Raw genomic sequence first — 112025 nt, forward strand, 5'->3', positions numbered from 1 at the left:
CATTAGTCCTTGTTTTATTGGAAACCTCAGTGTATGTTGTGTAAAATAGAGATGAGATCACTCTGTAGACACCTGTATGAGGGAGGCAGCTTCCCTTTAAACTACTTTATAGTAGAAGTGAAGCTACAGGGGTAGGGGTGAGAGGTGTTTAGAAGCAGCGACAACAATGAATTTCTTTTTTTCTTTACATCACTGTGACTGATGTGTCTGCTGTTTGACCCTGATGTGGATCAATACCATCTACTGTACTTGTGTCCACTATTAGCTGCCTGGAGCAGCTGTAAAGAAGCAGCAGGTGATGCACCGGGCTGCTCAAAGAGTAGATGATGTGTCTCTGTCGACAGCCTATAATAAGCGGGGGTAGCGATGAATGTATGAGTGTGTTCAGCCTTCACTCTGGCAGAAGGCCCACTTGGTGTCAGAGCTGCTGTATTGGAAATGGCTGGACATGATTTGTGCTGCTCAACTCAGCATCTCTGCAGTTCACCTCACGGTGGTTTGGTTGACTAAACTGTGCAGCCAGTACGGGCAACTCGACCCAAATGGCTACGTCTGTCTCTGACCAACTGCCTGAAAAGCTATTTAGTAAATTGTTTGCGGGAAACTGCCTGAGTAAATTGCCTCAGAGGGTCAGAAGAAGCTGTAAGGGGCAGACTATGCATTTTGAGGAATACTGAGGTTAATCAATGCAACAGTTAGTTATCACTTTAAGATATAGAGTAGGTCTATAAACCCATAACACTTTGCCACATTGACTGGTGGATGAAAAGATTAGAGAACTCAAAGGAGAATGCCCTTAAAGGTAGGGTCAGTAGAATTTTTCTAAAAAATAAAACATCAACTCTTACGGGAATAATCCTGTTCAATCGTCTCTCGTGCCTCTAGTCAATGTGTGCGCCTGCCTCAACCTCGTCCTCTGCCTGTGTGTTGATGGTCTTGTTGTTTTGTGACGTTTCTGGGTAGAGAGTAAGTGTGGTTACCTTAGCCAATGACAACGTGACCAGTGCACAAGTGACTTTACGTGTTGATAATAGCGAGTGGAAAAAGCTATCCTGAGCGGCTAGGATAGTGGACTGTGGATAGCTACGGTCGGAGGATGTGGATGTGCACTGCCATAGCCCAGGAGAAGGAGCCCAGTTTGATGTTGCGCTTACTAACAGGTAGCAGAAAATCCTGCAGACCCAACCTTTAAAGAAAATAAGTCTTTTGTGATAATATATTTGAAAGATTGCTTGCTCTAAATGACAAAGTACCTCACTCTGAAACCTGTACATATTGTTCAGTTTTAAAGGTCCCATATTATGCAAAAATCACTTTTCACTTCTTTTCGTGAAAAAGCGAGAAAAACAAGCTGTTTGGATTTGGAGCATTTGGATTTGCATTGGGGGGATTTGCCGACGTCTCCTCTTTTGACCGATCAGGAGCAAGTCTGACCTGATTGGTCCACTGGAGCAGATACCCCTGAACAGCCTCCCTGCCAACTCCTCTACCCGCTGCTGGAGAGTGGTGGCACTGCTCTCAGTGACGTGGAAGAGTGGGGCGGTATCAGCGGTGGCTCATTTACATATGAAGGCCACGCCCACTAAATCAGAGCGTTCTGAACAGAGGGGCTATGAGAGCCTGGAAACAATGCTGCTGTGCTTGATTTATTGGCTTATGGACCAAAACATGTGACTACCATTTCATGAAGACATCAATGATCCATATTAAACTGAAGAAAAGGAGCAGAATATGGGACCTTTAATGGTGCCAACCCAGATGTGTAAAATACCAAACATGGGCACTTAAGCATCCCCATACCTTCAAGGATCCTGGTGTTTGGGTTTCATGGTGCTAACAAGGCAACAACCCTCCCCTTTTTTACAGTTGAAAAGCGATACCACAAAATCCAGAAAAGAATGTCTCATTTTATTCATTAGCTCTTGGACACTTTTTCACTTAGCCTCAGTCTATTTTAAAAGGAAGTTATCCACATTTGTGGATTATGTTTTATTATGGTACATACAAAATGCATATGGATTGATTTCCACTATAAAGTCATGTAGCCTGGGCCCTGGAGAGCCACTGCCTCTCAGGACAGTATTCTGAATTGTTGAATAGCTCACACAGTCTCTCACAAAGCAGTGAACCTCCTTGTATCATGACTTCTTAGAGACTCAGCCTCTCTATTGTACCTTTTTCAGCTACAGTAGGATCCAGTTAGTTTGGAGAGCCTCCATTTATTTTTTTCTTTGATACAAGCATTAAAAACTTTTTTCTAGACTTTTGTCCCTATCCCAGCTGATTTGAAAAAATGCATAGTTCTCTCTCCCCAATATTCATAATTTTTCAACATGTTGTCTTGGTTCTACTTTAGGGTTTGAATGATTTGCACATCAAAATAAAAAAAGTATTTAACAAAGCATTATAATGTTTTTTCTTGGAAATGGGGGTTGTATAAAACTTGATCATGTTTAGAAAGACCTTTGTTTTTTCTTAGTTTTGTCTCATTTTTAGTCCAAACAGCATCACATTATTTGAATTATCTTACTTTATTGACATTTCTCATGTTACTAATCATGAACTGTTTTTTAAGTAATTTTTTTCAGGGTTTTTATTCCTTCAATCCGAGAGGACAGGATAGTGGCTAGAGCAGGAAATAGAGTGAGAGTGGGGAATGACGTGGGAAACAGGCCACCTGGCTGTATTCAAACCCTTGGCCACCCGCTTAAGGGCGAACCTCATGGGGTGTGACCTAGACTGCTAGGCCATCTGCACCTCCTCATGACCTGTTTGACCATAAACCATGGATCATAAATATTGTGTGGGTAAAACTTCTCAACCTTGAAAAACACACATTTGCATTTGAGTACAGACCCATAAGTCAGAACAGAAAACACACAGGCATGTTCTGTTTAATAAAAGTGGTTATTTTAATTTCCTGTTTGCTCCATCATGTTCCTACAGTCCATCACTGTCTTCAACAAATAAAAGTTCTGCTCTGTATTTGAGTCAAAGTCACAGTCTTTTGATTGCGTTGCCAGTTTTGTGCTGAAGTCGCTCAGAGTTTCAGTGAGAAACAGATGTAAATAATGAAGAGAAGAGATTGCTTACATTAGTGGTCCCAGTTCTCTGTAACAACAGGATTTAATCTACCAGATTAGATCAGCAGCACACAACACTGAGAGAGGAGAAAAAAACACACATTTAAACACCAAAAACCTACATATACCTTTACTTTACACACTCACATCCACACAAAAACACACTCTCACACACTTAGTCACAGCCAGAACAACCACACACTAACACCAACAACCAGTAGACACCAAAGTAACTTTACCTACAGTACAAAAATCAAAAAATATCTCAAAATATACAATTATTATTTACAGCTCAAGTATACACCCTGTCAATCTCACTATAGATACTTAGTGTGAATTTATCTGAATGTACATCAATATGTACAGATTAAATACATCCTCTTAAATACTATAAATATAACTATAAGTTTGGTCACATTTAGACTATTTGCACTGTCAAATAAACACACTTTTACTCTACTTTTATTGAGTTAATCTCAGTTATTTAACTGGGTTAATCTCCTCAAGTTGCCATGTAGTACATAATGCAACACAACAGACACATGGACGAGACACAGAGACCCTGGAGTTGGAATAAATATGAATACTTAGTGCAGACGCTACTCTATTCTGGCTAACATGATAAGACTAATGGAAGTGTTTAAACACAAAGTGTGTTGTGCCTGGAAGCAGGGGGCCCTACAAAAATATCACGCTTAACCCCACTCTTACGCTTCGGGGCCCCTGTCGGTTCATGATGCTCAGAAAAGCCCTACGCTCCCCTCCCCGTTCAGCACCCTTGTCTGGTTGTGTCTCTTGTGCTGCTGCTGCTGCTGAAAGTCTCCTTGTGCTCTGACATTACTCAGATCTTAACTGTGCAGATTCATCAGTAGTTGGAAGTGCAGTGTAAACTAACAGTACAGTTTAGCTTTTTGAAATGACGGCAGTGTATTTCAGTGTGCGACCCCTCAGAGGTAAAAACTAAACGATCTACAGGTGACTGCAACCTATTCAGTTGATACAAACCAGTGAAATTCACTCTTGTGCTCTCTTGTCTGTGCTTCTGTCAGTGTGCTTTAAGACAAAGCTGCAGGTGAGCTCAGCAGTGTCCTCACTTTAAGTCATGTGCTATTTGTGTAGTAGGTGAGCAAATCATCTGGCCTCTTGTGCATGTGTTGTCTTGGTACATCTGAATACCTGCGGGCCAGACTGTAGTGCTGAAACAGGTTTATAATCTGGTATCGTAAAATGTTTCAAAATGTGTTAGTCTGTTGACGGGTAACATATTAGCGAGTGGGAATGGTGAGAAGACACCTTTCCATTGAGAGCACAGTGTAGTTAAAAATATCACACTGTATTGTTACACTGTGACATTTTCTGCACTTGACTTTATAGTATCCATCTTTTTAAATATAAATCCCTTAACAAAAATTAAGATTATCATGGTAGGATATTTAACAATCATGAGTTTCTGTGTACCATCTGTGAAATAAGAGGGCAGATAAGAGAATAGTCCATAAATGAACAATATTAACCACTGAAGTGTAAATAGATATGTATAAGCACTAGGGATAGAGCGATTATCGGGGGCTGATATTTGGCATTTTGAGGCGTATCTGCCTTTTTTTAATCCGACAGCCAATGAGAAACAAATTTAAAACTGTGTTGTTGCAGCTCCGCTGTCTGCAGTCACTACTCAGTACCCTGCACTGCCCCACCCACAGCACCATCTGATTGGTTACAAGCAGAGCCATGGCTTGGGTAACAGCCAATCAGCAGTGCAGTTATTACAGTTATTGCAGTTACATTGAAATTTTGGAAAACTTTATTTACTGTAGAAAACTTTAGCTATTTAATTTTTACGTTTTAATTTAACTTTATAAAACATGCTGCTAAGCCTGGGAGCTGTTTAATAAACATATGGTTGAAGGCATTTGAATGCAGTTAAGTGTTGGAGTTTGATTGTTCAAAATTTTGACACCAACATTTTCACTTTGACTGCAAATTAATATCGGCTTCAAATATCGGTTACCCGCCTCCTTTTCTACAAATAATCTGTATTGGTATCGGCCCTGAACAATCCATATCGGTCTATCTCCAATAAGCATACATATAACTCCATCAACATATCACAGCATTAACATACAGATCCTGCCTTTTAGGGACATTTAGCAAATTCTTTCTTTGTAAATGTAACTATTGTCAACCAATATAAATTATTGGACAGTATGCATGTAATCTATCTTCAATCTCCACATAACAGACAGTTAATCCTTAAAACATCAACTCCAGGGTCTTTAACTAATTAAAGTGCTCAAGTGAATGAGACAAGACATTGTTCAAAACTCTGCACAAACGCACCACAAAACAAAGAGAACAAAGTGACAAAAGCATAAGGCAAACAGACGACAGAGATGCTATTGAGGCACCAAACAATGTGACTGACTGTGCTCACTAGTCTGCTCAGTCTCAAGTCTTAGTGTCGTTTCAGGGAGGGGCAACGATACCAAGAAAGCATCATGTCTTCCTCTGCCGTCCTCAAGAGCCCCCAAGTGGTGAAACCAGTGTATCACCACTTGTGCTGAACATTTATCACATTAAATTTTTCCACATTGCCCTTAAACATACATTGTCTTACAATGTTATACATCAAAAATAAAACGGGCTTTTTGTGTTTCACCTCAGTTCACATAAAGACATCAAAGTGTAACTGTAGTGCTTATGAAAAGATGTTTGATTTCAGGAATGTACAACAATTAAACCCAAACATCAACGCTCTTAGAGAAAGTATGGCAAGTCCACGTGGCAGTGAACCTCTCAATCAATGAGAGATACTCATGAAGCACAGTAAACATCTCGCTCCTGTGTCTGCACAAACAGCCGTGCAGGTGAAGCAGACAAAGAGAGGTGTCCGCTCTCTTCGTCCTCCTCCTCCTCCTCCTCCTCAACATCGCATGAGGATCTGTCTCCATTGTGCCTTGTTGCCACGGCTTCCCCTGGGTAACGCTGCTCTATTTTTAAAGCGTCAGGGTCACCAGGGGCTCGCATTCGAACAACACACCGATGCACATACACACACACACAAACACACACTTCTAATGCACAGGGGAAAACTGCTTATATTTCTAGTGCCTTCTCCGCTCTAACACACACAAAGACCAAGCGTGAAGCTCATAAACGTAAGCTTATCTCTGCTTGTGCACACCCCACCCAGCCTTTCTAAGGCATTGATTAAAATGGAAACGCTTGATTGAAATAATTGATTAAAATGGAAAAGCTTTGTGTGGGCCAGCTGCGACGGGAACAGCAGAGATATGACTTGAGAACGGATGGTTGAAAAGAAAAGTACGGCTCCGTGTTAAGGCTCAGAGATGCTCTAACCATGTCTGCCTCTGTGCTTTTTATGATAACAAAGAAAAATCGAAGAGGTGGAAAACTTCCCCCTCACTTTGCACTACTGCAGTGTATAAACGAGATTTACGTTGACATCTTCAGACTATTGCACAACACATATTTACAGTATTCTACAAATGTAGGAATAAAAGGAGACCCACATTTTACACGGACTGACTGAATATTATTGCTGATGTATGATAGGCACAATAAAGATGTAGCTGTAGATGCAGTGTGCTTGTAACACTGATGACAATGATTTTTTTGATGATTATTAGTCCATTAAAGTGAGTCTCCTTCCATTCTTTCTCCACAAATAACAATCGTCTACATCCAAACCAGAATAAGATGATGATCCCCTGATGTAAGAGCATCCAATAATCTCAAAAATAACCGTATTTGAACAAGTAACAAACTTTTACGGGTCAGCACAGCGTAAATCTTAGGCGTTGCACACACTTTAACCTCAGACAGAGCTCACAAGAACACAAAGCCTGAATCTGAGCCGCCAAAATAAACTTTCCATGCTTCACTCTGTCCACCATTCCCTAAACTCTCTGCTATGTGGGCAGATGGAAAAAGCTGTTTCAGATGGGACTCTTTCCCATGTGGGGCTCAACTGGCAACAAGTAGCAGTGTCAGAACCACAGATGATGAGTGATGGGGCAGAAAATGGTGATGAAGGGACTCAGCTCTGCGGGTTAAGGTGTGATGAACGCTGCAGAAAGCAGCAGTGGATTTCCTCTTGACCTCCCTCTCTCTGAGAAAGCCGGGTGTAAAGGACCAGGAGGATCTCTGCACACAGACGATCATAGCTCAGACTCTGGAGAACCAATGTTCTGGTAGCCCGTCTTGGTGCTGGTGCCGTAGTTGGTGTTGGTCATCTCGTGGGCGCCGCCAGGGCCCAGTAAGGTGCGATGAGGGGGCATGGGAGAAGGAGCCTCGCTGGGGTTCTTACTGAGGATGAAGCGCTGCTCATCCTGCTCCTCCAGGTTGGACATGTCCTTCATCATGCCTTTACGGTAGGAGACGGAGAGCTTGTTGGAGCCGTCTGAGATCAGGTTGAAGTGGCGGGCGATGAACACGAGGGGTAAAGGCAGCATGGCTGTCACGATAAGGGCATAGGCCATGCCTAATGCCCAGGGAGGGTAGCTGTGGAATTTCTCTGCACCCTGGGTAAAACAAAGACGGGTATAAAAGAGGTTAAAGGGATAGTTCAGTTTTTTTGAAGTGGGGTTGTATGAGCTCTATGTGACCACTTAGGACATTAGATACAGTAGAAAGTTGTCTCCTCTCCCTCAGTAAGACACAGACTGTAATCGATGGTGACGAGGAAATAGACGCTAACAGGGAAAGACCGTACCAAATTCAAAGGCTATTTTCTCTGCCTACAAGAACTAAAATCAAAAAGTAATACCACAGTTTAAGAGTACGCTACATAAAATATTTTTCAAGTGCATTAAGTCTTCGGAAATATAAACATTTATCAGGACCTAACTAACTCATGTGTCCTTACGCGCAGCGCTCGTGCGCTCCGTCCCTCCTCCTTTCAGCTGTAGGGAATGTAAACAAGCTATGTTTCGAGCGCTGGTTTTAGCCTCGTGTAAGTTTGATCAAGTATCGTAATTCTTTTGTTTGTACTCAAAGGATTGTGAGGCAGCGTAGGAAATTCAAAATGAGTGACTATGACAGCGACGATGAATTTTCATTCACTTTGGAACCAAAAGGATACCTGTATGAGCCGGAGTACACAGAAGAAGAGCTGCTACAGATGGAGACTGAAAGGAATACAGAGGAAACATCCGTGGACACAGAGAAAATAGCCTTTGAATTTGGTACGGTCTGTCCCTGTTAGCGTCTATTTCCTCGTCACCATCGATTACAGTTTGTGTCTTACTGAGGGAGAGGAGACAACTTTCTACTGTATCTAATGTCCTTAGTGGTCACATAGAGCTCATACAACCCCACTTCAAAAAAACTGAACTATCCCTTTAAGAGGAGGAAAGCATTTATGGAATCAGCTTTCTTTTTTTTTTCTTGAAAATAGATGACTGACCTCAGACTCCACCCAGGCGTTGTATCCTGCAGGACTGACTGCCATCTCAATGACAGTGGCCACAATAAGCACCACCAGGACAGCTGGTGATACATACCGCCACATGTAGTAATAAAAGGTGTACGGCCTGAAACCAAGCATGTCCTCCAAGTCCTGCATAAACCTGAGATACAGAAACAAGAAGTGTTACTGAGGGCTGTGGAAATGAGCCTGAAACCTTCTTAAGGCCTTGGCAGAGTATATTACTGCACCCATTACCAGGTGGGCCTTTTAAGTTCAACAATAAATTAAAGACGAAGCAATGCATTGTGGTATTTTAAGCAGAACATAGCATGGGCCACCTGCCATTTTTTTAAGTGCACTGAGTTATAACATAAACCACCTTGTAACCACGAGCAGAGGTTCAATATCTTGTGCTTTGTGATAAACAGGAAGTGAAATCAGACAGACTTTCCCCCTCACCGATGAATCTTTGTTTGGGTTAGATGTGTTTCTTTAAAGTACCTGGTTATTAACTTTGTTATTTACAGCGGGCTAATGTGCATTCCTAAATAACGCAATCATCAGTAAGTAGTTCCATTACTTTTACAGATATTATGAAGTACAAAGCCTAAGAAAAATGTATTTCTTTTAAGAAGTTTGTGGACCAAGTGATAACAATTCTGGAAATACCATGTTGGTAAAGCCAAGTGCAATGTTTAAACATAAAACTGTTTTTCAGAGTCAGCTGATATAGTCCTTGGGGCATTCTTAGTAAAAGCTCACAGAATTATCTCAAACAAAGAAACATCTGAGTTCTGGTAAAAGATGTAGACTTAGCATACATTAATCTCCACCCACTTACTCGATATAAAATATAAATTCTGTACTTAGGAGTCTAGATTTTCAACATGGGATTTCATTCATTAATTTGTGGTTCATTTGATGTCTGAATTTTCAGCAGGCTCTTGTGTATGCTGGGAGCACGGACAGTAAAGCAAACAGGACACAGTCCCACCCGTGCTATCAACCTAGAATTCAACCTGAGTTATAAACCTGCCTGACGCAACCTATAAGTGTTACGATTTCCTGATGACTTGGCATCCAGTCACTTAAAAAGTTGTATTTTCTCTTCCTTGGAACTAAATCGACAGATGTACAGATTTACTTTAAAATCTTCACAACAATGTGAATTCAGCCCTTTGAAAAATGAGTAAATCACAACTTTCACAGTTCCAGCTGTCATACCTCTGAAGTTAGCCAGAGTGAAGCTCTTTTGTAATTCCTTACCTCTTGTTAAACTCAGACTCTCACCTCTTTGTGCCATAGATCCAGGCCACAGAGACGTTCTCCAGGATCACCACCACAGTCAGAGGCAAACCAGCAGAGTAGTCGTCAAACATGGTGACAAAGTAGTTTCCTGATCGCTGCACAAACAGCAGGCCTAACAGGAAGGCGATGATACAGCAGGCCACTAAGAAAGAGATGAAGAGCAGACATTATCTAAAGATAATCTGAAACATTTCAATCGAATGCTGCACAAGAAACTGAGTTTGATACCAAGAACCGAAACACTTAAGCTCACCACACAGGATCTCTTTGCGGATTTTGAAAGCGTCCAGTATGGGTGTGGTGATACCGGTCATTGTTCCAATCATACTTCCCAGACCCAAGTTGATGAGCATGAAGAAGAACATGACTGACCAGAAAGGGCTAGCAGGGAAGTGTGTCATGGCCTCTGTGAAGGCGATGAAGGCTAGACCAGTGCCCTGAACCGCCTGAAAGATGCAGAGGACAGGGTGAAGGGTGGAGGACACAACAGATACATGTCATGTTTTACATGCAAACAATCCTATTCAAAAATTACAATTCCAGACTTATCCTCAATTTAAAAATTAAAAAGTTCTTCATGGCATTTAAGATGAATAGGTCAGTGATGTAGTTTGTGCATAATATTTGAAAACCAACAGCACATGCAATAAATAATAATCAACATTTGATCATACAAAACAGGGTCACACAGGTGAAATAATATAGTATAAAAAAATAATAGATGAGGTACTAGTATCTAACCTTCAACATACACTACCGGTCAAAAGATTTAGAAAACCCCAATTTTTCCAGTCTTTCATTGAGAATAAGGCAGTTTCAAGTCTCATTTAACTGGAATTAAGGTAGATAAACAATTGAGCACTCCGTGTTTTCAATCTTACCACCTTGGTCTCTATTCTTGAAGTAGTTCTGTCATAGCTTGGACTTGTGGTTTGGGCCAATATGTTGCTGTGGGATGAACTCCTGACCAACTAGGCTCATTTCAGAGGGTACTACAGAATGCTGTGGAGCCATTTTTAGTTCAGGGTGCCTCACAATGGATCAAGCAAAACAGCCCCAGACCATCATGCTTCCTACCCTATGTTTACATTTGTTCTCTCACTGAGGAACCACCCGTTCATCTATTCAACAGCGTACAAAAATCCTGTGTGATTACCCAAAGATTCAGATTTTGATTCATCAGCCGTGCACCATCTTCCCACCTTCAGTGGTCCATTTGGGGTGTTCAATGGCTCAGGCAAGCATCTTTTTCCTAACCTGACATCTTATTGGTGTTTTCTCTTTGCAGTTTGACCTGCCAGAGTTTTATCTTCAGAGTTGAAACCGAGACTTTCTCACTACAACCTTTTTAAGCTGTTGTTGTGAGCTGTCTATCACAGAAGCCATTCCCTCTCAGAAACTTGTCTTCTGATTCTGTTGTGGTTTTGGGTCTGTCAGACCTCCTTCTGTCAGGGTTTCCACCAGTTTCTGAGTAACTTATGATGGTGAAGGAGGCGTAACTCACTGACACCTCAACTTTCTTTGACTTCATTTCTCTGTAGGAAAGACTTACATCTTTAAGTTTTATGATGTTGTAATGATGGTCTGTCTCTCTTCCAATACTTATTGCCTTTTCCTTGTCATTTCTTTAGCATGACACTGCTTTCTGAGTTATAATATTGTAAAATTATGCTCACGAGGGTATGGTACCACAGTGTGTTCCAACACTAATTTTATACAGACAGAGATGGATTAAGTCAGGGGTGGCCAACCAGTCAGAGACCAAGAGCCACAAAAATCACCATGGTACTACAAAGAGCCACATCACACACATGGTCTTACAAACGCACTTCTCACACATATATGAAATGACTTAAAATGAAAATATATACGTTTCTAATTTTCAAAGCGAGATTTATTGTGTTTAAATTGGTATTTGGAGTCGTGTCAAAAACAAAAGTCTGTTTTACTGCAGAAGAGACGAAGGTTCACCTATCTATCTATCTATCTATCTATCTATCTATCTATCTATCTATCTATCTATCTATCTATCTATCTATCTATCTATCTATCTATCTATCCATAGGTAGGTAGATAGATGGATCAGAGATAGATAGATGAGCTCATGAGAGGAGTACATGTAGAGAAGAGAAACTGAAACTAAAGTATCAATCTCATTACCCAAGTATTGATCAATTCTGATCCCAACTTTGGCACCAGTATACCAGTATTTTAGATTTATCGGCACACCCTTACTTATAACTATATAGTGGATAGAAGAGCCGCACACTGAAAGGCAAAGAGCCACATGTGGCTCACGAGCCGCAGGGTGGCCACCCCTGATGTAAGTGATCAAGAAAACTTGGGAAACCTAAAGGAGTTGGTAGTGCCAACTTTCAAGACTTGGTCACTCTTTACTGCTGCTGAACAGCTTTAAGTTGTTAAAGAAATTTTAAAATGCACATTATTTCTCAGTTTTGGGTAACCTTGCCTTTTTTCTTAACCTCTGGTAGTTCACTACTTACTTTTTAACTTTTCTAGTTTTTTCTATTGGACTTGAAGTACTTGAATTTCAATAATAACTTCAAAATTGGGGCACTCTAAAATTTTTGACTGGTAGTGTGAGTTAGTTTTCATCATTGACCATCATTTTGTTCATGAATGACAGTTTTAATAAGTATCTTAGTATTTTTTCACATGAAATAATCAGTCAACTGTAATATTTTCAATAGTTGTCCTGTCTTCACTTCAACATAAAAAGCTCTTAATCTTTGGTCATTTTTCATAAATACTGAGTGAACAAATTCTCTATTAGCTTCTGACCTTGTTAAGTTCATCCTCCAGCTGACAGGCGTCCAGGCCCAGCTGCCCAAAGTTGTCCTCTTTCACTGTCTTAATGACGCCGTACATCTCTGCGTAGTCCTGGGCTGACAGGTGGGAGAAATTGATGTGAGGAGGGATGAGTTCCCTGCTCAAAACACCTGTGTTCAGATAGCCCAAGATCTTCTCTGCGTTGCTACATGAGGGATGAAAAAAGGATTTATTAGCAGGTGAAAAACAAAGAGTTGCTGAAAAGAGGCGCTAGGTTTTGTAGTTTTATAACATACTCACTCAACAACACACTTCTCATTCATGACATTGGCTTTGAACCCCAGGACAGCGAACACGACTAAAGTGGCTAAGATGGAGGTGACAAAGTTGATGATTGAGACGAGCGCTGCGTCGAAGTGGCAGTTGTTGTCTCGCTTGTTGTAGCTGGAGAAGGCAATGACGCCTCCAAAGCCCAGACCGAGTGCGAAGAAGACCTGTGTGGCTGCTTCTCTCCAAACCTGTGGCTCCAGCATCTTTTCCAGCTGAGGAGTGGAGAAGGTCACATTCAAAGATTAGTGTCAGATTAATTTATATTTAACATAATTCATCCTCTTGAAAAACCCTGACCCCTGATGCTCCCACCCTGAGAAGCTTCTCCATATTTTCACCCTCTTCAGTGTTTGGCATCACAGATCCTCTGTACACTTAGGGAGTCGACCTACGAGTACAGCTTTCGGAGTGTTGAAGCTGTTTAGTTTTGATGATTAAGAATTCATTTCTAACTGAGTGCTTCATTTCCTGAATGCTGTTGCAAAATCCTCTGCAGCATAGAGGGATAAACTCATGGAGGTCTCATTACATTGTCTGCTTTGACCTTTGTCAAAAACATCAGTGATTACAGTGGATCAGCACAAAGTCCCATTGTTAATGCCACCACAATTCTTTTCATACTACAAAAAAAAAAATCCATATGCACAATACTACCTTTGACTATGCACTGTAGTTTCTTCTATGGTTTGGATTCTACACTCTGCCTGTCCCAGGTGGTGTATGTGCACATTAAACACAGGTACAAGAAACCTGAAATAAGACCAAACCCTGTCCTGAAAAACCCAGGTCTGCACGATGAAACAAGTTCAACTTAGCCTGAGAATCTTTTGTTTTAGGCCAACAAAAAAATTTGCTTAACGCATGCACAAAGCTTTGTTTCATCATGTTTGACCAGAAGAGTCTGAGAGGCAGAATTTAGCCAATAACGTGCACGGAAAGCAGCAGTCAGCAAGTGAACATGTTACAGAGTTATAGTAGACTACAGTCCTGAAATAAAGAGTAAGACAGGCTAAAATATCATAGCTGCATTTGTAAAAACCAGGAAATTCTGTGTTAAAAGAAGGAGGATTTATTTAAGAGACAGTCTATAATAGGGCTGCACGATTATCGCAATCGCAATGTCAGCACATGCAATTCAGATTTTTCTCCATGATAACCAAGCAAGTCTGTAGACTCATCATGACACAACTTTTTTTATTAAATCGCAAGCACAATTGCAATCGCAATATTGTCCACCTAATCGCAAATCGCACCTTTTCCCCAAATCGTGCAGCACTTGTCTATAAACAATTCCCCACCAACAGCTCATGAAAAATCCGACTGTAAGAACTTGATCACTTGATTTATTATGATTTTGGTATGTATTACAAGTTGAGATGTCAGCTGCAGCCCTGATGGTATCACAAAGAGTGTCATCAAGACAACATATTCCTAATGAAAATAAGATTCATAGTGTTAAGTAGCTCTAAAGTCATAGCTAATAAGTAACGCTTTGTCAGTCTCTATTGAAAAGGGATTTTTGGAAAGCACGATGAATTACGTCCATGAATTTTTTCCCTATGATTGTGATATAATTTTAGAATAATTGACGTAATTTAGCATTTTAATCTAGTCACATGCTATGTTCAGGGTTGATGTATATCTATCTGGCAGATAGAAGGATAGCCTCTGTCTCCAACTTGTCTGTGAGGTCTCTTTGACCCTGTGTAAACTTTCACCCAGTCTCCTAGCTCCATGCTCTGATTCAACAGTCACACACTTTGATAGCACATCACTCTGAAAACTGACACCAGCTGTGGGTTGAGACAGTGGTGTCAGTCATGTTTTTTGGCCAATTACTCTCTTGTGTTTAGTTTAACTCAACCTCTTGTAGGTGTAGCAATGATTGTTATAAAATTGTATTGCTCCCGGATATCTGGGCTCATTCTTTTTGGGACCAGCGCTGTGACCAGAATAAATGCTGAACTGAGAAATGGATCCTCTTCTCGTGATCTTTGGGAGCTGTTCGACTAAAGAACTGGGTAGATTTTATTACATGATCAAAACATGTTGTGCTGGTCTCCCTGCTTATGATCAGCCACAGAGCTCCACATCCCTCAAAGACCGAGATTTGAATGGGCAGCAGGTGACGTTTTTCAGCGGCTGATCTTTTTTCCTTATCATCCCCTGAACAATTTTTGGAGTAAAAAAGAACATTAAATTTATGACTGCTCACCTTTGATCAGCAGCTTGGATCCTTTAACTGTCATGTTCACAGGAGCATATTCACTGATCTATATGAACATCCTGTCCTCAATGAAAAACTGCAATTTCATGCTGCACTCTTTCAATGCAGTGATTTGTTTTTACCACTAGAGGGAAACATCAACACATGACAATGCTTGTATTTATAACCCTTTGGTGAGAGAGGATCTGAATGGCCTTGATGCCAAAGCAGCTAAAAATATCAACTATACGCAGCAAGACCGTGTGCATGGACGAAATGGAAACTTTTTATATGTTACAGATCAGGATCAACAGGGGCTGGAGCTGAAGAACTAAGTTTTTCCCTCCAGAACACAAACGGTGTTGCATCACGGATCACAGAAGTCACCAACCACATAATTTATGATTTTCATTGTTAACACCATCCCAAATCCAGCTGAGGCAACTGTGTAAGAGCTGCATCATGTTTGGTCAGAAACCGCCTCTTCTCTCTCACCTTAGGGGTGAACATGTGAGCGATGCCGTCCACGGCGCCCTTCAGCAGCAGACCTCGCACCAGGAAGCAGAACAGCACCACGTATGGGAAAAGAGAGCTGAAGTACATCACCTAGGACAGAGAGGGAGAGAAAGTCACGTACTTCACACAGGGTTGCCATGGAGATGCTTTTTGAGGCCTCGCATGGAGCTCTCTTACACACACACACACACACACTGACAATGAATAAATCCCCAAACTGTTTTGTGTTTGTTGGCTCTGACTCTGAGAAGTCTGACCAAACGTGGAGAGAACTCCTTCACACTTGAAATGATGAAGAAAGAAACCTTTCAGAGATGTTTTGTCAGGTTTTATTTCTGCACAGAGAATGATAACTGGATTTCTGAGTTTCGTGATAAAAAGCTGTGTCAGACCTTGGCGATCAGTGTGTTTTCCTGTCGAGAATGTGGGCTGGATGTTACGCTGTGCTATATGACTCACTCCCTGGATGGAGATAATAGGATGTTGTTGCAGTTGTTGCCAAACAAAGCAATTTCCATCTGTATCCTGAGCAGCTCTTTGCTTGCTTCAGTAGAAGCTTATTAATGTTGCATGTGTCTCCTCCATAACATAAATGAAATCCAAAAATAGAGTGCGCTGATGACAGGCTTTAGCATCTTAGCTTTGGTATTAGCGGAAACACTCTCTGAAACTGATGAATCACTGATTAATACAGCTTTAGTAAAAACAATTTGCACATCTTTCCACAGAAGTGCTGGCAAGATCTATACTCCACACACTCTGCCCCTGCCGTGAAGCCATGTAATCCTGGTACCTTCCCAGAGGACTGGATTCCTTTGATGACAGCCAGGCAGACCAGAATCCAGGCCACCAGCAGGGACAGGGTCATCTTCCAGTTGAGGCCACCTGTGTCGTCGATGGAGCTGGTGATGTTGAGAGTCTGGCGGTACCAGAAGTAAGTGGTGGCTGAGCTCTTCTCACACTCTGGCACCACGACTGCAACAGCAACATGAGAGGGAGGGAGATGAAAAACACTGACAGCTCTAAGAGTGACATCTACAGACAAACAGAATCGATCAGAATCAATGTCAGACCAGCTGCAACTTCAGGGGAAGCTTCTTAAAGAGTCTGGGATTCTATGAGCCCATGGTGGACGAATAAAGATCTAGTTAAAGATTTGAAAAAACATAATTTTATGCAACTGACTAAAAGCTTTAACAGCAAAATGTACTTCAGTGGTGACTGCTCTAAGACTGCAAGGGAAGCTCAGCTTCCCTTAAAATGACCCCAAAAAAGTGGTGATATGTTCTGCTGTGTGTACATTTCATTCACTAAATATGCACTAGAATTCCTTCATCTTTTGTTCAGTATCAGATACCTATCACAGGTAACTGGCTCCACCTCCTTCTCGTTCATCCCCAAAGCATCTCAGCGCTTTAACACAGTCGGATGCTGAGCGTCTTCTGACTTCAGCTGGGAAGCGTAGAGTGGGTTGTTCCACTGTGGAAACTGGACGGTCATTGGATAAATGCTGGGCTTTGTCCCGCCCATCGGACGCTCAGCGTCTCTGGGGGTCTATGAGGCAGTGGGCTGGCCTGGACGCTGGGCTTCTGCATGATGATTGGACGATCTGTCTGAGGCTGAATCCCTTTTTGATTGACAGTGAAATGAGCCAGTCAGCGATCTTGAAATATAACCCTCCACAGGAGCATCTTCTGAGTTCTACATTAACTTGTTCTGGACTGATAGGGAGGCTTTATCAATCCCCAGTGAGTTTACTTTTCTTAAAAACGACGAGTGTTGTGTTTAAAGATTCTCTCTCTTTTCACCAATAAGCAGCTACAGCTACAGCTGCGGAGCTTCTCCCCCCGTCACTCACACTTACAGCCTGTCGTAGTCTCACGTAGCAGCTCCAGCAGCTAGCAAGCTGGCAAGGAGGGTAGAATTTACGTTTAAATAAATAAAAAAATTTACGATGTAGGCCGGAAAAAAATGAGCTTCCCCTCCTTGACTGACCAGCAGCCCTCACAGATGTACTTATATGACATTTAAAGATGAGATAATCCTTCATTTGTCCCACATAGGAGAAATTACAGAGTTACAGCGGCGAAAAAGAAAGTGCATGTGAAATAGAATAATAAACAAAGTGTAGCCTAGAAAAAACATATACAGGACTACTTAACTACAATAATAAAGATAAAAAGTCTTTTGAAGGGGTGGGACATGTTGTGTATCAGCGAGGACAGCCTAGCCATCATTCTCCTGTCAGCCTCCACCTCCTCAGGGTCCAGAGGGCAGCCCAGATGAATTTAATACTTCAATACAGAAGAATCCATTTTCACAGGTTTAAATGTTTTATTTCATCATCAGTGATGCAATCATGATTAATACAGTATTTCAGTTTTTATTAACTAGTTATTGTTAAGCTTTTAAAAGTATGAGCACTTTTGTGTGCCTGACTAAACACGAGCCCTTATTATCAAACTGCATCACCTACTTAGAAAACCTGCAATCCTACGAGGAAAATATGATCCTCTCTTAACTCAGAAAAGTCTTATGTTTGCCTTATTCCTCTTAAAGCTATTGAACCAGGTAGTGTTGTAAGTTTTTATAGTAGTTTTGCAGTTCACAGGTCTTGATTTTCTGACTGAAAGCAGTTTCATGATCTTATATTGAACGACAGGGGGTGGGGCGTTAACTGAGGTTGTGGGCGTTAACAGCATTTATGTCACATAGCTCTGTGTAGTTCACTCCAGTTTTGAGTCTTATAGTAGAGACGAGCTGTCACCCACTCCACCTTTTGCTTTGCAGAGCTGCACTGAGCTCATTCCTGTCCACATGAAGACAATAAGTGGACGCTTTTTGTTCATTGTGAGGACATTTGTGATATAATGTGACATAAACTTCACAGTATCTGCTGTATTTCCTCAAGCTAGCTAACAGAGCAGCTTGTTAAGATGGAAAACAACATCTCTGGTTGTGTGTAATGGCACAGCCTGTTTGTGTCTGGGCTGAGCTGGGAGGTGCATTTAACCCTTTGTGCATTCTTTGTGAATTAGAGGATGTCTTTTAAGCTTATTTGCAGGCAAAAAGCCACACAATCCTTTCGTGAACCAGGCCCTGACCTGTGTATCTTAAAAGAGTTCAAACTATTTAATCACATTGTCATGAAACAAAAAGGTCTGGATCACATAAATGTTAATCTCATTGTAAGGCTTAAAGAAGCCCTGCCAGTTTTGTTCTAAGGCTTTCATGATGTTGTGTTTTCCTCTTTTATTTCTAAAGGAAATTTTGAGACACTTTGTTTGCATTATAATCATCTTCAGTATGTACCTCACTCTCTTTGCACATTACCGCCTCTGTAACGTAATGAGTGTGAAATCATTGGCAGAGACCGTGGCACCTGTGCGTGTTCTTTGTGCGTGCAAGATAAAGTAGGAACCACTCAAGCCAAACATCACCCCCTAATTCCACAAGTCAAAAGTCTCCATGGGGAAGACTCATACTGGACGTCCCATGGTTTCCCCCGGCTGCAATCTTAATCATGAACAGAGTCGACATCATGGGCCTGCGTATTAATGAAAGCTGATGCCCTCTACTCTGCCAGAACCTGCATGTGCCTCCACCACAGGCTACCAACTGATAGCCATTTGGGGTTCTGACATTGTTGGGGTCATAATATCTGACAGGCCTCGCCGGCAGGGCTGCTCTGTTTGATGAAGTGCATCCTGGGAAAGACATGTTCTGCAGATTTAAACAACACCCTGCAGAGCTGTAGGCCTGTGTGTATCTGCTGAGATATTTTGCTGAATGTGGCCTAGTCTTGCAAGGCTCTGCAGCACTCGTCCTTTACTGTGAATCCTTTGTATAATTCAGGTGTATTGTACAAAACGCAGTGCTCTGCACTTACTGGCTTGGCTTCCATTTACTGTGATGGGGCACTCAGCCCAAGGCAGTGGATACTGGAAAGACTGGAAGAAATAGAAGATGCTCCAGCCGATAATCACATTATAGTAGAGGCCCACGAAACCGCAAACCTGGGAGAAAATGAGAGAGAGAGCAGCAGAACTCGTCACCACCAGCAACAACCTTCACCTCTTCACACAAACACATGCAGTTTGTTCAGGCAAACACCTCCTCTTCAGTGAGGCCACTGCTGCTGAGCACACAGCTAAAGTCAGTGTGTGTGGATGAATTATTGAGCTGTTTGCTCTCAGCAGCAGAGGCTGGGGTCCTCTATGAGGCAGTATTTATAGCTGCTGATTCTCTCTATGCCACATCCAGGCTGCCACATGCCTCACTGCCCCTTGCCAGGTCTGTCTCCCCTCTTTAGAGCTAGAAAGATGAAATCACTATCAGAAAAGACTGACGCCAGAGGTCAGAGATACTGCAGATCTGCTGCTTGCTGCCTGTTTTGTTTTTTTTTTGGGCTGATGGGATGGGGATATGATGGGTCACTGCTCCTGCAGCTGATGGAGACAGATTATGACAGTGATCAGCGCTGGTCTTTGCATGCCGCTTGTTGTTTAACATGAAGAGGAAGTAAAATGGCATGGCAGAGAGAGTCGAGCAGGCCGAGATCGACAGCATGTTTATTGTCTATCCACCTAACATTTCTAGCTCAGACATGGTGACAAGTTCAAGGTGAAAAATCACAATAGGATACACAGCACCAAATAGTTTGGTCCTGGCATTTTAAAAACTAAACCAATTAATGTGAAAAGACAATGTGTATGCGTACAATACTGCTTACAGTTTTCAATGACTGAGTGGAATGTGTCAGGAGGTTTTTCAGCATTAATAAGAGATGAAATGCTAGTAGCAGGGTCATTCATTGCCTCAAAAAGTATTCACAGATCAGAATAACAAAGTTTTGAAGTTTTAGATTAGTCTGCAGATTATTTCACACATTGGGAGAAAATAATCTTAAAGCTTTCTTTCCCAAGTCAGTTCAGACACAGGGACTAATAACTTTCACAATGACCAGAAAAGAAAAATATGATTTTCTTTGTCCTTATACAGCTTCATGAACAAAAATACACCAGTTTTTACCAGTCTTTACCAGTATTACCCTAAAGGGATGAATTCTCGGTTTTATACTTAGGCCCCGTTTACACGACGTTTTATCTGAAAACGCTAAAACGCTGTGAAAATGCAGTGAAAAAAATCTGTGTTTACACGGAAACGCAGAGGGACTGAAGACGCTGTAGTAAGCATGCCAGGCCTGTAGTTGGTGCTATAACTGTCTTGTCCAGAAGCAGCTTCTGGGAGATTTCCACTGAAGTAGAGTTGAGCCGATCATCTGGTCTATTAGGGAATATTAAGTGCAAAAGTGGAGCAACAGATGCACATTTTGTATGAAGACAGTCAGCAGATTCAGCAGCACAAGCGCGACACAGTAGTTCGCGACGATCGTAACAAGATACTGTTGTCCTGTTGTATGCGCTCACGCGAGGCAGAGTGTGACGTCAGCGTTTCCACTGAAAACGCCGGTTTACTATTTACACGGCAACGGTGTCGGCAGCGTTTCAGAAAAATCCCACTCTGGAGGACGTTTTCAAAAGTTTGCGCTTTAGGTCGGCTGCAACGCTGTTTTGGTGTAAACGCGAGGCTGAAACGCAACAAAACTTTTGCGTTTCACCCTTAAACCGTTGTCGTGTAAATGGCCCCTAAGGTGGGAACTATATTAATGTCTTGACCTTCTCCGCCTTCATTAGCAGCTACTTTGCAAAATGAAACTTAGTCTGCAACGATTCATAGACATGCGTCTTAGCCCATGAGCTGAGGCTCTTGGGTATTTTCCGACTTAAAACCATCCATTAGGCAGAAGTGGCAGATGAAAACACATTTTCAGGAGATTCAGTGAGTGCTATTGTTGAACTTACCATCAGACTGGAGACCCCAATGCCCCCCAGCTGTGGGTAGACGTAGTTCCACACCCCGATGCTGCCACGCCTGATCCTCTGACCCACTGCCAGCTCCAGGAAGAACAAGGGGATGCCAATAAGGAGTAGGAGGATAGAATAGGGCACCAAGTAAGCACCTGGGTGAACAGAGAAAAGTGATGTAAATGGAGACACCATCTTCTCAGTGTAACAGTCTAAAGGAAAATTGTTTCCTGTAGCTTTAATATTTAGAGTCCATTCCCTATGTCCTGACCTTTAACTAAACTGTTTCCACTTATACTCTCTCTTCCTCACATTTTTTTTTATTTCTTTCTCTTTATTCTGAACTTCCATTCACAATTCTCAGATACAATGATACATTTTTGAAAACAGCTCAGACATGAAGACATGAAGGGACACCATGAGAAGCAGGGTGGCTGGAGTTGAAATAAACAACTGTGACATTTGACAGGATCAAAAACACGGATCACATCATGAGGGGCTATTAAAGCTAACAGCAGACAGAAAAAGAGAAAAAACAAACAAACAAAGGAAGCACACAGGAACATGCTACCCAGCGGAGCTATCAGACTGTCAGGAGTGACTGTTTCCTCTGATCTTTGATGTTTATTCTGAGCTGCAGACGCACTGAACTGAGGAAAATAAAATGTGCAGTTGAGAGACAAACTTATTATCTTTCCTTTTTAGTTTTGTAAATTTTACTGGTGCAGAATGCATTCATTAGATACCCCTGTGTGGGCTATTAGTTGATTGGTTAGTCTGTCAACATATCAGTCTAAGCAGAGCAGTTACTCAGAGTCAGTGCATAGAGGTACAGTTGTCTGTAGAAATGGGAATGATATGTTTCATCCCTTCCAATATTTTAACATTAAAGTCTTTTTGGATGTAACCTGAACATACCTTGAAGTATTTGATTACAGGACACTTTGAAAACACCTTAACCTGCCAGTGTGTGAGAGATCAGCTTCAACATGAAGGAAGGAGCGACTGTGCAGAGAGTGCTATCACTTCAGATCTGCACTTGGAATTTTAATTTAAACAGTAAGCAAAGTCAAATCTCTGCACTTCATCAAATACACTATTTCTATTTATAAAACTAAAAACCAAACCAAATGTTGTGAGCACTTGTCATAAGGTCTTGTTTGTGCCGCTGTTTGCAGGAAAAAGAAAACCAGGGCTGTTATAGTACCAATGTTTAAAAGAACAATTTAGTTAGGCTCGGGTTTGAATAACCATGTTTGTTTGGCATTATTTTCCAATTATTATGTAACTCTCAGTGCTTTTGTTTCACATGCGCTCTGAAATTTAATGTATTTAAAGTGGCGCTATTAGTACCTCCTCTAAAAATATCACTATCTTACAAACTGCATTTTGCTGAGTGACTATGTCATATTTGTAGACTGGTGCTACAAAAACAAATCACTGTGTCCAGCAGGTGACTTCCTCTGCCAAATGAAAAAAACAACTCCTCTGAATCAGCTTGGCAGGATCAAATTAATGTGGTTAAGATTCAGAAAAGATGTGATAAAATACATGAACAGCTAACATCGCCACATGGTACGCTCTATACCTTAAGGGCTAATGTGTCTGCCAGCAACACTTATATCAGCTGATAATGATGTTAAACTGAACCTCACTGGTGCAGAAGACAAAAGTAAAACTACTCTTAGCATCTAGCTGCATCTGTAAAACATAAGCTTTGAGGACAAACCTCCTCCTTTCAGGCAGAAACCTCGAGCAGACACAGACACATGTCGAACTCTTAGACCTCTTTTGGTCATGTGAACAGCTCAGCATATAAAAGCGTTTTCCTTAAGTCTGAATGTCACTGGAAGAATCAATGGGGCAGCTGCAGTGATATCTTCACACACATGGATAGGAAGCTTGAGAAGCAAAAAAGACCCCTGAGTCTGAGCTCAAATTAAAAAAGGGGTATGATTTAGAGGTGTCCCAGTCCGATATTGATATTGGATATCGGTCCGATATCAGCAAAAAAACAAGTATTGGTATCGTATCGGAATGCATCTAAAATCTCTGATATAAGCAGTTTCTGTTACCCATTGGTTAATAATAAATGTGTCATTTTTTCCTCATACCTACTGTTGCTGACTACTGTTCTTTGTTTGAATAATATCACTTAATCAAGCCTTTTCTAACATGACAGATATACTACAAAATAAGTAATAAAAGTATGCATGTTTAATGCTGATATCATATCGGATTAATATCAGTATCAGCCAATACTCAATGCTGCAGTATTGGTATCGTATCGGAAGTGAAAATGTAATATCGGGACATCCCTTGTATGATTTCTTTTTGGATTGTGGGAAAGATCCAGTTATGAGACTAATTTAAGAGTGTTTGTGAATTAGCTCTTAAACCACTAAGTTCAGTCTTAAGTAGTGATGAAAACATAATCACTACACTGTGGTTATTTGTTGGGTAATTAATAATTCTCCAGGCAGCAGGGAACTTCACTTTCTCATTTGACTAAAGCATATGTTATATTACACCATATAAATTAATGTTTAATGAGTAAATAACTGTAGTCTAAGTCTAACTGGACTTAAATGAGAATGCTATTGAGTGAACACTGTTAATTATTTCTTTAATAATCAGTTGATTCATCCGTGGTGTTTCTTAAGTGAAAAGATCTTTTCACCACAAACTGGTGCATAAAAATACAGCAGAATGTTTTTCACTCAAAATTTCAGTGAACAGGAGATGGAAACAGAGTGACGATTGACATGAATCACGAACACTTAGTCCTTATTCCTCTAACAAGCCCAGACAAGACAATGCAACACCACCCTCTGAGTCTAAATCCAGCTGGGGATATACACTACACACACACACGCACACACAAACACAAAGGCACACACTGATTAAAATGATTTGATAATGCTTTGTTATATCATGCATCCCAAATACCCTCTGCACACACACCTCCCACACAAGGTGGAGCCGAACATGTCTGAAAGCTGAGGAAAATCAGCATTTCTCTCTTCTTCTGCTACCTCCATCTCAGCCAGTACCACCCTCTAATCTCTCCACAATACCCGTGAATTATAATACCACAGAGATAAAGGCTGAGAATCCTGCAAGCAAACCAAAAACAGATTATAGCTCACATCATTAAAACTACGCAGTGTTCCTTTGCTTTGCAGGGTGGATGAAATTATCTCCTCTCCTATCTGCTGACAGCACAAGCTCACAAGGCGGGGAAATGTTGAAGTGACTGCCCCTCTGACTTGTGCCGTTAGTTTGCTAATTGGTTGACAGGATGCAATTTATCAAGGTAAGAGGCTGCAGCTCCAACAACAGATGAAGAATAGAGTAGACTTGTACTTTATCAACCCACAAAGGGAAAGTCAGGAAGAGCGCAGTACTTGGAGATGATAAGTGTGAGAGAGAAGCAGAATGGTCTGTGATGTAGCTGGTACTTTACGCAAAAATCACAACATACTGACTAACTATAATAAAAGAGATCTTATTGATTTTTAATAGATGTAATTATTGTGTTATATGGTGCATTAACCACAATTCCCTACATGTAAAAAAAAAAAATCCAGACACTAAGCCCAAATTAACATCTTTACGTAAAATTACAAAATCTCCTCATACACACCAAAAAGTCTTTGCACACTGAGTCTGTTTTTTTTTTGTCCAAAATTTATGCACGTTAAAAGATAAATTAGATCCCAAGTTATGTCGATCATGCTTGCACACTGGATCGGAAACCTTTGTCCCAATATTTTTTCTGGAACAGCTTTAGTTTTTGCGTTTTTACGCATCTGCGAAACTTGCAACATCACATTTTCACATTTTCTGCCATGTTTTCTCCACACATTTTGGCCGATGTTAAGCTGATGAATGAAGACTTTTCTCGTAATGCGAACTTTTTGTAAATAATGCAAAATAAGCACAGCGGAGACGGAGTGCAAGGTGTCCGTGTGTGACCTTTTTTTCGGATTCCAGATCCAAAAAACGCTTACCAAAAAAAACAGATTCAGTGTGCAAAGACTTTAACTCCTCAAAAAGGTGGTTAAAACATAATATTGAATCACTCACTCAAGAAAATTATTAGTACTCCATCTGAACAGTATCATGTGAAGCTACCAGGAGCACCAGCTTACTAAACCTAGGCTAGCGAGGTTTGCTCATAATGGTCTCAAAGTCCCTTTACCAACTCTACTACAGCCCAACAACTAACAGATTACAGCTGGAGTCTTTTAATCTGTGTGAATAAGGCTTTAAAATGTCAGGATTTGTCCAGGCTAGCTACTTTCTCAGCACTCAGTCAAGTCAAGTCAAGCTAACTGGCTGCTATCCGCTAACAGTTGTAAAGTAAACACAAATTCATCACTTAACTTCTCGTGTAGCAAACTTCCTCATTAGAAAACTCAAGTTTTCACATGACAGGGGAAAGTTAATAAATACAACTTTCTCAATACAAAGTTGATGAGAGATGTTTCTTTTCATGCTTTGTAGAATATGAAAAAATAGCCAGTTAGCATTTCCTTGGCATTCCTTTCACCCCTGGTTGACTTAACAGTAGATGGTTCAGGACAATGGTGCTGGGTGTTTAATTCTCGTGCTGAGCTTCTGCAGCAGTTCTGACTGTTTAAATTAAAGGTGTATGAGACTGTCACAACACATTTTTCTCCTTAGGTGGAATGCTGCAAAAAATCCTTTCTGTGCAACTCAGTTAAAAATGAACAGAAAACACGAAACAGTAATTGGTCACGGTCGCTTAAGTACAACTAAATTTCTTTCTGTCATGTGGTGCTAATGGTTTTATGTAATAGAGCAATACTGCATTAAATTCCTTGCCAACCACAGTCCAATGAGCTCTATCAATCCAACTCATCAAGTAGATGTAAGCCCAGAAAAGGAAAGCAATTCAATTTAAAAACCAATGTTACACATGGAGACAAAAAAAGACTAATATCTAAAGGATCCTAATTGCTAAATGGTTACATGCTATTAAGTTAGTTCCTCCTTTCAGGGAGCTGATTTCAATGAGCAATTTATGGAAATGAGACAAAGTAGTTCACATTCTGACTCAGTTCAACATTTCTTGTTAAAAGTTACTCAGCATCCTGAGGCAACACTTGTTAACAATAAAAAGGCCAAATGGCAAAAACTAACTTCCAATCACAGAAAGTGTTACTACGTTTCCCACACAAAACTTTCATCCTTTTCTGATTCATGCAGATGGTGAGCTTTAAAAGACATCAGTATAAGATTCAGAAATGCATCCACCCACCTCCACCGTTCTTCTGGCACAGATAGGGAAACCTCCACACGTTACCCAGGCCCACAGAGAAGCCCACTTGGGCTAGGATGTACTCCAACTTGTTGTTCCAGGCCGGCCTGCCGTCCTCGGCGTCTGGGTCAGGAGAGGGCAGCAGGGCCTTTCCTGGTGCTGTGGAGCCAGGACTTAGACCCATGCTGATCTGACTGCTCTTATAGTCCATAGGGTGCTCCAGGGACAGCAGGTCAGCCACCGACTCTGTGACTGCCTCATTGCTGTGCTCCCGCTGGGTCACCTTTGTGTTCTTTGGCATGGCTGCAATACTGGAGCTCCTTCAAGGTGAAGGCAGGAGAGCTCGAGCTGACTGACAGGAACCAAGGGAAGTACCAGGGGAGGAAGGTTGTGCTTTTTTCTCAAATCTGGGAAGAGATAGGGTCAGAGACAAAAACATAAGGGATGAGAAAAAAAGTGCTTTTCCCTCCTAAACATAAAAATGTTAGTGCAACAAACTTCAACTGAAAACACGTAGGCGGATCTGTATCTATTTCTGTCTGATAGTATGAGTCTGGTACACAGAACACCTACAGAAATAAAGCATCTGCAACTTGAAAAAACTGAAAGTAAAGTGCACAGATGATAAGTGATCAGCTGTCCCTTTAAAATTGATTTAGACACATCATAAGGAAATCAGTCAATAAAGGAGTTAAATGCCAGTTTCTGTGATGTCAGCAGGTCTAACTGTGTCTCAATGACAAGTTAATAAAGAAACAAGTAAATGAATGAATAAATAATGATGCTTTATCATTCAATGAACTCTTTTATTGTAAAAATGTAAAATACAACATGCACCAAGGCTTTCAGAAAAGACCAATATCTGACTTTCAGGCTTTTAATGGCATTTAAAGTACTTCAGAAACTGTCAGCTTACACTTTAATGGTCTGCAAAGGACACTTTTCCTCGTTTCCTCATTTTCTGATGATTTGTTAAATGATTTATGGATGATGTAAAAACAGCTAAGAGAGCTGCGCTGACTTGTGTGACACTTTTGTTGTTGTGAATCATGTGCGCGGAGTTTCCCGTTCGCTGCCTCAGACATAAAGTATTTTAAAATGGTAGTAAACTGTAGTACTTTAAAGCCTTAAGTGAGGTATTTCAGTAATCCACTTCATTATGGATAATAAGACCCACTGACTGAATTACAATCCATTTCACAGCAGAGCCCATTATACTACCATTGAGTCATGTGAGTAGCATGAACAGCAGCATGCAGCCTGTCAGTGAAACTGCTGGCCGGAGGAAAACACAATCAAAGCAAAGCCCCTCCACATACCAGTGTCTGGATTTTTTTTTTTCCCAGAGTGCAGCTTCAACATCTTGTTGCTTCAAGATTTAAGAGCTTACAATCAATTGGTCTACTTCTTTTGAATCAACTAATAAAGAGAAATTCTGTTTGATGTTTGACTTTAAAACTTCTGTGGAAAAGTTTACAACTTCTGCAAAACTCCACTAATAATCCTTGGACCCTGTCAAAGCTAATAACTTGAGAGGAGCTAGTGTGGTTTAGAAATCAGCAAAAGAGCTGTGGTGTAGAAAACGATACAAGGTCAATTTCTGCTCTATAAATGAGGATATAAAATGTATTGCTTTACTTAGGGGGAAACCACACACTTTGACACATTATGTCGTCTTGTTATCATGATACAAGGATTTAAAAAACAGACATAGCTAAATAGTCCTGTAAATTAACTTTTTTATTCTTCATCATTTTTGAAACAAGGTCTCTACTCAACATTCAACTCAACCAGTGCTACTTAGGTTTGAGATACTGTAGTGTCTGCACTGCAATAAAACTGAGAGCAGAGCCGAGTCTCATTAGACTTGATTTCTTGGACTATCATTAGTTCAAACATATGCTTAAAGGTCCCATATTCTGCTCCTTTGCTGCAGTTTGATATGGATCATTGATGTCTTCATGAAATGGTAGTAACATGTTTTGGTCCAAAAAGCCAATAAATCAAGCACAGCAGCATTGTTTCCAGGCTCTCATAGCCCCTCTGTTCAGAACGCTCTGATTTAGTGGGCGTGACCTTCATATGTAAATGAGCCACCGCTGATACTGCCCCGCTCTTCAGCTCTCCTGAGAGCCACGCCACGAGCTCCGAGTGCACAATGTTTAGAAAACAGCGAAGCTCGGTTACCGTAACATTACAGGCTAAAACAACAGGCTAACCACAGCTAAAGTTAGCATCCTTAAGCTAACACAGAGACAGGAGGACACGGAGGAAAAGCTCTTACATCTGCTCCACAGCTCACAGCATTTAAAATACTCACATTTCCAGGGTCTGAGGTTTGTTGGTGAATGGTTGGTAATGCGCCTGGATTCAGGACCAGTCTATGACTCCTGATTGGTCAGAAAAGGGAGTCACTGACGTCGGCAAATCCCCAAAATCCAAACAGCTCATTTAAGTTCAGGATTTTAAATTCACAAGCACTACTAAGTACAGTTTTTGTCGTTAAATATCACATTTTGTGGGCTGGGAGGAAAGCCAAAGACCCACAAATTTCACTAAGAGACTAAATAAAGTGATTTTTGCGCAGTATGGGACCTTTAAGACTAAAGGCATGCTAAATAATGAAGACATGACTCCATAAGTTTGACAAAAACACTCAAAGATTGAAAAAACAAGCTCTGGTAGAATGAGTGGAGCTTCTCCTTTGATATATTGACTGAGGCAAAAAAAAAAAAACACGTGCTCTAAAAGTTAGTGTGTTTATTCTGCATCTCTCTGTCAGCTCAGATATCTCAGCGTCTCTGTTATAAACTGTGGGAAAAAGATGTGCAGATCTATAAATTTTAGCTGCAAATATGAAGCAGTCAAAATGAGAGGGCACTTGACCCTTAAAGGGCCCTGTTTGAAAATTACAAGAAAACCCTTTGGGAGAGTTAGCATTTGACTGTGAGGTACTGAAGCTAATTAACTGAAGGTCAAAACAACAATAAACGATGCAGACAACCTTCAACTACCACAGCGGCGGCTAATGGGGAAGAAAATGAGAAAAATCAGACTTTTAAGACAGATTTCAGATTCAGCTAGCTAGATTGGATGATAAGTCGTGCTTCATTCTTGCAGCAGCTCAACAAGGGAGTGTCTAAGTCAGAGGTGTTTGATCTCTAATCTGAAAACAGATGCAGCTGACTGAAATCAGAGCAGGGGTTTTATTCTCAGCGACTCCTCCAAAACGGTTGCCAGCAGATTGGACTCTAAGCCCACCCAGAGGCCGCACCAGTAGCACGCACATCACATTCCTCAACGGTGGCAATAAGCCCCTGCAGTCACGACACGCAGCCGCACATAGAGGAGCTTCACACAGATCTGAGAGCGCCGATGACCTTTTCCACAGCAGTGTACAACCGCACAGTACTGACTCATCACTGAACAGCGTCTGAACTGTGTGAAGCCACGAAGAGCATGTTTGCAAACAAAAGTGAAACTGTTTTTGGTTGAGTGGCAGAGTTTTGGAGATTCTGAGACAGGTGGGTGTTGAGCATGAAAGATGGATCAAACAGTGTTTTGCCCTCTTTCTGTTAAGAAAAATCTAAAACTCTGGTTTAGTTTGGAACAAAATGTCCCAGTTTCTACTTATAGGTCAGGATGTAGTGGCCTGTCAGACGCTTGTGGCTGATTCAGGTTTCTCTCTTTGGTTTTCTAATAATGTGCAGTGAAAAGTTTCCGTGCGGATACAGAAAATCAGCCGAAACTTCTGTGTGTTTCACACTGTGTGCTGACACAGATGGCATATTACAGGGACAGCAGGACTTCATGTACAGTGAGGACACTGTCACAGACTGACTCAAGATTCAGTCTCCATGTGATGAAAACACAGAGAGTGGGAAGGAGTCATTTTTTTCCCTGAGAAAAACAAAACAAAAAAGGGGGAAAAGGAGTAAAGTAGATGAAACTGGTGTAACTGGTGCAGAGGAAAATAAACTGTGTCTTTGTTTTCAAAGAAACCGGAGTAGTGCCAACACACCCCTGTGACCAACATGTGCATAAGATGTGTGTTTCTGCCTCCCTTTCTTTGAACTATGTTTCTAACTCTCAGTAGACAGTTGGGTGCTGATGATGTAACAGCACAGGTTCCTCTTTCATTCTGTCTGGTTGCTAAGCAATGGCTCTTCCTGCAAAAATGAAACCCCATCCCTGCAGCTTCAGTTGGTGCCTATCTGTCCTTTCAGCATCTCAAACAGGCAGACGAACAGGCATGATATCCCCAGAGCGTCAGCTACAAAAAAACCACAGAGCTGCTGTGGCAGGAGAGAATGAGGTGAAAGATGGTGGCGAAGGATGGAGGGGATGACGTCCTGGGATATACATCACAGTCAATCAGGGAGTCATCACACCCGTTTATTGCTCTGAGAGGTTGTCCATGTGTGGACGGGACCTTGTCAGTCTTAAGTGTACGGTTTGTGCAGATGCCACTGGCTCCCAGGAGGAATGATCGTGAGCGTCAGTGGCTGTGACAGGTACACAGCAGCACCTGCATGGTTGTGTTCAAGGATCGTTCAGGCATCCACACAGGCCCACAAACCAGAGCTTGAGGCTCACTCTCCGTCTGCAAACAACCTCTGACGCCTCGTCAAGGTCAAATGTAGCCTGTTGTTAAGCTGTGCCGTAGAAAGGCGGAGACTCAGACAAAACAAACACATGTCAGCAGGTGATCAGCAGCCCCGCAGATTTTGTCATAATCGAGCCAAATGTGGACTCACATGGCGCGGCGGCGTCAAACGCAGAGGATTAACGAACGTGGCTCGCCGTCAGCGCTGCAGCGAAATTTCCATCTATCAGGTGATGGAGTGGACGCTGAAGCTCGTCTTTTTGAAGCTATCTGAACTGTTTGCTCATGAGATCCCTGGTTATCTGAAGCATTCACTTCACATGGCGGTATTAAACGGTAAAAGCGAAACAAGCACACGAGGGTGGCATCGCGGAAACTATTAGAAAATTGTATTCCTTACCTTATGTAGTGTGCAGAACGAGGTCTGACGTTAGACTCAGCCTGACAGTAAGAATCCACAGCGAGCGTGGGTTATCTTCATTCAGGCAATGTCTCCGGATGCAACATCTCTGCGCGCACAGAGATGCCAAATCACAGAGCTTCCAGTCACACAGGGCGCATGGTGCGTAAAGTCTGACGCAGGAGCTCGACGCCTGCCACAACTTTGGCTACTATAATCACATTAACTTGTGCAGGTGACGGCTCCTTGCTACTGTTTTGCCTTCAGTCAGCACTTTGGAGTTGTTCGACAGCTCTGCAGAAAAAAACTGCTCACACCTCTGGTTTCCATGTGCGTCTGGCTGTGCTGCTGTGGGATAGAAACGGATTGATCCACTGTGGGTGAAAATTTACTATGGCAAGTCACGACGAAGTCTGACGCAGGTTTGACTCACCCGCTCGTGCGCACGTCAGCCACTGCCCCCCCTAAAAAGAAATAAACCATCTGCAGTGATAACAGGATGCAAATGAGAGCGTCACAAAGGCATCGGATTATAATAATAATAATGATAATAATAATAATAATAATAATAATAATAATAATAATAATAATAGTTATTATTATTATTATTATTATTATTATTATTATTATTATTATTATTAAAATTAATAGATTTGTGAGCTCAAAACCCTCCCTTGCTTTAAACTGAGGTGATTTCCTTGCCCTAACTCTGTTTACCACTATTAAAAAGGTTTTGCTTGGTAAGAGCAGCTAATAAACAAGCCAGATTTTGTTGCGTGCCTTTTGCAGTGCACACCAAAATAAGTTTTAAAAAAGAAACTGCTTTCTAATGGAAGTTTCTTATGTGTAGATAATTTGTGGCGCTGTCATTTTTCTCCCTGACACCAGCAATTTATTTTGCCCTTGGTAGTCTGCCTCAGCTCCACAGTCACTTTTTCTTCTGCTAGTTAGTTGTTGCTTTTTATTCTCCCAAAATAGATGACAGGATTTTTTTTATTGCTGCTGCTGCTGCTGTTGTTTTTGTGTTGTGATATTTATGTTGGCTTTTCTCATGAGGACAACTTAAGGAAAACGACTGTTTCACTTAAAATGTTTGAGTTTTGGAGATAATCTGAGACTAAACAGAGCAGATGCAGCCTGGAAAGAAATATAGTTCTCAAGCAAGCATCTTATCACAACAACAAGCTAAGAGGTAAAACCAAAAATGACAGAAAGAATGAGTCAAAGGGGCCATACACTGTTGGAGGATTTCTGGTATTTAGAGGAGGGATGTGCCACTGTTGTGACAGACAGTGACGTTCGTCTGCAGGAGAAATTTTCTATTAATAACTTTCTAACTTTTTATGATATCTCATTGTCAGTTTTTTTGTTATTTTACTGTGTATGTATGAGAAATTAGACCTGATGCCCTCTGCTCACCCTGGGCCATCAGAAGATACCCCCAGAAACCGCCCCCCAACACAGACCAGTAGCACTGCATCAATAGACAGCACGTATGCGCAGTATGTTTCCTGTCTCCTTCAATTCACTCATGTGACTCACTTTCCAAGAGCTGACTGCTGGGATCAGTTTCCATGGCAACCCTTCGATCATATGATGTTGCTCACCCTGTGAGTATTTTTCCTCTCTTTCTATTTTTTCCCCTCCTCTCCGGCACGTACAGGCGCTCTGCAGCATGGCTGTGAATGAACCACTGAAGTTTAGCACAACAGCCCTCCCTCTGCTCTGAGAAATACAACTTTACACATGCTCTGTTTTCATGCCAGTGGCTCTCGCTTCTGATGTGTGACCTGACGCGTAAACAGGTAGTTCATCACACCTTTAAATTATGCAACGGGAGACACAGCGTGCCTGTGCTGCAGTATTACTCACCTTAAGCTCCTTGGGTAACCACAGGTCATATTTCTCATAAGAGAAGTACTGAATCATTGAGGCAGACTCTGTAGAAATGAATAAATCTCATGTTTCATATCTGACAAATGGTGCCGTAGGACCACAGTCTCCACATCGCCCTCCATCATCACAACTCTGACACAAAACATCTTGACCTTGAGCTGGCTGCGTTTATTTTTATTCTTCTCACACAGCAGAGAGTAAATGACAGAGAGGCTGCAGAGATGGCCTTGGATACAGCCTTCATATCTTACATGTCGTTGAAGTAGAGCTCTGAGTGGAGGTAATGAGCCATCAGATTGAGCTGTGATTTACTGAGCATTTTAAAACCATCTTAAAGGGTTTATTCTGGCAGAGCTGGACTGCAAAGGAGCCAGTTAATAGAGAGGAGACAGACTGCACTCACACACATCAACATGCAAGAGAGCATGAGCCTAGATGTTAAACCTCTCTTTGAAACAGGTTGAGATTAACATTTTGCAATTTGTGAATGGGTCTGGTGCTTCTTTGTGTATTTACTGCATGTTGTGAAAATCCCATTCACTATCAGTCAAGCCCCATCCCTTATATCCCCACCCTCAGGAGAGACAGGTTGCCAGGTCACAAATTAAACATGCTGACGAAAACCGGCGGGTCATATCTGATCCCTGTCCTGGGGGTGTATCTGTTGCAGCTAAGCCTCATCAGCAATCACCCTTTAACTTCCTCTATCCATCCCCCCCTTTCCTGGCGAAGATGGTGCAGTCTAAACTGTGGCAACATATTGACACCTTAGCCTGCTCCCCTGTGTGAGATTGCTGGCGTAGGAAAGAGACGGACAAATAAAGAAGGAGGGATGGTTCAGCCGTTCCCCCTCTGACTACCTGCTGCTCCTTTGCACATAAAGGAGAAAAAAGCAGTTACCATGCCAGCTGACCTGTCCTCTTTATGTAAATGCTGCTGATGCAATAGCATCCTTACTTACCTACTCTTAAAGTGGCCCAATGGCAGCTTGATAAAACGTCACTTCTTTCCTCCTGATAAAGAAATAAAAAGCCAGCTGACAGGACAAACAGGGACGTTGATGCTTGTGATGAATGTGGAGCAGTAAAATCAATAACCAAGATTTATCATTGAGGCAGCGTAAAAAAACACAAAATTGAGCCAGGTTTGCAGGAAAAGCAACACAGTTTGAACAGTCTTGAACTCTTTTTTTTGAGCTCTAGCGCCTCGGTCACATCCATGTACAGATCTGCTTAAAAATATAATGTCTGTAGGAACTTGAGTTGAGATGTTAGTATCAGTACAGCTCTGGTTGTTTTTAGGCCTCATGGTACTACCCAGTTAGGTTACTGCACACATTTGTTGAAAACAGAAAAAATAGAAAGCCTCTACAAGATGAAATTCAAGAGCCAATAGACACTCCTCCAATGAGGATTCAGGTTTCATTATTGTCTTCAACAGATCTTTGCAGCCAGTGCAGTGAGTAAAATGCTCTTGTTCTGGAGCTGTTGGCTGAACATCCTAACACTATTACACTGAGGATACATCAATAAACTGACCACACAAGAGAGCTGAGTAGATGATGAAAAACTGGCCACCAAATCACGAAAAAGTATTTGATCCTCCAACTGTATTGGGCTTTCATTTCTTTTTTCTTTTTGCTGTCACTCTATTGTCTCCATAAAACATTTATGTTTGTCAGCGGACAGTTGAAGCCTTCAGTCGTCTAAAGAGCGGATCTTAACCTGTTCCAGCAGTGACTGACTAGTCAAAGCATTCATCTCCCCTTTGTGAAATCTCCTAAAAAGTCAGTTAGAAAACATCAGCTTATTCATAACACCGCTGTCAGAATGTCACAGGATCAAAGGAATAAAACTCAATACACTTGTGCTGAGGAGTGACCTCTAGGTCAGTACAGGATCCTTACACAGAAACGGCGTTTCAGCCGACCAAAAACACGAACTTTTGAAAACGGCCTCCGGAGTGGGATTTTTCTGAAACGCTGCCGACACCGTTGCTGGGTAAACAGTGAGCCGGCGTTTTCAGTGGAAAAGCTGACGTCACACTCCGCCTCACGCACACACATACAACAGGACAACAGTACCATTGTTGTGAACAACCGTGTTGTGCTTGTGCTGCTCAATCTGCTGTATCTGCTGACTGTCTTTATACAAAATGTGCATCTGTTGCTCCACTTTTTAACTTAATATTCCCCAATACACCAGATGACCGGCTCAACTCACTTCGGTGGACATCTCCCAAAAGCGACTTCTGGACAAGACAGTTATAGCTCCACCTACAGGCCTGGCATGCTTACTACAGCGTTTTCAATACCTTGGCGTTTCCGTGTAAATACCGATTTTTTTCACTTTGTTTTCACAGCTTTTCATCATTTTCAGATGAAACGTCGTGTAAATGGGGCCTAAATGTGTTGTTTCCAAACACATTCTGTTTTTTTGATTATTGTGTGCTTGTTTTGATCTGTCAAGTACATTGAGTTTAAACATTTACAAATGCTACATACTTAATGTATGATGAATCACACTTGTTTTGCTTATGGAATGCACTTATTTGCACCTACTTTATAAATGTGTCACGAGACTAATTACTCTTGTTGTCATCATTAGTGAAAAAGCTTGGACACAAATAGACACCCACAGAGAAAGTGAATTTACTGCTGTATATCTTTGTCAGCTCGAAGCGAAGACACTTGATGTGTGTGCTCTTGAAGCAAAAATAGAATTGGTTTAAATGCTGCCACTCGTCTTCCACAGCCAGCCAGTATTTCACCAGTCACATGTCAGCACAAACTTCATCTGCACAGATGTGATTTAAACCCGCTTGCACTGACAGTTCCTCATTACATCTTTTCATTGGGATGACCCAAAATGTTGAGGTTGTTTGGTAGGAGTTGGCAGATTTCCTAGGCAATGCGTTTTTTTTTCCCCTTTTGAAGGCTTGCTTTCAGAAAATATTAACACCGCATGGAAAACATCTGATTCTAAATTCCAGAAATAATGCTTTACTCCCTGTAGTTTTATATACCATGTATGTATATTTGTGTTTGTGTGTGTGTAGTTGAGTGAGGGGTTGTAAACCACACAACTTCCATCAGCATGATTACCTCATCACTAATCGCTCTTTTGTGCTGCAGTGCCCTTTGAGCAATCATTCCTGAAGTCTAATGGTCGTGTTTTTGCTAAATTAATAGTGGAAACAAATCAGATTTTTAATTTTCTGGCATCAAAGTCGCTAGATTGTGAAATGAGTTTTCCATGCTTTCAGCAGCCACTTAAAGAATGAGTTGCTTTTTTTGTTACAGTATAAAGGTCATAGTTTAAACAAAGACTTAAAGAGGGTTCAAGCTCTTAATTTAGGTTTTGGTAAACACTGGTCCTCATTCTGTTCTGTCGTGCAGATTATGGCTGCTTCAAAATGGCTGGAAAAAGGCTCAGAAAGTTCAACCTGCCTCAGGAACTGCTCATCATCTTGGAAAGGATCCAGTCTGTCCTGTGCATCTGTGTTTGGCTAGGCACAGACTTCAACGAACTGACCAGCTTGCCCTCCATCCAGGACTTGTATCAGTCCAGGACTAGGAAGCAGAGTGGTTATATCTCTGAAGACCCCCTACACCTCAGAAACACACAGTTTAAACTCCTCCCTTCTACTCAGTGTTGCAGATTGATTCTGATTCTTGTTTTGGTTATGCTCAGAGACCTGTGGCTGTACAGTGAAAGATGACACACAAACAGCAAAAACTTCTTGCTAGCTCATAAATGAATGTGAATCCTTGTCACATATAATGGAAACCTATGGGGCCTTGTTTGGATTAATGGGCATGAGTCAGTTTTTCCCTTATCAAACTTAAAAAATAAGTGTTGTTTCTTGTCTTAATGCAAACCCACTTAATAACAAAACAAGACTTTAGATTTAGACAAAAACAAAGCAATAAAAACAGTGGGAGCCTCAAAATGCTGTAAAAATTAAGGCAAATAAACTATAGAAACAGTTTAAGCAAACAATGCTGAATGCTTAAAAAATGGCTTTTAGCTGATCTTTCGACAATTTAGTTTAGAGGAGCGATCTAATATATGAGGTCATAATGTTCCTAGTCTCTCCATCCTGAAGGACTTTACTGTTCCTAAAAAAAAACATACACATTAATATTTTCACCACGGCATAGATATGAGAAACATTTAACAAGGTGCATCTATTTTTCAAAGTTTGACCACAGCCTTTCTGGAATGACTGGGGTTACTGTTTTTTTAAGCCATACTGCAGCAAGTCCCCAGGGAGAGCAGTTTCTGTGGCGACCACACATCCAACCAAGCGAGATGACATTTTTTTTTTTTTTTTTAATTGTCTACGGTCTCAACATGATGAATACAGTCAAACATCTGCACCAAGAGTTCCAGGAGTTTTAGTGGACAGTATGGTGTCATCTGCAAAGCAATCAAATTGGAGCAAATGTGGATAAAAGAGGAGTCTAAGAATAGAGCCATGAGGAACTCCATATGTTGAAGGGGCTGATGAGGAAAAACGATTGAAAACCTGTTTTTTTCCTTGCATGGGTTAAAGCTATGGTCTACAATCTGAAACCCAGTTTGGCTGATGAGACACATTTGAAAAACGCAGCCTCACTCACCCCTCCCCTCCGTGTTCGGAGATCCTGCCCCCCAGCTTGTGTCGCCCTTCTTCGCCTCCTAACAACACGCCTCCTCCGACAGAGCAAGAAGCCGGCCGATAGAAAATGTAACAGACAAGACAGTCATCCTCCTTGTAACACACAGTGGTAGCTTTTTCAATTGGACCGGCGCGATCAAAACCATGAATTAGCCAGCAAAGCAGGTCTGGCAGTAATCACATGATTAAACATGAAATCCAAATCTTGTATGCGTCCGCAGCCATAGTTAGTGAGTGCAGGCGCGCTCCAAAGTTACTTTTGCAGTGCAGGTGCACTTTAGTTGTTGTATCCGCCGTGGTTTGTGAGCCTAGAAGCATTTCAATTTGTTGTTGTATCCGCCGTAGTCGTCACCCAGCGCAGGCGCTCTCCTGCCGCGGAGGGGGTAGGAATCCTGGCGGGCAAGGGCAGACTGACCATTGGGAGCACCGGGAGCTTTCCCTGCCATGCGCGGTTCGGATTGGTCAACTAATATGCAGCTTTGCAGCAGGTATACTGAATGGATTTTTTTCATTCTTTTTGGTCTTTATATTGTGTAGATTGGACCATAGGACCATAACAGCCCTATAAACGATGTTATTAAGATTTACAAAGCTTTTAAATCGTACACCATAGCTTTAAACTAACTATAGAAAGTGTTGTGCTGTAGATACCAACCACATTTCAAACCTGATGATAAGTAACTTGTGAACAGTTATGTCAAATACATCTTTAAGGTCTTCAGTAAATGTTTTCTGCAAAAAATTAAAACGTTTTTTTAAACCTCAAAGTGAGTGCCCTAAAGCCAGTCAGGAAATCATTAAGCATATTTTGTTTGCGTTAAAAAGAAAAAAGTTGCAAACAAGCAACATTTGATTCAAGACAAAGATCAAGTGGACACTTAGTGATAGACCTTCAACCAGATAAAAAAAATTGTATTTTCAGAGATCATTCCTGTTGTTCAAATAGGAGACTGGTGAACAATTTTGTGTAGAAGTGCAATAACATTTAGTTCTCTGACCAGGGGGCTGTTTCTAAAAAATCTTAGCATGAGATACCACACCCCACAGACCCACTCAGTGGCCTGTGAAAAGTCCTCTTCAGACTGTAAACACATCTCTGACACTTCGCGATGACTAATCCACTGCTACTGATGCCAGTTGAACAAAACATGTCTTAAAGAAACAGGAAACACATCATACTTTAGTCAACAACATGAAAGGCTGTGAACAAAACATCCCTCTGGCTTCAGTGACCCTTTTGGATGCATTGGGTCACAAATCCTAACTCCCCAAAGACAACCAAGGCACGTTTTTCTGTCTATTATTACTATTTGTTGCAAGTGTGCATTCAAAGTAATGGAACAACAAAATCTGTGCACCTAATCAGATAATCTGATCAAACATAGCTTTGGATGAAATGTCATGCACAGCTTTATGACTAAACTTCTTGCTGGTCAACCCTGCTTGGGAGAGATCATGGGATGTCATGAGTCCTGTCTATCATGTCACTCGAGGGTCCATGTTGTCCTAAAGCAGTTCATCTTAACATCATGTTATATAAATGTCTCCCAAGCTGTACTGATACCAACCAGCCACAGAGGCTGTGTGCTTCCTGCATAGGATGACATTATTTATAGAGCCCTTGTGCCTTAAGATAACAGTATACGCTTAAGCTTCTTTATTGATGGATGAACATCTAATGGACCTGTGCCACTGAAAGGCCAAACCACAGAGTGACTCATGTTCCTCTGCCTGCAATGCCTCAGCTGGCGCTCTGTGGAGACTGAAGAGCCAAAATTAAGCTTCCTTCAACAAAGAAAACACTGAATTTTTATTTAACATAATCAAGTCAAAAAATCTGTGAACTACAAGATTGATAACAAACATATTGTTAGGCACCACCCTGTTGGCTATGGCTGCCTTTTGCAGCAGCTCTCTCTGCTTTGTCCGTTTCTTGTAATTTTTTTGTCTCTTTTTCGTAATCTTTGTATTTGGAGTGGATCATTACTTTGTATGGCTCATTTGTTGGTCATGGACACCAAACTTTTTGTGGCTTCAGCGATATTTTTACTATTTTTGCTCCTGTGTTTGTCTGGAGATCCTACACGTAACCATGGCTGCATTGTTTACATGTGAACTCAGCTGCTAGCAGCCTGTAGCATGTCAGTGCTAACTGGTGTAAGGCCTGATGTCTTCTCAGAAGGTGAGGAGAAGGAGGTGAGGACAATGTGCTGGTTCTCAGGTGTGAGCTAAGAAGTGACGACATTGACCTGTCCTTCCATCCATCGTTATTGGGAACGTAAGATCTATCTCCAATAAGATGGACGAGCTAGCTGTGCTAACCCAGCAACAGAGGGAACACCAGAGGGCAGAGTAGCATCATGCTATTCACAGACATGGCTAACAGAGCTAACATGGGACACCAACGCCACATTGGAAGAGCTTCACCTGCTGTGAGCAGACAGGATCCAGGAGACAGAGATGGAGCGTGACTGAAGAAGCTCAGTCCTGGACCCTGTGGAGGTGGAGGCTGGCTGAACTGGAGAATGATGGACAAGCTGTCGTCATCTATTTTCTTATGGACCTTTTTGCACTTTCTATACACTTTCTTACTTTTGTTTACTCTGTGCTGTGTGTGCTGCTGTGACTTCAATTTCATTGTACTTGTTACAATGACAATTGAGTTCTATTCTATTCCAATGTATTCTATATGAACAGTCAAATTTTGGACAGCGTTGGTGTAAAATTTAGAATTTGTGGCATGGTTGGTTAAAGGATGTACCTGATAGCAGAAACACTGGATGCACTGTTAGCCTGTAAGTGATGAAATGAAAAGGATTAGTTTGCAAATCCACTATGATGTTGTTGTGCCCTCTACTGGTCAGGATCATAGTTGCACCACACAGTGGTCTCAACAGTAATCATACAATGTGATCTTAAATACCAGTGTGCGAAGACACAGTAACAGATGCAGAGAAGTTAGGATCCTTTGTTTGGTTGGAGAGTGAAAATGGGAATGCATGACAGAACAAGAGGAAACTTGCCTCACTGACATTTCATTGTTATCTATGTTTACCTCGTCACGTTTTTCTGTTGAGCAGTGTTTGTTTGAAGAGTTTTTCTAGGAGAAATGAATGGTAAATATTGATTAGCCAATTTCCTCAGGTTTACACAAGCTTGTCTCAGAGCGATTAGCATGCTAATCCTTTCTCCTCCTCCGTCTTGTCTCCGGCTGTCGAGGCAGACTGCTGAGACCTCTGCTGCCGAGGCAGGAAAGGAGGGAGGGAGGGAGAAAAAGGGGGCTTCAATGCCATCTGGGCTGCAGCAGGGAGTGGCAACCACGACACCAGACACAACTTTTGTCTACCATCAGCATTGCACATGAAGAAATGAAGGCTGCATTCAAAGTCCAAAGCTATAGATTATGGATAAGGACTACAGAGGACGAAGAAAAAACAAAGTAAATCAATGAATGTAAGAGCATGTGGCTTGTAAGTGTGGTGTTCATATTCATCAAAGAGATCACAACAAAAAAAAAAGCATTATACGTTACTGGAAACTGCTTGGCAGCACAGAGTAGCACGCCATGCTCGGATGTCTGTTGTAAATTATTCTGGGATAACAGCAAACTGTACCTCAGAAACAGGCCATGAAAAAATAGCAGCAACAATCTTCAGAGTGAGTCTGGGAGCTTGGATCTGTGATTTGAAAGGAAGTGAGGGGGTAGTTATTTAGAAAAGCTCTAAAAATAAAACAAAACAATAAATATTGGCTTTTCAAATGATAGAGAAATAGGTTTGCCCTGCAGTAACCATGATCGATGGTTCTAAATCACAAGCTGAAATATGTATGCTCATGAAAAATGGACACGGTGTGACTTAATAACTGTGCTCCAGGTCTCTGATGCAGCTAACAGTATGGCTGATAAACCCGAGTCTCTCTTTATGTTCAGATTCATGTCTTCATCAGTAACAAGGCAAGCAGTCACTGTGATAAATTCTGATGTTGTTCAGACGCCCTCATACAGAGCCTGGCTGGATGCCAGCTCGGTCAGCAGACAGCTCTGTCTGTACACCTCCCTCTCTCCCTCTGTCTCCATCTCGCTCCTGGAGATAAATGACCTCATCTCTGTCGCTGCTCTGTGGCCGCCATCGATTATCTCTGCAGCCTCCCTTTCAGCTCGCTCTCATTTAATTTCTTGTTTTCTTCACACCCTGTTTCATTATCGATTGAATGCAGGCGACAAAAGCTTGATGTCTCTTTTGCAGTGTTCCTTTTTTTTCTCATACAGGAGCAGTAAAGTCTTCCAGGAGATTAAAACAAAGATAGAAATAGCAGGAACAGTCCCCTTTACGTTAACATGGATTTTATAGGAAGTTTTCTTTGACAGGATGGTTAAAAAGATGCTAAACTTTGAGGTCAGCCGCATGTTCCCTGAGTTAAAATCAGCCACTGCAGCCATGAAAGCTGGCAACAGTCTGCCATTAAAACCATAAACAACAGAGTAAAGGTGAAGTGACCTGGTCATAAAATTAGGCTGGTCCCAGGGTTTGATGTACAGTTCTTGGCTTTTTAAAAACCTCCTTCACTCTAAGCTGCACAGCCATTAGTGGGAATGATTATCGCCATATATTTTGACCTGTACATGCCTACTGAAGTCTTAGGTAATAGCAACTCCAAGGCCTTGCTCATGACAGTAGGAAAAACAAATGATTATAATAAGAGGGTAAAAGTAAGTGGCCGTAATTCACAAGATCCACAAAAGAGTTTGTGCCTGTAATCAAAGCTGGTTTTTATACACTGAAGGTGCCTGTTTGACAGGCTGTTTGTCTGACTGCATGAACGGATTACACTCCAAGCTCTGTGTAGATGTGCCAACTTCAAGAGGAAAGTCATTTGCAAAGTTTGATGATTACATATTATCATTCAACAAATTATCTGATATTAACATGATAAAATTACCTAAGGACATGGTTAAATTTAATTAGTTAAACCACCATTTTCTAAATTCAGATGTGTGATTACAGTCTCTATTGTATCTACTTAACTTATACGCCACTCGATTTTCTCCTGTCATATAACCCATAAAAACATGAGCCTTACTGCCTTTCTACTAAGACCAAAAGTGACCATTTACACACAGGATTCATTAAACAAATAGTGACTATAAGTGCAAGAACTTACATTCTGCATGAAATTACAGGTGATCACCACTAGATGGTATCCTCAAAGTCACAAGCTGTGACAAACTGATGATGACAGGCAGGTCCAATGCTTCAAAGTCCCCATACTTTACACATATACACCCTGGGCCCACACAGTACAGTTCAGCATGTTTTGCTATTTTCTTTTGCCAAAGCCAAGATATCGTGACCTCTACACATAGGACACATCAGACACTTGAACTGTACTTAAAGAAATGCTGCAGACAACTGCAAAAACACAATCTCAGTCTCATAGTAAGTAAGTTAAAAAATCCAACACGTAACACACTAAGACCTCAATGCCTGCTGACTTAGTGGGCTGCACAGAGGCTACCTGACTGGTGGAGCTGCAGAACTGACGCAACACTCCCTACATTTACCAAACACACATGTGACTTCAAGATAAAACATCAAAGGTCCCACTAAAGACCCACTGTTTCTTTCTACAATAAAAACAGACACTTATGATTATGGAAAGTCCTTGGACTCTTATGTGTTTGCCAGGTTTCCTGTTTTGTGTTCCTCTTCTACATGGCCAATCTGGTGAAAACAACAACACTGCTGGAGCTCGCATTTGTCTACAGAGCTGTCAATGGCATAACATCAAACAGCTAACGATAAACTGCTGAGAGGAAATTAACACTTTCACAAACTAGAAGTGACTGCTTAAAAGACGGTCTGTTTGGGTGCGTCTGTTTGATGTTTGAACCCTCTTACTGGAGAGCCGAGAGGGTGGAGATATACTACAGCCAGTTACCATGGAGAACACAGAAAGTTTTGGCTTTGCTTTCATCCACACTTTTATATTAATATAGACTTCTTTATTATTTTTATATATGTTTTTAATAAAGGGCTGCCATGAATCAGGTGTTTTGCTTTCAGAGATTCAGAACCTTGAGTGAATGTAATACAATTATGGAAAGAATTTCCACCTAATTGAAATTCTTTCATCTAGCAAGACACAAACTTGTTTAATCAACTAATTGTAAATATGTTGTCCAAACATAAAGTATTGGTGTTACTGTTACTTATTTGCAATGTTTGGGTCCAACTTAATTCAAAAAGTTGTTTCAACATACTCACTAAGGTAGGATCTGACTTAACTGTCTTGGTTCACATTAATTATACTTATATAATTATGGATAATTTATTTTGACAGTAGGCACAACAACTACATTTTGTTCATGCTGACTGAACAAAACTAAGTAAGGTCACCATTATTTATACCATTATTTATCAGCAATGTCATTTTTGTTGTAATGGCGTTTTTTTAACCGTACACAGTGGATATGAGACTCTGCTGTACATTGAGCTGTTGCATTGGGAATAAGCTGTCTGTGCACCGCTGCACAGACCAGTGGTGCACAGACTGAATGAATAATCTTTATCACACTTCATTTTAAAATTTAAAATTGGCAAGCACAGCATAGCCCACCAACATATCTCATTTATAAACATAAAGCAGTGTAAAAATCGTTTAGTACATGGTCCACGCCCTGCAGCACAGACAGCCCGTCCACAACGTGGAGCACAAACTCAATGCACAGCAGGTTTCTTTTATGCACTGTGATCCCTTGTTACAGTTACAAAGAGCTGTCTCAACAAAAATTACTTAATTAGTTTTTACCAACAATACAAACAAAAGATTACAAAGTTATATGCAGATGCACCCCTAAACCAGAACTTGTGCCATCCAAGATGATGCCCACCTCATCTGGGTAATCCTCTGGCTGAATGAATAGGGCCTATTGTACAACACTGCCACCTTCTGCTCTGGAGAAGTGTTGCAGATGGGATTCTCACCTAAACCCATTAGGTTGTGTTTACATAAAACAATCTTGAAGTTTTAATAATTTTGCACATCATCATGTTTAACCACTAAACATAAAATAATACAGTGGAATCTATATGTTATTCTTATGCTGATTTGAAATGAAAGACACTCATGTTGATTTTTTTAGTGTAGGTAATGCATCAAGAGCTCTATATATGTGCAGTTTGTAAAAAAATTCATCCTGGAGAAAACTTCTGTCCAGGATGAACCAGAAAAGTCATAGAAATGCTGGATTAAGCCTAACGCGACTGATAATTGCAGTAGTGTAAGTTAGCTAATTATGCTGGCCTCCGGTGAGACTCAACCACTGGGTCAAAGATGTTTGGTATTTTAAAGTTCTGATAAATAGCAGGTGGGTTGCAGGTATTTTTATGTGTTTCTTAGTCTCCTGCAGTCAAGTTACCTCAGCAGAAATGATGAGTGTAACTCTCCATTAGGGCATTCATGGGGCATATTTACCCTTAAAATATAATGCTGTGTAGTTATGTTGGTAATTTACATTTTAAGACATACTGTCAGGATCAATCAGAATCTAGTGTTTATTCATGAAATGTGCCTCTACTGCTGAAAACGGTTCCCTCAGTCAGTCCAGGCTGACAAATAGTGAATAATTTAGAGTCAAACAGCAATCATTATTGAAATAAATGATTGTTTAATGAAGACTTGAGTGATACTCAATCAGGATTCTTTTATAACTGGCACCAATTATCAGTGTTTTATTTTAAGGATAAAGCTCTCTTAAAGAGGCTGTGAAGAGTGTCTAAGTGATCTCGCAAAAGTCTCCCTTCTAGATATATGCATGATCTTAATTCACACTTAAAAATGAAATTAATAGTGCCTCATTAGTTTATTTAGAAATGCTACTTCTCTGCCCGATTGGTTTGAGCAGGACCAGATTGATTTACGGCATGTCCAAGTCTCTTTGATAACACCACGCCAGCTGATGAAGTTTAGTGAGAAGAGAGATCTGTGTTTTCTCTGCTGAAAACTTTCAGATAGAAAAAAAAGGACAGAGGAGCAGAAGAAAGCTAAACAGGAGTGTTATACTATACAAACTTAAGGCTAAAACACAGGCTTAACAGTTTGTGATAAAGTTCAGACCTACCAACATGCACCAGTTATTCTGCAGCGGTCTGTTCAAACTTCAGGGTAAAAAATGAAGAGTGAGGTTACGTTAGCTCTGCTTGGCAGGGCACCTTATCTTAAATACCTTACCTCATTGCGTTGTATCAAGTAAGAAGTTGTCTTGATCAAGGAAAAATTGTTTTGACCTGATCTCCATTTAATTCCAAAGCAAGCACACGTTTTGTTAAGTCATATCTTCATGACAGTGTGTGTGAGACTCCGGGCCAGAAGGTGGCGAGGCAGTTCAATTAAAAAGATCCTCCTCACAGCATCTTTAACAGTTTCTCTTACTATGATATTAACTCTTTAATTTACCTCTCATTGACATCCTATTACCTCCAGTTCATTGTTTTGGTAATGAATGATAACTTCTGTGCCACAATACAGTGTGAATCATTGTATTACAATATCATCACAAGAGATATACTAATATGGATTTTTTGGGGCCGATACTGATACTGATTATTAGTAGGCAGGGAGGCCGATAACCAATATTTGAAGCCGATATTCATTTGCCGTCAAAGTGAAAATATTGGCGTAAAAAAAATTTGGAACAATACAAATTCCAACACTTAACAGCATTTAATGCCTTCAAGCATATGTTTATTAAACAGCTCCCAGGCTTAGCAGCATGTTTAAAAAGTTAAATGAAAAATAGAAAAATAAATAGCTAAAGTTTTCTATAATAAATAAAGCTTTCCAAAATTTCTATTTAACTGCAATAAAACTGGACAAAATTGAGTTTGTGCTGCCTTTTACAGGCATGTAATGCAGTTGAATTAATTTTCAGTTTGGTTTTACATGACTGATTTTAAATGACCATCTAGGGCTTCCATAGTGTAGGCAGGGAGAAATTCTGTGCAGAGAAGCATCAGAGCCAAAACAACAGTTTTGAATGGGTTTTATATCGGCGGACGGATTAAAAAAAAGGTTGATGCCGATATGCCCCAAAATGCCAAATATCAGCCCAGCCGATTATCAGTCCATCCTTAATAATCACTAATATCAAACGTGTTAGATTGGACAGGTTGAAGGATAATAGGTTGTCTCCTATCGTATCATAGTGAATCTGATTGTATCTTATGTGATCTTATCTTAGCTTGTCTTGGCATATCTTGTTGTGTCATGTCATTTTTTTGCTAAGTCTTATGATTTGGTAAGATGTATTGTATTGTATCTTATGTAAGATGTGGTATCACAAAGTGTTTTATGGTACGGTTGTATGTTATATGTAAAGAATGGTATCATATTGTAAAGCATCACATCATATCAGAAGGTATTGTGTCCGATCAATATTACCACCCTTACAGTTTAAACTCTTCTATTAATTAAATACACTGAAATGACATCTCTGTAATGTGTGGTAAATATATTCTAGCTTCTGATAAAATATCAAATACCCTCAGAAATCTACCAAGTATCAAAAGCAAGGCAGTAAACGGTGTATTTTTTGTAAAAAAAAAAAACAAAAAAAAAAACAAGGACACACACAGATTTCAAAAAGCTCTTTAGCTGTCTTGATACATAAAGGCTGCTGCTCTCTGGTCTTTTTGCTTGAGGTCAAAGGTAAAGCTTTGACCCGGTGAGGCCAACATGCCCTTGTTAATAAAACAATAAACAGCAGTCTTCTCTCAATAACCCCCCAGTTGGCATCCTCACAAAGCGGGGTTGGTTTTCTGAGACAAGCACTTTCATGCCATAGACCTTAACTATAACAAGCAAACAGGCATCAGAGGCAAAGAGGCACGCCTGGTTGTACTCATCATTGTAACCCCAAATTAATCAAATGCTATATTCTGTTTACATGAGGTCTAACAGGGAGTTTAATAATACTTTATTTACTCTTACACACCACATGTGATGTAGTTGAGTGTTTGAAATCTAAGATCAGTCACAGGAGGGGAGGGGGACACCTAATACTCCGCGTGCTCCGGGGCCGGTGAGAAGAAAAAAGAGCACAATTGGATTAGATACCAAAATAGGGTCAGTGTTTGTTTTAATCAGTCTGGTGACACAGGGAGCTCTTGAAAGCAGAGCCTGGAGAGAGCGAAACAAGAGAAAGAGGAAGAGCGAGCGCAAGAGAGGGAGGGGAAGAGGAGAAAGGGGGGAAAAGAGAGACAGCGAGGGCAGCCGGGGTGATTGGTCCCCAGGCTATGGATGGATAATGGAGGCTAGAGTCTGGAGGGGAAGAAGTCTGGGAGGTGGTCGGCCTTTTCAAAGTTCACTGTCAGGTCTCCAAACCAAGAGGGCTGTGGTCACTTCCACCATCATCAGATCCTTTCACATGAAGTCTGTCATAAAACTGTCTCGTGATGAAAGATCATCCAACAAAGAATGGTTCTGTGGCAATGTGCATCCATGAAATCGATGACTAAACTGTATATGATGATTTAGATAAGCAACAAATATTGCACTGTCGCTTTTAATTGACAGGGATTTGAGTTAAGTTGTTGCAAAAACGCGTGAAATCTGAGGCTGGGAATGTCAACTGTCCTGTCTTGTCTCAGCCAGGGTATCTGATTTCTAAATGTTTTTGTAATCTTAGACACTCTTTTTATAAGAGCTTTAGCAAGTGAGAGTGCTGGGGCTTAAGATTAAGGAGGATAGTGCACAAATATCAGTCAGGGATAGGTCTGCTGTAAGTGCTCAGCTTTGGCTTTCTTTTCCATTTAGGTTGCTGCAAGATTACACTCCCTGGCCAAGACGGTGAATCAGGACTCTTAAGGAAGAGGTCCTGGTTGCAGCTGAGTACACTAGGGCTGAAAAACCCAACTGGAATAGACCACTGAATTTTAGTGGGTGTGCGGGTAGGTCATTACAAACCTCCAAGTCAATTTCCACTCATGATCAGCACAGCAGCACCAGATCTCAGCAATGTGACATTAGTGCTTTGGTCATTTAGCTCCAAAATAGACATTAAAGCCATTACTCCATACCCCTCCTTCCAATTAGCATCCGAGTAAGGTGGTCACACATCCACAAGAGAAAGTCAGATGAATCTGCCTCAATCAAAAGACAAAAAGTAGTTGAGTACACGATGAGTGCATGTATTTGTGAAAATAAAATTTGTGTGTGAGCTGAAATAAGGCAGGAAAGTGGGCACATAATGTATGTAAGTCTGCATATCCATCAGCCTTCTCCGTGCTGTTTGGTAATGGTATCCCCTGGTCGGAAGTGCAAATCCAGCTGCTGCAAAGTGGCCATAAATTAGATTTTCTGAAACTTTGTGCAGACAGGGTCTCCAGCGTGTCGTTTACTGGAGAGCTCAACTCCTGGTCGCCTGCCGCAGCTTTAATAATCATTATCTTAATCCTTTAAACTTGGCTGATCAATTGTCACATGCCTTCAATCGTCTTAATCAGCTGTGTAGTCTGCCTCAGGGTTTGCTTCTTACAAGTCGATGAAAAAAAAGAAAAAGTTTGATTTTAGTTACCACCTCCAGCAATCCAACTTATCTCCTTTAAAAAGCCGAGACATGTTGAAAACATTACAACTCAGAGCCCAGAGGTTGGTGTGATGTGTCCGCTGAAAGCTTTTCCAAATCACACAGAAATCGACGGAGTAAGTTCACATTTTTGCAGCTGCTTTCTATTCCTCAATGTGCAGAGTAATTCCAAACAGTTTATTTTCTATCCAGCCACTTCTGCCCCCAAGGTCGTTTGCTCTTTCTTTTTCTAAACAGGCAGAAATCTCACATGTCCCCTCTTGGTGGAACTCCACTCAGTCTGATTCGTTCTGCTGCTCAGTTTCTTCCCCAGCGGAGCTGCGACAGCCTCGCTCAGATGTGTCAGGGTTTCTTTAATTTATAGGCCTCATCTTCTGCCTGGGCTCCTTTTTATGACAAAAAGACATTTCAGTTGCATGATGCCTTTCACAAGAGTTATTAGGTTTATGGCTCAAAATCTTGAGTGATCCAAAGTTTTAATGATAGCTGAGTGACTGCATAAACACCAGACGTGTTTACACTTCTAAACTGTGGAGCTGCAAATATTTCCCAAACAACAAAAAGAGCTGAACAACAATCGATTCATCTCTCTATCTCCACCGAGCAGTGGGTGAAGGAGGGCATTATGGCCAGTGCCTGGGTGGCTGTTTGGGGGGTCGTGATTTGCCCACACAGCCCCTGAGGGCATCAGTAGCAGGATGGGCCAGAGCATCCGCTGAGAGGATGACCCTAGCTTTCCCTGTGGAGTTTGGCTTGCACAGCTGTATCTGATTGGACAGGAACAAAGGGCTGTATGCACCAGGGGGTTTGGCATTCAGCAGATAGAAGAAGTGATACTCTGAGAGGATCAACTGCTCCTATATTTCACAGATTCTTTAAGATTTACTCATGTAACGTGCAGTAAAAGTGCAGTAAAGTGTTCCTACATCTTGTAGGATTGCTTAAATCATTGCTTCTCTTGACATGTTACATTTGTTACCATGTTGATGTAAATTTTGGAGCTTACATGTCAGTCTTGTGGTTTGGGTTTCAGCTCTGTGATCAGAGTGTTTTTGAAAGTTAGAACATGCTTCTGGACTGAGCCCTTGTATTGTTCAAATGAGCTAATATATGTGAGAGTAAACACTAAGAGAGCTGTTTTTCATCAGTTTGCTGTAAATTTTGGTTTCACTTCTGTCATGGTTTGATTTAGTGTTCCCAAATGCACTTCACAAACCCCATTTTCAAAGAGGAGAAATCGATAGATCGATAGATAGATAGATAGATAGATAGATAGATAGATAGATAGATAGATAGATAGATAGATAGATAGATAGATAGAAAGATGGAAAGATAGAAAGATGGAAAGATGGATGGATCGACTTCACACATCAGAGGAAACAAAAAAATCTGGCATCAAAGGTATTCAGAATGAAATAGGATCTCATTAAACCGGTTATAATTTTTCCGTCTGTCATTCCCTCCCCCAGCTAACCTCTCAAAAAGCGGATAATTTGCAGCAAAGGAGCAAAGGGAAAAATGAAAAGCTCAGCAATGAACTTTCTAAAGTGTTTATCCTGAATCCCGAACAGGTTTCTTCCAAAAATTATGAGAAAGCTGAAAGGCTACCGGAGCGCACCGGTGCGTCAGGAGTTTTCTCATCTGATGCGCTGGAGACGAAGGCCGCTGCCAAAGCCGCAGGTCCTGTCTGGACCGGCAAGTGTGTGTGTGTGTGTGTGTGTGTGTGTGTGTGTGTGTGTGTGTGTGTGTGTGTGTGTGTGTGTGTGTGTGTGTGTGTGTGGGTATGTGAATTCGAGCTCGCGAGTCTGTCATTTACAATGCCAAATAAATCGCACAGACTTTCATACATTCACACTTACACAAGACGCATCGTGCCTCATATCTAAACAAAATCGACTCTTTCCTGCCGAAATGCGCATTTTTTAATCGAACATCATGTTTGCAATTAATTGAGTCAGCTCTTTATTTTTATGAAGGTCAAGGTTGAAACAATCAAAATGCTCCGTTTGTAATTTTCTTTAAGGTAGAGGAGGGGGTGAAATGGCTTTATTAACCTTACTTTTGAAACGGCGAATAGGTGTCGCAACGCTGTAGATATGAACAATGTATACATTTAAAATATCCAACTTATTTGGTATTTCATCTAGAAGTTATAGTGCCCAAATATTGACTATCAATAACACTAAATTGTTCCTATCAGAGACAAAACAAAAGCAGTGAAGGCCTATTTTTTCCACTTGGTAGTTCATGCTTTTACAGTTACATGGTGCAAAATCTGCGGTTGATATTATTCTTTAGAAATAAATCAGTATGGCTTTACGCATGATTTCTTAATTGGATTCGTTCATATGTAGAAGAATATTTGGTTTAAAGTCCAAGGTGGCCGAAATGTCATGGGGATTTTTTTTATTTTTATTTTTTTTTAACTTTGCAGTCCAATCCGTTGATTACGATCACTAAGGTAAAAAAAAAAAAAAGACCGAGATTTATTTCGCAAATAATATCACAAATTATAGATTTCATACAAGCTTTGAATGAACAGTACAAAACAAAATTATTACTTATTATTATGCTCGCATTGCATGACGGCTATAGAAAGGACCATAAATTTTGATGGTTTATCTTTGATGGTTGAGTTTTACGCACAGTTTCAGTCATTTGTGAGTAAGGCCTTTGTAGTGTCAATGCTTATTTACTAACTTTGCAAAAATAATAATAGTAATAATAAAAAAGCTAAGATTTTTTTTTTATCTTCAAATATCATGTTAGAAAAAATCATTTAAGCAACTTACAAATATTCGTTATTTAAATCAAACTGTAGACCTTAGCCTACGTGTTTTTTATTCGTACAGTCTGTGTTCAGTGAAGAGCCGATGCAATTTTTTAGGGCTGCAATTTTGATACAATTTTTCTATCGTATATTATTTGGCTAAATTCATTCAATTTCTCTTCCTTTTCTTTATTACCTGAATGTATAACAGCGTCGGTGGGTAATCCTGTAGGGCATCCTCCAGGATGAACACAGGTGCGTCTTGTCCGTTGACAGTTTAAATCAGCTCACCAGGACAGGGCACGAGGACACGAGGAGCTTCCTGTCCCCTGACTCTGGATAATGACATTCCCGTGATTGTCAGTCTTTGCTGTTTATCGCTGGTTAACCACCTCTACTTCAGCCCGAGCGCCTGAGTCATGAGCGAAAACACACACACAACACAAAACAAAACTCAAATAAAATAAACGTTGGCTTGTATAGGCCTGTCTAATTCTTACCACTAGTGTCACACGTTTAACTTGTTTACTAGCTTATTCTGCTTCTAATGTTGCGGCAGAAAAAAACCCGTCAGAAGCAGACCAATTTATTACCTTTAATTTAACCTGACAAATAATGGCAAAGGTTAACAAACAGAGAAACAGAAGCTTTATGTTCTCACAGATGTCGACTCCGGTTCAAACTCCATAACGAATTCAGTGTTGGCTTATTTTGCCAACGCCCATAACAAGGATGGTGCTTTGTACGAATTAGCCTGATATTGCCCATTTTGTTCCGATAACTGGATGGAGAGGATAAAAGATGAAAGTTGGGTTTCGAGAAAGCTTTGCAGCTCTGAATTCTGATAGAAAAAATTAAATGTAAATTACGCTGGCACATATGTCACCAGTTACTGAAGAAATGACTTAAGTTTGTTTAAACGGTAATTAAGGTAACTTTTAGACGACTCCGTTACGCATGCGTCACCAAACCGGGGCTTCGGCGTCAGCGGTCCTCTCTCCGCCATAAAACACACATGGATTATTTATTTTTGGCTCTGGCGTGTGTCCATAGTATCGGGGCCTAGCTGAGCTGATACATCCAGATGGTTTTGCTAAGGTGCATGTTTACGGATTCCTGGAGATTGTGAGGTAGAAGCAAGGCTGAATCGGTCTGTCCTTCATTAAGGGCCAGTCGGAGGAGAGAAAGACTCATCGCGACAGACTGAGCTTTCATAACCTGGTGTTTCCGACACACGCACGCACACACGTTCACTCTTTAGGCTACTGTCCCGAGAAATGCCCTGTACTGCTCTCTCGGTAACTTTCATCAAAAAAGTAAAGGTGCTCTTATCAAACTGAAACAAAGATAGAGCGCAAGCTAGCGCCTAGATCAGTCATTCAAAGGATTTATAGATAATAGAAAAAACTACCCCAATTAGGCCTATAGGTACTATTCAATATGGCGATAAAATATTTGGCGCAATCAATAAACAATTATCTGAATGCATTTTATCATGAACTCGCTTCTCGTGAGCTCCATGTTTGCAATAGAGCCTCCCAAAATAAATTTTATCATGTTTTTTTTTAAACATTAAGAACCAATTTATCAAGTTTGAAGCATGGTCGTAAAATCACATCCAATATGTTAAATTTTATCATACTGTGTAAGAAAGCATTACTTAAGTTAGATATTCTTCCCTATTTATAGATTAATTCAGAGCCAGACCAAAGAGAATCTTGCAACCCTGATGACTAATTACATTTTTTGTTCAGTCTTGACCTTTAATCTCTGACAGCACTAATCACTGTATTACTGTCTAACCATTACTATAAATTATTAATCTCTTTGTGTTCATAAAAAAAAATACTGCAGGTCTCATGCTACAAGTGTATACTTGGCAAAATGGGCAGACTAAAATCATCAGAATAAATTGAATGGGTTCTGTGAACCTTGAGTCAGTGTCTAAAACTACAGTAAGAAATTCACATGCACAAAGTCTTGCAGAAAAATCTTTGATGCAAAACCAACATGACAAAGCTATATTAAAATTCAAATTGGCAAGTGCAGGACCTGTCATTATTCTGGATACACAACATTAAACATCAAAGCTGTATGGTTTGAAGACAACCAGGGAGTAAGCTGAGAAACTTTACGGGTCTTTTCACCAATCATAATGAATTAAGGCAGTTAGTGTTTTTTAAACGCTTCAAGCTCTTGGAGTGGAGGGAAATAAGCATCATGCTGCATCGATTTTCAGAAACTATGGTGTTTTCTCCTTACAGATACACAATTACACATGCGGCTCTTCATGTGTGTGTTGTGGCTGTGGACTCTGACTTGCTGCTAACCCTCGCTGGGCTCCACTGTGCTCTATGACGCCTTGTAAGAGGTCAGACAGAGGACAACGACTCCACTTCCCTTTTCTCTTCAAAATCTCAACCCCCATCACCACAGCAGAGCTTCAGCTTCCCAGAATGCACTTCTCCAGCCAGCTGACCTTGGGGTCGGCAGCTGTCAATCACATCCTCAGCTGGCTGTGCAGCTTCTGGATATGGACTGGAGGATGTGAGGGAGGCCTCTGAGAGGAGCCCTGGCTCTGCATATGGGATCATCTCTGTGCATTCATGGCGGGTAATTAAATTAGCTATCCTTCTCCTATTCTAATGCAAACCTCAGGTTGAATCGCCACCCTGTACGTGAGAGGAAAGGCCTCAGGCAGTGATAGCCAGACAAAGACAGACAGCTTCTATGAAATACTGAGTTGTACTTCATACTGGCTGTGTCGGTGTTCATATGGCAGGTCGATGGAGCGATCTTTTTACACTCTCTCCATTCAAAAAGGCTTATTTTTTCCACCGTTAGTACATTGGTTTAGAGAACTTGGCATATTGGAGAGATTTTAGTTGTTTTATTGATCTGGCTGTTAAAATACCCATAAAACTTAGGAAATATCAACAAATTCATCATTCTGTCATGATGCTCTTTAAACCATAGAACAGAGCCATCAGATCAAGGTTTAGACCATTTCTCTTATGAAAAGGACATTGAAAATGATGGACTGCCTCCCTCAATTTTGGACCTCAACCTCATCCAGCAAATTTTGACAAATTGGAAAATAAACTGGACAGATTTACTGAACAGTCAAAGGAGAGCCTTTGACTTTAGCTGCAGAACACTTGGACAACATTAGTGTTGAAGTTCTCAGGAAATTATTTCAGGACACTTTGCCAGAGACATGTGCTGTAGTAATTGCTGCAATGGGCAAACCTATCCATTATCAAAGTCAGGAATAAAGTTCACAAAAATAAATAAATAAAAGAATAAAGAAATAAAACAGTAGGACTCACCTCATCAATGAGAAATTTCATGTCACTAAATTCATGTTGATGTATTTTTATTTAGCCGAATTTGAGCCAGCATACAGGAAACCAGAAAATTAATAAAGAATACCATACAACAAACTAAAACACATTTTCTTTGCTCAGGAATGAAAGTAAATATCTGTAATATGACTGCCAAAAATGATAATATGCTCTACTATTTCTTTTCTGTACTTTTATAAAACAGTACATTTGAAAATTTATGGCTAACAGCACTATTATGTTTTTGCATTAAATGTGTAAATTCAGTTGGAAAAGGAAAGGTTGTGTAAACTGACAGTTTAATCATCACAGAAAAATATATATATATAATTTAGTGCAGCTGTGGCAAACACCTTACTCTGAGCAGTGGTCTAATAAATTTGTTAAGCACTGTACATCCATGCAAAAAATCTGATTTGATGTGGGCTTAATCTCTGTATTTATTTGATTATACTTTTGACTGAATAAACACAGACGCTAATGTCATTAGGCAGTGTGTGAGGGGGAGAGGATGTAAGGTGTATCAGGCTGTGACAGCCCTGCAGACTGACAGCCCTGCAGAGAGGATGTAGTGAAGTGAATGAAGGGTGGAAGCAGCTCTCTGGCCCGAGGGCCACAGGGTGCACAGTGAGAGTGTACGGTCACCTTTATCCATGCTTTCTGTGCCCAGAGCTCGGAGGTGGAGGAGGAGGAGGAGGGGAATGGGGGAGACCTGGGACTCCTGACAGGCTGAACTGATTTCCTGTGCAGGGTCATGCCCAGGACAGGCTTGGAGGACAAGGGTTTGGGACTGCGGGGAGCACGGTCATGGTATGGACAACAAGTCAGTGATATTTTTTCAACTTATTTTGACTGCTTTCCGAAATTGTACACATCCCAACCCGGGGTTTGTCCTAGTTTTAACCAAAGTGCTGGTGCATGATGCTCTATTTTCTTTAATGTGGCTGAAATGTGAACGTCTATTCCAACCTTTCGATAGGCTTTTTAGTGCATGTATGAATGGACCCCTTCAAGTCTAATTAAGCAAGCCACAGCACTCAGACCTCTACATAGAAGACTTTGATTCCACTGTGAATAACATACCTATAATCCCTTACATCTTAATGCAGGACTCGTATAAACAGTGTTACCTGCTGCAGCTCTGAGATCGCAGCACAGACGTTCTTCCTTTTGCCCACGTCTCTGGAATGCATTTTCTCTGCTGGGTTCCTGAATTGAAGAGAGCACTGCTGCCTCAGGCTGAAGAGGACATGCTTGTCACGAGATTTTGAAAACATATCCCCCCTGTGTGTGCATCTTGAAGCTTCCTTAACAGAGTTATGAGCTTTTTAATGGTGCTCAGACAGACAGTTTGACAAATGCTTGCCGCTACACCTAGGCTGAAGTTTATGGAGATGAATAATCACTGTAGCGTGTGTGGGGTGAAAGGCAGCTCTGTGGTGTGATTTATATGACAGCGTCGTCTTTGAGCCTCAGTGCTGAACAGACCCAAACATGTTAATCTAAGTCATGTTACACATAAATGTCATTAGACCTTATATCTGAGGTCACTAATCATTTTTAATTTGAAGAAGTTTCTTCTCTGCCATGCAGGCAAAAATATCTTTGCAATTTGTGTCCACATGAAAGCTGGAATTTCCATTTAGCACATGGCTGTAATTTTATGAGTCTCTCTATAAAGGGAGGAATGTAGTATTTTTTTTTATATTACAGTATGAATACCAGTGTCAGCCAGTTGGTCTATAACAGTTGTGAGGATTCACACTATTTTTTATCCAGTCACAAATGCAAGCTAGTCTTTGAACAAATCTGGCCAGTGTTTGAGCAAACTTGGAGCCAATGCCCTCTCATCTCCACATTTCTTCTTTTTGCACATTTGGATCTCTAATGTGTTGTGTGGATACCATGATGTTTCAGAGTCAGAAATGGGATCAAATGGGGCTTGCGAAGCTTCTCAGCCCAAATGGATTTAATGTTTACACACTTGTCCATCAGCTGAGCAGTTTGCGGCCTCAGGTATCCGGAGAGATGGCGAGATGTCCTCAAACCCAGCGGTAACGCGTCTGAACCTGGTAAGTGCACCGTGTTTAGACGGGGTTTGTTCAGATCAGAGATAACATGTCAGTTTCAGTGCCTTTAATCTCATTGCTGCTGAGTCTGACTCTGAGGAAAATCTGGCTTTTTTGTGCAGCATGGTAAAGATGAAAAATTTAACTTGTGTCTTTGCTGTGGAGAAAACATTTTTAAATATTTTTTTAATGTAGCATTTTATATTTTAATTAACTCTGTAAAAATGTTTGTCATGTGAAAGAAATTAAAAACCCCAGAAAAAGTTTAGTAACATAAAGCTGTATTTCAGTGCAGGCAGGGGGGTGGTACGGCCTTTAAAACTGATGTTTGCTGTTTTCATTATTTCAACATTACACTCAGTCCATCCATAGGAAACATGTGACACAGTTTAAAACTAGAGGACAAGGAAAGTGCAGTTACTTTATGAGCAGGCCAAGCAGGTGTGTCAGACTTGACATATCAGTAATGTAGAGTATTTTGTTTTTAATCAGTGGTAGGTGATTATTACTAACAGCCTTATGAGCCTGTCACTGGCTGTCTTTGATTTCATTTTACTCTCAAATTTGCAATTCTATTATTTTGTGCTTACCAAGGCAGTGCATGCGGTGATATATTTAGTTGAAAAACGTGAATCTAAATGTTAGCCTCTTTATCCTCGAATGCTATATGTTAGCTCTTAACCGCAGTAAGATAAAGAAAAAAATGGGCCTGTCTATGGAGCATTTTTTAATATTTACACTCGGCATGCCGTTTTTGCCGACAACTATTACTTTAAATCCAACTGTTCAAAAACAAAAGCAGCGAAAAAAACTTGTATGCTCAGGTTCAACCGTTTCTACAATATCGAACACATAACAGCGAAAAATATTATTTTTCTCTCGGTTCTTTTGAGTTGATGTTCACCCCTTTCCATTCTGATTTTTCTTCGCTTTATAATTTCAACACAGTAAAAAAATCCTGTTTTGTCTTGCATTTTATTTTATAGTACAAATGAGTGAAAAACAGACATGCATTTACTCTAACTTGTAGTTTTAGTTAATGGATGTCTTATTTTTCTAGTGGCTGCGGCTGAGGAGTTGCACGAGTTACGTCATATTGTCAAATAACATTTGAATAATGTATCCCTACCAAAGAGGAAAAAAACAAAACAAAACAAAAAATATAAAATAGCTTAAACGTTTTATTGTTTATACAGGAGTGTCAGAAAAGTACAAGGGCGCAAACCTTCGTCTTAGAGTTGCGTGTCCACTCGGTAGAATTTATAGAAACAAAATCAGGTTAATATTGTTGTGAAGCAGCCACGTCATATAAAGATGGTAAAAAAATAAAATACACTACAGAAAAAATTGAGAGTACAAAAAACTTTATTTCGGTGCGTCTTTCTGTTCGTGTTTTTTGGGGTGAATTGCCGTGGATCCCGCTGTCAGCTTCTCCTGTCCTGCCTGATTTGCTGATTAGGACCCTAACAATATATGAAATAGGAATTAAATGGTTAATTGGAGGGACAGAAACCACACGTGATTGAATTTTTGGCGGATTATATCAGACTGCTGGATGCTGTAACACACACCACGCACACACTTACGCCACACACACACACACACACACACACACACACACACACACACACACACACACACACACACACACACACACACACACACACACACAGTCCTTTCCCGGTTTCACGGGTCTTTGTTTCTGATCTGTTAAATCCCACCCACTTGACATGAACACAGAAGAGAAAAAAAAAGTCTCTCACTCAGGCGTCCACTCTTTCAGCGCGCAGTCGCTGTCGTCTGAACTGCCAGTGGATCCGGAAAGATGGACACAGACGGTTGCTTGCCTTACTCTTCGCAGAGCAGCAGAAGGACGCCGGAGACCTCTCCGGGGCTGGAGCACCGCGGCTCCGGCTCCTTTCTCTCCTGCGATGAGCTGCAGAAACCTTCGCACCTTCCTCCTCCTCCTCCTCTCCCTCACCGCCTCGGTCTGCGGGGAGATCTGTACGCCGCCGCTATGGGGAGGTTTGGAGATGCCACAGCGGACTTTACGCACGGCGCAGCCCCGGCCAACCCTCCCGCTTCCCCGACTAAACACAGCAAGTTCATGGAGAGTATAAACCAGGATCAGAAGGGAACAACGATCTCTGGCAAGCCCTCATTTTACGAAAACAATTCAGAGGGTGAGTTGACTGAATGTATTTCCTGCAAAAAGAATTTAAAACTTTTATCAATGCATCTTCTTGATCTCCCCAGTTTAACATATTTCACTGAGCGCCAGCTCTCATCAGTGCGCCATTACATGAGAGTCAATTTGAGACTAAAAGGCATGACTAAAAGTTGATTTAGTGAAAATATGAAAGGCAAACTAAAGATCATAAAGAAATGTTTTTATCTTAAAATTTGTTAAACTTTTATTCCGTACTAATACAGCCAGATGGAAGTAAAATATTCCCTAAACGCATATGCACAACAAATAGAAAGTTGGGTTAGGATTCTGCTTTTTTCCGTAAAAAATAGTGAATATATGATTAATCAATATGTTATTTTACCAGATTTTATTCTAAATAAATAAATCAATTATTCAATTATTTTGCAAAGGCTAAGCGCTTAGATTACAGATAAAAATAAAACATAAGCATTTAACTATTGACCTTTTTTTTCTCAGCGCAATTCAGCTGAATAACATAAATCCTTTCCCAGTTTTTGGATCTTTGCGTATTAGTCAGTTTTTTGTATGCTGTATGTTGCATAAAGTCTTTATTACAGGTAATGATTTCTATTGGCTGTGCCGATGAAAGCCCTGTTGTGATAAAAACGTCAACAACTTTTTCTTCATTTGACAGTCCTTGATGTATAGCTTGGGAGGTTAAAGGTCAGCCTGACAGCAAGTTGGGTGTGCCATTAGGCGACCCATCAGCCAACACTCTGCTCTGTACTTATGCATTTTAAAGCAGATGCTGTTTTAAATAAATCTCCCTTACTACAAATTTTGAAATGTTAAAATGCATGGGAATTTACTTTTGCCCAAAGTCCTGCGTTAGAACAGTAAGATATTCAGGCCTGTGAGGATGTCCGTCTTGGAAAGAAAAGCATTAGTTGTGTACATTGAACCAAAGCCTGGAGAAATGATGTGGTGTTTCACTTTTTGTTTATTGGTGTTGATGATTGTGAAAAGCAGCAGAGGATATGAACACTGATAAGGTCTTTGTGATATCTGTGTCCAGAATAATATACAGCAGTTCGATTCATGTCACTGCCAGAGAAAGCCAAAAGACTCTTTAAAAAAAAAAATCAGTTTGGATTGTGAAATCAGCTGAGCGGGCTGAAAGTGAACTTTTGTTGCTTTTCTTTGTAATTTTGTTTAAAGACATGAATGTTCCTGTCACAAACACACACACACACACACACACACACACACACACACACACACACACACACACACACACACACACACACACACACCATTTTACAAACATGTGTACATGTATGTTGGGAACTGTTCAGTGTTCTTACGTTTTCTTTCATTAATTTGTCAGAAAATTACTTTTAGTACATCAGCCCTGCATGCACTTAAATGTGTGCGCTCGTGTGTGTGTGTATGTGTGTGTGTGTGTCCAATCTTTATTTGCTTTTGTAAGTTGAGTTTGTGTACCTTCAAAGGGAAGCACGGCTTCCTGTTTTGTCTACAGCTTGAGAACGGTTCATTGATTGTTGCTGCATTTATACCAAATGTAGTCATCTTCACACTTAAAGGCTTTTCTTAAATTTGCAGTGTTGCAAATGTAGTTCTCTTTTTTACTGAGAGCACTTATTTCAGCTGTTTAGTTTAAAATTACCATAATATAATTGGTTTATTATCAGTTGCTAATATCTGTAACAGAAGCTTCTTTGTGTTTTTAAAAGTAGAAATCAAAACACTGTTGACATGTCTCAACAGTACAGTATATTGCGGATGCTGAATATACAATATATATTACAACATCTAATGGCAAATCCTTTATAATATAATTGAAATATTTGTATTTCATAAGCATTTTAATTACAAAAACACAACCAATGAACAATACATACAAACATATATTATTTTTCTTTAAAGTATGCTTTTAAAATTATTATGAATGAGTTAAAAAAATAATAATAATAATAATAATTTTAAGAGCATAAATATTAAATCCATTTAAGAAACAGGGTTAAAGTAGATAGTTGTGGTACAGAATAAAAATTGAAATATGGTGAGGAAGGTGCCTGGGAAAAAAAAGGAAATTCTTACCACCTGCATTTCAGGGTAATAAAGTTGATCCCTAGACTCACAGCATGATATTCCTATCTGTGCGTTTTGAATTTATTCTCTACTCCCCTTCCCTGCATTACACATATATCTCTGGTTACATAGAGATGGAGGCAGAGCGGATGTGGCTGCTTGACATGGTAAAAGCTACACAATGTCCCGCGGCCCCAGTTTGCAGTCTTAACAGAGAATATTTTCAGCATGATCTGCGGTAAGAGTTGGGATCTAATGGACACAAGGAAATTAATGTTGCAATGAAAAGTGCTCTCTGTTGGGCCCCCATATTGAATTAGTAGGATAGCAGAGTAATGTCTGCACTGCCCCCAGTGAATGAGTGCCTGCAGAAAGACGTAGAGTGATTTTGTTTGGGCGCTCAGGGCTAAACTTAATGAAAATGGACAACAACATCCAAACACCGCAGGAGGGAACAGCCCTTTCCACGGTCTGTTAACAGGAAGGAAAATAGTGCTTTCACATTTCCCATCACTGCTGAGTGTAAAGGGCAGACTGTGTAATAATGGGAACATTCGTGTGCCTTCTCAAATGGGGATTTGTCATCAAATTCAGCATTGTTGTTATGCATATAGCACAAAATTAAAGTTAGTTATCTCATAGTTTTTTACATCAAAAACAAGTCCAGACTTTTTGTGGGGACCTAGCAAAAACTTTCTTTAATTACTCTCAGTTTTGATATTTTAACAAGGATGTTGCTTTTACAACCAACTGGCAAAAAAATGCTTTGTCTGTTTGGGAAGCCACCCTTAGCCTCTCCAAATAAAACTAATGAAATCTTTTTTTCTCATTACCTTCTGGATTAAAAACCAAGCCAACTCAGAGACTTAACTGTATTATTATGGGCTGTGTGAGTGAATTCAATTAAAACTCTGTTTGGTTTAATAACTGTTGTTTGTTGTTTTTCTCAGGCGTCTCAGTTTTAAAACTCCTATGGCAGATGAATTTGGGGAATTAAATTAAGAGGCACATTAACCAAGCACGAGATTAATTACTCACAGTGATAAGTCGTAAACAAAATGTTTGATGTGATATTCAGATAATTACGTTTTAGAGCAGTTAGTTAAATAAAAGTGTTTGGTGTTGTAAAAACACAGGGTTCCAGGTGAGATGATCATCGTTAAAAGGCTGTGGTTAAACATTCAGTCTTTTTCAGCGGTGTCACACTGAGGGATGTGATTCACGACTGACCTTTTCCATGTTAATTTTTTTGTTTTGCAACCGTCTTGTTTTAGGACTGTCTGTGGGCTAAATTTCTGCATTCTTATTAATTTTTCATCTATCAGTCAGTATGCATTCTCATCTGTTACTTGTAAAATAGTGTTAATGTGTTTTTGATGTTTGTCTCTGCCCTGTCAAAACTTTAAATGCTGTATAAATTTACCAAATTAAATTAATCTGGCATAAAAAAAGAAGTTGTACTTATTCAGCCTGTATCTTATTTAATGCTTTGTGGATATTTGTGGATATACTTTTTAATATATTTGTATATATTTTTTCCAGGACTTGACAAGTTAAGCAAAAACTGTTAACAAAAATGAACAAGACAAAACAAACTACACAACATATTTAAAAATCAGGATTAAGGATTAAAATGAAAGACAATAAATATTTTTAATTTGATTATATGAATAATGTGAATCAAACATTGTTGAATGAATGAAAAACACAATAATTTAAAAACCCATAGAAATGCAACCCTAAACTCACCAAAGGTCATGCCTGTTCAAGTATTATAGCAGTTTTACATCTTGACAATGAACCCTCGCAGGTGTGTAGAGAATTAAAATATCTCAAATTTGTGTTTGCCTTTAATTCTTCCAATGTGACAAATTATTTTACTTTGCATGTTGAGATTTTAATGTTTTCTATCTTTTGCCGTCAGTCAGAGAGAAAGGAGCGCCCAAGACAATGGGCTATCCTGGCATTGGCACAGACTGCTGTGGAAAGCTGAAAGAGCCGGGCAGCGGTTCACACGGAGACTCCATCGCTGACTCCATTGACTTGTCGGGCAAAAACAAGAAACGACGCAACCGCACCACCTTTAGCACCTTTCAGCTGGAGGAGCTGGAGAAAGTGTTTCAGAAAACACACTACCCAGACGTGTACGCCAGGGAGCAGCTCGCCCTGAGGACTGAGCTCACTGAGGCGCGAGTTCAGGTGTGTTTCACACACAACTTTGATTTCATACTTAAAATCAATCTCTCCCCTGATCGTCTACCCTGTTACCCTTTTGGTTCTTTAAAGGTTTGGTTTCAGAACCGTAGAGCCAAGTGGAGGAAACGGGAACGCTATGGGAAGATCCAGGAGGTCCGCAACCACTTTGCTGCTACTTACGATATCTCTCTTCTCCCACGCCATGACACATATCAGGTCATCCACTGCAGATCTTCTATGATTTATATGTTAAAGTAGTCAGTACTGGTACTCCTGTTCTGATTCGCTTTCTTTGAAATTCAACCGTTGGTGTTCAAATAAAGTTTGTAGCATTGTGTTGTTTATTCCATTAAATTCCACATCTCTCCATGCTCCCCCTCCAGATGCAGAGCAACCTGTGGCCAGGAGCAGCTCCAGGAGGAGGCGGTGGTTCTGGTGCAGGCTGTGTCCTGGGTGCTGACTCTATCCCGTCGTCCTGCATGAGCCCATACCCCCACCCCCACAGCAATCTGCAGGGCTTCATGGGCATGCCCACATCCCCTGGCCACCACCACCACCACCATCCTCCTCACCATCCAGGCATCAACGGCCTCTACTCCCTCCACAGCTTCCCAGGAGGCCTCGGGCCCCCCTCCATTGAGGGGCCCGAAACTGAATACAAGCCAACGGGCTTGGTGGCACTTCGAATGAAAGCCAAAGAGCCGGGCAGCCTCCTCTCCTGGCCTACATGACCACAACAGTGCCAGCTCCCCACTATGCACTGACTGAGCCAAAGCATATTACATTCCCAATTCATAGGCAGTCTCTGAAGTACACACCCAGTTCAGCATTGACTCAAATATTCCTCCCAACAAATATGTAAACCACCTCAGAGACTTTTCCTTATTCAGAACATAATGTAATAAGAATTTAATTTGGGGCATCTTGAGAGCCTCTTGCACGAAGAACCCAGTGTATTGATAGAAACTTTATGTTTCTAGTTTCAGTCAGATATGAATGCTGAGACCAAAGAGGAAATCACTATTTAAGCATGTAAAAATTGTAATTATCATAATAATCATTGTTTTTTATGTCTGATGTGCTTTTCAGTGTGAGCAGTAATAAAGGCATCCATCTCAGTACAATGTTTCATTCAGCATGAAAGGAATACTTGGAAAGAGCTAATTATAGAACAAAAGCATGCACCCCAAGGTATCACCCCGTCCAGAAGGAACTAAATTAAAAATGACAATCCAAGGAAACTGAGCAGAAGTCTGTGCCATCATCTCCACTGTGATGTGGTTGTAAGAGAACAAAGTTCAACAATCTGGTCGCCATAAAGACAGATATCTGCTGTGCAGGAAGTGAGCTTGTTTGTAGTCTTGTTGTCTACAGAGAGACTTTACATGTGCAGCCTCCTGGAGGTGGCACCTCCTGCATTAGGGGCAAGCAGGAGGCTCATCAACATAATGATGATGATGAAGTAGAGCGCTGCAGAAAGGAACGCCTCTTTTATGTCTACCTGTAATACACCTATCTGCATATTAACATTCAGGGTCATGATGAATCAGACCGACTGGATTATGGGTTATAGTGTAATGGAAGAAATTGGGGTTACCATGGCCCAGTGCACACTGCGTTTGGTGATATTCATTGAAGACAGTCCTGCTGCCTTTAGCTTTTCTTTCTCATAATTTGATTCATTTTTTGGCTCAGAAGAAAATATCGTAAACATGTTGCTGTCTCATGTATACTAAATGCATTCCTAATAATTGTTTTCAGGAAGTTTCCTTGTTGTGCTTATCCCAAACAATTTACTTTATTGTCAAGGAAACACTGAATAGCATGGTACCATCCCATCTGGTGTAAATTACTAAACACCAACATATTCATGTCAGATGTGAAAACATTTCAATCTGTGTGCGAGTGAAAATGCAACTTGAATTGAGGGGGAAAAAAGAGAGTTCCAGTGGTGGACAAAGCCTTCTGAAGCTGCACTTACTCCCCAGGAGTGTACATGGCTTACGGGGGAATATATTGGCTCTCCTTCTGTGCTTGCTTCACCATGACAGCCATGCTGGAGCGTATTAAATGCCATTCCCTTCTAGTCTGTGCTCTGTGCCGGGGTTTTGTGTGAGTCGCTAACATGTGTTTCCAATAGAAGAATGCACAAACCCATCAGAAACACTTTCCACACCCACAGCTTCAAATTCCAGCCAGGCCCTGGGAGACAGCACCTCTTACTACAGTCACATACCCCCCCCCATTAAATCCCAGATTAAGAGGAGATAAGAAGAGCTGTCAGTGGGGATAAGGGATTGAGGTGATGGCCATCTTTAGGAAAGCTGAAGAAACAGCAGATGGTGGATCAGGGTTCAATTTCAGTATTTATTTTTTGAAAGACAGTGACAAATCAGATCTATTGGTCTATAATCTAAAGAGAAAAGTCAGTGGCTTAATGAATTCATGGGATGACTTTTACGAACTTTGAGGGTAATTACAATCAAGTAAGTCTTCTAAATAGAAGAAATAACAAAAAACACTTTGTACCACAGAGAACCAGAACCAATTACCCTCTCTTACAGAAGTTTACATACATCTTGGCTAAGTTGCTGTTCAAATTATAGTGGTTTGGTGCACGCTTTGATCCAAACAGACACAATATATCATGCTACAAAATAAATGAAAATGTTGAGTCAAGACTGTACAATGCAGGGGGTAGTTATTAACCAAGCATCACTCTTGTGCGTCAGGGTCAGACTGTCGCTGAAGTCTGGAAACGACTATGCCCCAAACCTCATTAATGAACAGAAAATATGATTGAATGCTCATTATGATCCGTAGAGCTGCCTGCTGGCCACTGCTCTGAGCTTTGATCTCAACAAGATTTATCTTGGCCTTGAAGTGCAGCTATTGTCACACACCCACATCCTTGTATTTGAAGCAGTAGTACAGCATATAGTCTCCTACTAAGCCTAATAACGTGGTAGCTCAGATGGTTACTCACTGTTAGAGTGAGGCTCAGTGTGCAAGGAATGGCTGCTTCCACAATTTGGCCTGTACAACTTCCTGTGCTTTTTCTTTATCTGCAGGAACGGGGAAACAGACCAGTAAGGCCATTAATGATTCTACCATGTGTATTATATATATATATATATATATATATATATATATATATATATATATATATAATCATTATTATTTATGTTATTATTTAACAGAAACTGAACATATTTAAAGTTTCAACAAGTAATAATTGTGCATGAAGTTTACATAATCATAGAGAAGCAAGCTATTTTCACTTATCCAACAGTCATTTCACAATATTTGAATAAACTATACTATTGGTAAAGCATGATCTTGATTTCATTCCTAATGAGGATAGATAAAGTCCCAAAATAAGTCCACTTTGAAAGGCAAGGGCTACTAAGCCCTTTGAGCTTACTTCTGTTCAGCTGCTGTTTGGATGCTGCCACCTTCTGGTTATGTTGGTCTATGTAAAAGCTCCGGTAGATCAATATCCTAATACCCTGATACAACGACCGTTTTTAACTACCACAAAGCTGGTAATATCGCTACATGCTATGACTTAAAAAATAAATAGTTTGTTAGCGGGACAGAAAGACAGCAGCAGTCTGGATCATATACTGCCATACTGTATATATATTTTTTAGTTGAAAATCCTTAAATACCACCTTCTGCATCATTATTGGGAAATGAAAATCAAAAGCAGCAACACTTAGTGTTCCTTTGGATCAAATAGTAGTATTGTGTATGTATTTATCATCGGTATTAACTTTCATTTAAAAACATTCTGTGATTTTTAAGACGTGCTGCTGATACTAAGTCATATTTATTTTTAATAATTTTGAATTGTTCTTCAACTGAATTTCACTCGCCTTCTCTACTATAAGTTTTCAAAGTAAAAAATAACAAGTATATTTGAGATTGTAACCATATGATTGACATGCGCTATAAACATTTCCACCCATTTTTCTGACCAATCAGATGCTGTGGGCGGACCTTCGCACTAATCTTTACAAAATGGCGACTGTTGTTGTTTTGCCGCAGGGTCAGTGAATAACTCAGTTTCTTATTTTAATAATTTACTGACAATTTTTGCAGAAATAGCCTTTAAAACAAGAAAGGCATCCCGAGGGTCGGCTCCGTGTGGACTGAAATGAAAGGTAAAGAACGGTCGCCGATTAAAAAACGCTCCCGGGCCTTGGAAGATATCCGAGACAGGGGAGGATGCCACCCGACCAGCAAGAAAATGGGGGCTCTCTCCGTTTCCAGTGGGAGTAATAATGGGAATAGCTCGACCAAAGGCGACGGTAGCACGACGAGAAGAAGCCTGCTCGGCGATAAAAGAGACCGGGATTTCGAGGGACACAGCCGGGCTGGAAATAATCATAGCTGTCAGTCTGTCACCGCTAGCTCCGTCGGTAAAAACCACAATCTGAGCCTGACACTGGATTTAGCCTCACCGAGGACCAATTCACGCGGGGAGCAGCGGGTCCAGCCTCCCAGCACCGAGAGTGAGTACAAAACTCTAAAAATAAGTGACCTCGGCACTCAACTGAGCGACGAAGACATTGAGGACGGACTTTTTCATGAATTCAAAAAATTTGGGGACGTGAGTGTCAAGATAAGTCGTAGCAACGACGAGCGAATCGCGTTCGTCAACTTCAGGAAACCGGAGGACGCTCGAGCTGCTAAACACGCGAGAGGACGGTTGGTGCTTTACGACCGGCCGCTTAAAATTGAAGCCGTGTACATCAACAGGAGGAGAAGCCGTTCCCCCGTGGAGAGAGACTTGTATGGAGCTGCTCAAAGCCATAGACATTTACAGAGACCTCTCTCGCCCACCGGGCTCGGATATAGAGACTACCGCCTGCAGCAGCTGGCTCTGGGCCGGCTCCCCCCTCCTCCACCGCCCCCTCTGCCCAGAGAGCTGGAGCGGGACAGGGAGTTCGCCCTGTTTGAAGCCAGGACACGTCCAGCATATATTGCAGAGCGAGCTGCTTTTCGTGAGGAGGATTTTATATCTCCAGAGGATGACCAAAGAGCAAATAGGACGTTGTTTTTGGGAAACCTGGACATTACTGTCACAGAAGCAGACCTGAGGAGAGCTTTCGACAGGTTTGGGGTCATAACAGAAGTGGACATTAAAAGACCCACACGTGGACAAACCAGCACATATGGATTCCTGAAATTTGAGAACCTTGACATGGCTCACCGGGCCAAGCTTAGTATGTCTGGCAAAGTAGTGGGCCTCAACTCCATAAAGATAGGCTATGGGAAAGCAACTCCCACAACACGACTGTGGGTGGGTGGTCTTGGGCCCTGGGTTCCTGTAGCTGCCTTGGCAAGAGAATTTGATCGCTTCGGCACCATAAGGACCATTGACTATAGAAAAGGGGATACTTGGGCCTACATTCAGTATGAAAGTTTGGACGCTGCTCAGGCGGCGTGCACGCACATGAGGGGCTTCCCTCTGGGGGGGCCTGAGAGGAGACTTAGGGTGGACTTTGCGGACACAGAGCATCGATACCAGCAGCAGTTCCTGCAGCCTCTCCCAATACCACCATTTGACATGGTGGCTGAGTCCTTTGTGCACCGTGCCACACCTGAACCTCTAAGGGTCAGGGAACGGACACCCCCGCCGCTTCATTTTAGGGAAAGGGAACTCTTTCCTGGAGCGGAATGGCCCAACCCAGCTATTAGAGATCGGGTACGGGCATCACCTTTTGAGCCACTGGAGCACTTGGAACGGGAGCGACGGGTGCGGGAACCCTGGTCTTTGGAACGAGAACTGCAGGGGAGAGAACCTGGACGCAAGCGGCGGGTTATGGAAGATGGGCGCCATATAGACCACTCTCCAGACAGCACTGACAGGACAGTAAGACGTAGGCGTGTCTCTCCAGATGCTAGTCCTGGAGGGAGCAGTAGAGATGGAGGCCGTTTTAGTGACTCAGAGCGACCCCTGAGGGGAGAGAGGCCGTCCCCCCCTCGAGAACATCACAGCAGCCTTGAAAGAGGTGGGGCTGAGCGGAGACTCAAAAGCCAGACTGTCTCTGATAAAGGACCTTTAAGCAGCGGTGTTTCAACCGTTGGAGAGCGTAAGCGTAAAGCAGGAGACGGTGGCAAGGTGCCAGCCAAGAGAGAACGTTCTGATAGCAGTTCGAAGGGAGGCCAGACATCTAAAGCAGACAGCGCCAAACTCAGTCTGGCCTGGCATGGCATGCTGCTGCTCAAGAACAGCAACTTCCCAGCCAACATGCACCTGCTGGAGGGAGATCACAGCGTAGCCAGCGACCTGCTCATCGATGGCACCACAGGGAGGCAGGTGAGCGAGCTCAAGATCACCCAGCGTCTTCGCCTGGACCAGCCCAAGTTGGACGAGGTGTCCCGACGCATCAAGGTGGCGGGTCCGGGAGGCTACGCCATCCTGCTGGCAGTTCCTGGGACCACAGAGGATTCGTCATCTGACCCTTCAGCCTCAACTCAGCGCCCACTTCGCAACCTGGTGTCCTACCTCAACCAAAAGCAAGCAGCAGGAGTCATCAGCCTACCTGTAGGAGGGAGCAGAGATAAAGACAACACAGGGGTTCTTCATGCTTTCCCTCCCTGTGATTTCTCCCAGCAGTTCCTGGATTCCTCTGCTAAAGCTCTGGCTAAAAGTGAAGAGGACTTTTTGGTCATGATTGTTGTTCGTGGAGCATCCTAAGAAAGATCAGAACACACTAAGTTCAAGCAATGTTAAAAAAAAAAAATCTGCTGTATGTCAGTAACTAATGCATGCTGTGTGTTCTGCATTCTGGGGTTACACTAGTATGATTCTTGAGTGTTTGTATGTTTCCATGTAATCCACTAAATGGACAAACAGTGCCCGCCTACCAAACTTAAGCAGAGTGTGTTTTTGGAGTTATTTTAGAGGGTGTGTGAATTGCCTACAAGGTCATAAACCTGCAGAAATTTGGTGAGAATACTGTAAAGCAGTAAAATAAGAGTTACATGATTTTTTTTTAATTCAAGAAAATTGAAGTCATGGTGAGAAACACTTTGAATAGCCCTGTTGAACTTTGGGAAAATATTGCAAAGGAACGCAGGTGACACAATAACATCTCCACTGTAAGAAAACCACAAAGAGCACTGAAGCTACACAGTCTGAAAAAAAATGACAACATTTCTGCTCCGTTATACTTTGTCACTTCAGACAGAGCTTTTTTTGTGTTGTTATTGTGTCTACCTCTTTATCCTTTTCAAAGTCTGAATTAGTCACAAAAGTGGGCATATCATTTCTGATTTGAAGGTTCCAGTAAAGGTGTATTGAATGATTTGGTACAGAAGCTACAAAGATAATCTCTTTTGAGAATAGATCCTGGTTTTAAAAAAGTCAGAGCATGTTGTGAAACTACTCTTCAGCTCACCACACTTCATTTCCTTGTAGTTTTTGCCCATCTTAGAGTGAACAACCTATTGATAACGACAGAGTTTGGGGAATGAGGTGAAGTGTGTTGAAGAAGAATTCCACGCTATGCTTTAATTTTGATGTTTGTTTTTTTTTCTTTTGCCTGATTGTTACACCTGTGTGTGTCCTCTGGGCTGGGAAAACATTTTGAAGGTCACTGGTAAAAAAAAAAAAAAAAAGGCTCGAGATGAACCAGTCATTTCAGTTATCCTGGTTAAAAGCAAAATTTTTAGAGTTACAAATTGCATCCAGGCTTGTGGTTTGAATGTGAGAGTATCTTCATTAATGTGTTCCCTAAATACTAGAACACCAAATTACACGTTCGAGAATGAACTCAGTGTCAACCTTTGAGCTTTATTGAGCTTGTGTTTGGCCGACAGCCCATAACAGAAAGCATAGCATAGCGAAGCAAACACTAACATGTTTTTCATACTTCTACTCCATATTTTATTTTGTGCATCCTTACCTTAGGAATGGTTGTGTAACATGACTTATGAAAAACAGCAGTAGCAATTGATAAAAGGCTTAGAGAGTAATGTGTTGTTTCATTTATTGCTCTGCAGTCAGTAGGTCTTTGAATCATACTAATCGGTATTGGTAAAATGTCCGTTCAGAGTACCACAAACCTGGTATTTGTTCAATAAGTAGGTCCGTGTAACTTCAAAGTTTTAGATTTACAAAACAGTAAATGTTTGAATTTAACTGTAATGGTTTTGATCAGATGACATTTTACTCATGTCTGCTAACGTCTTCTCAATGCCTACCTTCCATATTTTGTTTTAGCCGTTTATGTTTGACATGCACCCGTAACCTATTCAGAGTTATGATAGGCTGAGTTTGGTTTCATGTGTATTGAAAACATCAGTATGTCAGAAAACTGTTACACATGTGGACATCACAACCACGTCATCGTTGGACTCCTGAGCAGCCTCGAAGGCAGAGCTGCAAACCTCTGCAGAGTGTTTGTGAGTCCTCGGTTGTGAGGCAGCTTTTTAGTTGTGTATCCCATCTGCACCTGTGATGACTTCTGTTTTATATGGAAAATTGAGCAATGTACACTTTGATGTCATGGGAGAGGAAAATCCATTGAGCCCATGCGAAGCTGTTCACATACCTGCAAGTGCGCTTGGGCACTTAATGTGACCGATGTTCAATAAATTGTTCATTTGAAGGGAAACATGTTTCTTCGATGGAAGTGAATTGAAGAAACGCGCTGCAATACCTTATTGTGTTCCAAGGAGTTTTACTTGAGATTTTCTTTCCGCACACTGAAAGGGAGACAATTTGCAGTTTGCTTAGCACCTATGAAGAGAGAACAGCTGTTATCGTGTGAGGATTGCTGTTTGCTTAGTGGCCTGTTCTGGGCTATTAAGTGTCCCATCACAAATTACTCCCCAATGATGGTTCCATCCTCAACCGTTCCTGTTGGCATGTGAACACCGAGGAGGATTGAGGAGCTTCTGCTGCAGCCAGAATCCAGTTTGCAGTGGCAGCTTCAGGCGTCTGTGCAGTTTTGGGATGGAAGGCCGGAGCAGACAGCAGCATGCACCCCTGCCCTGTTGTCTTCCTGGTAATTACACTAAAGCTCTTGTGTGATTTGTTCCTGGTTCTGAATAGGAGCAGAGGAAGCTGCCCATCACACACTCCACTCCAGAGATTGTGTGTGACACCACTCTGAAATGTCCCTAGCATCTTCAGCTCACAGAGTCTCACTGCAGAGGCTGGGCTGAACCTCGGGGCTGATTCTTTTTTTTTTTATACTTCTCTCCTTTATGATTTCATTTGACTAAACATTTGGCTCAGGGAAGAGGATTGGCCCAACCCTCAGCTAGGAACATCGTTTGTGTTCTCCTCTTATTGAAGCCTATGGGAGGAGAGAGAAGAAGTGTGTGTGCCGTGCTGCAGCTGTATTACTTTGTCGTCTAAGGTCTGCAGCAGGATGGAGAAGAAATGCAAACAGGCCAAAATTGTTTACCTTGTTTGACACTGCTGGAAGGATCCAAACAACAAACCCTTCCCTACATTTTCCAAGGAGACCTGTTTGTTTTGCAAGCACCCTCTTTACACAGTTAAGGCCATTTTACAAAGGAAAGAAAGTTTTCCATGTCCTCCTGCCAGCCATTTAGCTCTGTTAGTGTGAAAAGAAAAGCGGCTCTCTGTGCTGAGACGGACCAGAACCTCACCAGAGAAACATTGCCATCTTGAGGACCATGGAGTGCCTGCTTTCCCCTTCTCAGTGCATCTTATGAAATCACACTCGTGCACCCCCGGCATCCAGGGCAGAGCTGGTATCACTGACTGCTGTCACTGACTGTGACTGCTGGGTACAATCAGCATGAGGGTGAGTAAGGAGAAAGGTGCTGCCTGCCAGGCCTGTGTCGCTGGCATGAGCAGCAGTGGTAAGTTTCAAGTGTCAACACCACATGTTTTTCAATAACTGAAGCATCATAGCACAAGAGCCTTTTCAAACAGTTTCATTATTTAGACCATTGAAATGTACAGAAATCAAGTGCTAAAAACATTTTCTACCCAGAACTCTTTGCATATATTACCACTGATAGGTTGTCACATTTATGACATATTGTATAAGGAATGACAAAAAAAAGAGACGGTTAGCTAACACTAGGTGAGTGTTTAAAATGCTTCTGATTAAATTTTAAAAAGAACAGCTCATTTAGAAGTTTTAACAGTTTGATGTAGATGCAACTTAATGAAGATAACTATCATTGACTCAAAAGATTTATCTTACTTGTGAGAAAATCATTTAATTTTTTAATTGTTAATTATGTTGGCCACAGAAAACTACTCACTTTAATGTTGACTCAGAAATATAGGTTGACTTCATCTGTGGTTATAAATGTTTGTAAACTACCTGATCAGTGATAATGTTACTGAGACTGCCTGAGAAAGTTACACAGTTTGTCCTGTTCAAGCTTCTTTAAGCATGACTACCAACGAGCAGTCACACGCAAAAGGACTTAAAACAAAACAAAACAATACAAAACACTGCCCCTCAAAATAAATAAGTAAAATAAATGAAATCTTATTTTGGATTTGTTATGACAAAAGCCCAAATTTAGACTGCATACTTAATGATTCAACATTATTAAGATGAGGTTAAAAGGAGGAAACACTCAAACTCATATTGGTTTGATAAAATCTATCTCTTGCAAATAATAATTTTATCTGCAGCAGTACATCTTCTTTACCAAAATAACTTCTACTCAGCTCACATTTTTTTTTATCAAGGCTGTACGAGCAGACACATGTCAAAACACAAATACATACAGCTGAATGTTTACACGCCATGTTTTGTCCAAATGTACAGAATGATCATTTATGAAGAAAATGTGCTAACCTCATCAGAAAACATTTATCCAAACATCCTAAATTAGAATTATGAATTAATGTCGTCACAATTCACTAATTCTGGTCTTCATGTCAGCTGTTTTACAGATAATGCTCTCCACCAATGTTTAAACTGGGGTCAGCACATTTAAACATTTCACAAATATAAGGTTAGGGGTAAAAGAGAAAAACAACTCAGTTTGACGCACATTACCATGACAGTTTCTCAAAACATTGGACTAAAAAAAAATGTAGTCTGATAAATGAATCAATAAAGTCACGCATTATGATGTCGAGGGATCCATGCTGACTTTGTGCTGTTGTGTGATCAATGGACAGCACTCATATGATGCCTTCACTGTCAGAAACACTTCACTTTAAACACATTTCTATCTTTCTCACACAGAGCTCCAATGGACAGCAGACCCTGAATCTGTTTTTTTCCCAGGCCTTCAATCATCACCTGCTGCTGGCTGTAAGTAACATGTTTTCTTCTATCAACAGTACATTTATCATGTAAAATGAAATGAGGAATCCTTTTTACCCAAATGATACTCACACGTTTAAATGTAAATCACAGAATGAATGTTACTTGTTGATGAATCAGTTTTTGTTTCCTTAATGTGTGAAAATAAAGTGTCAATCAAACCTGCTATGACATGTGAGTTGTTCTTGCTGAGACGGAAGTTGCATTATTTTTTCAAAAACACACAACAACAGACCTGAGTCACATGTCGGTTTATTGCTGTTGACCGTACACTCTTACAAGGCTTAAACTTGAGCTTCAAGCACCTGCAACATGATATCTACAATTGGTTAAGCATATTATCTAAACTATCAGTTTACAAATCTAAGAGTTGAAGTTGAGACATAACTGCTTTACGCAAACTTGCTTGTACGGCACAACATCTCAAACACCACCAAGCAGAACACTGTCTTATGTCAGTGGTGTTTCAGATGCTTCCAAAGGGTCATTAAATTCCTCATAGTTTATTTCAAACACCCAGAACACTAACAAGTAAAATAAGCCCAAACCAAAATCTACCTTTAAAGCATCAAATACTTTCCATAAAAGATTTATCATGGTACAAAATATTCAGTGGTCCTCAATTACAAAGCAAACTGGTGGTGAATGTAACTCGTGAGCCAAAAGAGCTTTTGTGCATGACTGTCATTATTGAAACAACACAAAGAGCCTTGCTCAGTATTGTGAAAGTGAGCTGAGGAGGAAAATTTGGTACTAATTGAAACAGCATTCTTTGAGTTGTAGCAACTTTCTACCACAAGAGGGCAGCATGAGAAAACACATGTATACACATACAGCTGGCCTTTCCACCCTCCACTCCCACCCCCCCACACAGCTGAAACTTGGAGATAACTGATAGATAGGCTCAGAGATTGTAATCATATAACATGATAATTTTTTTTTAAATGATAATAAGTTTCAAGTTGTAGGTAGATTTCTAATGTGTCTTTGGCTGACATCACAGGAAAGTTTGTTAAGATACATGGTACCTTGTAAGGCAAGCTGGTGAAAAAACAAGGACCCAAAACACGAACAAAACCAAGCCCCTCTACATTAAAAAAAAATTCAACAACAGCTTTCATTTTCAAACACAATATAATCATATCGATTGCAATGCCATTAATTGGCTGCCTTCAGGCACTATAAAGGCTTACCAGTCCAGTTGGGACATCTTGTAGTTAATGGGCAAGTTGAGAAAAATATCTTTCTGTAACACTTGGACTGATTTTTGTGTGATCTCCAGGGCTCATAATGTTGACAGAAAATCAACAGAATCACTCAGAAACTTCAACTATTCAGAGGAGCCCAGATCTGAGTAACTGAAAAGTAGCAACTGAACTCAAAACTCAGACTGTGAACGCTTGCACGGTAAAATGCAGTTGCAGACACAGCTAACAGTTTTAAAGCCTTAAAATGCTTGTTTGAGTCTAATGGAGTAATTTCAAGTTCTGACTGGTATGAAATGTTATCTGAAGTGGGTGCAGTGAGAAGAGCTGAGATGTCAGTGACAGCTGCAAATGACAATTTGAGTTTAGACTGTTTTCATGCAAGCACTTCATGTAGATCAACAGAAAACTGGACAAGTTAAGGCAGTTTAAGTGTAAGAGATGTGTGAAGAAAGTATAGCCCAAATATTAGAGATAGCTCTGGAGTCATTAGACTTCAGTTTTGTATCGAAAAAAAAAAAGAAGAAGAATCCAAGTTGTGATTATTTGGCTACATTAAACACATAAGAGGTATTGTTGATTGACAAAGAAGGCTTCCACTTTGCGCCCTGGAGTTGTTTAGCCAGTACCAGCTGGCGGTTTGTTGTTGTAAAAGTGGGTTGCATTGTAACTTTAGGCCTTTAATAGCTGTCTGTAGCCAGTAAATACCCAAATTACTCAGGAAAAATTTATGACACAATCCCCAAACAAAAGCTCACCACCTTGTTTTGACTCTAACCCACACACTGCTGAGTTGCAAAAATGTAAGACATGGACAAACCTGGAATGTCAAAACAAGTGCCTTCAGCAGTGTCATCTGAAGTTAAGAGGCTGAAGAGCCTGTTTTTGTGTTAATGCCGAGAACAGCTGAGATCTGAGGTCAACTACCTACAGCCTTAGAATACGTCACAACCAGGTGTCACTGTCAGCAGGACTAATATTTCTAATGAGCTCAAAAGTTGTTTAAAGCTTGAATTGACAGAAAGTAACTGATAAGTTTGAAAGGTAAAGTAGGGTCAGTGTGTATGAGGGATATGTGTCAAGTTAAAAGTGTAATTTAGTAAATAGGATATCAGAGGAGGGAGGATTTACATTTTAAGAACACTGTCCATCATTTTCTCTTTGAATAAAGGTCTAAAAAACAATACCAAAAAGCTAGCACAGATGTCCTAAATCAGCTGGTCGTTTTGAATTTTGAATGGACAGTCCTTAAGAAATAGAAAAGTGTCCAAGAAGTCATTAATATACAAAATAGACTAAGTGTGCATGACAGAAATGCAACACACAAGCCATACCCCTAAATGCTTGCACATGCTTTACAATCTACCTTATTCATTCTCCATGTCAGGGCAAAAAGAGAATTTTCAGTAAATCTTTTGAAGAGGTTGCTGCTTTTGTGTCAAAGGAGCAGGCTGTAATTCAGTGGTTACGAGTCCAATATATTATGTACCTGGCAGTTTAAGGCCAGAGATCATGTCATGCAGCATAATAAGAACCAGTCCCAAAGTGCATTTCAGTGATTACAGGTTAAAGATACAGGCAACAGAAATGAGGCGGAAGAGAAATTGATCCTGGATTTGTGCTTCTATCGATGTCATCACATAAAAAAGCAAACAAACTTAAAGACAGGGTTGTCAGTTAACTGCATAGCTTAGTTTCCAGCAACTCTTTGTGCAAATTGAAATTCACTGCAAAACGAGTGCATTTTAGAAAAAAGAGTTGAGTAATATTTAAATATTTTATGGTTGCAAAGCAATATGATAATGTGCAGGCTGATATGAGAAGGTTTGGATGCATGTACCTCAGATAAGGACAAGATGGGGATAAAGATTTGAATTTGGCTTTTTTTCATGTACTGAATGTTCTCAGATATCATGTTGTGCTTCGGCACTTTTTCCTCCTTGGCCATTGTTGCGTTCCTGCTGAAATCAAGGGTCACTTGGGTCCTGACTTTAAGCTGGAGTCCAAGGTCCAAGTTATGCAGGCCTTTCGAGTTTTGAGCATGCTGGTTCACGATTAAAGGCCATCCCTGGGTTTCATTCCTACACAGCGCCGTTCTGCAGGCGGTCCGGGGTGAAGCAGCCGTTGGTCTTACAGCTGCTCTCCGCTCTCTTGTCCCGGGTCAGTTTGTTTCTGGCCTTCCAGCGCTGAGCCAGCGGCTCCATGAACAATGAGAGGGAGGAGAGCAGATAGCAGAGCCCCGCCAGGTAGAAAGAACAGTCATACGTCTGAGTGTAGTCGTACAGGAAGCCTGCAAAACACAAAATCTTTCAGCATGTGTCTTTTTGATCGACAACACACTGTTGATGTCTCTTCTATCGGAGCATTACTTTATCATCGATCAAATGGAGAAACACATATACTCAGCTTTTAAGCTTTTTTTTTTTTTAAACCAGAACCTAAATGCTAGATATCACTTAATACTACCCTGTCAACACGTTCTACCTTTAAAGGGATATTTAGCTTTTCTTAAGTGGGGTTGCATCGGCTACATGTCAATAGGGTATTACCCTCAGGGGTTACTGGTCAACTTTGCACCTTTGCTGAGGACAATAACAGAAGTTATGCTAATTTGAAGAAACTCACTTAAGTTGTTATTGTGGGCTGTCTGTGCTTGATTAACAAAATGCACAAGCTGTAGACACAGGACCCTCAACCCATCCCATCAAACAACAGGTTTTTAAGACCACATCCTGGCTGTTAGTGCATCAGTTGATACACATTGGTAATGTTATTCCAACCTTTGGCCCGTGGGAGGAAACAAATCTAAATCATGTCAGTTATTCACTTTAACTGCTGGCCGAATAAAGAGAGCCACATGGTATTTTTCTTCTACACCAAAGTAAGTCATTAGTGACACAATCAGATGATCGATGTGCTGCAGGTGGAGGAACATCTATGTTGTATCCCTGAATAGTGCAAAAAACAAATTAACCGAAATGTAAAGTGCTGCATTAATTTTGAAAAGAACATTTACAAATACAGACAACGCTGTTTGGGTCAGAGTGTCTTAAAATCTATCAAAATCTGAGCTCAACTTGACCTTGTTGGGTCATGGCAGCAACATGGCTTCAACTCTGAATTGACTCCCTGGCTCGTTTCTCAACAAAGTTGCTGAGCAGACTAGGATCCCTGGAGGTTGATACACTTATTTACAACTTCCTTATACTCTTCCACTTATAAAATATAACTATCCCTTAAATTCATGCATTTTTTTTTAAATAAAGCTTTTTAAGGGGGTTTATTTAGTGAAAGACAGATCAATCAACACTTCAGGAAACACGTTTTTTCCCCATTAAACAGAAAAGCAAAAAAGAACATTTAAGTTACCCCTTTTAAAGTTGCATTTGAGACTACTCAACGGTTAGGACATCATATTACAGTATGCGAAAGCATCACATTCTGACCAAGTGTGATCTCAGTGTAAAGTATACTGCCAGTGACATATGGCTTCCTTTCTTCCTGTGCTTTCTGTTTGCTTCAGCCACGGTGACATTTACGTCTGACATGTAAACTGACACAACACCAAATAGCCCCAAGTAAAAAAGGTAAGTATGACCACATCCAAGCTGTCAGTGAGACAGTTAATACACAGCGGTTGTGCTTTCCCACCCTTTGGCCTGAGGGAAGGACCAAACTTTAGCTAACGTCCGTTTTTCACTTCAACTGAAGGCAAGGTAAACAGAGACACATGCTATTTCTGTACCACCCTGAAGAGAGTCATTAGTCACATTTCCACCCTCAAGTCCATTAGCTCATTTGAAGGGATTGCCCAATCTGATGGGAAGAGAGCATTTAGGATCAAACCCCTTGCCAATCCAACATCCACCTCACAAGCACGCCACAAACAACCACACACACACACTGCCTTTCTCTCTAACTGAGGCCAAATGTTACCTTACATGGCATAACCAGAGAATGTGGAGAATGTAGAGAATGAATGTGCATGGCATTTGTTTATCATGTTACAACATGTTGTTTAGTCCACTTTGGCTCCTGACTGAGGTCAGAGGTCAAACAGATGATTTACGTTTTGTCTTTTTTTTTAGGTGACCTAGAAAAAAGCAAAGTTTTTTCCTGGAAATGGCAACAACTTAGGTTAACAAAGAACCCTGTAATATAAAACTAGTCCCAGATAGGAAACAGCTCTCTAAGACTAACAAAGGCAATCTGCCATCACTTAGACAAAGTGAGTCAAACCCAGCAATGTTATTACAGCTCCACTCGCTTTTAGACGGGGAAATTTGACCCAGTAACCCTCATATGCATTTTTCCTCAAGGCAGCCCAAAAACCCCACTCTGCACCGAGGGCTTCACTGACTATAGGTTTTTTCTCTCCAGAATGGTTCACTTTTCATGCTTTACTGAGACTGAAGGCAGAGACACACCGCCAGGAATTCAGGGCCCCATGAAAATATGCACTACAACACCCCTTAAAAAATACATGGTTATAGTAACGGCTTATCAACCCTGTCAATGACCCCCTGCTTACTCAAATTAGGGCTCAAACACATGCACACCACACACACACACACACCTGGAAGAACACTGAAAACACTTAAAAACTCGCCCCCCACCAACAAGTCACTGCAGAACAGTAACGTCACGGCTTAAATCCAGTGCATATGCACCACATACACAAGGGTTTGTTATTGTGTGCATATGGAAAAGTGGGTTACCACATGTTCAATTTCCTGAAGGCTTTCAATGATGTGATCTACTCACCTGCCAAAGGAGGCCCCGTGAGGCAACCAAGACCCACAAAGAACATAGAGAAGCCCATGGAGTTGTTGAGTTTCTCTGACCCCACAAGATCAACCTGGAGAGAGGGTAACATGTCATTCATCATTCAACACCAAGCTCAGGAACCTGTAACCACCAGTTTATTTCCATTAAAACTCAAAGTTGAAACTGTTGAACTGCTTATATTCTCTAAAATTACTGATCATTTAAAAAATATACCAAGCAGGAAAATATTAAGCCATTTGAGAAATCTAAAATAAAATGCCAACAAAAACCCTATGACACCTCTTGTAATGGCACACTTAGTAGGAGAACAGCACTATAAAAAAAAAGTTGGCTGAGACGTAAAACTAAAGCAGAAATGCAGCAATTAGCCTTTCTCACAGAGGTCATAAAGGGCTGTTGGACAAGAGAGGACTGGTTTGACTGGATCTAGTTAAAAAGAGAAAAACTAACACTCTGTGTTTCAGCCTTGAGGCATGTCTGATCCTTTAGACCACGCCATTGTAGAATGAAATCACGCCACATCTGTTCAAATGTTTTTGTTTACAGGTGTGATATGATCTGAAGATACAGGATACTCCCTGACGTGATGTGTTGTTCCACCCGTGAGGGCATATGTGAAACATCTCAAATGATCTGGTGTGAAGATCCTTTTCCCTTTCACTGTGTGACGGTTCACCATGACGTAATGGAGCCCAGCATGAAAGCCCATGTTTTAACTCACCAGACTAGACGGTGTGGTATCGTGGGGGGAGATTTTAGTGAAAGTTGAATGATACAGAGAGTACTTTGAAGAGTACCAAAGTTCTGTTTCCATCACTGACCACTGACTTTCTTTCAAGGACAACATTAAAAAATAGAAAAACATCATTTTACCTCTCTCAGCTGGATATACTGTCTAAGCCATGACTGGGATGCTTGCTCTTAACAATGTACAGAACACAAAGTGGTAACATTAGCTGATGCTAAACTGCTAAAAACTGCAGTTTCTTCATTGTCAGTTTTAGTCTCTGGTTGATGGGACTAATATTTTACATGGCTCACTTTTTTTTCTTTTCTTTTCTTTTTTTTTTTTTTTCTTATGAGTTTTATTGAGTGGTTGCTTCAAGTTTCTGGTACCTGCTGCCCAGACATCAGTTTATTCTTGTCAATTTTTGTGCTGTTAAATTTATTCTGGTATTTCATTTTATTTTATTTTATTTTATTTTATTTCATTTTATTTTATTTCATTTTATTTGTATTATTTTTTATTAATATTTATTTGTTTATTATTTATTACCATATATTTGTTTTTCTCTTTTAAATGCCTGGCTGAATATTGATGACCCTGTATTTGGGGAGGGGGGATTGGGACAGGGGCATGTTTCTTTTAGTCTCCGACTGTCCTATCTGTTTGTTGTTGTTTATGTTGTTCCCTCTGCACAAAAAATAAAAGTAAAAAGAATTTGATCAAAAATAATTACTCTAGTATTTTTTGTGCACAAAGTAGATAGCTATATGGCTTTCTGTGTGTTTTATGGAACGAAGAAGTCTATACTCGAGGATTTGATAAGCAATATTCTGGTTTTCTTGTGCTGATATTTTTGTTGCAAGTTGCACAAATCCTGTGCTTACTATACCTGGTTCAAGAACTTGCTACTTTAGCATGCATTTATATTTTTCTTAGTGTAGGAGTCAGGAGTGTTGTTGGTCCTTCTCCATAGAGATCATGGCAGACAGACATTAGTGATGAAAAACAGATTCTTTAAAGTTTGAATGTTTGTACATCTGCTGCACTCTTACTTGAGTCTTGGGTAAGCCATGAGTGAGTTCACTGCCATCCACAAACTCTTGTAGAATATACTCTTTCTAGAAACAAATAGGTGTCCAGGTGGCTACATTCATTTATTATGAGGCCTACAGCAAAGATATTTTAGATCTTTGAAACAGCCGATAAAAGTGAGGTAGAGATGAACTATTGGTCTGTAATTATCAAATATTTTCATCCCACTTCTTATGAGGAGCCTCTTTATTTGAGATGTGTCAAGTTTTGTTGATTTTGAAAACGTATGAAGCAGCTGACTTTAGTTTTAGATGAGCTTTGATGGTTCAACTTTTGGTCAAGACTTAAAAATCTTTGATCAACTTTAGAGATCAACTTTTCATGTAGAGCATAATCACTTCAGTGAACTCTAGGGATGGGAATCGAAAACTGGTTCCTGTTGAGAATCGATAAGAAATGTTTCAATCCATCAATACTGTTAGTCTTTGTGCTTAATAATTTCCTTATCAAATCTTTACATTGTGCTGGAGCTGCTTACGCCGACTAGTCTGCTGCAGCTATTTTAGCTAAGCAGTTAGATAAAGTTTCCAAAGAAAACCCTGATTCAGGATTTTCAGTTTGAAGTTTTGCTGAAGAACTGACTTCATAAAGAAATGCACATTACTCTCTCTCTCTGGAGATTCATATTCAGAACATTTGAAATGGTATAAATCACCTTATTTAACAAAATAACAAAATAGCACATGCTTGATGCTAAGGTATATGGGGAAACTGCATTGATATGCTAGCAGTTAGCATACATCAGTTTAACTTCTGCTTCAGAATAGAATTTCAACTTTAATCACAGGAACATATCACATCATCTCTTTGTAAAAAATACTGAGAATTTGAAACGTCAAAAGCTAACAGGCAATTGAAAGGCTCATGGCCGACTTCATAACTACGGAAAGCTTCCAAACAACTTAAACCATTGCTATAACCACTTTGAGACACTAGATGGCCTACTTTAATCATTACTATTATACAATACAGTACATCAACGTCACATTGTGTGAAGTTTTTACCTGTTTCTGTTTAATTATGCCAAGAAATATCCAGACTCAGGGACCAATTTCATTTTATTCACTTACAGTACAAACTCAATTAAATGTTTTGACACAGAAAACCTGTAAAGCTCCTTTTTGTACCAAGAAAATTCACAACAGTAATTGATAAGGGAATTGATTAAGAATCAGATTGATAAGCAGAATCGATACGGGCATCGGTATGGACATGCATTAAGCAAGATTTCAGGGACTAAGTCCATAATAACTGAGTCACTTTCACCTACGCCTGCTTATACTACTACTACTACTACTACTGATTTATCTATTGCCTTCAAAGTGTTCTGTTCATTTACATCGGCAACATAAAGACTCCAGTATTAATTATTTTTTCATTAACAGATCAAAAAATGACTGGCTACATCAATATAATCATGTAAGTATCAGCAACACAGTTAAGTATGTCTTTGATTAAACTCTCTACCAAGCTTTTAATAGTTTATTAAATCCCTGCAGCCACCTAAAAGCAGCAGGATGAGTGATTATTAGCTTATTATTGTATGCACTAAATGAAAACCGTCACTGTTCTTTGATACTTCTTCTTATTGAAATATGTTTCCTCCAAGAATTTATAAAGGCTTTTGGACCTGTGCTGAAAAAATACAGTCCTACTTGGATCAGAGGTCAACTTGTGTGACAGACACCACAAATGCATAGCACCATGTTGACACAAGGCGATTTCCTTACCAGAACAGGCAGCAGTAGAGCCATATACCCTCCACAGAAGATGGCGAAGAAAACCGCATACACCATCAGCAGGATGTAGGAGGTGGCCAGCGGGGAGAGCAGGTTGACAAGGCCACACAGGATTAGGTAGGCCTTGTGGTAGTGGTATTTATGGAACAGGTTCCTGTCTGTCACCCAGCCTGAGGCTAACTGGGCGATTGTTTCTGTGATACCTGCAACAGACACAGACAGATAAGAAACTGAGACAGGAAAAAATAACAACACCTTTAACAACACCCTTATTTGTGTGTTTCTATTCCTTTGAAAGCAGCGCTGAAACTGAGCAGGATGAGTTCACAACATAAAGATGTTCCAAGCTGTCTCTTTAAGGAGTACTGGAGACAGGCTGGGGATCACTCACTATAAAATATTTAGATAGGAATGAGAGGTGGAAATAAAAATTCCTCCATCATTTGAGGAGCCTCCTATTTTAAATGTAGCAAGCAGATCCAGTCCATCCACAACTGTTAAATTACAGGATTTAAAAAAAAAAAAAAAAAAAAAAAAAAAATAGAATGAGAAACATGCTACTGCTAAAACACATCTAAAGATTTTCAGATGAATATTTTGTTCTTTTTTAGGAAAAATGGTTAAAGAGTAAGCCTACCCAGAAAACAATACAGATCTTGTGTTGAGTTTACACCGAACACAGAGTAATATGATTTAAGTGAATTTTGTTTAGGGCAGTGCAAAGACAAGTTTCCATGACACAGATAATGCAAACTGAGGATGCAAAACGTATGAATAGGTATAAATGGGACAAATTTGTGTGGCATTTCATGCTCACACAATTAATTATATGCGACAGCCAATCACCATGGAGGGACATCCCATGACTGAACCAACGGCTTAGGGGTTCATTTTTCTTGAAAACACAGGACACAATGAGTCTATCTGTGGAGGGCTTCCCCCAGCTCTGCAACACTACCTGTTTATTTTTCCTTGCCTATGCAGAAAGATACAGTATCATATTGTGAGTTTGGATCATGAAATTCGAAATCTACATGCAGTGGTTGTACAATCCATTTTTTTGCCATAGAGGTCTTCTTTATCTCTGTTTTCAGGAAAAGCAAAAGTAGGCATCACTTCATTTTTTTGCATGCACTGTTTGCAAAACCAATGCATTTTCCATTTTCCTTGGAGAAAACACATCCTGGGAGTCTGAGCTGCAACCATAGCACGCTCAGATGAAAAAACTTCTAGAACACCACCACACTCATCAGTGCCACTTTTTCATCACTGATGAACTTCTGATATCAACTTTGTCAACAGCTTTATTGAGGTCTGTTCTACAGAGAGGCTAAGTCAAGGGGCAACATACAACTAAAAAAAATGAAGCCTATGCAGAAGAACTAAAAGTTGCTGTTCATCGAGGATCCCCATGAGGCTGGCTGCTGAAAGACTGGACGTCACGTACACAACCAGCGAAAAAAAAGACTTCTACAGCTTTTAAAAGCATATTTACAGCCTGGTTCAAAAACCGGCTTGGGTCCGAAACACTAATTTCACTGTATGGTGGGTTAAGTTTTATCAGACTCTGCAGTTTAGAAGATATCAGGATTGATATTGGATCTGCGGATTGGCTTCATTTCACGGTATCAGGAACAGACAGGTGATGTCACAGAGACCACGCCCATTTGTTTTAAGGATTTCTGTGTTGAATGTCTCTGTATGAAAAGTAAACCTGAAGCACACAGCTTTTTTAAAAGGGAAACACAAGAGCAGCAGACTGATTCTGTTGTCCAGCAACAGCAGGCACCAGTGACAAACAACGTGAAACTGAGGAATTACCAGGTCAAAAATGACAATGATGGACACAGGCCCCTGGCTCACAGCACTGCTGTTTCAAGACAATCTTGACCAGTAGCTGAAGACTCACAGTCTTTTTGCTAGGGATGCATGATATTGGATTTTGGCCGATACCGATACCGATACAGATAATCACAAGTTTGTTTGTTTTTTTCATTGTAAAGAAAGCAAAGTCTATCCTGTACTGGAATTTATATGTTACTCTTATTGTGACGGTCTTATTTGTTTAAGAAACACACATAAAACAAGACAAAAAACATTTGATTTTACCATAAATAAGAAATGTATTAATTTTTCAAACTCAAGACATTCAGTATTGAAATACAGAAAAATAATTTCTTTAGATCACATGAACTTTAAATGTACAATGCATTTTTAAACATAACCAAGTTGCATTTGATTATTTTAGAGCTACTGTAACAACCTGGTGACAGACACAGAGCTCTGCAGTGCAAATAAATGAAGTGCTACATTTTATTTAAGGAGCTTATTTTTCAGATGGAAAATAATAATAATCCTAACTGAATAGCACCTTATCTGCTGTGCCTATTGGAAGAAATTTTCATATCTGCTGATATCGATAAACGTGTTTTTCAGCTTTTATCAGCCGATACCAATATTGTGCCGATAATATCGTGCATCCCTACTTTTTGCTCTTGTCTTCTGATCAAAAGTAACGTATGAACTTTTAAATTTAATCGCCAGTTTAACAAGTTTGCTGAGCCATGTTATTCCCACTGTCTTCCCCATACACACTGAATATCTTTAAAGTCTAGTCAAACAAGGGCAAAGAAAAGTAAAATTCATTATCTTCTCTGTCATATCTCCGGGTGATAACTGTCTGGGATCTACGATGTTCACATCCTAAAATGTGAAAACACAAGTTGTTGTGTTTGGACGACCCAGGTGGGACCCTGATGCAGCAGATCACAGACCAACACTCCCTCACTGCATCCTGAAGTGATGCTTAGTCGCAAGAAAAGAGTTTTTGCTGGAGTCAGCTAAAGCACTGCAGATGATGTGATCCATACAGGCACCTGCACAAAGAAACATGCAGGGACCTGTGTGCAGACCTGAACCCACCCCCAACAAGTATGCACTTACTCTGTACTTAAGAAAGACAAAGCTTGGAAGATGTGTGTGTGTGTGTGACAGAGTGTGAGTGAGGGTGGGGCATAAACAGAAGCACGTGAGGAAAGGATGACGCTCTGCAGCAAAAATACACAGGTCTGCAATGGGATTAACGTGATGTCTAGACAAGTCCCTGTTGTTCCTTTTCTCTTAAAGAAGAGCATTTCCAAAATCAGTGGGTGGCAACAAATCCATCTATTAACATCTCTATTACACCGGGAACACCCAGGCAAACTACTCATTATCTCCTCCATCCTGTTTGATTGATTGTTTTCAGCCTGGTATGATGACTTGGCAGATATGTACAGCTCGCTGCTGAGGTCAACTGGAACGCGATAGGCGGTGCGGAAACTGCAGTGGTGTATTGACCGTCGCAGGAATAGCTACAAGCAGGCAGCACTGAGCCATTGATCAATGAAACAAACTGGTTCTATGCAGATCACAGTTACCCATCCTCTGCTCAGCCTCTGCACCACAACCACTCAGGCTGCAGCCACTGACACTGAGAGTGAACTCAAAATAGCAAAAACAATCTGATAAATATGCATGAGGCTGCCTTCAGAATGTGTCAGCAAAGGAGGGTGCACGTTTGCTTTTATTCTGATCTCATCTTTACAAATCAACCTGTAGATTTTGTTCTTTTTTTATTCTTTTCATTATTCAATAAGCTACATTTTCCCTCTTTAAGGCTTTGAATAAATCTGAAATGAATGAACAGTGATGCTAGGAACACCTCTGCCGTCCTTACATAACAGCATCTCCTCTTCTCAGAGGTTGCAGAGATGACTGAGGCAGCTGTGCAATGTTTGTGTGTCCTCCTCTCGCGACCTACGACAGCATCCTGGGGTGTCCCCTGCCTGCACACAGACAAGTTGTGAGTTTGTTTGTGTGATCTAGTCTCAGCAGGCTTGTCCAGGCCAGCAGCTGGTGTTGGTCAAACCCAGCTCATGCAGTTTAAATTTGGCCGCTCCAAGTAGCACCTAAAGCTAGGTGCATCAAGGACATTACTTGTTCCGTTTGTTTCCTCCTGTGGCGTGAACAGGTGATAAAGAAGTGTATGTGCATGCCTCTGGGTTTTACCTGACAGAGAAAGGGAGGCGTGTGTGTGTGTGTGTGTGTGTGTGTGTGTGTGTGTGTGTGTGTGTGTGTGTGTGTGTGTGTGTGTGTGTGTAAAGCAGGAGGAGACGATGCCCTTGTGCTTCAAAGAAGGACATTTTGTCACAAGATGAAAGCAAAGAGTCTTAAAAGGCAAGTTGGTTTTCCCAGATGTCTTGCTCATCTTTTGTACACATTGCTGCTTCAGTGCTTCTCAGCAGAGTATCAGCCTCTTCAAAACTGGACCCAAACAAAACTGGGAGCCCCTTTTGACACCAGGCCAGCAAATTTACTCATTTAGCTGTTGCTTAGCGACTCTAGTTGGCTCCAGAACTGGTGGCTGAGTTTGACCCGGACGACAGTGGCCTCCCTCCTTCAGCTGAGTCAATGGGCCCCTCTGACAGTCGCTGGGACAGGGAAAGAGGGACAGCAGGACACTGGGATGGTGGCTTTGTGGTGTGGTTGGCACCCCGTCTCCCTCTCATTCTGTCCCTCTTTCTCTCTCATTACGGTGCACGTGATCACAGAATGTGACAGAAGAAACGTGTCTGAGTCAAAAGAATCTGTTGCTCATGCTGCTCGGCGGCACTGATCGCTGAGACAAAGGTTCCAGGTGACTTCACAGAGCGTCAGGGAAAGTTTGGACACTCAAGAATTCATATACACAGGCTTATACAGTGTAATCTTCATTATATCAAACACTGAAGTTATTTTATTACAAACTTACTCCTGGCTTTCGCCCCACCTGTTTCTTTTGTGTTGTTGCCCATCGTTCTCTCCAGCACCCTCAACAAATGAAGGAGCCATCTAAATATCCTACTTTGCAATAATTGATATGTATCACAGAGTAATCAAAATTCATCATAAAAACTGTCCTCTGAGCTGTCTAAAAGCATCCCCTTCAACAGCCAGAGCCTTCATGCATAATTTAAACAATTAGATGAAAGTGATGTGGAGTGAAAAGTGCATCAGAAGTCAGCACTTTTTGTGTCTGAATGAAGACAGCATCCTTTATATCAACCTCTTTTTATGGATCATACAGTGATACAGATGAGTTGCAGGAATACAGATTATTATTAATGATACAACTGTGGCTATTCTGAGACGCCTTGTATCAAAGGTAAGACGATTTCAGTCATCTGAGGACTGATTACCAAAAGGAAAAACAGAAGCATGTTACTTATAAACACTGCACCCCATCTGCTACATTTCAATTATTCACAAAGCCTGACCAAGCACTCATACAGAATCATGGACATCAGTGTCCGCTGGTCAAATGGTAAAGCTGTTCTCTGTCCATAAGCAGCGACCGGCCTCATCGATGGCATACGGCTGAACTCAGCCGCCCTGGCCAGTGGACCAAAGTTCAGCTTTTATGTAAGCGCATTCATTACATAAGACTGCAGAGTCTGAGCAGCTCACAAATTATTAATGCCTTGAAGTTGACTGAGGACCTTTTTTTTTTTTGCTTTGCTTCTTAAACTGAGTCTTAGAGCAACCTGGAGATCTCAGCAGGAAGCCACTTTGGAAGGGAAACAGCAGGAATATCCTGCGTGTATTTAGATATACGAGGAAGGTGTCCGGTTTGTTGATTACGTTTCTGCAGCACTTGAGATATAGAAACACTAAAAAGCATGAATGGTGAGAAGAAGAAGGGCTGTTTGAGTGTAGAGTCTTCTGACACTGGTACCCTGAATGATTTATATGAAATCCTAATAGTGACCATCTTTTAATCCTTTTTTAACTGGATCCCTTGAAGCATTGATATTCCATCTATCTATAAAAAGATATTTCTAAGGCTCATATTTTTTAGCACAGGCAATGCATGATATGAATGAAACAGGCCTTGATGAAATAAATCTTATTTTAAGGTATTACAATCCCAAAATGAGGTATGAACTCCCTGCAGCAAAAATCAATGCCTCAATAAGTTGTTTGAAATAAGTTATTCACCTTGTTTCAAGATACTTGAATCTCGGCAAATATGCACTCACCTGCGACAGAGATGATAAAGGAAGCATCCATGGCATCGATGCCCAGGGTTCTGGCACGGGCAGACAGGTGGAAATAGGGGATGAAGTAGGCCAGCTGGCTGAAGACCACAGACCAAGTGTAGATGCAAAAGAAAGGGTTCTTGAGCAGAGAGAAATCCAGAACTTTGGCTTTACTGACAGCCACCTCAGTCGGCGTGCTGGCATGTGAAGGAAATCCAACAATGGTGGACCCATTCATGCTTCCATTCAGCTCTGTAGAGCTGTCTGGAGTTGTGGGTTTACACTGACCCAAGTCACAGTGGCCATTCTCACCATTTAGGACCAGTCTGGTCAGTTCTGGGTTCACAGTCTGGTCTTGGAGTCCCTGAGTACATTGGCTCTTCAGGTTCTCGCTGTGAGGAGGAGGAGGAGGAAGAGGAGGTGGTGAGGGGAAGGAGTCTGATTTGGAAATGCCGTTGGATAAATGAGCAGAGCCGTTCATGCAGCTCTTGGAGTACTCTTTCTCTGAGGAGCTCTTTATGGACACAGCTGGGCTCTTTTGGGTGGGGGAAGAGGTAGGGTTTGAAACAGGGGGCTTCACATTAATGGGCCGCAGGAGCATCCCTGAAGCCACCAGGTTCAGCATGAGACCACCCAGAATCAGCATAGCTCCTGTGTCGGACAAAGAAAGCTCAATTTGACACAGGTTAAAATTTCTCCTTGTGCTGTGGAAAAAAAATCTTACCAAGACTTTCAAATACGTGCCCATCAAAAAAACTTCAGAATCTATTCCTTCTTATTAACACATCTGTCTTGAATACCTTGCCAAGCATACTGATCCAGGAGCAGCTGAGTGAAAGGAGCAAGGGCAAAGGTCAATCCCATCCCTGAACGCCCAATAGCATACGCTGTGGCCAACCTTTTTCGGAAATACAGCGCTGTGACCACGGAGAAAGATTGGTACAGTAGTGCAAAACCCATTCCTAGGAGAAAAAACAAAACTTATCAGCGCTGATGAACATGTTTAGTGGTTGAGGTATTGTGGCTCACCATGGGTTTCTACTCACCAACTATTACTCCCATGCTGATGTAGAGGAAGACCACGCTGCTGGCGAAAGTACTCATGAGAAATCCCCCACTAACCAGCACTCCCCCAGCGATGGAGGTCACCCTGGCTCCGAGCTTGGCACAGGCCACAGAGGCCAGAGGAGCTAAAGACAACACAGAGGAAGGTTAAAGCTTGTTTTTAACCCTAAGATTTGATGTTTACATTTATTATGTTAAAAAATGCAAAAAACATCTCCAAAGGTTGTCTGTTTGAGACTTTGAGAACCAGTTGTCTATTGAGCTGTAGTTGTTCCAAAGCTCGTAATCATTGTTCAGCAGTAACTGTGTCATCATAAATGTGCAGGTTATCGGTGCAATATGCACTAATATACTGGCATATCGCCACAGAGGCTGGCTTTTCAACTGTGCCCTGGTAACAAGCTGAACCATCCTCCTCCTCTTCTGACCTCTCTGGATCTTGTTCATTTATAGTTTTCTCCTCCCAAAGAAGGGTCTAAATTTCATGCATCATTTCTTAAGTGCTGTGTTTCATTGCAGTCATTGCAGAGATCGCCTCCTCATTAGTTCTTAGAAAAACTGAGCCTCTCCTGCACGCTCTTTTTTTTAAAAAAAACAGGGTTATCTAAGCTTTAACCACTTTCAATAAGTTCATTGAGAAGATTTGCAGGGAGATATGATGTATTTGCTTGACGCCACCCTGTTGGTTGTAGCTGCCTTTTGCAGCAGCTCTCTCTTCCTTGTTCATTTCTTGTAATTTTTTCGTCTCTTTTTCGTAATCTTTGTATTTGGAGTGGATCATTACTTTGTATGGCTCAACCAAACTGGTAGTGTCTTCAGTGATATTTTTACTACTTTTTCTCCTGTGTTTGTCTGGAGATCCTACATGTAACCACGGCTGCATTGTTAACATATGAACTCAGCTGTTAGCAGCCTGTAGCATGTCAATGCTAACTGGTGTAAGGCCTGATGTCTTCCCACAAGGTGAGGAGAAGGAGGTGAGGATGACGTGCTGGTTCTCAGGTGTGAGCTGAGAAGTGACGACATTGATCTATCCTTCCGTCCATCGTTATTGGGAACATAAGATCTATCTCCAATAAGATGGACGAGCTAACCGTGCTAACCCAGCAACAGAAGGAATACCAGAGGGAAGAGCAGCGTCACGCTATTCACAGACATGGCTAACGAAGCTAACATCAGACACTAACACCATGTTGGCAGAGCTTCACCTGCTGTGAGCAGACAGGATCCAGGAGACAGAGACTGAACAGACTGCTGAAGAAGCTCAGTCCTGGACCCTGTGGAGGTGGAGGCTGGCTGAACTGGACAATGATGGACAAGCTGTCATCATCTATTTTCTCATGGTTTTCTTGATTGCTGCTGTGACTCATGAATTTCCCCTTGGGGATAAATAGAGTATTTTCTATTCTATTCTATTCTGATTCTTTTCTGTATTTAATTTATGGTCATAATTTAGAGCTGTAATATGGATGCAGACCTTATATTTATGTTTTGGTTTTTTTAAATACAAACCTCCAGACAAACGCAGGCTCGACATGATGGAACCAATCCAGCTGATGCTCTCTGAAGAGCCTCCAAACTCATCTTGGAAGGCCACAAAGAAGATCCCAAAGCTCTTTAGTGTTCCCATCACTAGGACATTGACCTGCACACAAACACAAACACAAAAAACACTTATATGTGTAAAAAGTATGTGTAGTGTATTCAGAGATATTCTTCCTTCAGAGTAAATTTGTTAAGAGTTTCACATCCTCTTCTCCTGTCTCATTTAAATAGACAGGAGATAAAGAAACAATTTACCATCTTGGTCTGAGTTTAATTTTTTCCCAGCTTAAACCCCGTTTATACTGCATTGGGTATTCACGGTTCATACTTTGATCACAGAAGTTAAGACTCGAAGCAGTTTAAGAACAGCTGTGGTGAATATTTAGATTTAATGTTTTGGTGTTTGAAATGTGACGGGTTGTCTAAGATGCACATACCAGGAAACAATGCAGCACCACCATCCAGCCCCAACCTCCATCAGGAGGATCCTCATACTGGATCTCTTTTTCCTTCTCCTTCTTTGAAGTCATGGCGTCTTTCCTGAACAGGTTCATGCCTGCCTAGGTTTTAGAGCAAAAAGACAAGAAAAAATGTTTAAAAAAAATATTAAGTAAAGGATGGGTTATCAGAAGCACTTGTCAAATTATGTTTACAACAGGAACAGCTCTAAGCAAACAGCATCCATTGGATAAAACCAAGTTGTTACAAGTTCTTTACAATTTCAATAAAAGTATTTGTGTTACTCAAGCACATCAACCAGCTCCTCACAGTAATATCTGGAAAGAAGACTTCTTTCTACAGAGCTGTTGCAAAACTGGATAGGGTCTGGCGGGAATTATCAGTGAAAATCATGCTCGTAAACTACTGTGGGTGAGAGCGGTGCACTCTTTGGATGAGAGGACAGCGTGGATATGAGGAGAAGATGTGAGATGACAGAGGCACAGCGAGACGCTGCAAGTCAGAAAAGTTCAGGCAGCTCACACTCGAACTGAGGATGTGTCGTGGTTGTTCAGAGAGTAAGAGCAGCGAGATCATGAAAAAAGACGACAGAGATCACTGACAGGATTAAAGGATGGAGCGCCTGTGACAAGGCGATGTAAAAAAAATATCTTTTCTCTGTTTTTTTGATCAAAAACAGGAAGAGAGACATAAAAGAATAGAATCCACTCTTCTTAGGTCTTTTTTGTATTAACATATTCATAGAAAATTTGGGTCTTGAAAGATCATTCAGGATGCTCTGGAAATGGCTGGCAGCCAATGAGTTAATTTGAGCTATTCAAGGATAAAACTAATTTTTTTGTGGTTTATTTGTCATTGTTACGTCCTGGTACATCCCGATCCCACAGGGCACGCTGATGCTGTGTTAACTCTTGAAACCACTGAGCTGTAAAACAGGAGAGTTACAGTACAGCTATCTCTGGTTATATTTCCACCTCTTTTGTGCACATTACAGTTCCTGAGCTGGACTGATTGACTGACTATCTAAGCTGTGTTTACATTAAGTGTCTGTCACAGCAAGTGGAATAATCAATTACACCTCTGAACAGTAGAAGCTCCCGGTCAGCATGTTGCAGCCCGGCTGTGACATGATGCTGCTCAGATGATCAAGATCATTTTCTAACTTGGTGATATTTAAGCTGGCAACCAAAAAGCTGCAGGTCTGTTTCAGGAGGCGGTAAAACCAAACTAACTCTTAAATCAGGTTCATTAACTCATATAAAAAGATATACTTAATTACCCGGCTATTGCAGTAAACCTGCTTTGGGTGAATGAAGTTTGAGGTGAGTTACTTTAAATCAGGGGTGGCCAACCTGCGGCTCGCGAGCCACATGCGGCTCTTTTCCTCTCGCTGTGCGGCTCTTTGATCCATTCATTATTGTTATAAGTAGTGGTGTGCCAATCAATCTAAGATATTGATGCCAACTTTTGGATCAGTATTGATTGATACTTGGGTGATGAGATTGATACTTAAGTTTCAGTTTCTTTTCTCTACATCACACATGTGCTCATTGTTATCTAGATAAATAGATGGATGGAACGTTGTCTTTTCTTCTCTAAAAACAGTCTTTGACACGGCTCCAGGTACAAACTGAAACACGCTTACAAACGCAATAAATGTCACTTCAAAATTTGGAAGTGTATTGATTTTCATCTTTAGTCCTTTCATTTATGAATGAGAGGAAGTGCATTTTTGATGTGGCTCTTTGTAGTACCACAGTAGTTTTTGTGGCTCTTGGTCTCTGACTGGTTGGCCACCCCTGCTTTAGATGGATGCCAAATTATTCAAACTAATAACTTCTAAATGTTTCTTCAATCTTATGCAGTTTTGTCCTCACAGGGAGCGTTCCTTGAAAGAGGATATTAGTCCAAATACGCCTCCTGTAATACACCTCTCCTGAAATTTTACATGAATGGTTTTGTCATAGCATACCAAAACGTGCTCACCATGTACTTCTAGGCCTGACTCTCTGTTATCTTTACACTGGGGGGTAAAGCAACTGAGTCAACCACTGAACGATTCCAATTTCCAATACTGAGGTGTTTAAAAAATCAATTTTGTTTCCATGCTCTGTTTTATTTCAGGACATCACAGTAAAAGAAGTGACTTCATTCACAATTTGTTGTCACATCATCCTCCTTCCCTTTGTACAAATTGTTAATGTATGAAATCTTAGCCATGACCTAAGACTCTTTGACCTTTGACCTTTGACCATCACTTCTTGCCAGCACAGAGGCATAAAACGTCTCTTTGAGACGATACAGTTTGACCCTTTGTTTGATCCCTGACACGTGGCTTCAGCAAAGGTATGACTTGATTACTTAATGTCATGTATGGTGTGCATAATGTTCCTGTGTATACATGTGTCCGCACATGTGTATGTACATGAGCTTATGTGTAACTTATGAAGTTAAGACTTAAGCCATCTGACTGCAGCTGTTGGAATAGACCTTTGCTCTTGCTGTGAGGGAAGGTTGTGCCGCTGATGAGAGAAAACAGGGATGAACTAAAGATTGATGCGCCACCTGGACAGAAAACACCAGGGCGTGAAGAAGACTCTCCTCCTGGTTTAAGAGTTATTAGATATTCTTAATATTTTCAGACTGAACAGGAGAGTTTGATGCGTTTGTAGCATTCATAGTGGCAATAAACAAAACCCAGCTCTCTTTATACACGATGTGCTCTGTTGGCCAATCTTAGCTGTTGACTTAAGTGTGTTAAATCTGTTTCGTTTAAAGGACACAGATTGTTGAGTTGAATCACAAACATTCAAAATTCTTGTTCTTAAATTCGAGACACAGTCGTCCTCTAACAAGTTTTGATCAAACAACAATCTAAGTTTTTGAAAACTTTTTGTGAAGGAAAAACCTGAATGGTGAGAAAGACATAGCCCCATGAACAAACACATGTATGAATCATAATTATCAGTGGATTAAAATAAAATGGAAACACACAAACTCAGAACAGGTAAAAAGATGGCATAGATGCTGGTCTCCGGTGAGACGGGCATAGTAAGCCTGTGTTTACCAGCAGTCTTTTGTTGCCTATCACTACCTCAGCCTGACTTAGACATGTATAAGAAGCAGGGACCAAATTAGGCAGAGAACACAGAGCGGATTAGAGGGGGAATGAATTGGGCCAGTGTACTGTGAGGAAAGTATTTCCCCCCCATGTGCTTTTCACAAGTTGAGTGCTTGAGTGCATGTTTGTGAATGTGCCGGGGGTTTGAGAGTTTGAGGGAGGAGGGGACTGGAGATCAGCGCTTTGTAGTGAGGTTTTAACACCGTGTTATTGCACGTTTTCACCACGAGTTTCTTGCTCCAACTTTAACATTTGGGTCCAGTCTAATATTTTACGTAAGTGAGGTAACATAGGGAGTCATGTTCAGGAAAACCTGGCTCTGCTTGGGCACAAAGATTTCTGGCAGAGGGAGGAAATTAAAATGTTTCCTTTTGAAAAGTAACCACAAAACAAAAAGAAAAAAGAAAGAAAGAAAGGAAAGAAGCCACAGATCTCTTCCCTTCCACCTACCAGCCTACTTCTGTGTCCAAATCTGTGCATTTGGTCTAAAGTATCACGTGGAAAATTCTGTTTGGATGCAGAGTGACATACAAATATGAACTGTGACCTCAGGGTCAGACATATGTTTCAAGCGCATTAGTGTCCTCATATAACATTTGCAAAAGCTGATTTTTTCCCTCAAGAATTTAAATCCAGAAATGTTTACATCCATGTTTAATACTTTATAGCCCTACCCTTCGCTGCCTTTGCTGGCACGTTGCTGAATATCAGAGAGTTTTCGCCAACTTTTCACCAGCCGTCTGAAACCATTGTCAGAATTATGCAACCTAACTACAGCTAGTTTTATGTTTGTCATCCGGGACCACCTCTATAGAGCTCTGAACTACAAAAAGACAACTAATTCTCGGAAAATGGGTTCTGCATTTTGAAAGAGATCTTTGCATTCATTTGGTTTCCAAATCAATACACCGATCAAAATGTGTTTACCATGGACTCAAAAAAAAACGGACGTCTGCGTGCTCAGCTTGAAGTGAGGCTTCCACAAAAACTGCTCCCCCTGGTGGCTGGCTGCAGTACAGGTTAAAAAATTCAGCTTTCCAGCCATTCCAGATGGGCTATGGTCAAACTTTAAAAAATTAAAACACCTCGTAGAAATGTTTCTCACGTCCGATTGTTGTGGTGATTTGAAGATATCATTTGGCTGTCTTGTATTCAAGCCCTCTTTTTCTGAAAAGTTTCGTTTTCATTAATTAAACCAGGTTAAAAACCAGGTTAAAAATGAGGTTTTATATCACGTTTAGCGATGATTGACAGCAGCCGTTCTCATGTATTTTTTTCGGGGATTGTAAAAAATGTCTAGAGGTAGAGTCAAGAAGTGTTTAGACTCTTGAAAGAAAAAATTATAATAATTTTGTCACCCGGCTCCACTCAGATTCTCCCAGAATCCCTCACAGTCTCTACTGCACAGACTCTGGCTGCAAACTGCTACAATGGTGGCGCCTGTGACGGGGGAATTTTGTCTTCAAAACCGTAAAATGATAAATACACACTGTCCACTCTACATACAGTCTATGGTCTTTACAAATTTACGATGGAAACTATTATGAAATGCAAGATAGGAAATTTTAAACAGATTCAAAATTTGATTCATAGGATTAGATGATGATCTAATAAGATGTAGCAATTACAAAAAGTCAAGATGCAAAATGTTGGAACCAAGTAGACCCACCAATGGGCCAGCATCACAGACAGCAACAGAGGTGTTACAGAGGAGAGGCGAGATCACCTTGAGCCAACCAGGCAGAGGTGACCAGCACTGTGTGAGTACGTGTCAAAATGAGTCTCTTACACTCGGCAGAAGGTTCACATTGAATACATGTGTAGGCCTTCGCCCAGGTGCAGGAGCTACATGATCAAATGACATGAGCTACCGAGTTTATTCAACGCTTTACTTTTGCATCCCCATGACACAATGTAAACTGACACAGAACAGTTGTAACGATGCTGTAGTTGTGCTCTAGTGCTGTGTAAATTCACTATATAAAAAGAGCGGCAGACCTGAGCGTCAGATTTCACTTTAAATCCTTTTCTCTCTGGCTAAAGACTCTTCACAACAGCCGTAGTCGCATGTTGGGATGAGACAGGAAGAAATGTTTCTATCATGATTGTGTGTTTGTATGAGAATATAACATTAATTTAACAGTGAAATGTGTTCATTGTGGTTTCTACACCCAGCCATGGCTCTACTGATGACAGATTGGAAGACTAGAGGGTCAACATCTGACTCCTGCAGTCTACATGTCAACGTGTCCTTGGGTGGGATCCCAAGTTGCCCCTGAGGGACTTTCTCCCTTTTGAATATGAAAGCTGTGTCTCATTCCAGGGGAGCATCAATGAAAAGATGCATATCAGGAGTAATCCTGTTTCAGAGGTGTGTCTAAAAGTTTCCAGTTTGAAGATTTCTGAAAAAGCTTCTGGCGGGTGTCCATTGAGGTGGCCTAACCGGTCATACTGTATGAGCCACAACATATCAAGAGCATTGAGATAGCCGGTTCTTAAGCAAAGGCAACGAGTGTGCTTTAGACTGTTTGACTGATTGGTTTCAACACAGCAGAACAGCAGGTGATACAAATGTAGATAGGAAGTGAGAGCCTCGAAACTCAAAATCGTCTAAAAAATATAGGTAAGGTTGGTTATGTAAGCTTCTTATCCAGCTAACTACCTGCTGCATGGTGGCAGGATCGACATTGTTGTAGACTGGTCTCAATGATCAAATAAAAGGCTTCATCCCTCATGGTAGCGTGGTTCAGACCCTGAATCACACAACTTGGATGTTAAAGCACCTTAAGTGGTGGCCTTAGAACAATATCTTTTTACATGTGAAAAAATAAGGATGTAAATCAAGTTCAGGAAGGCTGAGATCAGAAAGAGAAGAATTAATGATCAGGTATCTGAAGGACAAAATCAACAGTTTTCAAAGTGCATTGTTAATTTCAGCTGAAAATCCTTTGAGTCTTTACTAGTCCGCGTCAGAAAATCAAGTGGGCAACCTGCCGAAGTTGCTGCGCTCTGTAGAAAACTACAGCTCATCATGCACAAGTGTCAAGACAACACAGAGGTTGAAGTGTTTCAGAGTTAAAGTGTAAAAGATAAGCACTTTTGTGTCACTGCCATTGACTGCATGTTTGAGACAGGTGAAACAAGTTCAGCGAGAGTCATTTTCAGGACAGGTTTTCTGAGCTGTCTGCTCTATTGATTCAAAGCCAATAACTGTAACAAATTCAGATAAATGTGCCTCTTTTTGTCTTGGTAGTTGTCTGTGTCAGAAATGAATGACTATCAAAAAGGAAGAAAGACTTGTTTGGGATTTCCCTGTTGCTAATGTTTGAAAGACAAATAAGTGGTGGGGAAAATGATAACTGTGATGATGAAGAACAATCGTTAGCAAAGTATAGTAATGAAAAGTAACAGGCAGGCATGCAACATTTTTCAGTGTTGTTTTTTTATCATCGGTCTTGAAGAGTTAAATCTAACTCTTCTTGTTTTTTGTTTTAATGGAGCTGAACGGGTTTTCGGTGCAACTCAACAGGTTTTTTTCAGGTTAGGTCAGATCAGGTTATCTAAAGTTATACGGGATCACAGAATAATATTGACAAATGCACTTCCTCTCACACACAAACAAAATGACATAAAATGAAAATCAATACATTTTCAATTTTTAAAGCAAGATATACTGTGTTTGTAAGTGTGTTTAAATTGGTACTTGTCAAAGTTGTGTTAAAGACAAATTTCTGCTTTTACTGCAGAGGAGACTACGTTTCATCTATCTATCTATCTATCTATCTATCTATCTATCTATCTATCTATCTATCTATCTATCTATCTATCTATCTATCTATCTATCTATCTATCTATCTACGAGCGCATGAGCAATTGAGCACATGTAGAGAAAAGAAACAGAAACTTAAGTATCAATCTCATCACCCAAGCATTGATCAATACTGGTCCCAACATTGGCATCAGTATATCAGTATTTTTGACTAATCATCACAACACTACTCATAACAATATATAAATACCTATATTTCTTTACATGAATCAATCAAAGAACCACACCCTAAAAGGCAAAGAGCCACATGCGGCTCACGAGCTGCAGGTTGGCCACCCCTGACTTAGAGAGTCAGATAGACAAGTGAGCTGTTTACCTGGATCTCCAGCAGCCAGTGTTGTAATGGAGTCATCAACCCCTGTCTCTAAGCCAAGTCTCTATCCCCAATGTCTAAGTCTAACCCCCTAAAAAGATTCTAAGTCAAGACAGAGTTGGGTCTTTATTGTCTGGACAAGAGCTTGAGTCTTCTAGGAGTTGACCCCTCTGCTTGAGACAACTTTTGGGCATGAGCTGTTACCCAATAAGAGCACATGAATGTGGACATATGTTCCAGCTGTTCCTCAAGACTGAATAAATTAGTAAGACATCTTCTCCAACACTCAAGTCACAGCTTGGGTCCAAGTCAAAGTCCAAGTCTAACAGTGCCAAAGTCCAAGTTGCGTCACAAGTCCTGAAAATCAGACTCGGGTCCAAGTTCTGGACTCAAGGATTACAACACTGGCAGCAACAGCATCAGCAGATCTTTAACTTTTCTAAGGGGACAAATGTGTTGAGTTACCTCCTCTGCAGCTTTGGTAGTTTGCCTAACGGCTCTGGAGCTGAAGAGTTAACTCAAGCGGTCCTATTGTCTGAGTGTCATCCTCAGGCTAGTTGAAGGGCACTAGTAACTCTGCACCAATACTGGATTTACACCTGAAAAAAGAAGCAGACAGTCATATGATAAGAACATTATAGAAAATAGAGCATAATTCAGACAAAAGCATATTCACATCAATTGATCCTGTATGCCGTTTGACAGTTTGTAAGATTCAGTTTTGTAGAAATGAGTGTAACATGTGTCGCTTCATTAAATAGTTCAGAGAACCAATGTAGACTTTTACGTGCTGGTGGACAAACCAGTTAACTCTGAAGTTACAAAAGTCATCACACCCCATAGCAACATAAGCTGTATTTTAACAGGAATCAAGTGAACATTTACTCATCAAAAAAAAGAACTTTAGTCATTCTTAAAGCTAAAATCATGTTCAAGTTTTTTTTCCCTAAATAATTACCTTGAGGTTACATTTAGTTTTTCATACACCTGAGCTCATACTGGGATGCAGAGAAAGTGCTTCACTCAGCAGTATGAACCTGTGTAGCACCAAGAGGAATGTTTCATTCAGCTTCCTCCACAAACAAAGTTGGCCAGATGTCTGCCTGCTGCTGACTTGAGCTCTCTCACCACATCCCCACTGCAGAGGAGAGTAACCACACCTGCAGAGAGCAGGAAAACCCCCCCCCTCTCCTTTCCACCCCCACCCGACTAGGTCTGCAGGTTTAAAGGGTCAAAAGCTTCACCCTGTCAGTGTGCATTCTCTTTTTTTCCCCCCAAGTTTAGTGTACAGCCTGTCAGAAAAACCTTTGCAAACAACTTTTTCAGCTACCTTCAACAAAAAGATCTTTCATCGCTCACATTAGCATGTTGACACTGCCGCACTGATAGACAGCTCACCAAGAGAGCTTCCACATTCATCATCTGCAGACATGTACTTAAGTGAACAACCACAGCCTAGAAGAAAAGCATTTAATCCCTAATTTGACATACTTCTGTTCTTTAAGTGAGTTTACAACAAAGACAAGATCAGTCTCATGTTAAGAGGCATAAAAAGTGGGTCAAACAAGAATCTTGCTTGACAAAAAGTTGGACATTTGCCTGTAAGACTTCAAAAAAACTCCTCTTCTGCATCTTGTAGAGACTCCACAGGACTGCATATAGTGGAGTAAATCTGCTGACATCACTGTAACAGTAGACCTAAGATATTCAACATACAGCATGTCCAGAGCATTACTTTGTTAGGTGATACACCTCTCTGCAGCATTGCTGTCCTCAGACTGTAAACATTTGCTGTTACTCACACAGTGGTATGAAGAGAAGTACAGTCCTGTAGAGCCTCACTCACCAATCAGCAGAGGTGAACAAGTGCATGTTGTAATCCTTACTGAACACTTGTGTAGAGTTAAAAGGCTCACTGAAGGATACTCATTTTCTTCTTACCCTGAACACAGGGTTTGTGGCCATGTTCCAATTATGAACTGAACTTTTAGCTCATATTTCAAAGGATATTACTGTAGAATTTAGGTTTCTCCATATGGATTTGTAAGACTGATGAAGAAAGAAAATCCTGTGTTTCTTAAAAATTGGTGAACGTCTGTTACAAAATTATAAAACTTTGTCTTTACTCTTTATTTATTTCTACTTGATCGACTTTTTCCTCAATTAAACAATCCAAATCTACAACCTTGAGCCCCCTGCTCCCTGACCACAGCAGTAGATTCAGAGTAAAGCCAAGCACCACAGCTGAGAAACGGTGAGATTATGTAGTAAACACAAAGTGTTCAGCTGAGAGCTTTTGGCTTACACAAACCGTATTATTTCAAGGAAGAGAACAGGGAGGTCTTACCCTGTGTGGCTGTGAGTTTGTTGTTATCTGCACTAAACAGGCCTGTTGCATCGTGTCCACTCAGCTCAGCTCAACTTTGCTGCTGTGGGAGAAAAAAAAAGGGGTCGTTTAAGAGGATGCGTAAAATCCAGGTACTCTGGAGGTGGATCTCAAGGACGGGTTATTGGGAAATTATCTGAGGAAAAAAGAGTCAGAAACCTGCAGTGACGCAATGTGAGAGAAAAGTTTGGAAACCCTAAATAATCCTTTAATTAAAAAAGTTTGGGGGGGATTTGTACTTAAAAAAAGTTTGCCTCTGACAAAAGTATTATAACAAAAAAAGAAAAAAGAAATGTTTGATTGATAGAAATTAACCTTAATGTCATTTCAGCCATGGTCTAGTAAAAAAAAAAAAACCTTTTATCTGGACTTTAGTTGTTAGTGAAAAAAACATCTCACCTGAAAACTCCCCCGGTCTGAATTTTTCATCGATTCCGTTAAATAAATTTGTCGCTTGAGTTTCGGTTTTCCAGCTCCGGGTTTGTGCGTCCCAGGAAGGCGTGCGCGTCGCCGGAGATGGAGCTTCTGGAGGAGAGGAACTGCTGCGGGACGTTTTTCTCCGAGGATGAACGTGCCATAACTTTGACTCTAAGAGCGAGCCCCTCTGAGTTGCATCTCACATTTCAGCCTCCACATCGCTACCTTGTGCCGAGGAACCGCAGAGAGCAAAGCCTCCACACTGAGGAGGGACACGTGACTGAGGCGTAGCAGTGAACCTCATCTGAGGGCTCAGGGGGGAGTGAGGAGGAAAAAAACGCTCTGCGGTCAAAACATCAGAGCCACCCTAGAGTTAAGTCCGGGACTGCCACCAAGACGCACTGCTGTACGCCGCACACTGAAAACTATGTGCTGGGTCGATCAGTGAATTAAACAACAAAGCTGTCCTTTAAAGTCACCCCTTAACACCTTTCTACTGTCAACTATGACATGTTACCACAAGGAACAACTTATGTTGCTCCATGGAGGTTCAAATGATTGATTATTGAAACCTGCTTTCCTTCACATTATGTATGTATGTATCCATCACAGCTGACAACTGACATTATAAATTTAACCAGGAAACACAGTACAGTAGAAAATAATGACCACTTAACACTCTGAGCATCAACGTGGGGTTAAAGTTTATTGAGTGCTTTTATTCTTCACATGGCTGCATTAGAGTAATGAAAATGTTAACAATAAAGGGCCTAAAGCAAGAATTAACATGACAGGAAGTAACAGAAAGCATGGCCCATGACAGTAAGCAGAATAGCAATGACAGGTTGGCAATATATTACATAAACATTTTCTTGAAATACTAATAAATCACACAAAACATGAACTTTCTTGTTCATTTTCCAGTGGAGAGTCTGAAAGATACTGACAACGCAACATACATAGAAGAAAACAGATCGTGATACTTCAAGATCCTGTTATTTATTTATTTATTTTATCTATTTAGACAATAAAACTTGTTAGTGCTGAGGATGCTTTTCCTCAGGATGCTATCTTGTGAACTGCTACTGTAATGGTCCCATGACTCCTCACCAGAATGTTTCTACAAGAATAAAAACACAAGAAAAATCATGACACGAATGCTTACAGTCTCAAAATCTAACAAAGAAAGAGAGAAGTCAACATCTTTTCTTTTCTATCTTCAGACCCTGAAACTAAATCAATCTATGTCATTCACCTCAAGCATGCACCCAAGTTTTATTATACAAGTATTATACACCAATATAATCAATAATTTAAATAGTTAAAATGGAATAAGCAGATGATTCAATAAGAATGTTACTATTACTGGATATGTTACACAAATATTGTCAACATCATCTTTATAGCCGTTGTGGCATCTACACCAGCGACACACAATATGCGTTTTTCCAAAGTAACTTCATTGCCAAAATAACAACATATAATAATAATAATAATAATAATAATAATAATAATAATAATAATATGAAGAAGAAGAAGAAAAAGAAACACCAAAAGGAACTTGATTGATGCCTTGTTGGCGATCTTTCACTTCATTCTTACTTTGTCACTTGGCAAGTAAAGCAAAGCTGGAGACTCTGTCATTCTACATTTTCAGTGACTGTGAAGTCCAACATTTGAATGACATCTTTACAGTGATGACAAGTATTGGCGATGGGGTGAGGTCACTGGTGACCAAAATCTAGGATCTGAATCTATGAGAAGTTTTGTCCAGAAGGTGGCACTACAGCACTGCAGAAGAAAACATGAACCTTTGCCAAGGCTTGAAATTTAGTCTGAGGTACAAGCAGTGGGTGCTCAATCTCTGATTTTGGATCAGTTTCAACAGTTTTTCTTAGATTTATTGATCTCCTAGAGTCTTAATCAAAAAACACTACAGCTAGACCTCCTAAATTTAAGAGTTGGAGCAAAGGGGGGGAGATGAAAGTTAGATACCAAAAAAGAAAAAGGGTGTGTGAGTGCTCACCCTGACTCAGACTCCAGACACACAGTTGGAGTGTCTGTTGGGTCTTTGGTGAGGGCTGCAGCTTGTTTGGCCAAAACTGACACGACCCCTCCATGTTCGTCAGACAGGGAGCCCCTACCTGGTGATGGGAGACAAAAGAGATTGCGGGTCAACATTCATACATAAATACACACACCACTAGGGCTCGGTATTGCCAAGAACCTCACGATTTGATTTGATTTGATTTCCATTCTTTAGGTCGCGATTTGAATTGATATCGATATTGATTTAAATGCACTGATTTTCATGCCCCAAGTGAACATATGTGGCATGTCACCCTCTTGTTTTGGAGCAATAAAACAAACCTAACGCCAGACTTTAAAGCTGAATGATCTGGCTTTATGATGCTGCTGCTTTGGCTGCCATTTTTGTTGTTTGATCTGTGGTGGCCCTCATCCATACAACGCAAAAAACACACACAGTCCCCCTCACTTGCCAGGAGATAAATTGATGCAGAGGATTTGCTGAATCGATATTGAATTGGGCAAGGAAATATTTTGATGCATTGATTCATCAATATTTTTACCCACCCCTACACACCACATCTATGAATTCATTTGTAATTTAATAACTTTCTGAGGAAAAAAAAACACATATTACTGTCACATTACAGTGCCTTTTAAGCCTCCCGTTAAATAATGGTTGAAGATTGTGGGTCAGCCACATTAACTCAAATCACTTGAGGAATCATGTGATACTTAATAAAAGTGTCATACAAGTAAAAGTAAGTAAAAAGTTCTCAATAAACTCCAGTACATTCAGAATTCAGCTGCCTGTCTACTTACCCACTGATGCTCCCGTGATCACATCCCTCCTGTTCTTCAAAACCTCCTTTGGCTCCCCATTCCCTAACGCATCCAGTTCAAAGTCCTTCTACTGACAGTCAAAGCTCTTCATAACCTGGCCCCTAGCTATCTTACTGACCTGCTCCAGCCCCAGAACCCACCCCCTTTGTCTTGGCTCCTCTGAAAGTAACCTCCTTTCCCCAACACATAGGACCAAGCACCAAACCTGACAGCGCTTTCATCATTGCTGCTCCTTCCCTATGGAACTCCTTGTAAGGAGGTGTAAGGAGGTAAACCCAAACACACCTGCGAATGCTCTGACCTTTCTACATTTAAATCCCAGCTTAAAACTCATCTTTTTAGGACTGCTTTTAACTGTTGATGCCTAAATCATTGTGTTATTGTGTTTTGTTTTAATGTGCCATTTTATGTTTGTTTCGCATACTGTAAAGTGTGCTTGAGTACTTTAAAAAACACTACACAAAATAAATTCATTTGGCTGCATGCAAGACAAGGAAAGAAGTGTAATGGTGATTAACAAATCACTGCTTTAAAAAGCTGTTGGTTTCATTGACCTCGTGGTGAAATTAAGCTATGGTTTCTTAAAAACTCGAAATAGTACCTTAAACTGACAAAATAAAAACAATGACATGAAGCATGAGGTGTGTTTTGTGGTTCCTGAAGTATGAGGTGTTATTAGCATGTTGCAACCAGGCCTGTCACGATAATCAATAAATCAATTAACCGAACGATAAATAAAAACATCCTCGGTAAGTGTGCCAGCCTTGATAAACTGACACGTGCATGCATGTTTGTTTTCCTCCTCTCTTTTGACCAAAGAGGCTGAATGAGAAGATGGCTCACTACGTCTATCTTTCCTAACATCGGGGTGCATAGGTTCTACAGCAGATTTAGCAGATTTATAGCGGAGTGAGCATCTGTCAAAAATGCAATCTTTGGCATCTTTTGCACCAGGGCTGCTCCCTCTTACACACAGAGAGAGCTGAAGCAAGCGTCCTGAGGGGTAAGGAGGAAACACACACTAATATGAGTGACGGCACAAAAGATACGGTCCATAAGCCGCCTGCCACAGTCCCAGCGTGGGAATATTTTGTTTTTTTATCAGAATGAACAAAGTGTGAGCTCATGAACACCAACGAGCTGATATGTTGCATTTGTTTGAAAATAGTGGCGACGAAGAAGAAGAAGGGGAGGTGCAGCGGAGCCTTGTTCTTTGACAATCTGCACTTACTGAGGCTTTTGGTCTGCAAAGTAAATAGAAATAAAAGCGCCAAATGGTGGGCGCTCAAAGACAGCTACATTGCCAAAGAAATGCAGCCCTTCAATACGGTTGAAAGCCAGAATTGTTAAAAATGTTTGACAGACAGTACGGATTGACTGGGAAAAGTACATGTTACAAACAATTCAGGAACTGTATAAACTCCCTTTTATTTAGGCTATAGTTTTTATTGTTGTTGTTTTTTTTTTGAGTTTCGTTTTTTCTTTAGAGACAGGGTCTATGTTTTATTGTTTTTGATTTGTGTTAATTATTTTCATTGATATGTATTTTTTTCTAAAAGAGAGTCCATTTCATTTTCATTGCATTTTTTTTCTCTTTCTTGTTTGTTAAATTTGTTATATTTTTTGTTTAATTTATTTATTATCTTAAGAAATTAAATTTTCTTGCTTTTGACATGGTGTACTCATTTTGTTATCCCATTTATCATAATTACATCAGTGAAAAAATTGAAAAAATCAAAATAATATTGACAATAATATCGTCTACAGGCAATGATATTTTGGAAAATTATCGTCTAGCAAAATTTGTTATCGTGACAGGCCTAGTTGCAAACAAAATAGTCAGATGAAAACCTGTTACCAGAGGCACAGTGAAGAGTTGAATAAAAGTCCCATCATCTTACCAAAAACAAGTTTTAGTTTTATATTATAGTCCCAGTTAAGTTTGTAAGTAGAATAGGTGTCTTGTGGATACAGAAAGACACCAAAGCAAACATTAGCTAAGAGAAAGCAAAACTGCAGCTGGAATTTTATTTGGCTGAGCTTCTTGGCTATGTTTGATTAGCCATGAAATATCTTTCTGAATTTTTGGCTGAATGTATGTCTCATGAAAAAAAGTGTTGCTTAGTTAAGAACTTGTCTTTTGTAGAAAACTGTTCCACACAACATATTCAGATGAAGCTTCTAATGTGCGTGGTAATGTGCCATATCATTGTTTTTTCGGTTCATCTTCTGTTGGAGTTTGACGTGGCCTCCTCAAGTTAGCCGAGTTCCTCTTGAGTTAACTGATGTTTTTCCCCGTTCACAGTAAAGAGCACACTTCAGTTGACTTTTTACAAACATGTCCGCAAATTTTAGGTACAGTAGTTATTGGCTTCGTGTATACTTACAGCCCAAGTTGTGTCCTTGTTGATCCGTACAGAGTACCCCGACGACAGCTGGATTTTTCATACTGCCAAAAACAGAAACAAAGGGTCATTAGCAGCTCTTAAACGCACCAACCGTTAAAACAAACCTAAAGACCGTCTGGTAGTAACTTACGTGTCATCAAGATGCTGTTCGAGTGTTGACTCCATGATGAACCGTCGTATGTAAGTAAAAAAATAAAATTTTCTGAGAAGTTTTGATGTTGTGTTGACTGGCTCTACAAGACTTCCGCATCGAGTCAGGTGTCCGTCACGTGCTACGGGTGCCTGTGAGGATCAAACCACACGGTGCAACATAAAATTAATGGAACTTTAAAACAGGGAAATCATTACTGATTAATTCTTAAACAAATGGATAGATATATTGAACTAAATATTGATGGAATAGATCAATAAATTGATCATTTTATTATGTGTGTGAAGAAAACACAATTATTTTAACCATTTAAACCATTTATCCTTGCAACACTTTGTGGGGCCCTATTGAACTATTTATACTATATGATGCATAGTCTTGATATACTAGCTCACAGGACAATCATTTTATTTTCCCTAGCTTCTCTTATGAGGCCAGATCATTACTGACCAAATTCATTTCTAAACTGGATCATATTATACAGTCTAGATGAGACCCTGCCCACACTGAGTCGTTTTATCATTCCCTTTATCACAGCCCCAGTGAAAATGAAAACTGACTGTTACAATTGCATGGATATAAAGGTATATTGCTTTTGTTATTTCCTCTTGCTTTATATAATTTACTATAATTTTATTAAAAAGCCAATTCCCAACTTGTTCTCATACATTTCATGAATGTGCAGATCTTATGTCTATGACAAATGGGCTGAGGTTTCCAACCACAGCTTCATGTGCCAGCCCTCAATGATATTCAAAAAGATCAGGTTTGAAGGAGAAAACCTCCTGAGCTGATTGGTGAGAGCATTTATCTGCAGGATGAACTGTAAATCATTTAACAACATATTGTAAACTTAATAAACACATGTTCTTTGTTCAACTCAAACTAAAGTTTGTATTTGAATGTAAAGTAAGAAACTTATTACGTGCAGTTTTTTGTTGATGGATTTGGTCAATATGTTATTTTCTAAAGATAGCTGGAGGCCAGTGCTTGGGCTCACCTCCCTGCATGAATTCCTCTGCCTGTCCGAGGACAGAAAAGGCTTCACTGCTCCTGCTGATGGGGCAGAAATGGGGGAATTTAATTATGTGGCTTCTGCATCGGGGGAATCCATCACCTGCACAGCAGCGGGGTAATGTCCTGCTGACTAACCCATGGGGTGCGCTCCCTCTCTTCTAATACTCATATCTTATCCTCTCCTCTTTGCTCAATCATAACTCTCTGCTTGCAGTTTAAATCAGACCCTGGACGTTTGATTCGACAGCTGGTTGGCCATCACTGTCCCAGCCTGCATGTAGGCAAACACGTACTGCAAGTTTATGCAAGCAGATTCATCTGCATGCTCCATATCATATGGGATATGTTCTTCACGTCTAAAACACAAAAGCATGATCAATCCTAAATGAACGGATAATATCATTTACAACAACTTTAAGTTTCCAAATGAACCAAAACCAAAATAGGGATCTGACATAAAATCAGTTTATTATCACCGTATCATAACTGAACTATTCAATACGACTAATTTTTTTTATCATGTTAACCATAAGGTGGCCATAAATCTTAAGGAGCAATGTGTAATTGAGAATTTGCCCAAACATTTTCCAAAGGCAGTGAGTACAAAAAAATATATGAATGAATGTTCAAAGCAGCTTTGTTTCAGCTGAGCAAAGAATTAAACTAAGTTATGCCCTCACCCAAAATGAGACACATTCTGAATACATTCTAGTGTTCAATTATCTTTAGTTATTAATAATAAGTTAAAATGATAAACTTCATACAGATTGCAGAGTGCTTGGTGCGACAGCCTATCACTACAGGCCTTTTTGTTGTAGATAAACACAGACAACATCGCACAGCAAGGCACCATGGTACACATGCAAGAATAAAACTTCCCACCCAATAATGCTCCTCATGAGGCAGCCTGCAATTTTGTTAAACTCATTAAGC

The 112025-nt window shown here is 40.6% G+C and overlaps 5 protein-coding genes across 6 annotated transcripts; 2 read left to right on the plus strand and 3 right to left on the minus strand.

The window, feature by feature from the left end:
* Positions 1-2894: 2894 nt before the first annotated feature.
* slc6a17 (solute carrier family 6 member 17) lies at positions 2895-32220 on the minus strand. 2 transcript variants are annotated; one of them, XM_074681421.1, is made up of 13 exons: positions 31825-32220; positions 29139-29208; positions 26819-27225; positions 21529-21686; positions 19554-19680; positions 16458-16639; positions 15644-15754; positions 12913-13154; positions 12625-12817; positions 10076-10268; positions 9805-9964; positions 8512-8674; positions 2895-7627 (listed from the first exon to the last, which is right to left on the minus strand). In XM_074681421.1, exons 3-13 carry the CDS (start codon positions 27117-27119, stop codon positions 7265-7267), a joined length of 2193 nt encoding a protein of 730 aa, XP_074537522.1. In that variant the 5' UTR covers positions 27120-27225; positions 29139-29208; positions 31825-32220; the 3' UTR covers positions 2895-7264. The 2 variants fall into 2 exon arrangements, with proteins under 2 accessions (XP_074537522.1, XP_074537521.1); XM_074681420.1 differs by lacking the exon at positions 29139-29208.
* A 25890-nt stretch (positions 32221-58110) lies between these two features.
* Positions 58111-65640, plus strand: alx3 (ALX homeobox 3). Its single transcript, XM_074682069.1, has 5 exons — positions 58111-58155; positions 60014-60335; positions 64341-64615; positions 64703-64828; positions 64996-65640. The coding sequence occupies exons 1-5, from the start codon at positions 58120-58122 to the stop codon at positions 65341-65343; spliced, it is 1107 nt and encodes a 368-aa protein (XP_074538170.1). The 5' UTR covers positions 58111-58119; the 3' UTR covers positions 65344-65640.
* A 2974-nt stretch (positions 65641-68614) lies between these two features.
* Positions 68615-75973, plus strand: rbm15 (RNA binding motif protein 15). The gene has a single exon (XM_074681076.1). It carries the CDS (start codon positions 68772-68774, stop codon positions 71319-71321), a length of 2550 nt encoding a protein of 849 aa, XP_074537177.1. The 5' UTR covers positions 68615-68771; the 3' UTR covers positions 71322-75973.
* A 75-nt stretch (positions 75974-76048) lies between these two features.
* slc16a4 (solute carrier family 16 member 4) lies at positions 76049-105096 on the minus strand. The gene is made up of 11 exons (XM_074681077.1): positions 104628-105096; positions 104190-104271; positions 102308-102441; positions 94558-94680; positions 94088-94220; positions 92557-92700; positions 92311-92472; positions 91511-92161; positions 85443-85654; positions 81870-81963; positions 76049-79395 (listed from the first exon to the last, which is right to left on the minus strand). The coding sequence occupies exons 4-11, from the start codon at positions 94672-94674 to the stop codon at positions 79187-79189; spliced, it is 1722 nt and encodes a 573-aa protein (XP_074537178.1). The 5' UTR covers positions 94675-94680; positions 102308-102441; positions 104190-104271; positions 104628-105096; the 3' UTR covers positions 76049-79186.
* A 247-nt stretch (positions 105097-105343) lies between these two features.
* On the minus strand, positions 105344-110209 carry lamtor5 (late endosomal/lysosomal adaptor, MAPK and MTOR activator 5). Its single transcript, XM_074681909.1, has 4 exons — positions 110055-110209; positions 109904-109965; positions 106672-106789; positions 105344-105765 (listed from the first exon to the last, which is right to left on the minus strand). The coding sequence occupies exons 1-4, from the start codon at positions 110087-110089 to the stop codon at positions 105705-105707; spliced, it is 276 nt and encodes a 91-aa protein (XP_074538010.1). The 5' UTR covers positions 110090-110209; the 3' UTR covers positions 105344-105704.
* Between the last annotated feature and the right edge of the window lie 1816 nt (positions 110210-112025).

Source organism: Halichoeres trimaculatus, unplaced genomic scaffold, assembly GCF_033239565.1.
Source record: "Halichoeres trimaculatus isolate MK-OKI-2021-1 unplaced genomic scaffold, fHalTri1.1 fHalTri1_scaffold_11, whole genome shotgun sequence".
Lineage (NCBI taxonomy): Eukaryota > Metazoa > Chordata > Actinopteri > Labriformes > Labridae > Halichoeres > Halichoeres trimaculatus.

Coding starts and splice junctions, on each gene's coding strand:
- slc6a17 (XM_074681420.1), bottom strand. CDS start 27,119: ATGCCAAAGAACACAAAGGTGACCCAGCGGGAGCACAGCAATGAGGCA. Junction 19,681..21,528: donor TTGGGGTCTCCAGTCTGATG/GTAAGTTCAACA, acceptor ATTTTCTCCCAG/GTTTGCGGTTTCGTGGGCCT. Junction 16,640..19,553: donor AGTAAATGGAAGCCAAGCCA/GTAAGTGCAGAG, acceptor TTGCTGTTGCAG/TCGTGGTGCCAGAGTGTGAG.
- alx3 (XM_074682069.1), top strand. CDS start 58,120: ATGTCCTCAAACCCAGCGGTAACGCGTCTGAACCTG. Junction 58,156..60,013: donor CGGTAACGCGTCTGAACCTG/GTAAGTGCACCG, acceptor TACTCTTCGCAG/AGCAGCAGAAGGACGCCGGA. Junction 64,829..64,995: donor CACGCCATGACACATATCAG/GTCATCCACTGC, acceptor CTCCCCCTCCAG/ATGCAGAGCAACCTGTGGCC.
- rbm15 (XM_074681076.1), top strand. CDS start 68,772: ATGAAAGGTAAAGAACGGTCGCCGATTAAAAAACGCTCCCGGGCCTTG.
- slc16a4 (XM_074681077.1), bottom strand. CDS start 94,674: ATGAACCTGTTCAGGAAAGACGCCATGACTTCAAAGAAGGAGAAGGAA. Junction 94,221..94,557: donor TGGTGCTGCATTGTTTCCTG/GTATGTGCATCT, acceptor GTTTGTGTGCAG/GTCAATGTCCTAGTGATGGG. Junction 79,396..81,869: donor CACGGGGCCTCCTTTGGCAG/GTGAGTAGATCA, acceptor TGTGTTTTGCAG/GCTTCCTGTACGACTACACT.
- lamtor5 (XM_074681909.1), bottom strand. CDS start 110,089: ATGGAGTCAACACTCGAACAGCATCTTGATGACAC. Junction 109,966..110,054: donor GAACAGCATCTTGATGACAC/GTAAGTTACTAC, acceptor TGTTTTTGGCAG/TATGAAAAATCCAGCTGTCG. Junction 106,790..109,903: donor ACAAGGACACAACTTGGGCT/GTAAGTATACAC, acceptor TCCCATCACCAG/GTAGGGGCTCCCTGTCTGAC.